Below are 144,179 nucleotides of genomic sequence, written 5' to 3' on the forward strand. Positions count from 1 at the left end.
CTGACTTTGCTGGATGTGAGGTAGCTGATTCTTTTCTGAGGTAGCTGATTCTTCCCCTAGACTGTATAAAGGATGTAGCTGAAGGCTATGGATTTTTCTCTGGTATTACCTGTCTCATTTCCTTTCTAAATACAAATTTTGGGTTTCTTCAGGAAATATGGGAGCTGGACTTCTAAACACTACTAAAGCCTGATCATCAATTGCACAGTAGTGTGTTACCTATGACAAGAACAAAGCTGCCATGAACACTTTTGAAGAGTGAGAATCAATACAATTTCTTCTGCAGTATATGAGGCACAAACAAATACAATGGTGATTTTGCATGTTTCCCTAGTCTGATAGTTTCCCTAGTCTATTACATGTTTATTGCTAAGACTGATCAAAAAACTATACTAGTTCTTTCTAATTTTAAATTGTGGTTTGCTAACTGGTGATTGAAATATCTAGAGAGCTGGAAAAATAAAACAGGATTTCTTCCTTTTCCTCCAGCTTCCTTGCACAGCTTCAGATAAGCCTCTTGTTGTTGTTTGTTTAATATATTACTGTTAATGAAATCCATTAACATCTCATTTTCATGGAAATTTCTCATCACTTCAAACACAGCGCTTCTTTTTATCCCAGTTTAAATGATGAGTGTTTTTTGATGTTTCAGAAATTGTTTCCCCACTTTACAACTTGTAAAAGTGAGCACACCATTGCCTGCGTGATCCCATCATAAAGTTGTAATATGTATGCTAAATAATTAGCGGTAGGTAGCATACATAGAAATACTCAGTATTGTTATCCTCTACAACACAAACAAATCTCAAGAAACACCACTAAAATGTACTTGTTACCTATAAGCAAGCAGTGATACTAGTCACTGTGCTGTTTCACAAACACAGAACAAAAAGACTGTTCCTAAATCTCTGCATTCAATCCATGTGTCCTCAGCCATTTCTAATCACAGGAAGTCCTGAGTATGGAAAGTCTGCAGCTCCTACTGAATTTTAAAATGTTAAATCGGTGCAATTTCCATATTGGTCTTGCCTGAAACATTTACTGAAACATGTTATTTTCTCTGCCAGAAATCAAATGTATTCCATATAGTATAATGAAGGACTAAAGTGTGTTTATTTTAAACTGAAAAGAAAATGTTCTGTTGAACACTTTGAATTTTATTTTATTTTATTTTATTTTATTTTATTTTATTTTATTTTATTTTATTTTATTTTATTTTATTTATGTATGAACCAGCAAAATATAGTATGGATAAACACAACACTATCTTTGCCAGAAGATAATCACAAGTTTTGAAACAGCACAGCAATAACACTTTCCATGATGCTGTGATTACAGACCTCCTAAGTACTCATGGAAAAGAAAAAGGGATGACAGTTTAGATGGTAAATAATAAAATGCTCAATCTAGTAATTCTAAGAAGAAATAACCTTTTTATTTCTTGATATATATTTTTAAATATTATGCTGCTGATGTTTATTCATCTGTACTGAACCAAATACTGTCCTTGCAGTTCTTTTGTAACTAGAGATATACCTTCAATAAAAGACAAACTATTGTCTTTCTTTAAGAATAGTGGGGAGTGAAATAGACCCAAAATGTGTTGCAAAGCCATAGTTCCACAGACACACTTTAAGCAGCAGATCATCCTCTTACATGGCATGATAATTTCTTTTTGAGTTTTAATAAGGTTGTGTGTACTGGGTACTTCGACAAACTCCTCTCTGTTTCTGTCCTTACATTTTTGACATGATTTGCATTCATGAGACTATTAATTTTAAATCTATAAAAAAGACATGGAGATATTACAAGACAGTGGTTTAAAGCATCCCTTCATGAAATTTGCAGCAAGCTTTTGGCTTTTGGATTCTTTATTGATTTTCAGGGAATACATGCTGGTAGAGAAACACAAATGTCTTTGAAATACCTTTAATACTGACATAAAAGAAGAGAAATATTGATACATACTGATTAGTTTGTGTCATCTGCATAAACATAGTTATGTAAAGTTCTTTGACTCCAAAATTACATCTAAGTATAAATCCCTGATCATAAATTTGACAGTCCTGGCTACACTGGACAGTCTCTGTAACTATAGGGCAACAAAGGGTCTAGATGGGAAGACATACGAGGAGTAGATGAGGGGAGGCAGCCTACAGCCCATTGCAGCCTATAGCTTCCTCATGAGGGGAGCACAGGGGCAGGCACTGATGTCTTCTCTCCAGTGACAGTGACAGGACCTGAGGGAATGGCAAGTAGCTGCAATAGGGGAGGTTCAGGCCGGTTGTTAGGAAAAGGTTCTTCACCGAGAGGGTGTTCGGGCACTGGAACAGGCTCCCCAGGGCAGTGGTCACAGCACTGAGCTTGCTGGAACTCAAGAAGTGTTTGGACAATGCTCTCAGACACATGGTCTGATTTTTGGGTGGTCCTGTGTGCAGCCAGGAGTTGTACTCAATGGTCCTTGTGGGTCCCTTCCAACTAAGGATATTCTATGCTTCTATATCAAAACAAACAAACAAACAAAAAATACTAAGGATACCAGCACAAGTGACGTGTTCAGCAAAATATCTTTATAATTATACATATGAGAAATTTGATGAAGTTGACAATCGGCACCTGCAACTAACTTAATTTTTTAAAGGCAGAAAATATAGGCCAACCAAATGAGTTATTTATGTTCAAGATACAGAAAGTGGTATTTAAGAGTACATATTCAGACGAAAAAAGAGGATGGAAAAAATAACTTACACCATTGAATATTTTATTCTTTCATTTTTAAAGTAAACATATATGGACAGTAGTGATGGATATGTTCAATCTCAGGACACAAAGCATTTAACTAGATCTGGCTTTATGAAAAACAAAAAACTTGGCTATTTGATGCATTATTTTAGATTGCTTGAATATTATAGCATTGGAATTTTGATAAACCAAAGAAGAAGAATGTCAATTTATAGGTGTCTGGTCTACTGTATCAAGATCAATAAAAGCAGTGATATGCCAATAAGCCATTTAAACAGTCTTAGAGCAGGATTCATTTATTTATTTATTTTGCTTGAGCCATACAATATGAGGCTCAGTCTATCACAGAAATAAGAATGATGATTTCATTTGAGATATTAAAAGAATAGCTCTGTATTATGATACCCAATTGTGAACTTTATTAAAATGCTAACAATAGCTTGCAGTTACTACATAATGGAATGTAATGATAGATTTCTTCTGTTTGTGGAATAGGAAGACAGATAGAGAGACTTTTAAAATACATTTATATAAACTACTTTGTTTTATTGTTTTCTAGAAAAGGTAATGCAAATGCAAAATACTGTGCCTAGTGGAAGGAACATTATGCCTTGGAATTAAAGTGTTACACTGTGGATCTTCTCTGCAATTTTTTTTTTTTTTTTTTTTTTTTTGTCATATAGAAGCATTGGTTTGGGGAATTTCTGGCACATCTTTGTAACAATTGTTACATATTCAATTATATATGAAAACTCAGATATATAAAGAAGAAATACCATAAATGGTTTTAATACTCTTTGGAGGTGAGTATACTTATAGGAAATTACCTAAATAATGTGATACATGTGATTTATTGCAATGACACCTATGATAAGATGCAATATCTAATATTGCTCATACATACATTGCATCAATGATCGTGCCTCAGAAAATAAAAAATGAAACATGAAGTAGTATTTCCACTGGGAAACTAGACATTCAGAATAGGATATAGAGTTTTGTTTATCGTATTTATTGAGAGATTTTTCTGTTTATGAGACCTATTTTCTTCAGGTAAATATAATTTCTTCTCAATGCTGCCTTCACTTAATTTATTAATGCTGTAATGAACATACTTGATGTGCAATAATATTTTCAGGTGCCTTCACAGTGTTTTTCAAAATAATACTTGATGTGTCTTGGATCTTTCTAGTATAGGTGAAAGAGAAGAAAAGAATAAATTTAGATACAACAAATCAATAAATGATTTGCAGTACTGGCAGCTAGGTGACTCATGAGGGTCATGCTCAGAAAAAGAAAAAAAAAAGAAAAGAAAAAAAAGTAATAAGTGGGTTTCCACTTTTTACACAGAAACCAAATATATAGGAAACCTTACAATCAGAAATCTTTGATTTCACCTTTAACCCAAAGGGCTTGTTCAGACACGCACATTGACTGATATTCTTGCTTAGAGTAACTGTCATGTTCCCTGGAGCTGATATGGTCTGTGGCCTGTAGCTCCCCCTCAGGGAGCTACATCTTCACTTTCTCTATTGTAGGTTTATGATTCTTTACTACGTGTGCCATTAATTTTAAATTCATTTTTATGCAGCATACCGAATTCATTTGAAGAGCTACTTCCATATATTTTCAAATAATCTTTAATTTGGATTTTCTTGTTTAGTTCTGTTATTGTGATTACTTACTGATCTGTAGATGGTGACAACGTGGTATCTTCTGTATCTGTAAAGCTTTTATTAATCATAATAAATACCATTGCCTGCTTGAATATCACTTAGGTAAGGTTCACAGTAGTTTCATGATTTACTAATAAGCCAACCTCATTGCATGGGTGGGAGTAGAAATCAGATTTCATAACCTATTCAGAGGTTCTGGTTTAGGTATCCCAGGGAAAAATGGCAATTCCCTCTCCAATAATTGCATAGGGAACTTAGATACTCTAGAGAACTGAATCTCTAGTCATATATTTAAAATCGGTTTAGGATGGACTGTTTCCTAATGGTCCTTCCATATTTTAAAGGTCATGCTTTGGAACAATATAATTTCTTCTGTTAAACATTAGACTCGTGATTTACAAGGTCTAGGCTCTAAGAATTGAAAGAAATTTGACTGTTTCACTGATTTAAAATGCAGGACACCTGGATATTTTAATCATAGTTCCTTGTATATTAAATGATGAAGATTTTACCTCGATTAAAGTATGTCAAGACTCAGGTTTTAGATTGCACCACAGACAGAGAAAAGCAGAGATCGTGAAATCACCATTTGGAATAAGATACAGACAAATAATCCAAGGAAATGACCCAAGTCCTTGGCAGTGAAAAGGTGATTCCTCTGCCAATTTGAATTTAGGAAGAAATTGTTTTCAATTCCACATTGAAATCTCAATGTGATCTTAACATGCAGCATCAGCTAAGGGAACAAAGTGCTTGAGACAAGGTTATCTAGCATCTCTGAGAACTTTAGGGTAGTCTATTTGGTCTCAAATCTGTTAATGTTTTGAATAGAGAAGAAAGGAAAGAAGTAAAGAAAAGCTGATTATTTCAAGTCAATTCCACAGTAACGAAAGAACAAAACATGAAGGAAAACCTGAGTTTGCAAGAAACTAGCTGAAGCCATGAAACATAAGATGTTATTATAATCATTTTCCAGATACAGAGCAGTGAGTGTTACAAGTTCACTGATAACACAGGTGATTATATTCTCCCTGGGTCCCATGTAGAAAACCACAAAGGATACTTACCTATTTGCAGGTACAAATCATAGACGAGACTACTAGGAACAGAAAAAACAATTCCAATCCCACATACTGGAAAAATATTTTAATTCAGAGTTAGTCTTCTCTTTATTAAAAAAAAATAATAATGCATAAATATAGTTTTAAATAGCAGAATGCCATTCCACCCACTTAAGTGAGACGCAATGCCAGTCTACACCAAAAACAGAGTTATGATTTTAGGTGGGTAAGACTTATAATATGCCACTATTACATTTCTACTTTCCAGCTATCACTACAACTCTCAGTGATGCCAATGCATTAGCAACTTGTCCTTCTCAGTATTTGTTATCCTGTTATTAGAATGTGATCTTCAAACTATTTCAACAAACATGTTCTATATTTATTGAGACCATATCAATAAACACTAAAAAGTGAAGAACCAAAAATCATTCCCTAAGGGAACCTCAGCAGAAATTTCTCCATTCATTATCACCTCCTCAGTAACAATTATAGTTTGAGATATGTCAATGAGACCATTTTCAATAACTGTGATGTGTAACTGATAAATTCCCTAATGCAATCTTATTAATCAAAATATTATGTAGAATTAAAATGCCTTGGAGAAAATGGAGAAAAGCAAATGAATTACTTTTATCAATACGTAATTCTGTCAACAAAACTACAAAAACAAAACAAGCAACAACACAAGAAAAAATAAAACACAATGAAAACAACAAACAAACAAACAAACAAACAACAAAACAGCACAATGGTCTGAGTTGATAAGACTTACTTTCCATGAAGCCATGCTGGATATCAATCAATTATATTTTCATTCTCTAAATCTTTATTGGTAGAGTCCCAAAATAACCATGCAGTTATTCCAGTTATTCTACATGATGTTGATTAGATATAGGTTGATAATGAATGCATTATTCTTAATTGAACTCTTCTATTTGGCACATGGCGCTATAACCCACAATTAAGAAGCAAAAAAATCACTGCCTTCAACTCAAAAATTTGGAAAACAGGAAAAGCCAGGCTGCCTACTGCATATTATGGTGGTATAACAGAAAGATTGAATCTATCACATTTCTCATCCCATCGTCATCCTGGTCATTGTGCTAAGTAGTACATCCTGGTCTAAGTAGCCTGTAGCGTCCAGCGTGCAGTAAGTTCTAGACATGTTTGCATGTTTTTGGCTTCTTCCTGCATATGAAAATATAACAATAGGATACCAATATCTATTGGTGGAGTAAAGTCTTTTATATATCCCAGGAACAAAGTTGAAAGAGACAGAAAACCCACCAGAAGATCTTTAACAGTGGCTATTTCTTTGAGGAAAGCCTGAAAGCTTTGGACATGTAAAAAATTGTGAGCATATAAAGCTTGAAGAAGCTGTGTATAACTTCTGAAGATATTTTATTGAATATCTTTTTAGCAAGTTGCTCTTTTAATGTTAATGAATATGTTAACGTTCTATTACCTGAATCACATTTAAATGTGAAACTTCATATTATTCTGTGAAGCTGTTAGTTTCAATTCTGCTGGCTGTTTTATCAAAAAAAAAAAAAAAAAAAAAAAAAACAACTATTTGATTTTATTTTAAATACAGCAGTGGACATTCAAAGTAGGTCTTTTTCATGTCATAAGACTGAAGAACAAAAATTGACTGCAGGATTTAAGAGATCAGTTCTGCTTTACTTACTTGGACAAAATATGCACTGATTTTCAAGGGACAACTCCAGAAAGAAAGAATGCAGGAACAGGCTATGCATCAACGTGTTATGTAGTCACATATATTAGTGCCGATACATGCGTTGTTTCAGTCACTACCAAGAGCAACTAATATCCAGATATACGTCAGGAGCAATGAAAAACCCCTACACAAACCCTCAGTGTTTTCTGTCATGGCGGTGATGAATAGAATCATTTGGTCTGCATCTTTCCTTCTCTGTGTTCCCACCTAGATCCTGTTTCAATTCATATGCCAATCCCAACTGAAATATCCATTATTATTCCTATAAAGACACACAGCAACTAAAAAAAAAAAAAAACACATTATTTTTAATAGCTTCAGAGTTAATTAAAAACACCTCCCTATTGGCTCTTTCAGATAATGTTATTAATCCTTTCACAAATACTGAAATTCATGCCAAATAGTTTCATGCAGATAGAGACACCTTTGAAAAAACAATCCCAAGATACCTCCTCAAGGTGTATTTCCCAGTACCTCGCTTAATCAAGAATGTTATCCTAAGTGAATCTGATGCTATTATTATATTTAAAATTTCCTGCTTAGAGAACATTAATTAAGTAATTCTGACGTTTAAGGACTAAATCACCAATGAGACAGACAGAGGACAGAAGGCTTTGTGTTGGTTCTTTTATTGTAACACTGCAAAACTGGTCAGTGTAGGCATGCCTTTGGGAGCTTCTGCAGGCCTTCACTTGCTGTTTACTAGGACAATGTGTTGACAGTGAGAGATGAAACAGGGGTCTTTAAAATTTGGGGTGTAAAATCCAAGATAGTTTCTGTTGCTGTGTCTTCCAGAAAACCTGGAAGTAGATATGTATTATTTTTATGATTTGTCAGATTTTTTGTATAAATTTTCTACCTCTGTAAGTTTTCCAAAATGATTGCTGAAATTAAAATTAGATTCCCCACTGCTATTATTACCTCAAAACTGGAGAGAAAACCTCAGAGGAGGAAAATATTTCTATTTAAATATGAAAAACATATTTTTATTGAAGATTACACCTATTGAAATAACAAATGGAATTACCAATGAGCATCGTTCTGAACAGGTAAGACATATAATTTATATAGTCCAGAAGGTCCAAGAAGAATGTAGTGCCGCAGAAACTTTTCTGTTTTGACAAGAAAGTGCAGGATTAAAATTAAGTGACAAATATTACTTGCATTTGCACATAATGTCTGTTGACTCAAAAATACAGTATTAATCAAGAAAAGTTTGATCGGCTTGGTGTCAGTATGCACTAGCAGACATCAAACCTTGAATGAAGAGGCATGAAAACTGCAGATGCAATCAAGCTAAAAATAACAGCAAGGATGAGAAGACTTATCTTGCAACAATCTTATACTTCTTGATTTCTGTGAGAATTTCAAGTTCCTGACTTTAAGTCAGAAAATGCAAGCAGGACACGTTGTGTGAGATTGTTCCCAATCTGATTCCAAAGACATCTTTGGCGTGAGTCCTGTGCAACCTCCACCAGATCTTCTGCTACATCAACATATCTGAGCCTCAAAAAGAGAATTTTTATTTCTCATTATGGTGTGGGATCAATAGATCTTCACTAATATTTAGAAACTGGATTGTGCAATGTTTATTCATAACGTGAAAAAAACAAACAGAAAAGACTTCTGCTAAGTTCATTATATTTGGTAGACCAATATGTGTACCAAAATGGCATAATTTAGCTATATATATATATATATTTTTTTTTTCTTTTCAAAATTAATTCAGGTTTATAAATATCCCAATTTTTGATGCTTAGTCTCATATAGGAACATGACTATCACTATATGCTTTCCACTATAAGTTCTTCATCCTTCGCATGAGCAACAGCAATATACAGTTTTACAATGTATCACAATTTAGAATTAGGCTTGTACATGCAAAACTTAGAATGATTGTAGTTAATACTCTACATTAAAAAATGAACTACTTTTCACTGTGTTATTAACTGTGGTCTGAGGATAAATAAAAACATTGACATATTAATAGTACTACAGATGAAATTGAAAGTAATAATTTTCTTAATATTTAAATATAAAAAAATCATCTGAAATAGAATTAGAAGAGCCAGAACAGATCCTAGCTGTGGCTGTGATGAAAAAAAAAAAGTTGCATGGCTAGGGGAAAAAAAAAAAAAAAGTTATTCCACATTTTCAACCAGTCTCCTGGGTTAAAAAATGGAAACAGAAACAGCATAGAGGATCCATTAAAGAAGATGGTGATGAATTAAATTCAGTAGCAAAATTATTTTGGCTGTGCCGGTTCAAACATCAGGAAAATAATCTGGAAATTAAGTATGAAAATCTAAATTATTTTTGGATGGTAAATGGAAGAGATGAAAAACAGAAAATAGAAATATCTAGATGTGTAGAAAATGAAAAATAAATCTCCTTGACAATAATATATATTTGTTTATAAAATACCTTTATATATATACATATGTGTGGTGTTCAAGACTTATAAATTCTCTTTTCCTATTTGCAGGATCTTTTGACTTCTGTAGAATTCACTCTGTATGATGAAATTCCGTGTTACACAGGTGGTGCTTTTAGGCTCTATAACTATACAGTCTGTGCAGTGAAATTCTAGCTCCTCTGAAGAGAATGGAAAAACTAATTTCTGGTTAGTTTAAGAAATGCAGATTTCCTCTTTCTGAGTGTAGACTTTCCATTTAATTCCTTCTCCTTCTGTTAGAATATTTTGAAAAGGCTTCACTATGATGTTGTACTTATCACAGGAACAAGGAAGGGCAAGCGTGAATAATATATTGTTCTAGAAATAGTTGCCAAAGGCACGGTGTCACAACGATCCTGCTGCAGTAAAGTTCTTCCTTTGTTCCATTTGCATTCAAAAAGAAAAGAAAAAGTTTCCCTTGTAGAAAGTTGTTTGAAGAAACTTGTTTCCCTCTTATTGTCCTTTCTTTGCAGATATGTGGGGACGAGTTACCCTACTCATTCCTATGCTCCTCAAGATGATTTCCCACCCAACCTCTTCTAGGAGATATGTCTGAAGAATACTGAATATTATCAGTAAAACCTAAAGAGTTTTATCAGTGAGTCATAAGGCTTACTGTTTTGCTTGAGAGGTACAAAAGCAGAATTTCTCTTAAAAAAATTATAAAATGTTTCTGGCGTTCCCTGTCATTTGCATGATTTTTTACGAATGGAATTGCTAAATGCAATTCTCGCATGGAGACCTATTTGAACTGAATACTACAACAGGACTACATCTAAAAATGATTATCAAAATTAAGTTGCAGAACAGTACAAAAATTCTGAATCAGACCCCACATTTGCTATCATTTGGACTTGTCAGTTGTGTTAACTAATATAATATTTAGCAGCACTTTACAGGTTTCATATATCTTCTTTAGTGTTAATCAAATACAAAGGCTTTTTGTAAAGTCTAAAGTCAAGTGTTGGCATTGTGGCAAAACTAAAAGGACTTCACCTTCATTACACCGGTGTGGCCTTAAGAGATAAATGTTTAGAATGGTGTTATAAATATGTGTTAAATATTGTTAAAATAAGGATAATTACATGGAGAATTATTATGAATGGAAGCTAGTTATACAGCCATCGGAAGAACATATTATAACTGTGCAGTTAATTAGTATAATTATTTCTCAGGTAGGAGAAGTATTAAATATTTGCTTTTGTTTTCCTTATGCAGTCTCAAATAACAAGATAAAAACTGAGAATTATGCGCATTACCATTCTAAACCATTTCTGGTTTTTAGTCATTTGTTTACAGAAAATACAGTAAGTTAATTTCTGGCACTTTTTACATTTTATGAGTTATAGAATGCATATTTAATCAATGTATGGAAAATAATTTCATAGCTCACAGGCACTATCTACTCACAAGGGCAATAGAGAGCTACATAAATATTTCCAACCCTTTTCTTTATTGATGTTTAACATTTGCCAAACTGCAGGAATTTATTGTTAATAATTAATCTTCTTTATGTTACCTAACTGCTAAGTGATCGTTATGTTACTAAAGTTTCCAAGATATCAAAGGTGCAGTGGTAGGGAATTAAGCACTAGAGTGGTAAATGTGCAAGCCATTCATATTAGGAATAACTGCAGTCTTGCATTTGCCCTATCTTTGCTATTTCTGATAGACAGACTTCATTTAGCATCTGCTGAGAATTATTCAAGCTCTCACTTTTTCCTTAAAGGTACATCACAGTAGATTTAGCCAATGGATATTAATTGTCTTTGTGTTACAATATGTTTACTAGTACTGCTCTGAACTTTTCTTTGTGGGATAGTGAGTACACAACAACATAAAACATTTTTCTGCTTTCTACGCTTACACACAAGTATCTTCTCTCTTCTAGTCTCTCTTACCTGAATATTATTCTAGTTATTAGGCTCAAAATCATAGCTCCCGCAATTCTTGTTTTCCGTGTATTTCTTTGCACTGTAACTAGAACCTAGCTATCTTCCTCTTCAAATTCAAATCTACTTGGATAATTTCTACAGCTATCTTGCCTAAGAATGAATTTGGATCTTGTCAGCAGCTAAGAATACAAGAAATACAGCATTTACATATAACGTCTGGCACAATGCAATTATGATCAGAATCCTTGGTCTCACTGCAACAAAATAAAGAATGGTAAAGAACGGGAATAACATTATTAAATCATAAGTGTGAGCAGCAAAATTCTCCCATGAATCACTGAATAATATAAACTAATGTTTGTTTAATAATTTATTTTTTTTCTTTTCACTTCATTTATGATTCTCAAGTGTAGTGGCAAATCCTCATCTGATCACACTTCAGATCAATTACTAACAATAAGTAAAATATTATATGCCATGAATAAATACTCTGGTGGCAGAGAAGCTGTGGTGGTTTCACTCCTTACTTCTACTTCCTCCTCTCCTGAGTAATACAGGGGAGATGAGGACTGGGACTGCCTTCAGTCCACAATGCTTTGTCTCTTCTGCTCCTTCCTCCTCACGCTCTTCCCCTGATCCACTCTGGTGTCACTCCCACAGGATACAGTACTTCATGACCTGTTCCAACGTGGGTCCTTCTGATGGGGTGCAGTTCTTCAAGAACTGCATGGGACCTTTACGTGGGCTACAGTCCTACCAGGAACAGACTGCTCCAGTGTAGGTCCTCAACAGGTTGCAGTTCCTGCCAGAAAACCTGCTCCTGTGTGGGCTCTTCTCCATGAGCTGCAGTTGTGGCCAGCAGCCTGCTGCTGCAATGACTCTCTACAGTCTGCAACTTCCTTCAGGCCATATCCAGCTGTATGGGGTCCTTCATGGACTGCAGTGTGGATATCTTCTTCAGCATGATCCTCCATGGGGCTGCAGGGGGAAACCTGTTTCACCATGGGCCTCTCCACAGGTTGTAAGGGAACTCTGCTCCAACACCTTGAGTACCTCCTCCCCCTCCTTCTTCACTGACCTTGGTATCTGTAGTATTGTTTTCTCTCACATTTTTTCTCACTCCTCTCTTTCCCAGCTACTCTGCAGTGTTTTTTACACTTTCTTAATTACGTTATCACAGAAGAGCCACCACCATTGCTGATGGGCTCAGCTTTGCCCTGTGTGCCATCTGTTTTGGAGCCAGCTGGAAATGGCTACCTCTGACAAGGAGGCAGCCCCTGGCTTCTTCTTACAGGGGCCAACACTGCAACACCCACCTCCCCACTCCCTGGCAACAAAAACCTTGCCATGTAAATCCATTACAAGAGCAGAAACCCTACTGCTGTTCAATATTACTACTGCTAGCTGTTACTGGCTAGGTAAATGAAAGGAGAGCAATGAATATTTTTTACCTTGGTTGGCTTCAGTGAGGTTTTTGACACCGTCTTCAGTTACATCCTCAGAGACGTTGGTGATGTACAGACTGGATGAGTGGACTGTGAGATGAATTGAAAACAAGTTGAACAGCCTGGACTAGAAGGTGGTGATCAGTGGCACAAAATCTTGTTGGAGGCCTGTAATTAATGGTGTACATCCCCAGTACATGAGACGTAGTGCTGCTGGAGAGAGTCCAGCAAAGGGTCACCAAGATTAAATGACAGGAGTATCTGTCCTATGAGTAAAGGCTGAGACAGCTGGGACTGCTCAGCCTGGAGAAGAGAAAGTTCTGGGGAGATCTTATCAATGTACACAAAGGCCTGAAGGAAGGCTGGAAAGAAGGTGGAGTCAAGCTCTTTTCAGTGTAGTCCGGTGACAGGATAGCACCAATCTGATGGACAGAAGCATTCAAGGGATTCCTCCCACCTGGTCCTCTAGATCACAGAAGAAAGACTGAGCACATTTTCCCAGTAGCAATGCACATCTGATCACACACAGTTACTTGTCATACCCAGCAAGTTCCTTGGTTCTGTACAGTAGTTTCTCATATTCTGCTCAATTAGCATAACCTCTAGGCCTAGTTGTTTGCTTACAGCCTTAATGCTCAGCACGCTGCCTTGTGCTGAACTGGCATTAATATTGACATCTTGTACTCTGACACTTGTGGTAGTTTTACCCTGCTAGGCAGCTGAACTCTAACACAACTGCTTTCTCACTCCCATCCTCAAAGGAAAAGGGAAGAAAATATGATGAAAAGTGCTCAAGGGTTGAAATAAGGACAGGGAGATTACTCATCAATTAAATCACGAACAAAACAGACTCAACATAGGAAGATTAATATAATTTATTGCTTATCACTAGCAGACTAGAACAGTGAGAAACTAAAATCAAACTAAGAACACCTTCCCCCCCAGTCCACCCTTTTCTATATCCTCCCCCTGAGCAGTGCAGGGGAATGGGAATTGGTGGCTGTGGTTAGTCCTTAACACTTCATCTCCTCTACTCTTTCATTGTTTTCATCATCAGTCTCTTTCCCTGCTCTGCGTGGGGTCCCTCCCATGGGATGCCATCCTTCCCAAACTGAGCCTGCGGGAGCTTCCCACAGGCAGCAGCTCTTCAAGAACTGCTCCCACATGGCTCCGTACCACGGGGTCCATCCCCCAGGAGCAAACTGCTCCAGCACGGGTCCCCCACAGGTGGCAGCTCCCCCCAGACCTCCTGCTCCTGCGTGGGCTCCTCTCCATGGGCTGCAGCTCCAGCCCAGGGCCTGCTCCTGCGGGGGCTCTCCATGGGCCGCAGCCTCCTCCAGGCCACATCCACCTGCTCCACCGGGGGCTCCTCCATGGGCTGCAGTGTGGAGATCTGCTCCGCCGTGGGACCCATGGGCTGCAGGGGGACAGCCTGCTCCACCAGGGGCCCGTCCACAGGCCACAGCGGAACTTCTGCTCTGGCGCCTGGAGCACCTCCTGCCCTCCTTCTGCATTGACCTTGGTGTCTGCAAGGCTGTTTTTCTCACATTTTCTCACTCCTCTCTTCCAGCTGATGTTGCACAGGAGTTTTTTTCCCCTTTCTTAAATCTGCTGTCCCAGAGGCAAATCCAGCATCACTCATTGCTTGGTTCTGGCCAGCAGCAGTCCCTTTTGGCATTTCCTTTCTTATCTTCTTAGACTCCTCTACTGCCAAGGAAGAGGACTAATGACTTCAGAGAGCTTCTTCTGCTGATTTCAGTAGACCTTCAATGTCGATTGCACTGCTTTTGATTTCACTGAAACTCATTTCATTTGACAAGGTCACGGGTGTTCATCTTTGTTCCAGTGCACCCTTTCACTTTGGTCACTCAAAGGTCATGATCTTTGAATTTTATTGGAACTGAAGTATAAAAAGACTTGAACTAAGACACTTCAGAGCAGAGATGGGAGTCTGTGTTTAGCTGATTAAAACACTTTGCAATTTACAGTAAAAGCAGTTATTTAGCTGTGGTGTTCCAAGGAAGTGGAAATTCATTATATGAAGTTTTGTGTGCTGTGCTTTTTCCAGTTAGAAGCTGGTGGTATCTATCACTACTTTTTTTTTTTTTTTTTTCATCACAGCAGAGGTTTTAAACATGCCTCTGATCACTTTGACATGTTACCAAATCCTATTTCTTGAATGAGTAGAAGAGGAACTAACTACATCAAAGGCTGTATGTGAGATAGGCATTTACTTCTGCTACTGTCTATTCCAATAGATTTCAATCAACCAAACCCTTTCACTGAAGTCCTCAGGTACCTGTCCACAATACACTTGATATCTTACGCCTGCTCAGGCATTTTTTCCCATTTAACTACTCAAGACTTTTTTGTTTGGTTCGTTTTGTTATTAATTAGACACCCATCTGTGATTTCTTAAATCTTTTACTAAACGTCTTTTATTTGAATCAACGAAGCACAACTTCCCTTCTATTCAACCATTTGTTCTTAATTGACCTAACCAGATGAAAGTTCCTAGCCAGTTAGCTAATTTCTTCAATTAATGAAGCCAGCTGTCTCACAGTCATGTTATTGATCATTTTCAAGTCTAAGCATCTGTTATTCTAAGCATTTTAATGGTCATTTCAAATTGCCCCAGATATCGAGAATAATCATTATACTGTCTTCTTATTAATTTCATTAATCCCAGGCATTTCCACTTCTCTTATTACTCTAATACTCCAACATGTTCTTCTTCAGAAAAAAAAAAAAAAAAAAAGCACCCTTCCATAGGTAGGAAACCAAAAGATATTGCTGTATCCTTTCACAAATCTTTCATTCAGAACACATCGCCAACATGTTGCCTAGCAAAACTTTGCTTTGTAAGGGGCTACTGCATTTCTGTTTTAAAACAATGCTTCCTTCCATTTTCCTTCCAACTATGTATGGCTTTACTTATTATACTGTCAATTAGTTAGGTTAGACACTCTATCAGTAGTAAATTTGAAAATCAACAAGCAGACTTTGATAACTACTGAGATCCAAAACAGTCTACTAGAAGAATGTTCTACTAGTTGGAACAGTCCTGAATTTAGAAGACAAGAACACAGAAACCTTATGCTCATGAAGCTCAATTATTCTGATCAGTGGGCCATAAAAGTAGAAAAACATAGTTTATGCTTAATAACTTCCACCTGTTAGAGGCCAAGTATACCTCACTGTAAATCTACTTCAGCTAGTGCTTTCTTATGCTAAGAATGAAAATACTAAAGATACTGTAAGAAGGTGAAATTATCATGAATACCCAACATCACCTACAAAGTCAAAATGTTAAAACAGATGAATGGTTTGCTGAGCCGTATGTTAAAATCATAAAATCATAGAATGTTTTGTATTGGAAGGGACCTTAAAGATCATCTAGTTCCAACACCCTTGCCTTGGGCAGGGACACCTCCCACTAGACCAGGCTGCTCAAAGCCCCATCTAACCTGGCATTGAACATTTCCAGGGAGGGGACATACTCAACTTCTCTGAGCTACCTGTTCCAATGCCTCAACACCCTCATAGTAAAGAAGAGCAGAATAGAGAGGGAGAATCACCTCCCTTGCCCTGCCCACACACGCTTCTTTTGATGCAGCCCAGGATACGATTGGCTTTCTGGGCTGCAAGTGCACATTGCTGACTCATGTTGAGCTTCTCATCAACCAATAGCCCCACATCCTTCTCCTCAGGGTTGTTCTCAATCCAAACCACCACTAGAATAAAATTTGCATTTATTTGAATAACATAAAAACAAAGTTTTCTCTCAGCAGCCACTCATGTAGTGCAAATAAAGATTAAACTTAGATCCTACACATTACTTAATACCACATATAATTTTAATCACCTGAATATTCCTTGTAAAATGTATGGGACTGCAAAGGTACTAGAAGTAGACACATCCATTAGCTACCATCTAAATCAGAACTGCAGAGCAGCATCCCATGGACAGAGTGGAATATTGCATTGTTTTACTTAATGGTTATTAAGTAAAATAAATTTACTTAATGATTATTAAGTAAAATAAGTGTTATTGGATATCCAGAATTCCCCAAAAGAAACCACCTGATTCTTTCCATCTGGTAGTGAAATCTGTAGTTACCTGACTTATTCTACTCCAAACCTTTCAAATGACAGTTTATATAATGAAACAAACAAACAAACAAACAAAAAAACAACCCACAAATCAACCCAAACCAAAACCCCACTTCTTTTCTCATTGAGAAATATGCAATGAAAAAGTAATATTGTTGCATTTGTTCTAAGTTTACTAATGGTAGAATAATTACATTAAAAATGTCCTAATCCCTTTCAAAGAAACACAGTGGATACTTCTCAGAATCAAAAATAATCTATATTTTCTTCTTCCAGAAAGGAAAAAATGCTCTATTTAACAGCTGCTGGCTGGTGCCTGCTGCTGCAGACAGTGTATGTGCTAGATGAGCTGTGGATTAGTAATGCCTTTTTTCACCCTATTTAATCTTCTGTTTCATAGGGATAATCCAGCAAGGTGCTGAGTACTCTTTGGCAGGTGCTGAGTGCTTCAGACAATAGAAATAGAGCCTTTATTCCATTTCGCAGATTTGAGCCTTTGAGCCTTGGATGTCCCAAGGCAGTTCAATGACATTGTACTCTTCATTACAGACATTAAGAGTCACTGCCATATTGCTCTCCTGTGAGACCAATGAACTCACAACTTTGGGAACAAAACATAAAAAACAGTCTGTTTATATTAACTTTGCCACACAACTAGGAAACCATGAGAGCCATTTGCTATGCATTCTTTCTCTTAAGAAGAAGGGGAAAAGAGGGAAAATAAGTGAAAATATTAATTGTGCTTAGTTTTCAACATTTCAGTTTTCTCTTCTTTCAGTCTTCCTTGTGTTGGCTTCCCACTTTCATCTATTTGAACAGACAATTCTAGCTCCAAAAAAAAATGGAAAGTCTCAAAATACATAAAATCTTTGAAAAATGCTCCTTATTCTGAGCATACACTAAAAAGTGTATGAAAGCTGGCACTATAACATCGAGCCTCAAAGGCTAAACTAAAGGACTTCTTCAACTGAAAACAAAAACGGAAAGCAGTAATAAAAACGTGTGGTATTCTCCTTGTAAACTGCAATTTCAAATGAGATGTATCGAAGTTCAAAACTATAATATATATAATGTTTTGCCAAGAAGCCTATGTGTAGAAGAAAATGTGAGCACTTCAACAAAATTCTATTGTTCAGTCAATATAGTGAATATGTAATGCTGAGAATTTAATAAGTTGTTGATTGCTGTGTGACATCCTTCAGGTATAAACTCGTACTCCCAGTTTCATAGTTTCAGTTGACCCTATTAAACTGCTGGTAATGTTTAATTCTCTTTACTAGCATTTATCGCTGTTAAAGATGAAAATCATAATACTATGAAATGACTATGTAAGTAGCATGCAAACTTTTACTCACATCAGAAGATTACACTTAAGGTAAAAAAAAATCATTAAAACACAGATAGGGATTAAGCAAGAATCTGGATTGCTTAATATACAAGTGTACAGTAATTCTTAAAATAAGCATGTAATAACCCAAGTAATGCTGAATATACACTAAATATCACAGATATGTTCAATAAAGGGAATAGGCAACTCCATATTTTTCTAGCTAACAGTATAAAATATGCTAGCATTCAGTGTGGCTATTTACAACGCATATCTATTGCTTGTTAGCCTCTATATTGTGCCCTTCAGTGAATCCAAATGCCTACCGAAGCAAAAAACATTTGTCTCACAAATTTTAAATTCCCAGTGTATAGGTCACTCATGTTGACCGATGTTATTTTCTTACTAAGTCACCTGTGTGCCATTCCAAGTCAGCAGTTAGTGTTGCCTTGGGTAGAAAACTCTTCAATATTTGATGGTATATAATAGCAAACAATGTTAGATAACAAACTTGTTAAAACCTTGTGGTTAACCTTTCCTGTTAAAACTAATACTGTAAAATCTCTATGGCTACAGGAATTGCACAGCCTTTGCTGACACTAAAACAGGTCATCACAATTGCTGAAGGCGTCTGACCTAACAAAATTTCATTGGAATTAAATCATAGAACAACTAGGATCCAAAAGAAAAAAAAAATGTTTTAATGGTGATTTATGATGTATATTATATTCAAAAGGGTTTAACAGCCTGTATGCCCTATTTCCTTTTATTTCTTCTCACATCGTAGAATCATAGAATGGTTTGTATTGGAAGGGACCTTAAAGATCAACTAGTTCCAACACCCTTGCCTTGGGCAGGGACACCTACCACTAGATCAAGTTGCTCAAAGCCCCATCTAACCTGGCCTTGAACACTTCCAGGGAGGGGACATCTGTTCCAATGCCTCAACACCCTCATAGTAAAGAATTTTTTTCCTTATATCTAATCTAAATCTTCCCTCTTTTAGTTTAAAGCCATTACCCCTTGTCCTATCAATACACTCCCTGTAAAGAGTCTCTCTCCAGCTTTCCTGTAGGCCCCCTTCATGTATTGGAAGGCCACTTCCTGGAGGTCTCCCTGGAGCCTTCTCTTCTCCAGGCTGAACAACCCACCTCCCTCAGCCTGTCTTCATAGGATAGGTGCTCCAGCCCTTTGATCATCCTTGTGGTCCTCCTCTCGAGATACTTTAATAGGTCCATGTCCTTCTCTTGTTGGGGGCCCCAGAGCTGAACACAGTACTCTGGGTGGGGTCTCACAAGAGTAGAGTAGAGAGGGAGAATCACCTCCCTTGCCCTGTTGGCCACACTTCTTTTGATGCAGCCCAGGATACGGTAGGCTTTCTGGGCTGCAAGTGCACATTGCTGACTCATATTGAGCTTCTCATCAACTAATACCCCCACGTCCTTCTCTTTTGGTCACAACAACCCCATGGAACACTGCAGGCTTGGGGCAGAGTGGCTGGAAAGCTGTGCTTAGGAGACATTTCTTCTCAGAAAGAGCAGTCAGGCATTGGAACGGGTTGCCCAGGGAGGTGGTGGAGTCACCGTCCCTGGGGGTGTTTAAGGAAAGGTTGGACATGGTGCTTAGGGACATGGTTAAGTGGGTGACATTGGTGGTACGGGGATGGTTGGACAAGATGATCTCAGAGGGCTTTTCCAACCTTAATGATTCTATGATTCTCAGCCCAGCCTGTATTTGTGATTGGGATGGCACCAGCCCACATATAGAACCTTGCTCTTGGCCTTGTTGAACCTCATGAGGTTCACACAGACACACCTCTGAAGACTGTCCAGGTCCCTCTGGATGACATCCCCTCCAGCATCCCTCCCAGCATGTTCACTGCACCACACAGTTTTATGTCTTTGAAACCTGGCATCAGTTTCAGTATTGTCAAATATAAGTAATTCCATGTCTCAGTGTTTGAAAACTTTTTGCATTGCTTCTTAGTTGACGAAATATTTAAAAGAAAACTAAAAACAAGTGTAAAATTTATTCCCCAATAAAGACACAGGAAAAAAAAATCAAAATGATGATAATATTTTCAATGAAGTGTTCTCAACATTGTTTAATATAATAAATTTTTTATATTAATTATTAGTGCTTATTTTTTTCTGAGCATTAACAAAAGAACTAAATATATCAACATAAAACCAAAGAACTATAATTTAGCTTCACAGGAAGAAAAAAATGTAATTTACAAAGAAAACTAAAAAAGAAAAAAAGGGGTTTAAAGTTGACTAATTGCTGTGCAACTCTCAAAATGTGCACAAAATGGAGTAAAGCAAATACATATCTACAGAAATTCAAATATTGATTTTCATTTTGAACAAATACTGTTGTATCATGTGAAAAACTGCTTTGTGTGTCCTTTCACAAATTTTCCAAAGATTTCATTTTCTGGAAAATATTCACAACTTAAAAAAACTACAATCATTTGTGAAAATTGATTTTTGAATATCAAAGTAGAAAGTATGTGCAGTAATTTATACACTAAATAATCATGTCAAAGGAACAAGATATGATGGTTATGTACTGTATTAATGCTATATAACGGTGATGTTTATTATTTCCCAAAACAAAATATTAAGGAAGAACAGAACAGAGTTAAATAATTTATCCTGATTTCACAGATAATTCACGGATGAAGATAATATTGATAATTTTTTGAATAATTCAACAAAATTTATGTTTGCATTTCATAAAAATGGGAAAAAAAATAAAACAGCGACTTATGGTCTAGTCTAATGGCTATTCATTTCAGAATATTCTCCCAAATGCACAGAATAAAACTCTTCATAGCAAGGCAATCAGTGGTTTCTTATATTGACCTAGAGAACAAGAATATTTTTAAAAGGTTCTGAGTTTTCATTCCTTTTTCCTTATATTTAAGTTTTCTTTAAGAAGTCAATTGCTCATGTCCTACAAAACATATGATCTGTTTTATACCTCACCTGCTGTCTGTCTGAATATAATAGGCTGATCTCCTTCTTTGACAAAGTGACACGCTTAGTGGACGAGGGAAAGGCTGTGGATGTGGTCTACCTTGACTTCAGTAAGGCTTTTGACACCTTTTCCCACAGCATTCTCCTGAAGAAAATGGCTGCTTATGGCTTGGACTGGCATATGCTTCGTTGGGTTAGAAACCGGCTGGGTAGCCGGGCCCAGAGAGTCATCGTGAATGGAGTTAAATCCAATTGGAGGCTGGTCACTAGTGGTGTCCCCCAGGGCTCAGTACTAGGGCCAGTTCTCTTTAATATCCTTATCGATGATCTGGATGAGGGGATCGAGTGCACCCTCAGTAAGTTTGCAGACGACACCAAGTTAAGTACATGTGTTGGTCTGCTCGAGGGTAGGAAGGCTCTGCAGGAGGATCTGGATAGGCTGGACTGATGGGCTGAGGCCAACTGTATGAAGTTCAACAAGGCCAAGTGCCGGGTCCTGCACTTGGGTTACAACAACCCCAAGCAGCGCCACAGGCTGGGAGATGAGTGGCTGGAAAGCTGCCTGGCAGAGAAGGACCTGGGAGTATTGGCTGATAGTCGGCTGAATATGAGCCAGCAGTGTGCTCAGGTGGCCAAGAAGGCCAACAGCATCCTGGCTTGTATCAGAAACAGTGTGGCCAGCAGGACTAGGGAAGTGATTGTCCCCCTGTACTCGGCTCTGGTGAGGCCACACCTCGAGTACTGTGTTCAGTTTTGGGCCCCTCGCTACAAGAAGGACATGGAGGTGCTCGAGAGAGTCCAGAGAAGGGCAACGAAGCTGAGGGACCTGGAGAACAAGTCTTACGAGGAGAGACTGAGGGAGCTGGGGTTGTTTAGCCTGGAGAAGAGGAGGCTCAGGGGCGACCTTATCGCTCTCTATAGGTACCATAAAGGAGGCTGTAGCAAGGTGGGGATTGGTCTGTTCTCCCACGTGCCCAGTGACAGGACAAGACGGAATGGGCTAAAGTTGTGCCAGGGAAGGTTTAGGTTGGATATTAGGAAGAACTTCTTTACTGAAAGGGTTGTTAGGCATTGGAATGGGCTGCCCAGGGAAGTGGTTGAGTCACCATCCCTGGAGGTCTTTAAAAGACGTTTAGATGTAGAGCGTAATGATATATTTTAGTGTTAGGTCAGAGTTTGGACTAGGTGATCTTGGAGGTCTCTTCCAACCTAAATGACTCTGTGATTCTGTGATAATATAAATAGATTTATACTTTCTTCTTACAAGGCTTGTATAAACAGAGCATGAGGCTCTATTTTTTCTTACAAGGCTTGTATAAACAGAGCATGAGGCTCTATTTTTTTTCTTTCTTCAGTTTAGGAAAAAATTAGTACGAAATATCATTGTAAGACTTCCAAATATATTTGTTTCTGCTTATTCTTATATTTTTCTGTCCACCATTAAGATCATAGGAAATTATCTTTGTGGAAACAGATTTCAGAATATTTTTTAAAAAAAAAAAGTTTCCAAGAATACATATTTTGTCCATTTGAAAACTGACAAGAATAAAAAATTTCTTTTTAATATTTTTATTTAATTTTAATCCCAATTATTTTTATTATTATTTTCTGAATAGTGCAGTGGAAAGTATATTAATAGAAAAATATATCAAGTAGTTACTTACCTAAGTTTCTCAGTTATTCATTCCATGGTAAAAGCATTTTCTTGTCTTAAGGTTAGGATTACCGATATGAAGACTACTGTTAATTATATGTTCGTTTTCTAACTAAAGCATTTGTTGCTCAAATCATCCTTTTTCACCATTTTCATGATGTCTATGAAGCTCATTTCACTCAATTTTTGTCAGCATCATTTGTGATAAGTGTTGTAACTGTTAAAAGTGTTATACTTACCAAAATTCACATTCCATCTGCAAAGTCTGATTGGCACGAAATCCCTGAAATAGGTGTAATTCAACAGTTTATAACACAATTGAATGACTCACCATTAGTTTGTGTCATTGGATCTGGAAATAACATGCCTCTAATTTCTGGCACAATGAATTGCAGGGTGGAATTTTGTTCTATTATCCACTTTTTAATAATGGTGGATGAAGCTTTGTTTAGTACATCTAAGCAAAGTATAAAGAAATTGATTGTACTGATGATACTTCAGTTTAGTAGTAAAATCACATGCGTGTAGAATAAGATAAAATTCATATTAAAGGCTAAAAATCTTAATCTACTTCCTTAAGAAATTTAATTCTTCAAGGTCTAGGCCTGACAAAAGAATTAGAGGGACTTCAAGGACCTAAGGCTAATCCTGTAATATTGAAAATGTCTGCTGATTTAATGGCTAACTGTGGAATTCTATACACTCCTCAACACCAGTCATATTTTAAGTCCCCCATGTGCTAAAAGATTCTCCTTTTGCATCTGCACAGTACTGCTTTCATGTTGACAAGAATAGGAAACATCTGTTTATCCCAAAACAAAATCCATTTTACATGTAGAAAATTGTCCCATTAGGACTTAACTCCAAGCAGGCATTTTCCAAAATGCCCCGTACACACTTTTAGGATAGCCACATAAAGTAAACATCTCTGCTCAACTGTTTTGTCAAAGTGAGTAGATACTTGACATCAAAGATGATCAATACTTTCAAATATTAATCTATTGTTTCTATTTTAGTCTAAAGCAGAATGAGACAAAACAAAACAAAATGAAACAAAATAGTCCCTTTGTTTCAAATGCTCTTGAAATATTTGGCTTTACAAAATAGTGTTCCCCACCTGCTATTTGTCTTAACAAATGAAAATTTTATGTATCTGGAACTGTATTCTTGAAGAACTTCCATGCTAACCCACTGTATGACCATCAGGTATCTTGGGTGAATGTGCTGAACTGTATCCAAAACAAAGACAGCAGCATTTCTCTACAGCACTTTATCTTTCCTTGGGGATTTTACATAGACACGTGGAAATACATATATTTGTCCACAGCAAACTGCTTCCAACTATTGACATTTCTTTTTACCACTTCATTTTGTCAAAGACAAAGAGCTCTCACAGTATGCTTAGCTTCCTTTTTTACTTCTCTTTTGTACAACATAAATGCCACTTCTAATTAAAAATATATATATATATATATTTCATCTGTACATGGTTTGATTTTGTTTGTTGATATATTTCATCTTATATTCAGTTGGTACAAAATTTCTGCTTTAAATGCTTTGGTAATTTTGCTTTCCTTCTTTAAGAGGAAAGAATCTCTCCTTTCAACAAATCTTTCCACCTGTAAAATTCACAGAGATTTTCTTTCTAAGATAGAAGTCAGTTTTTAAGAGTAATTAAAAAAAAAATCATTTTAGAATTTAAGGATGGATATCTTAATTAGAAAATAAATATGCTGGAAAAGTAGTGAAATCACTTATGAAATTGCATTTCTAAGCTGCAGAATGTGCTTAGATATGGCATTCGCAAAATCCACTTGGAAGACCTGTATCTGATGCTCTTTTAGTTGTCTGATTAGCAGGAACTGGGAGATTTGCATACATTAATCAAAAAGCTTTGTTGGTGGCCTTGGAAAAGAGTTCAGCCTATTATTTTGCCAGAAGAATAGAAATTATCACAGGAAACCTTAATGGGCATGTAAAGTAAGGAAATGAGGCTTTCCAGTGGTGATACACAGATGTGAAAGAAGTTCCCTGAGGAAAATCAATGTGTGTGTTTGACTGCATGTATCTGCTTTAAATGAAAACACACAAACAAACTCCCAAAGAGAATGGGTGTGAGAGAATGAAGATAGCCTTGATGTCTCTCTTAAGGTTTTACAAAGGAAAATCAAAGTATTCTGAAGTTAAATATGACATTTTAGAACCTGGCAAGCCACATGTTAGGGACTGCTTAGAGCTGGATGATGGTGATGAAAGGGCTGAGTGTATCTGGGTGAGAGTCAGGGGAAAGGCCAATAAGGCAGATGTTATGGTGGGAGTGGGAATAGACCACCCAATCAGGATGAAGAGGTGGATGAAATAGTCTATAAGCAACTAGGAGAAGTCTTATAGCCCTAGATCTCATGGGTGACTTCAGTTTTCCAGATGTCTGCTGGAATAGCACAGAGTAAACTGTCTAGGAAACTCCTGGAGTGTGTGGAGGTTAACTTACTGACACAGGTAGTGAGAAAGCCAACGAGGGAAGGTGCCCCAGTTGACCTGTTGTTTGCAAACAGGGAAGTACTTGTAGGTAATGTGATGGCTGTTGACTGTCTTGGGTACAGTGATCACTAAATGATAGCTTTGATTTTTGGTGAAGTAAGGAAGGCAGTCAGCAAAACCTGGATTTCCAGTGGGCAGACTTCAAGCTATATAGAGACATGGTGGACAGAGTCCTTTGGGAAGCAGTTCTGGAAGGTAAAGGAGTCCAGATAGGCTGTACCTTCTTCAAGCATGAAATGTCTAAGATGCAGGAGCAGGATGTCCTGATGCCTAAAAGTTGAACCTCCAGGGTTAGAAGACTAGCCTGGCTGAACAGATTGCTTCTTTTGGAAATAAGGAAGAAAAATAGATTTTATGAACTCTAGAAGAAGGGGCAGGTAACTCAGGAGGGCTATAGAGCTATTGTCAAGCAGTCCAGGAAGAAAATTAGAAGGGCTAAAGCCCAACTGAAACCCAATTTGGCTAGTGCAGTAAAAGACAATTAAAATGCTTTTATAAATAGATCAACAGAAAAAGGAGGATTCAGGAGAATCTCCATGCTTGAATGGATGTGAGGGGAAATGTAATGATGAAAAATGAGGATAAGGTTGAGGTACTTAAAGCATTTTTTTTTTGCTTTCTTGTCTTTATTAGTATGGCCAATTGTTCGCTGGTTACTTAGCCCTCAGCCTCCTGAGTTGGAAGACCATGACAGGGAGTGAGATGAAGCTCCCATAATCCAATGGGAAACTGTAGGTGACCTACCACATCATTTGTACGCTCATAAGTACAACAATTTCCTGGCAGAAAAGGGCGTCAGGGTGATGGTTGACAGCTGGCTGAGCATGAGCTAGCAGTGTGCCCAGGTGATCAAGAAGGCCAACAGCATCCTGACCTGCACCAGAAACAGTGTGGCCAGCAGGACTTGGGAAGTGACTGTGCCCTTGTATGTGGCACTAGTGAAACTGTACCTTGAATACTGTGTTCAGTTTTGGGCCTCTCACTACAAGAAGAATATTGAGTTCCTTGAGTGTATACAGAGAAGATCAGCAAAGCTAGTGAAGGTACTAGAAAATAAAATATATGAGAAGTGACTGAGAGATTGGGATTGTTTAGTCTGGAGAAGAAGAGGCTGAGGGGAGACTTCATTGCTCTCTACTACCCTAAAGTAGGTTGCAGCAAGCAGGATGTTGGTCTCTTTTCTTAGGTGACAGGCAATAGGATGTGAGGAAACAGCCACAAGTTGCACCAGGGGAGGGTTAGACAGAGTATTAGGAAGAATTTCCTCATGGAGAGGGTTGTCAAACATTGGAACAGGCTTCCCAGGGAAGTGGTGGAGCCTTATTACTGGAGGTATGTAAGAGAAAGGTGGACATGGAATTAAGGGACATTGGTGATGAGACTCAGTACATCAGGTTGATGGTTGGACTTGATGATCTTGAAGGTCTTTTCTAACCTAGATGATTCTATGATCTTATGTTTTGTTTGTTTGGTTGGTTGGTTGTTTTTTTTGTATTATTGCTAATGCAGACATTTTACTATTTTTTTTTCTTTTATATTACCATTACATGTGACTTATTCCATTCATATCTGATATCCAGTATTCTCCTAGAATTTTCATGTTCTCCAAGAACTCTCATATTCATCAGATATCCATTATTCTATCCAGAATTCTCTATAAACATGATAAATGTAACCATCTAGCACATTCAATGATCTGTTTGATTTTTATTACACTTCATGCTTTAGAAATTTAAGATGATTTTCTTGGTTGTCAAAACTTTGCTTCTGACTAAAATCTATTGTAAGTGCTTGTACATGTCCTGTCAAACAATAACCATTCTGGTGTCCTGTAACATTTTCAAGACATCAGCAGCATAATTATTGTGGGAATCACCATGGAATTGCCCATACTAGAGAGCGATTAAAAGGCAAGGTAATGCCATCAGAATGATTTATTCTTCATAATATTAGAATCATAGAATCACAGAATCATAGAATGGTATGGGTTGGAATGGACCTTAAAGATCATCTAGTTCCAAACCCCTTGCCTTGGGCAGGGACACATACCACTAGAACAGGTTGCTCAAAGCCTGGTTTTGTTAAAAATGATTGGTTAATGATTATTTTTTAAAAAAACAATGATTTACATTTTTTTTAAAAAAAATAAAACTTTTAAAAAGTTAATGATTAATTTTTTAAAGAATGGAATATTAGCAACTAATACTGAGCCTATTACATTGGAAACTGTGTAAGACCTTATATTTATACTACATTTTTGCATTAAACAGCTGAACAAATTCTATTTAATTTACTTTTCATGACTAATTCTTTTAACTTTTCTTAAATACAAAACAGCATCTGCAAATAATAGCAAGGGCTCTTTTTCAGAGTTACTTAGGGATAAATAGAATTCTGAAGTTTACTGAAATTAAATTGTATTATAGTTCTGAACATACAGGAGCTTTGCATTACTGTTTGAAGTTTCTTTGCTGTCTGTAAGACTCATTAGACTCTGGTCTCACTTACCATTACAATAATGTATTTTGTGATTGCTTCTATACTCTCAGACTAGTTTTAAGCTCTGTGAGTGAATACTAAGACCTTTGAACACATTAAGGCTTAGTCTTCATTTGTTGTAAAATTCACATCTTTCTAAGTATTTCAGTGTTTCTTTTACTTTAAATAGACGAGTTTTAGTTTCCTTGCCATCATTTTCTTCTGAAAATATTGGTTATGGCTCTGTAATACCATAGCAATTCTTCAGTCAGCAACTATCAGTAAGTGGCACTGCTTTCTTGCTCTTTTTCTAGCTTCTTGTCCTTGCCGTGTTGCTAGCTGGCTAGTTGGAAGTAGATACACGTGAGAACTCAAATAGTTAGCTGTGATACCTCTGTCTATATTTTGTAACAGTTTAAGATTCAATATTTCCTTTGTAGCTTGGCTGACTGGTCATGCTTCACTGGCATCCAGACTGTTCAGGATGTTTTGCTAGTAGTATCTGAGTTAGTAATCTAATTATAGCTTACATATATCTGCAGTACACATCCTCATTGCTGGCTGTGCAAGAATAAATATACTAAATTCCAGATAGTAACCATTGTAAAGACAATAGAGCGGAAAGCAACAGTATTCTAATTCTAACAATTAATGTACAAGTAGAATAATTTTGTATTAAGAAATAACATTTTAAAAGAATATATAGATATTTTTCTGAGTCACTAAAAATGTTTTCTAATCTTTTCTGAATGCAATTAAAATAATCTGCCTTACGCACATTTACATATACTTTGATAATGCTAATGCACTATATAGAGGAAAAAGGTAAATAAAGGGAGAAAGGTTGGTTTCTAGTTCATTAGAAACTCTGTGGTAGAAAATCAATATTAGCTAAATGGAGGACAGAAAATGTAATGGAATAATCTCTCTTGGATCCTCTTGCTAAAAAAACTATGAGTGAGTCACTGGCAATTTAAACCATGGCCTATTGTATATGTCAAACAGAATAGAAAAAAGTCATATGAAAATTACTAGAAAACAATGTTTTTCTTCAGAGCTCTAAAAGCCACAATCAATTTTTGTGAAGTAATAAACTAGCAGTGATTATCAGGATACTGCATCAGAAAAAAAATCAGTACATGTCTTTGGTGTATCAGGAGAAGGAAGAAGAAAGCATCTCTTTGAAACAATTTCATTCCACAGAACAAATCTGGTAGTCTAATTCCTAGATATGGGTCACAGCCTCTGTCAAGACTACAAGCATTTCTGTGGGGCCCTTCCTTTCCATCTTCTGATACAAAAGGAGGAAAACAATTGTTTTACAGGGCTTTATCTATATAGGAAGTTTCTCTATAGAGATACTAATCTGATGGGAATCATTGGCAAAAGTCCAATTCATTCTACTGACTTCAAGATTTTACCATAGACTCACAGAATCACGGAATCATAGAATCATAGAGTGGTTTGGATTGGAAGGGACCTTAAAGATCATCTAGTTCCAACACCCTTGTCTTGGGCAGGGACACCGCCCACTAGACCAGGTTGCTTAAGGCCCCATCCAACCTGGCCTTGAGCACTTCCAGGGGTAGGGCATCCACAGCTTCTCTGGGCAACCTGTTCCTGTGCCTCACTATCCTCCGAGTAAAGAATTTCTTCCTTATATCTAAACTAAACCTTCCCTCTTTTAGTTTAAAGCCATTACTCATTGTCCTGTCACTACACTCCCTGATAAAGAGTCCCTCCTTCAGTTTTTCTGTAGGCCTCCTTCAGGTATTGGAAGGCCGCTATAAGGTCTCCTTGGAGCCCTCTCTTCTCCAGGCTGAACAACCCCAACTCCCTCTGCCTGTCTTCACAGGAGAAGTCTTCTAGCCCTTTGATCACCCTCGTGGCCCTCCTCTGTACTTAAACACTCTTTATTCTTAAAGTTCTGTCTAAAGTTAAATAAGTTTTTGTTGTTGCTGTTGCTCGTTTGTTTGTTTGAGTAAGACAATATTATGTTGTCATTAAATTGAGGTTAGATGTCATAAAGCTACGTCTTAAAACTAAGCAGAAGATGGCATCTGAATGCAGGAATCTTGGTTATACTTACTGCCTTTATTTAGCCAGTGGGTCAAATATAGATCTACAAGACTACTTTATGACTTGGGAAATCCAAAAAGTATTTGTGCTGTTTTTTGTTGTTGTTTTGTTTTTTGTTTTGTTTTGTGAAAAAGATTTTTTTTTTTTTTTTACTTTACAATTTTCTGTTGTATTTATTGATATATTTTGGTTTATTGCTATCAAGAAAAACCTGTAGTTAACTTTTAGAAACAATATCAGGCATCGCTTTTTACTAAATTAGTATTATCAGACTACCACTTGTTGTATTGATAGTATTATCTTCTGCAAATAAAACCAGCTAGAATGATTTGAATTATTACCATTTTTAAGAGCAAGCACTTTCAGCAGCAACTACCAAACATGAGTAATGCAAATTACAAGCAAATGAATGAAACAGTAAAACTTGAGGCATAAACCTGGAACAAAATTGCACCATGACAGTTGCATGAATGAACAGGACATACATTTTGGAGTACAAGAAAGAAATAGTCTGTATATTGAAAGGTCAGTAGTTGTAAGCATTAACCTTTAAAGATAAATTAATTTAAAATTAACTCCTTATTCATCCAGACTGAATTTAAAATCAAGACAGCTCAATTTGCCAAGGGTTAACCCATGTATGTGTCCATGTCCTAATATACTACAGATATTTAAGAATCTGATTCTAATGGGAATTTAGGAGGGTCACTGGAAACAGCACTTATTTCACATATCTTTAGCTATTGAATTTTTGCGTCACCTACTAATCTAGTCTCCTTCCAAAGCAGATTGAGTAACATGGAAACCTCCAGAGGATGATTCATACTGTCCTAAAATAGGTGTCTTGGGTAGGATGAATTATATTCTGGAGGTAGCTTCCTGAGGGACCTTAGAATTATTTAAATTATGCCATTAGTCATTAAAAAAGACTAACTTTTTAACAGCAAAATTAGGTGAGATGAGGCAAGCCTTGTGTGGCCATTTTTTAAAAAAACACGATTTTTTTTAATAGTGACTTTAAAAAAAGATGTGATAGCATATAATAATATATTCTTAGTATTTCAAATTAATAGATATAATAATAATAAAAAAGCAATAATAGTAGAGATGTATTCTGTATTTCAGCAAAAGTGTATTATAGTGATTATTATGGTCTTCTTACAAAACAGAACATCAGGACATCAACAGGATTAAATTTATAGTCCTTTAAGGTCTACACCCTAAAGGTTTTTTTAAATAAAAAGTTGAGAATAATCCATAATTTGAATTTAGTCTCATGTAAATCATTGTGATCAAGGGAACTGTCTCTATCCATCAGATCTTTAGATCTGGATCATAAACACTTAATAGAGTCATTTTTCTGTCAATGCAATAATAATAACTTTTAAAGAGTAATTAAAGGAAGAGGTTTTCTTTCTCCAAGAATATAAATTCACTATTTACCTTTATTCCTTATAAATGAGTGAGGAATAAGTGACATGTTTCTGATGTGTTTTACGTCTCAATTTCTGCGATCATAGACTACCATTTAAAAAGCAGCAAAAGCAGTAAGCAGGAGCACAGCAATAACAACAAACAAGCAAACCCGTGTGTAATTCGATAGTACATGGTAGATTATAAAACTATGTAATTTCATTGTTTTCCTTTTCTACTGATCTTTAGCAGCCATAAAGTAATGGACAAAGGAAAATCAAAATCACAGATATTCCTTCAGATCTTGGCAACCAAAGTAACTAAACACCTGAGAAATGAGATAGCACTATGGGAAGAAAAAGAAAATCTGTTTTTCCTTTTATAGTTTGGTGAAACAATAAGATCGCATGAAACATGAAGCACTAGAACCAAATGGATTTTAGCTTTAATGACTACCCCTGCTGGGAATTTTACCTTAAAATAATTACAGCAAACTGTCTGTATGTAATGACAGCTTACTTCTAAGTGATGTAGTTTTTTAAATAATTCACTGTAACTACATTGACAACAAAGTTTGGAAAGATAAGAGAAGTGAGAAATTTAAATTCAAAAAATGTTGGAATAGATAGAGGGGAATTTACAAAATGACTCTTGAGCACCTAAATTAGTTCCTTTTTTTTTTTTTTTTTTTTTTTTTTAGCTAAATGCCTCTTTCTCTACAAAACTTAAACCCACATAAGTCTTTTAAAAAACTTTTATTCTCTAATATGCATGGAAGAAATAACTATTTAAAATAAAAGAGGAAGATAAATAGTAGTAGAAAATTCTAAAACAGCAGACAACATTTAATAAATTCTTTCAGGATTCCTATTTTCTCTTTAGAGTATCAACATGCACAAGGCTTATCCTTTAACATAGGTTGCCAAATGAAGATAAATAACATTACTTCATTTATAATCTTTATTATGAGCAGTATACTTGTGTCAACTTTTTTTTTTTTCCCATCCATTTTCTTTAACTACTGTTCAATTGTTATTGGTTTGCTTTGTTCTTGACAGTCATTCTTACTGCAAGATGTCTGTTTCCTGCTGGTTCTGATTCTTCAAACATTAACAGATAACACTTCTACTGGACTCATGAGACATATGCCAAAAGTCTTCACTCAACACAGAAAGCACACCTACAAAAAAATTTATTTTTAGAGCCTACTGTCCTTCATAGTGGATCAGGATGAGAAAATAGTTAACAGAAATTTACCTGGTACAGAGATAAGTAATTTTGTTAAAACAGAAGAATGTGTTACTGATGGATGAGATGAATTATAAAATAAAAAAGAAATGCAGTTTCAAACTCATTTTGTCCTAAATGTTATATAATTTTCCATGAAATATCCAGTCAGTAAATATAAATATACAAACAGCTAAGCTAGTACTATATCTTGACTATATTAAAGATTAATTTAAAACATTATCTGCCTAAATGCTGGATATTCAGTCTAAACTAGTTGTGTCGGCACCCTCTGCAGACACTGGAGCTTGGGCATATATATCCTAAATCACATATCTGAAGTAGATGGAATGACCTAAGTCTCTTTGTTTTCACTGATTTTAAAGGGAGACTTTGGTTGGCGTCTCATAACACAGCTACTTTAAAACAGCAATTGAAGAAGCTGGTGATATATACTCTAGTCCTGACATGGCTCTTTGATGTAGGCTTTCAGGACTGTGCCTATTTGCAAGGTGGACACAATATGACACAACACTTGCTAAGTTTCATATATATGAAAAATGAGTTCTAGATCTTACAGCTGAATCCTGCTAGCCTTAACCACTAGTTATTATCTTCACTCCCACAACTCACATACAAACACCTAATAAAATGCATAATTTGATAATTTTTAGAGTGCATAATGCTCTTGTGACAAGAATTATTGCTAAGCTCTTACACAGCTGTGGTTGTTTGGCACTCTTTCTCAATCTGCAGTGTTTTCACATGTTTTACAATATATGGCCTTTTGATGCATATTGAAGGAAGTCTGAGGAGTGAAAGTATAAAAGACTGCAGTATTTGCATCTCTTGTACCTGTCTCCAAAAAGGAAGAATATTTTGTATGCTGATCTCTATTTACAAAGGTTGCACAACTGAAACAGTCAAACATTTATATGGTGATAGGAATTGTTCTGAAATTGCAACTGAAATTATAATTCAGAAAAGCTTCATGCAGGTTTTCCTGGAATTAAGTTGTGTCCTTAACTTTGATGTCAACAGACAATGTATAATTCACTCAGGTTAAAAGAAACTCAATTTTGTATTCTTCTACTGCGTTTCAACTAATTATCTGCTTAGGAATCAAGTGCCTTACTTTGATATTTGGTAGAAAAATACCAGCACTAAGAGCTTCAGTTTATAAATGCAGATTGGCAGTAATCAAAATCTGTAAAGGGACACTTATTTTCTCAGAACCTTATTTCAATAACCTAATTCCTAATTTTTTTTCCTAAATGTAGGCAGCTGACATAACACAAACATTAATCATTGCCATTATGCTTAAACGCAAGACATAATGTTACTGAAATAACCTAATTGTTTAATGTGTGCAGTTTCCTAATCTTATATATGTATATATTTTTTTAATACAAATAAAGAAAAATTAGGAAAACACTTTTACAAACTGTTTAAGGCAAAATGTTTAAGGCACTGTACAAAATGTACAAAATGTTTTAGGCACTGTATCTTTTCAATGCCCCTCATTTCTATGTCCAGTGTTTATTTGGTTTGGTATCCCCACTTACATCATTATCCTGCTCTTGGAAATTACTTCTTTAAGAAATAATGCAACATGATCAAAGTGAATAAAAAAAAAAAAAAAAAACCACCATCACCACCACCAAAAAATTTTACACTAATACAATAGCTCCTAAAAACTTCAGAATCTTTTATGTATTGAAGTATTTATTTTAGTTCTTTATCGCTTTTTTTTTTTTTTTTTCAACTTTCAGCCTGTGTGTATATCATGGAATGATATATGTATATATATATTTTTTTTATTGATTGTTATCAATTTTATTAAGAAGACATGTAACTGCAGTTACTGCATGTAACTGCAAAAATTTGAGAGCTGGTTCAGTGTTAAGAGACTGCAAATATAGGATCAATACAACATTTTTACCAAAATGGACAGTAATTTTACAAAGAGTTACAGAACCTGAAGGTATTTTCCTTTTTTTTTTTTCTTTTTTTTTTTTTTCTGTTACAGCTTGTCATCCTCTCTGAGATGACAACAACCCACAAGCCTTTGCAGTCAAGCCAAGCTCAAACCACTCCGAATATATATGGGTTTTGTAAGACAGGATTATTAAAAATAAATGCACTTAGAGTCATAGTTTTGTATCTCCTTTACTCCAAGCCATCAACAATCTTGTTAATCAGACATTTTAAAGAATTAAGTATTGGTGCTGTTAAAAAGCATTTGTAACATGCTTCTCTCAAACCACACCATTAGGCAATTATTTCACAAAAAAATAAAAAAAAGATCTGTATATTTTCTTAAACTGTAGAAGTATAGGACTGTTTTTCTCTTGTGCTTGCTACAACAAGTCAGAAACTATGAAAGCTGTTGATTTTGTTTCTATGTGAAGCTCTTTCTCCAAGATGAACTTAATCTAAAGGGAATTCAAATAGAAACTAGCTGTACAAGTCCAAAACATTTTACCCAGAATATTCCAGCATAAGCAAAGCTAACAGCATTTTCATATTTTTAATTCAAAAATCCTCACTCACTGTGTTCACATTTATGTCTGTTCACTAACAATTTCGTATTGTTGACTATGAGACAAAAACAAAACTCAAAATTCTAAGTCCCATGAGATAGAGACATTTTTGTGGTTGTAAAGGAAAAATGCATTTTATGGGTGAAGTGGTAATATTATTACTGTTACTGTTACTGTTAATGTTACTGTTACTATTACTATTACTACTATTACTATTATTACTACTACTCTTATTTCCCTGCACAATGCAGATAATACATTTTTTTTCATGGTGATCAATTACAATTTTTATTGTTGTTGAGTGAATAATTTCACTGCTTGGGGAGATATTAAAATTGGCAGTTGCTTCTAAACATTAATTCTTTCACTTATGAGTTTCTGACACACGTAGTAATAAGTAGAATTTAATATGATAATAATGTAAATTTGATCTTTTTTTTGTAACTATTTTTATTATTTATGATAACAAGAACAGAGATAGTTTACAATATTAGTTTTCTGTGCAACTCTTCCTACTTTTTTTTTCCCTGTATCAATTATGTGAATGACATTCCATGGTTTTCTCTGAAATTTTAGTCTGTTTTTTTTTCAAACTGTTCAGGCTTAAAGTTCACTTTCCTTACTTTCCTCTGAGCTCTAGTTGAATAATTTCAGTTAGATAAACAGAGAAATTTAGACATCTTTGTATTTTTCCCTTCATGCATATCCAGGCATTATAGGTGTCCAAGGGAAATAAGCATATTTGTACCAAGAAAGAATCATAGAATGGTTTGGTTTGGAAGGGACCTTTAAAGATCATCTAGTCTACTCCCTGCCATGGGCAGGGACATCTTTCACTATAGGACACTTCCAGACATCCACAACTTCTCTGGGGAACCTGTTCCATTGTCTCACAACACTCAATTTTTTTTTTTCCTTAAGTGGAACCTAAATGTTTAAAATCATTACCCCTTCTCCTATCACTGCAGACTCTGATAAAAAGTCTCTTGTTCTGTCTGTCTTATAAGGCCCTATACGTATTGAAAGGTTGCAATAAATTCTCCCCAGAGCCTTCTCTTTTCCAAGCTTAACAAGCCCAACTCTTTTAGCCTTTCTTCACAGGAGAGGTATTGCAGCCCTAACCATTTTTTGTGGCCCTCCTCCAGACCTGCTTTAACAGGTTCATGTCTTTCTCACGTTGAGGACCCGAGAGCTGGAAGGAGTACTCCAGGTGGGTTCTCACAAGAACTGATTCTCACCTGACTCTCTTACTGACTTATGCATAGTATTAATTTAACACTTGAAAAGTTAATATTCTCTAAAGAAAGTAATTATTTCCCCCATAGTCAAGATAAAGTGATCTATTTCCCATGTAGTTTTGATTCCCTTCTAGAAATGTGAATTCTAGCTCTAAAGTATGAGGCTGTGCAGCCACAAGCAGCTATAAGGAGGACACAGCACATTAGCCCATACTTACAGGATGATCCCACACCTGCTCCCTTACCTTACTCTCATAGATTGGAAGCAAGTATTTTTTATTGGACTTTGATTGTATGAACTGGGTGACCAAGTCTGTGCCTCTAGAATGTACATTAAAACCATTCATCAAACAACTATCCTCAGTGACTGGTTATGGAGATAGTAATTAAATAACTTATCATAAATAGTCCACAATGTGCTAAAAGGACAGAAAAGAATACTACTAGGCTGAATTCTTTTTTATTACAGAAAAGTAACCAGTTCTGGTTAATAATGCCTTTTTAGAAGGTAAGTGGATTATCTAAGGTTTTGTCTTTCTTTGCTTGGTTGTGTTTTCCAATGATTAACTAGGGTACTGTTGCTTTTATTTACCTTATTCATTGAGGAATACTTGTAGAAACATCAGATGTACTATGTAAATGAATCTACTTTATAAAGGCTAATCATAAAGAAATAATGAGCCATGAGATGCCAGAAAAAAAAAAAAAAGTATAGTTTTCCTATCACTTATTTCTATTTGAAACACTTTTAATTTTTAAGCATTTTAATATGATTACACACACACACAAAAAAAGAGATTTAAATAAAATATTAATTTTTGGACCAATTGGAACTAATTTGTACTGTTAATCATTTTGTAGTAGCCTTATTTCTTCTGTGATATATATATATACAAGCAATTTATACATAAATGAGTAATTTGTTCTCCAGTACCTGTAAATGAAGTTGTCTAATATTGATGTTTGGCATTTATAGTCTTTAGACACTGTGCAGTCTACTATAGTCTTGGGTTCTAAATTATCTCTTAGTGTAGAGAATTTCATACCTCAAAGTAGGCACCTAGTATTATATATTCTCAATTAAAAAGATCCCCTTCAGCAACTAAACATCCAGTTCCAGGTCAGCAATCTCTCAAATCCACTGTTCCACTAAACTTGGAGATGAAGAGTTTGGCCCTCTTTTACTCAGCAGTCCAGAGCTCAAAGCACTTCTCCAGGAGAGAAGAAACTGTTTTCAAACTTTTGTGTTTTCTGATTTAGGATTCTGATTGGATCAAAGTGTTCAGGTTTGTTGGAATTGTAAATAAGTGTCCTAACCATTGAGGTGCTGGATAGTCTGGTATGAGTTTGTCTTGAAGTACTTTTACTGTATATAAATTATTAAATATCCACTAGCACGTCAATTGAAAGACAGGTGTCCCCACAGCATCCCAGGGGAGTAGCCTGAAGGGATGCAAGACACGGACTCCTGATGGCTCTTGAATAGCAGACATTTATTGCCCTTTTTCACTACTACATATACTTTCCCCGTAGCCCCACACCCTGTCCACGTGCCCGAATCTGTCATACAATTCATTAGAGACCCTCAGACACGCGCCTTGAGCCAGCCAGCAATTGGCCACTGCCCAAAGCTCATCTTTAACACTGTAGCCAATTTACTTTATCTCGACCTTGCTTAAGTTTTTGTTTCTACCGCTTATTTCCTCATTATCTCTAATTCAGGGATGCGTGAAACAGCGCAAAGCTCCGTGCGAATTCTTTTCCCACAGGAGCCCAATCATCAAGTCGTTGGACATTCTAGTTTGAACTCCTCTTAGAATGCAATTGACATTATTTCTCTTTGTATAAATAAATAAACTGAATTTGTAACCTGACTCTTCCATATCCCAGAAGAGAACACCAAACAGCAGGCTGTACAATCAGGTTTGCAGTTTCTCGTTTTGTCCTTCTGTCTTGTTGAATGTTTGATTATTTAATAAGGAGGAAACAGTCCCAGGTGGAACAATTACTATTCATACTAAAATAGCCAATAGTCTAGACTTAAAGATACTACTTGAGATTTTTAACTCTTTAAATTCAGTTGTTTTTATAAATCAGACAAAATAAGAAATTCATGGTCCTAAATACCATGATTTGGGCCAAATTACAATTTCCAGAGAAATAAAGTCTCAATTATAACATACAACTGAGCCAGTTGGCATGAAATGATAATGCCTGTTCTGAGAATACAAGCCGTGTTTTGCAAAATGGAAGATTCAGAAGTAGCTGGGCAACATAAAGATTGTTTAGGTTTATGTCTGCAGTATGGGATTTTACTGTCACAAAGTTGAGTGCTTATGACAACATGACATGACAACTGAAAAGTAGACAAAAGGTCATTAAGTTCTTTATCTAGACATTGCAGTGTGTGTTTTTTTTTTTTGTTCGTTTGTTTATTTGTTTCTCTTGAAGTTGAGTTACTCTGTGGCTAAAAACACACTTTGTGCTGGACAAATTAAGATATGAATAAGAAGTAAAGAAGGGCCATTGAAGGAAACCTGAAGAGCCTTAGAGGAATAGGAAACAAACTGGTGTGAAAGACCTGTAACACTCCTATAGGAATTCAGTGGGGCCATAAGGCAGACTATAGCAATAGAGAAGGAAGTAAGAAAATGGAGGCAGTAACTGATTAAAAATTACTGTTTTTTAAGACCAAGATATATATGCAACACCAATAAACAAATAAATTGAAAGTATACTTCAATAATCTCACATCCTTCAAAGACTGTGTCTATTAATTATAGATAAGAATGTGCACCTTGACTAGGTACATATTTTAGATATTCTTTTGGAGAATTTAAAAAAAAAAGACATTTTTGTAGTGAAACATATACATTCTGTACATGGAATTAAATCAAAACAGAAGCAAGCTTGAGTAAAGAGAAGGAAGTATTCAAGACTACAGTGTTAAGTATTTGAGACTGATATGTGATTTTACAAATAGGGTTAAGTGGGCTGGCAGCATTAATGGCTGTATGTATCATGCATAATTGTCTAAAGTACAAAAGTTTATCAGGCAACTGTCTAAAATGTCAAATTTTGTCTACAGGTAAAGAAAGAAATCATAGCTGTAGCATTCTGGATGACTGTTCCTAACTTCTTGGCCTCTGGTCGGAAATATGCCAGGACTACCAATTGCCCAAATAAAAGGGAATTTGCTATCAGTTTGAATTAGGGTTTATGGAAGTCAGAACCCATGTGAGAAATTGACTTTCTTGGCTTTTCTCAGAGGGAGAGACAACATGAACCACATTACATTTCTACTGTGATAGTACATGAAGAATAAACAGTTTTATTTCTGGTGTTATAATGTAAACCAGCCAGAAAAGGACACTTACTTGAGCTGAAAGAAGCAGACAGGTTTTCCGGAGGGAATTGGACAAACGAACTTACTTCAGCCACATCCAGCATTTCTGAAAATCAAATGGAAGTTTGAAAATTAATTAATAATTACAATTAATAATTTAAAAAGTAAATATTTAATCATAAGTATGTGGCCAAACTGCAGATAGCATTCCCTGAATTATCATTAGACAGACACCACAGAAACATAGGTTCAGATGCTCAACTGCTGAACTGTCGTGAGCAAGGAATGCTGATCCAGCAGTTTGCTTAGGTCACCTCACACTACCTCAGAGCTCCTTTGGCTATTTCAGGCACATATTTCAGCAACAGGCCGTGACCAGATTCCCAGTGGGCTCTCTGAATGTTTTGCTGCACAGCATTTTGGTCTGAAAGTTTAACAGGGTAACACATCAGAGGAAAAATGAAGAATACACAAAAAGAGACATTGGTATCTATCTAAAGTGATAATAATAAATTTTCAAATAATTGGTACATAATGGCTTTTTAAGTATCAGTTTCCGGCCACACACAGAAATTAAATTAAGCATCCTTTAAGCATCCCTTGATTCAGAGGAAAAATAACGATCTAACTGATCCAACCAAACTAAAACTAGGAACTAATAACTAAAAATTAAAACTTATAATTAAAAATAACAGCTGTGAGTTTATCCAATAAAAGCAAAAGACATATTGTCAAGAGCACAAAAGGGTTATATAATTAAGAAATCACATGACATTCCAAATTTATTTCTTTAATGTGTATTTTTCCAAGGAATAAATCCAAAACACCAACTTTTATTTTCTTTCAAGGATAATTTGAATATTTAATGTTTAGCCTGTTGAAAACACCAGTTTACAGTTATATTGGGATGAAATTTCTCTAGTTTTTTTTGTCGTAATTTCAGACTTTTAGTGACCAATTTTTACAGATCAGTGCTTACACAAAGCCAAGGACTTTTCAGCTTCTCATGCTGTCCTGTCAGTGAGGAGGCTGGGGTGTACAAGAGGATGGGAGGGGACACAGTGAGGACAGCTGACCCGAAGTGACCAAAGGGATATTTCATACCATATGGTGTCATGCTCAACCATAAAGCTGGTGGTGAGCAATTTTGTTGTTCATCACTGCTTTTTTTTTTTTTTTTTTCTTATTACACTGTCCTTCTTTCCCCTGATGCGTTCTCACATGTATAACTCTTTTGATTCTCTGTCCCATCCCACTGCACCACGGAAGTGAGCAAATGGCTGTGTGGTACTCTAGCTGCCTGCTGGGTTAAACCATGACACTTATCAAGACAGCTTGGGGAAAAATGGAACTGGCCAACTGCAACAACATCAAATGCATAAATCACATTGTCTTGCCACTGCAAAGTCTGTATCCACCACATCAGTAACCATGGAGCATATGCCTTCCAGTAAGTTGCAAGGAAACAGGATTATTTATGTAAGGAGCAGCATACTGCTTTCATACCTGCTTTCAGCCTGCATGCCTTTTTTTCTCACCTCTGAGTAATATAATTGATCCTACTGAAATCAGTGAATAATACGCCACTATCAATTCTTTAAATTTATGTTTCTGCATTAGATGCTTCCAGAGGCTTGAATGGTGTCATTTTATTGGCATACGTATGTATCTAGACTGTTCCATTCTTAATTCCCATTATAGGAGTATTTTGGAATTACATAAACAAATTTATACTAGGGAGGAATAACCTAAAACTGAGCAATTGGGTGAAAGGTGTCTTGTAGTACCTTGTTAAGACCGAATATTTGGTAAAATATTGTAGTATAGTAGAGTTACTCTAACAAGTGATTGTGTCATTTCACTCATAGTTCTAACAGGACATCTATTTTTTTAAAAATAAATATTTTTTTTCATTCTCAAGTTAAAATGGAATTACATATTCAAGCATTTTGCATGTACCTCACAGCCAGGTAAAATCACATAAACAATTTTCAATACTGAAGGTGATTTCTCAGTATTCCACAAATACATCTTAGTCCCTTTCACACTCAAGGCCTGAAAGGTCTTGAAACAATTCAGCATAAGTTGCCTTCGAAACATATTTTAAGGTGATTTTTACAGATGTTTGAAACATATCTGGAGATATTAACATACAGTTTTATGGGGACTCACTGATAGTTGCTGAAGAGCCAAACAAAATACATAAGGAAGTATGTTAGCACAGACCAAGGCAGAGCTAAAAAGAGCAGTTTGACCTAACGCTAAAGAACTTGGTTTGTGTGTTGGCTAATATGGTGGTGTGATACTCTGTGGCACTCCTCCCATTAGGATAAACAAGAAATGGGTTATATTAACTTTGGAAAAGCACCATGAACCACCTTCAGTGCTCAAGCTACTTCATTCAGAGGCACCTAGAGTATATCTAAAAACAAACAAACAAAACAACAACAAAAATAAACCAAAGTGCAACAAAAATAAACCAAAGTGCAGACATTTGCAATCTCTTCTTTTTTTTTTTTTTTTTTTTTTTTTTCATTCACTGTCATGGAAACATTTATTCTCCAGGTGCATGAGACCAAACTACACCGTCACTTTCCTTGGCATTTTTCCATATTTATTTTGGGGCTGGGTAGCATGTGTCTTTCTCACATAACTGGTACTACAAACTGCTACATAAATTTCTTGGCAGGCTGCTATACAATGAAAATACTGTATCTTGTCTTTCAGTAGCCAAACCAAAGCTTTTGAATGCCAAAATCCAAGTAGAATGTAGTACAGAGTCATTATTAGAACTGAGACTTGTGCCAGTGGTACTTACAGAGTACACCCTGCACCAAGTCTATACACAGATTTGTGTTTCCATGTTATATACCATAAGCCTAAAGCCTGTTGAGATCCACTGATCAGTATTTGCCAGTATAAGTCTTCCCATCTGTATTTGGCAAGGACATTGAACTCATCTTTGAACATGGACATTGCTTTAGGTTATCCATGCTTATAGCACTTGCTGTCTAATGTGCAAGCACATCACACCATGTATATTCAAACCATGTAAATTACACAAAACAAACAAATAAAACATACACATACAAAACAAGCATACAGCAGCAACAAAAAACAATGCACAGAAACATGAGTGCTGTCTGCCTCAGTGACATTTCTTCCTGAAAGAAAACTGGAGACTGTGGCTGATCTGGCCTGGCTTACTGCCTATTTTTGTGAAAAGCTTAATTGGAAGGGATATGACTTTGAAAGCCGTAAAGATTTGGAGGTCTTGTCTACAGACAAGATTGATTATTCCCTGGTCTGTAGCTATAACTGCTGCCATCTTCCAAGGGACTTAGACAAAGAGTTTTGTGTTTTGAATGTGAATATAACAGCAACAGGACATATACTAACAGGCAACTGGATCCACAGGAAAGCACAGAGCCCCCTTATTAAGAGATGGATATGTATACCATATCACCTAGCATTAGAGACATTAGCTGTCCAAGTTGAGCTTTTATCTATGCTCAGTGGCAAAAATCCTAACAGATTCTTTTTGTCAATAAAGATATACCATAGAACTGAGCAATCTATGTCTCTCTGTGGACAATTCAAGAATGGCTTTGAGGCAGGAGCTAGCTACATCATGTGGTCAGGTGTATATCTGCAGCGGTCCCTGGATTGATGGGCAACCCCAGTCTCTCACTGTGGGAGAAAATTAGCCACAAAAATCTGATGAGGCTGACATTGTCTGCAGAAATGTAAAAAGATCTCCATAGACATATTGTCGAGTCCCACAGTTGGGACACGTATGAACTAGACTGATAGTTCCTGATCCTTGACTTTTGGGGAAGTGGTATATATCTTAAGGGTCTAAGAATACAGCTAGAAAAGTTGGGAAAGTTGACCATACTGAAAGATATTTTATTTTTTTAGTGCTGGAAGATATATTTTTTCCTTAACGTATGATAAATATAGGGACAGAGAGGTCTCCAACATTTTAATGACGATACATTCATTGGTATATTACTTTTTTAATGTAAATACTTTCATTATCCCACTATTTCCTTGTGATCTCTTAACCATCTTCCTCTGATTATGCAGAATTTTACAAAGATGTAGGGTATATTTTGCCCCGAATACCAGGGTCTCAGCTTGTAGGTGCTACTGAGATACAAATACATTCCAACAGAGTTATTAACATTTTTATACTTTGCCCAAGATCTTTCATTGACCCACCTAGTGACACATGGAGTAGCACAACAGCTTAAAGTGATGTTTATACAAGACATTAGCGATCCCATTAACATAATCACTGCAGCCACTTTTCTCTGCAGCAGCTGTGCCATCACAGAGTCTCTTCATTTATATAGATTGTAGCAGTAACAATAGGTAAATGCTGACAAGGAGAAAAGGAGATGCATGAAGAATGATGAACCTCTGAGGTTATAGGAAAGTGGCTAGCTGCTTAACAGGAAATTTGGATACCAAATTGAAAGTAAAGTTTAATTTCTGCCTCTTATCTAGTAAAGCATCGCAATCAAATGTTTGTTTTATAACTTGTTCTTATCTGATTTGGGGGGGGGGGTTGAATGTTTTCTGTTGACTGACATTTCTTCTTTCTTCTAATATTGATGTGGATGTTATCACCTATACAAACTGTTATGTGAATGTGTTCAAAGCCTGTAATAATGAAGTATGTTTGTACAATGTATCAGCAATAACAACAGTAAACCTCTGGATTTTATATGTAAATTTTGACCTTAAGCTAATGTCATTTGCTGGCAGTCTGGTTTCTTTTTTTTTTTTTTTTTTTAAATGAAAATGCTTCAGCCATTTCTCCTGAGCTTTTACTTCCTAATGTTGTCAGAGGGCATATTCAAGACAGGTACAGGGACATAACTCTTGCACTAGGGAAGGATGAAGTATATCCACCTTTTCACAAGGTCCAGCCTCTCCTCATTACGTGAGGACATTGATTGCTCTAGGGAACCTGCTTTGGCAGGGAGGTTGGACCCGATGATCTCTTGAGGTCCCTTCCAACCCTTACAATTCTGTGATTCTGTGATTGATTAGGTTAGATTGTCCACTTCTTCCCTACCAGCCACAGGTGGAATACAACTATCTGGTAACCACTTCCCAGGATAATATTTTACCATGCCAATGGTTTGACACAGGGCTTATGTGGTGGGATGAAGTGGAATCATGACTCTCATCATAGTCAGCAGGAGTTTTGCCATTTTTCTGACTAGACAAAAGATTTCATCAAAAGATTATCAGGGATTTTTTTTTCTGATGTCTTTTTATTTTAAACAACAATATAACTTGATTCTATACTTCTTTCTGTGTGAAGACCTTACACATTTTATTAGACATAGTAGAACTGTTGTGGTTTAACCCCAGTAAGCAGCTCCAGTACCACACAGCTGCTTGGTTACATTTCCCCAGTGGGATGATGGAGAATGTGAAAGTTGAAAGAGAGAAAACTCATGGATTGTGATAAGGACAATTTATCAGTTAAAGCAAAAGCTGCCTGTGCAAGCAAAGCAAATAAGCAGTTCATTCACCACTTCCCCTCCCTGGCAGATGTTTTGCCACTTCCAGGAAAGCAGAGCTTCATGTTGCATAATGGTTACTTAGGAAGACAAACAAAAGAGTTGGACACGATGACCCTTGTGGGTCCCTTCCAACTCAGGATATTCCATAATTCTATGAACGCTGAACGTTTCCCCTTCTTTTTCCCAGCTTGTATTGCTGAGCATGATGTCATATGGTATGGAATATCTCTTTGCTCAGTTTGGGTCAGTTGTCCTTGCTGTGTCGCCTCCCAGCAACCTGTGCATACCCAGCCTCCTCACTGTCAGGGCAGCATAAGAAATGACCCTGACTCTGTGTAAGCACTGGTCAGTAAGAACTCAAACATCGTATGTTATCAGCACTATTTTCAAGGCAAATTCAAAACATAGCACCATACAAGCTACTGTGAAGAAAATTAACAGTATCCCAGCCAAAACGAGCACAAGAACAAAATAAACAAGTTTTAATAGGTACTGCCTTCAGGAGTAATGGCAGAGGCTGTGGGATCAGCTTTGCTGAAAAGGACCTCAGTATGCTGGTGGGCAGTAAGATGAGCATGAGCCTCTGCTGCCTTGCCAGCCAAGCTGGCCAATAGCTCCAGCGTTAGCAGGAGTGCAGCAGAGGAATGGATTATCCTGCTTTACTGAGAATTGGATTTTTTGTCTGAAGAACAAAAAGCTTAAGGGGAGAGTAAATAACAGTGTTCTTTTATCTACACATAGGTAACTAAAGAGATGCTAGAGATGCAGAGAAAGCTAGGCTTTCTACTGAGGTAGCCAGTGAAAGAAAGTCAGTAGACACAAAGTGAAACAGGAGAGTTTCCAACTATACAATTTGGTGGGGGGGAAGAAAAAAAATTCTCACCATCAGAACAATTAAGCATTTGAATAAGCTGCCCAGAGAAGATGTGATGTTTGAATTCTTATCTCTGCTGAAAAAAATACCTAAATATCTTATCTGATTACAGTGTTTGAACTCTGTTTTGGACAGGAAGGTGGACTGGATAACCTCCCGAGGTCCATCCTGGTGTGAATGATTCAGTGTTTCTACATTTTTTACAGCTGTTCAATAAGGCTGATTTGACTCAATAGCATGAAATGTCAGGAAGCACTGGTGCTCTGAATGATTATCAAAATATAAGCCGAAGGAAATCAATGGAAGTCATACGCATATATCTTCAGGAATAGCTGGTCCTAATAAAACAGCATTTATCAATAAACCCCAGGCAACATAGCATTTTTTAATATAGATGTTTTATCTATTCTGTCACCTTAGTGTGAAATGTTTCAATTCAACTAGAATCCAGAATTTGATTTTCATTTTCCTATTCTCACAAAGATTATATATGACTTCCTTCAAATTTAAAATGGTTTCTTATGGTCTATTTAGATGTAAGGAGACTCATTCTTGACACCACAGAAACTAAATTAAATTTATGTTGTCAGTAATCTTTGAAGTGTCAGTTTTACTAATACCTCCATATATTTGCAGAATAAGTTTTTTGATTAATTTTTGAATCCTCAGTAAACCTGTATCAATGCCAAATGCTACTTTGATTTCATACCTATCTATACTCTTATGATATTAACATAAATACCTAAAATACATACATTGCATGACTGAAAAGCAGCCTTTTGTTCTTTTATGGAGTTCATTGAGTCACATTAACTCACATTTGTGCCAATAGTGTAATGGTCATGCAAGCAAATATCATTATCAGGGCCCTGACTGAGGGCCCGTTTGTGACAGTCCCTGCTCAACCCACCCTGGGGTGTTTCCCAGCCAGGGCCATCAGTCCCTGCCACAGTGATGCTGTAGGAGTGCCAGTCTCCAGCCCCATCCCTGGCCTCATCTAATTTTGTCACAATTTGGTTTCCTGGATGACCTCTGGACCTGGCTCATCTCCTGCCGTATCTGGGACTGTTGATACACCCAGTTCTGTCCATCATGTCCAGACCCCATGGGACTGTGCCCTTTGGTGAGGGCACGGCCTGTGCTTGGCTCTGGGCTGCCTGTTCCTTGTGTTGCTGCTGGCCCTTGCAACTTCCCAACAACTAAATGATTAATAGTGTTTAAGGTTATATCCTGGCAGGAGGCTAAAAATCCCAAGAGGTCAGTTTTTAATAGTCAGCACAGTTCAGCTGATTCAGGGATAAATAAATAAAAATTTATCACGTCTGATGTGACAGGTTTTCTTCTTCTTCTTTTTTTTTTTTTTTTTTCTCTCTTATTGGAGAGCCAGTCTGATATTCCTGGCACTAGCCAGAACTGGATATCTAAGAAAAAGTGTAGTACCAGGCTGTTAAATGAAGTGAAGAGCATGATAAGCATAGTAACCTCCTCCAGCCACTCCAGCCCTGGACTGCTCCTGTCCTCAGCCCCGTGTCTGGGGACCCAGTTGGGGGGTGCAGCTGCTGCTTTCCCCTTTGCAGATTCAACTGGTAAATCTGAGCACATATCCCAGAGACATACGAATACACACAAAGACAGGACATGACCCATCACAGTCTGCCCTGACAAGGGCTGCCTTCAACAACACTTACACACACAAGACTCATATTAAAACATACAAGGTCAGCTAAGACCCTTTCCTCCATTCCGGCTGGTAAAGATAGAAATTCACTAGTAAAGCCCATACACAGCACTCTGCAGATTCACACCCACCCACACATTCGTGGATGCTTTGTGTACCCAGCACAGCCTTTATGTCTGTCCAGCAACCCTGTCCAGATCCTGGACCTCATACACACTGTGCAGGTAGCCTACTCACTGGCTAATCCAAGCTGAAGTTCACTGCAAACACACAAGTACTCACGCACTCGTCCCTCATGCACACCACATTCACAAGCTCCCTGGGTATACCAGCACAGTACCAGGACACAAGGCCTCCACTACTCGCTGGCTGGTTCAGCTTAAATTTTGCTAGCAAACAGACATGCAAACCACACACACTTGGCCCAACGCCAGCAGCCAGCACCAAGCTCATGGGCTGAGACCCACAGCCCTGCTCCAGTCACCAGTACGGAGTAGAAGACCCCACTCACTCTGGTAGCTGGCACCACTGGGGGTGCCCATACTTCTGGTCTGATTCCAGCAACTGGCACCCAGTTCACTCACACACACAGGTCTCACCAGTAACTGAGGTGCACACCCACAACTCACTTTAGTAGCTGGCACCACAGTATGTGGGACTCCTACACCCTGGCCTAACTCCAGTAGCTGGCACTAAATTCCACTGACACTGGTCCCCCATTTGCTGGCACTTAATCCTTTAGTGTAGCATACACACATATATACAAGCCCACAGTCACAACAGTTCCACCCCCACCAGTTCCCCTTGCTTTGAGAACACACGCTGCTCCTGCCCCAGTGGCTAGTAGTAGGGAACTCCGCTCACTCTACTAGCTGACACTGAGAGCCCTCCAGGTGCTCCAGTAGCAGGCACCACAGGTTCAAAGTCTGTAGGACCCTTTCAGATCCAGATGGCTATGACCCTTGCAACTACCAGCTCTGGGATCCCCATTTGCTCCAGTAGCTGTCACCACAGGCCTGGGCTGCGAGCTCCCCTGGCTTGACTCCATTAGCTGGCACTGATGTTTACTCACACACACAGGTCCCCCCAGTATCTGGCACATAGCCATTGCAGCACACATGCACATGGGAGAGCGAGTATGAGTACACACAGAGAATGTCAGGAAAATACAGAATGAGAAAACATACAAGGACTGGACAGACTGCAGTATTCATGCACAGGGCTTGGCTAGTCCCATTTTACACACAGCAGGCCCTTTTATACCCTTTTCTACCTATCCCTCACCTCTTTATACTTCCTGCCCCCCCCTTTCCCCTGTACCCTCCATGGCTTTACAAAGCTGTGCAGTTTCTGCACCCTGCCAGTCCAGGGCTCCTTGGTTCACAATCTTTTCAGCTTAATCAGCTGGTTCATCCTTCCTGGAAGTGACACCTGTAGCTTGTTAGCCCACCAATTAGTGTGACTGGGACATTTGTTTCTTGTTATTTTCTTCATTTTGGCTTTGTCCGGCCTGTGTTTCAGGATTTTGCTTATTGTTCTCCCTTCTTTCTATCATCTTGATCCAGAGATCCTCACTTAGACAATCTTGCTTGAATTAACATTCCCACATTCCATATTTTTCCTTATAAATGAGTACAACTGACCAGGACATTCTGTTCATTGCCTCCCAACTTAGCAGTCCTCCATCAGATAACCCAGTTTGAATAAACTTCCCCACATTCTCACACGCCCTCATCAAGTAGTGTGACTGAACAGACTTGGTTCCTATTGCTTCCTCCCTTTCTTGCACTCGAAAAGATCCTAGACCAAATACCCTTAAAGGAGCAAACGCTTTCCTTCTATGTACTTTTACACAGGCAAGCAGAGTGTGACACTTCTGGTACATCTTTCATACAAAATTTGTGTCTGAAAATAGTGGAGACAAAGGTTTCTCTGAACCTTTTCCATGAATTTGTCCAATCAGTTTTTGAACCCATGTAAAGTTTTCATGTCCAAGCCATCATGACATAATGAATTACAGAACTGAAGAATGTGCACCTTTTGTTTTCAACCTGTCACTGAAAAATATGATTTGATTCCTGCATTCTCTTTGAGAAGGAGGGAATAATTAATATCTTTTCTGTGCAACACAGACTTTGATATATCTCTTTTGTGATAAAACAAGGACAAAGAATCAAGAGTCCATGTAACTTCTATTTGTGTGGAATTTGCTCAACAGCTCTAGTCACCTCAGCTACTCCCAGTTAAAGGCCTCTACAGTTATACCTTTCTAATAATATTCTTAACTGTTAGAGATTAGTCAGAACTGGACCCAATATTTAAACTGTAATTATGTACTGGTATAATGAAGTTTTATGTTTTGTTCTCTGATGTTCTTGTCTTGTGTTTTGATTTGAAGACAAGGTTGAGGATTTTACCCCCATAGAAAGAGTAGTTGGAAACTGTGACTGCCCTGGCCCTCTGCTGAGTTTTCTCATTGCTCTGGAAGTTCTGTAAATCCCTGTCTGTAGGAATTATCTCACACGATTCAATGCAGTTAAATATTTAGCATCTCAGATAAGACACTTTTCCAGGTTGATTGTACAATGAAGAAAAGCAGGCACCTTCTGTCAGCTGCTAAACCCAGGAAACATATTCTGTATGGGTCTCTTTACTCCATTTTTTTGTAGAAAGATCAGGATAGACAATTTAGATTATATGACTAATTTTTAGACAGTTGAATTTAGGTGAGAGCAATCCCAATAGTCATATGTTTTTTTCTATACAGATTCCTAAGGGTACAAATCTATGCTTATGGGCATGGTGAAAGATTTCATAGACAGCTTTATTTAGTTTTGAAAGGTTGGTATGCTGTACTTACTTTAAAAGACAACAACAACCCCATGCAATGCTACAGGCTTGAGGCAGAGATGCTTGAAATCTGTGAAGAGGAAAAAGATCTGGGAGGTCTGATTGATGCTCACCTGAACGTGAGCCGGCAGGAGGTGTGCCCAGGTGGTCAGGAAAGCTAACGGCATCCTGGCTTGTACCAGGAATAGTGTAGCCAGGAGGACCAGGAAGCTGATCATCACCCTGTACTCTGCTGTGGCGAGGTCACAATTCGAGTCCTGTGTTCAGCTTTGGGCCCCTCACTACAAGAAGGACACTGAGGCCCTGGAATGTGTCCAGAGAAGGGCAACGTAGCTGGTGAAGGGCCTGAAACACAAGTCCTGTGAGGAGCGGCTGAGGGAACTGGGGTTGTTTACTCTGGAGAAGAGGAGGCTCAGGGGAGACCTTATGGCTATCTACAACTACCTGAAAGGAAGATATTGGGAGCTTGGGGTCAGCCTCTTCTCGCAGATAACTAGTGATAGGACTAGAGCGAATGGCCTTGAGTTGTACCAGGGGAGGTTCAGGTTGGAAATGAGGAGACATTTCTTCTCAGAAAGAGTAGTCAGGCATTAGAACGGGTTGCCCAGGGAGCTGGTGGAGTCACCGTCCCTGGGGGTGTTTAAGGAAAGGTTGGGCATGGTGCTTAGGGATGTGGGTGACATTGGTAGTAGGGTGATGGTTGGACCAGATGATCTTGGAGGTCTTTTCCAACCCTAACGATTCTATGAGTCAATGAAAAAAAATGCACTTTTTTCCGTCTAAGTTTTCTCCTATTGATGTTCAATTTTTTCTTATATCTACATAATCTTTCTCCTACCTAACATGTAAGTTATAGGCTGCTAAGGGACTGATTTCTTTGTTTCCTTTTTTGTTTGCTTTGTACAGAATAGTGTATTATAAATTGATTGAGAACAAGTAAGAATCTGGGCATCCAATCTACCCTTCAGTAAATCTTGGAAATATTTTACTAAAAGGTTGTAACTGAACAGAGAATATCAAAGAGCCCTAAAATACCTACAGTCTTCTTCAGACTGATGAGTAAATTGAATGCTAGAGTATACATCTTGTGCAAGACCTCTGATGCTTCATCTGCAGGGTGAAAACTTTGCCTTGCAAAGGCACATTTTAGCTCAGTGCAAAGTCCATGCCACTGGATGGACAAAAGTATGTAACTCTGCATGGAACTTGAGCACATTCCTAAAGGCTGAGATACAGCAGGCACATTTCTTAAAAGTATAAGAATTGAATCATACTAATCTTTTCAACATTTCTTATTGTACAGTAAACAAACAAACAACAACAACAAAAACAGTTTGTTTATGGCAGTAACTGCTTCCTGGATGTATGTAATTCTTCATATATATTATACTGAGATCCTAGCCACCTAATTCAGTGCTTATTATTCTAAAGCCTAGGCCATTTAGTACATCCAGCCTTAAATCTCAAAAGGCTTTTGAATATAGAAGAATTTCTAAAGTAGAGTAATACAAATATTACCACAAAGGAACATTCAGTATCCTTATTATTAAAGAAAAGATGGTTCAAAATACCTTAAGAATATCTTAATCCTCAAGAGGTCCAATTATGTTTGCAATAATTGCAATGTCAAAAAAAACAACAACAAAAAAACTTTTTGAAAGCAATCCTGATGAACATGTATCCCATTTCAGTATGTTTGCATTGTTTTATTTCTAAAGTAATATAAGGTATTATAATGAAAGAATTTAAATGTAGGGAGATATCTAAAGAACTCAGCTGTCATTTGGAAATACATGAAGTCAGTTGCGTTATTACAGCGGAAGGAAATGGAGATCACGTCAGTGCTTGTTAGGGTCAAAATTAGCTTCATCACAGAACTGTTCCTATATTTTGATTACTTGCAAGATACAACTTCTTTGAGGTTCTTCCTCTCCCTTTCCAACTTCCTTTCTAGTTGTTTTTTGTTATCATCCTTTAGAGTAATTTTTCTTTTATTGACAAAACATACTAGTGAATAATATGTCATAATTCTTACCTTTCTATCTTTGTAAATAGATGTGTTAAACCAATTTAATAAGAATAATACCTTAAAGTTCGTCCTTAAACCAAATACCATCCAGTGCTTTGATAAGTTCAGAATTATGTCTCTTTTTACAGTTCTCATATAATATAATGCATCATCAGGGCATCTGTGCCTCTTCACCACTTGCAGCTGCTCCAGCAGTCTGCAAAGGTTCTTGTGACAAAGCATAATTTTGTGTATTTTTGAGTCTAGCTTAGAGACAGAAATCTGTGCTCTGAAAACCTATGTCTCTTAAAATGTCTTTCATTATCCATTTCCAGCATTACCTACTTCTTCATCATTGACCCGAATTCCTCTCCATCTAAGCAGTAGCTACCTACACAAATGGTTTGTTGTTTACAATGATATCACTCTTCCTGAATCACTGTCTAGAAAGCCTTTGTGCTGCAAAGGTTGCTGATGCTCATAACTGTTCTTCATTTACCTCAGCTGTGTCATGAATGTCTCAGATTAAGCCTAAGGAGCTAACTTTTTGCTTTGAGCTTTTTTACTCATTGTATTTTATTCATTTTTAACATCTTTCTTTTTCACATTTCAGTTTCCTATTTCCATATGTTTTCCCAGTAGTGGAATGACCATTTTGAAGTGCTACCTTCTTAGATCCATTTAGCTAATGATGTATAAACATGAAGAAAAAAAATGAATTTGTCCTTTCACATTATAATTAGGAAAGAAAAGCTGGACTTTTCATTTTTTCTATAGATAACATCAGACCATTCTAAAAGAGATGGCACAGCAGTCTGATTAGAGTTATTACTTCCTTTAAACTGATTTGTATTGTGATATACTGGTAGCCTTTGCTGTTAGCATCACTCCTTATTCTCAGGAGATGTCCAAAGGGCACCCTTCGGATTTTCATGTTTCAAGATGATGGAAATCTATTTTCAGCTTCCAAAGTCAGAGCTGCTTGTGCAAAAGCTCTTTTAACTCCTTTAATGAGAGATGTCAAAATGAAAGGATATATGTGGTGCTCACATCTGATAAAGGTTTGACATCCCTGACACAGAAGTTTTAAAACACCTTTAGAAAACAGACAGGGAAAAAATTGTTAAACCGAAGATAGCATATCAGAGACCAATTAAAAACTTAGATAGAAAAAGAAATCCATCTGCTTGTACAGAAAACATATATGCAGAGACATATTTACTGATTTTTATTTATGAAATGTATTTTTATTAAAGAGGAAATTTGATTTAAATCAGAATGTTATGTTTGTAATAGCTATACATTGTATAATATTACAAAAGTATAACATTCAGAAATATGAAAAATCATTTGATCAGATTTAAGGATAGAAGCACACCTTGCCAATCTTCTAAATGGTGGTTTGCAGATTTACAAACAAGAAGTCAAGCATTCTGAGTAGGAAAGCGGAGAATCACAATTAAATAATACTAAATATGAGAATTTTCAAAACATAATACCAAATGAGGTTTCACTTTTGTTGTTTGAATCTTTTTTTTTTTTCTTTTTTTTTCTTTTTACTTCGAGATTTACCTATTAGAGTAAGTGATCTACAGTGGATTTGGCCTGGGAAGAGTACAGACATGCTCTGTCTGAATGTGCAGGGATGGGATCAGGAAATCCAAGGCACAGATGGAACTGAGCTTGGCAAGGGATGCAAAAAATAACAAGGGATTCTGTAGGTACATTGGCCAGAAAAGAAAGGACAAGGAGAGTGTACCCCCTTTGATAAATGAGAAAGGAGAACTGGAAACAAGCCATTCTATGACTCTATGATTTTAATTGTATAAATTTTCAAGACCTTCAGTTTCTTTCATGCCTGCATATATTATTTCTTCCATAAAGCTTGATTCAAGCTTTACTTGAAAGCAAGGAGTTTTTCATCAGCTTTTGTGCACTGTGATCATTCAGATGTGATGCTAAAATCAGTGGAGCATATTTGGATTAATGTTGACTGTGTAATAGGTGGGTTGCCTATATATGGCTTTTTAAGGTAAAAACAGTGAAATAGATTTCTTTGAACCTGTAAATTCAGTAGTCCATTAATGTGGAATATTTTCAGAAATATGTGATCTCATAATGTTCCATGTGAGTACACTCATTAGTCACACATATTGACTTAATAATCCAGACGAACTGTTTTCAAGGGTTGAGTTATCTGTGAACTATTTGCATACTGTTTAACTTGACTGTGTGTTAGTGAATGGCTTTGTAATAGTTTCTGCTTTCCTAGAGAATAAATGAACATTTTAAAATAACAATACATTTAAGAGGATAAACAAAGCAGCAGAAATTCTTCACCATAACATAAAGCTGAAAGTGTTCTCGTGATCTTTATTTCTTTTCAACCACCATACGTTCAAACATTCAATAAGATCAGAGCGAATGCCTTTAATAACAGTCAATAAAATGTAATGAATTTTTAATGTACTAATTTTGTTCCCTCCCCCCATTTGACTATTTTAGTACATTTCTTCTAGTATGCTGAAAAATTGTATTTTTTTTCATTAATTCTTTGTAAATTGTCCTTTTTGTTGTATAGGTCTTCCAATGTACTTCATTAGACTAGACTACAGAAGTGTTTTAAACACAAGGCAGACAGAAACATCATTATTATAATCTACTGAAAAAAAAACAAACATATTTGCCAATTTTGCTACTTAAAAATCAGATTTATTTTTTTTTCTGAAATAGTCTATGTACTTACATTGAGTGTCATAAAGTTTAGCTAAAAAAAGATAGGAAAACAGCACAAATGTGTTAGTTTCTAATCTAGCCATTTTTAAAGTGAGACTTTTTAATTATCTATTTTAAAACAAACATTTTTTAACGTTTTTGTCAAAACAATTTATTTTTAAGGGAGATTACCAACAATATGGAATGTCTTCTTTAACCCCACATATTTCTAATTAAGCAGCAAACAAGTTATAACAAGTTACTTACAGATGTAAGAACAGTGATACACGTATATTGGGTATAGTTTGTACTCAGATAAACCCATACAGTTCAGATCTGTCATCTTTTTCCAAGCATAAATCATTGAAGATAAATGCCCATATTTTCTGCTTGGAGCTGGGTCTATTACATTACATTTCCTTCTCAGTCAACGTGTCTTTCATCTTCCTTTCACACAGGTCTCTCAAGTGAGTATAAAATGCTACTGATATTATAGTATCTGCATTATACACTGAGCAAGTAATAAAACATTTCTATATTTTTCAGCTGCCACTACAAAAGCAAAACTACACAGGAAAATGTACTTCAGTAACCTGCATGTCTCAAAAAATTAAAATATACAAAATACACTAGAGGATCAGAACAGTCAAGCTGCATAAATGTTATCCTTCATAATCTAGATCTGTAAATGCTGGTGATCTTCCAAAAAAAATAATTTTGTGCCAGAATACTTGGGGATAAAAAAAGAAAGCTATATAACAGTTCTTTTATGGCACCAAGGGGAGCTTCAGACCTTGATTGCAAGGCTCATTTTTGTGTGTATAGGTCCATATGTCATTGCCTTATATTCAACATGAGCTCTATCAATTCAGCCATCACTTATCATGAACAGACATGCACAGAAACTCTTTTTCTTGGTGATGATTCATTTGTGCAATCTCACACAGCCATTTTATTTCCTGCTAACAATTTTGTCATGTTTGCTCTTAGGTGAACTGTGTTCATGGACTTTTTTTCATCTTTTTTGGTTTAGTACTTTGTTACTTACAGTTTGAAAAGTGAGTTCATGGCATAGTTCGTTCCAGCAGAGCAGTTTCCTACTGTAGTGTGAGGGTATTCTAGGAAATAGAGATCAATGATTTCACTTATCTCCAGAAGAAATAAATAAGATTACCAAAAATTAGATTAAACTGGACTCGGGTAAATAAATTAAATTTTCCCTCCTGAAAATGAGGGTTCATGACTACATAAGTAGCAGAAGGGCTGTGCTACACTTATTTGGTGGAATTATTTTAAGTCAGGGTTTTAATTTGATAAAATAAAAACATTTATTGACCAGAGTTCAAAAATAGAATTTGCATGGTAATTATTGTATTATATGTCTTCAGATGTTGGTAAGAACATCTCTCTTCAAATTGGAAACTGAAGACACAGTTTATGGTTGTATATTCAAACTGAGCAATAGAATGTTATGTGAATGAATAGAGTGTGTGATTTTAAAGTAGTACATGTCCTGTCCTGTAAACAGTATAAATTTAAATGTATAGGAATAACTACGGTGCAGTTAAAGTGATTGGAACCGAAACAAATCTTTTAAAGTATGCAATGCCACCAACAGAATACAGGTTCTAAAACAGTATTCTGTGTCTAAAATAGTATGATAGGAAAGGGGGAAATTATGTCACTAGGTTAGTGAAGTCTTAGATATTCTGTTTCTGCTGCTTTTACCGAAGTTTTCACTAACAAATAACGAGGCATCATTTTTGTACTGTTGCACATCTGTCTACCAATTAAGTATAATTGTCTGAATTGACTGTACATCCTGAATGATCCAAAACAACATTTAACAGGTCAAATGGGGATGAAAGGATTTCTTATAGCATAGCATCAACAATTTGCTATAGTGTCCAGATAACCCAGTGGTGGCATTCCAAGACCTCTTCCAAAAATAAATAAATAAATAATTAAATTAAATGATGAACTTTCTATCTGGAAATCAAGGAAATTCAGTAACAATATAGATATGTCAGGTTATTTGAGCTTTCATGCATATATAATCAATGTGTAACCATTTTGTGTATTTCATTGACTATATTCAGTGATAGCCCTGTAATTAATAGGATTTTTCTCCAAGAGGGCACGAGACATATGAACCATCTAATTAGATAAATTTCCTATTACCTACAAAAGTAATTAAGGCAAACTAATTGTTTTCTTGAGAACATTGTCCAGATTTGCAAAAGTAAGCTGTCTCATAATATCAGAACAACCATTATTAATAACTATGTATCTATTATTTGAGCAGAGCAGAAAGAATCATGGGCTAAAAGGAATAAAATTAATTCCTATTCTAGGCAGTTGTGATTATTCCTATCTACTTTTGGCTGAAGATTGAAGGACCTTAGTTAATATCTGCTATAATCATTAGAAAGATACAAACCCAATTGAGCCTTAAATGTAAATCCAATTTTGACCAAACTGGGACTTTTTTTTTCCCCTATAAACTAAAAAAGAAGGAATTAACTTTTACACTTAAAAAAAAAAAAGAGAGAGAGAGAGAGAGACAACTGTAGACCTTTCATTGAAGAAACTAAGTAGATTGCTTTTTTACTGCATTCTTAGGTATGAAGACAAGAAGAAAGAAGCAGCATGAAACATTTATTGAAAAAGGAATATTCTGTTATTCATCTATTGTTTCTCTATGTCTAGAATTAAGGGGTAAATTTAAGAAAAAGATTTTTGGTCAGTCCCTTATACCACTATAGGAACTGTCCATACAACAAGAGCATAGGTTTGTACTTCATAAGTACATGAGTACATGTTCTAGAAAATGGAACAAGGCTTTAGATAACAAGACTCAACACAAGACTTGCAAGTATGATCCACCTGTCCATACGGATAGTTAAGATGGACAAAAAAAAGTTGTTTTAGAGTAAAAGGGTACAAATAAGAAGGTCATCGTGCCCACTGTTAGGAATGTCCCCGTCATTGCCAGGGTTTTTCTTACCATAAGAGCACCCCAGGAGTTGAGGCACCCACATCTCATGCGGTAGGGGTGCAACAGAGCAACTGCATGACTGGAAAGTTTATTACTGGTCTTTGAAGCAATTGTTAAAATGAAAGTTGAAATTCCATTTATACTTTTGCAATGTTTATACTTATAGTAATATTATAGAGATGGTGAGTGTACAAATGCTGCAGAAACAATTATGTAGACAAATGTTTGCTTTTCTTACAGATTTTATTTAAAAATATCACTAAAAATAATAAGCATGGAGTAATTTGACTTCATATCTAACAATTCAAGTAGTTTATATACATTTTTCTAATTTAGCTTAATTTAATCAGCTTCCTAATTTTCTCTGGCTATTTAGGGTTGATGATTAGAACAATTATTATTATTATTATTTTTTTTTTAAATCAGGGAGCTATTCTAATGGATATATGTTATTGATCAATTAAAAATTTTAGTCTAAATGCTGCAGGTTGCAGTGGGCTATAGGGCCAGAATAGAGAAGTGACATTTTGAAAAAATCCCCTGAGACAATACAAATGATTGAAAAAAATTCTGATTAATTGTGACTTAAAAGTACTGAGATAAGATAAGAAAAATCTCCATATAAAAACCGATAAGCTAACTTATTTCTGTTTGCAAAGGAGATCTGAGAGAAGGATTAGAACAAAGTTGCACTCTGCCTCTAGAAGAATTAAAAATCTTGTTAAAGTATCTTATCTGAGTAAAATTTTCCAGATGATAAGAAGTTGTGATGCAAATTGACTTTTTGTTACATGGACATTATCCAGTGTGATTGTGGTGGTGCACTATATAACAAAGGACTGGCTCTCAGCTAAGGTACTAGCTTGTAGATGAGCAATCAGCATAAAAACTAGTTTTTTTTTGCAGTTACTGTGTACAGATAAATGCTCATAACATCCTCTCACTGTCCCTAATTAAGCCATTAGTAGATACTGGCAGAATTCTTCATTCATGTAAATGTACACCTTTCTTAATGGAAAAGAGGAATGATCCCACAAAAGCAGAATCAACAGTACTGTTTTTTATTACTTGCAATTATATCATTCTATTAGTAATTGCCTGCTCATTAGATCTTACCTACAAAGTGTTAACTTCAAATTCAGTAAAGAATGCATTTTTTGTCTGATAATTAGTTTTTTTCTTAATGACTGAACATAGAGAATGACTTTTCTCTTTTCTTTCTAGTATGATCTGAGGTGAGATTTTGTTTCCTTAATGTATAGCTTAAAATCTCCAGACATGGAACTAATACAAGTGTTATCAAATTTGTGTTGATCTGTACAAAGAAGGATAAAATAATTGAAGCCATAATAAGGAATGAAACAGGGTGCCTGATCAGACACACTTAAACCTTCCTACTCTGAAGAAAAAGCTTGTCGTAAGGTATGTGAACACTCCTATATTGGCTGGAGTTACAGCTCTCTTACTGACCACCTTTATCTAATATTGAGGATAAGACCTGCTGGGAGCAGAATATGTGTGTGTAGAATGGCATGGAATATTTGTCTTAGTGCCTCAAGGTTATGAAAGAATTTGCAAGTAAGAGCTTATTTGCACAATAGACTAAAAATGAAAGCAATTTTTTGCTCCATTAATGACAGACATAAGAACAGTAGAAATAAGAAGTAGTGTACCTGTTAGAATGTTGTCCTCAGTGAATAGTTTTGCTTGTGATTTTTTATCATCTTTCTATGCTGTGCCTGACAATTGTGTGAGGTTTGTTTGATAGTTGGAAAATACTTTAGTATAATAGCAATAATAATGCCACAAAACTGACTGGATCATATTAATCATAACTGACTAAATTCCTATAATTAGGGATTAATTTTCAATCAAGAAACCAGGTTTTGAGATAGTAGGAATTTTCTCAAAACAAAATAGAAACAAAATATTGAGATGAATCTCATTACAGGTCCAAAATTATTTTTTCTTGGGGATCCTTTCTTTTCTAGTAGAATACTCTCAAAAGCTGAAAGAGGTACACATGGTCAATCACAAAAGGATTCCATAAAGGAATGAGTTATCCCTCTGATATCAGAAAATTTAGTTTTGAATTTTACCTATTCCAGCATACAGTCAATATGGCAACTGTGTGCTCCATTCTTTTCAATTATTTGCGAATTCACTCCAAACTGGCAAAAATATTGATCAGCTGGAACAGTCACAAAATCCTGATGCTGGGGCTATTCAATAAATGGCAAGCATCTTCTTTTGGTTTTAATCTTCCTTCACTTTCTTTCTAAGTGTGTAAGTGGAATACTTGTGTTGGATGGAAGAATGATAAACAGAATTTAACATACCATTTTTTTTCTCAATTAGAAAAGTTGTGTTCTTTAGTTGATCCGAAACAAAGCACTTACACGTTCATTTCTATGTGTTGGTTGTTTTTTTGTTGTTGTTATTTGTTTTGGGGTTTTGTTTTCCCAGAAAAATAAAGAAAAATAAAAATTATTTACATAACATGAATAGCTTATAAAAAGACATCAGTTAGAAATTTGACTGTACCTTTTAGAAATTTATTATTAAGATTTTAAAAACATCAAAAATGTTTCAATTCTGTTTATCATTAGGTAAACATCTTTGTTGCTCAGCAGCTTTATTCTTTATGGGTAAGGTCTATTTATCAATGCTCATCTATCAACAAAGAGTCATGCTCTGTAACTGAGATGTTAGGCTCTGCCAGAAAGCAACTTCCTAGATAAAATCAGAAATAATAGTGTAGCAGACAACAAAGAAGAGACAAAGAAGTGATTTGAACATGGTTAATTTAGTTTTTTCTTTCTTTGGTAATGCATAAGAAAACAAAGATGAAGTATTTTACTCCCTGTGAAGGGAGTTGTTTGTGTTACTAACTAAAGAAAATTTTTTCATTGCAACATTTTCTGACTTTTTTGGTTTCTTCTTCCAAAGCACCAGATAGTTAGACATTTCCTTTTGATGGAGTCTGCTACATCCTCCAGAAAGTGAAAATAATTTTGCAATTTTATTGTTATTCTAATCCAAGTACAACCTTAATCATTAAAAGCAAAGTAATGCAATAATGCACTTGCATCAAATGTCACATAAATTCAGAAGTCCTAGTCACACTTCAGTCACCAGTGACTACCAGTATAAGCTTGTGTAAGCTGTTTTCTGGACAATTTTATAAGAAAAACACATGCACTGGTAAAGATAATAATTCACAACTGGAGTTGGTATAATGAAGAGTCAAGATATAGTATCTTCATGCCACAGCCAGCTTTGCAGAAAAATTCTCTAAATTAATATTCTAACGGGGAAAAAAAAAAAAAAAAAACAAAAAAAAAACACATGAAAGTGAGGTCTGAGAAAGAAAAAAATATTTAGTTTTCTTTTTTTTTTTTTTTCCAGAAGAAGAAAGTGTTTTTGTTACTACCTGATAAAAGAGGCCCTTAAAGGGAACATTTTGTGATGCATAACCAACCATATGGTTATTCACAATTTGGAAGGATGAACATTTAATACCTGACCTGAATCAGTTATTTAAGAACAATTCAGCTGGAGCAGAGGTATATGCATGCAGCAATTAATTTTTCCCTTACTGTGAAAGGGAAGGAGAACAAGCCCCCATACCACACATCTCTCACTGCATAACAGAAGTATTTTTATCAATGCCTTTTAGACAATTGGTCTAAGGCATCTACAGGATTAAATAAAATATAATGGAGAGTGGAGTAAGGTTGTAAAACACTCTGACCACTCTATTGTGAAATCTTTCTGAAAAGATTCTGAAATCTTTTTTAAAAATAATGATAAAAACAGAAACAGTTGGGTCACTTTTTCTAGATGAGGTTCCCTTTGGAAATATATCTTTAGTACTTGACATGTGGGGAATACAACACTTCTGTCATTGTAAAATAAAAGCAATTTTTTGTTTAACCAAGTGTTCAATAACAGGTTTGTTCAAACCTGCATATGGCTATCTGGATTTCTTTGTCTTTAACAGAACACAGAAAATTGCATCACTGTTAAAAACAGACTATGCATTGTTTCTTTGGCATATAATAATGTGAAATGTAACATCATAAAATGATGAAAAATGATAATTAGAGTACAATTGTATAATATATCCATGTTTGCTTTGCTTTAGAAATTGCCCCCCAAATCATATTTATACTACGTTGCCTAAATGATAGCAGTCAGTACTGCAGTTAAATCTGGAATATTGAAATATTAAAATATTATTTTATTTTTGAAACTGTTCTAATAGTTTTGACACAGATTTCTGCATTTAGTGCTCTAATTTTCAGATATTGTTTTTTGAACAGTCCCATATTAGAGAACCATAGAATGGATAGGTTGGAACAGACCTCTGGACGTCATCTAGTCCAACCCCCCCTGCTCAAGCAGGGACATCTAGAGCATGTTGCACAGGATCCAGGCGGATTTTGAATATCTCCAAAGAATGAGACTCCACAGTCTCTCTGGGCAGCCTGTTCCAGTGCTCTGTCACCCTCACAGTAAAAAAGTTTTTCCTCATATTCAAATGGAACTTCCTGTGTTTCAGTTTCACAGAATCACAGAATCACAGAATCGTCTAGGTTGGAAGAGACCTCCAAGATCATCTAGTCCAACCTCTGTCCTGACACTAACAAGACCTCCACTAAACCAGTTTGTGCCTGTTGCTTTTCATCCTATTGATGGACACTACCAAAAAGAGTTGAGCCCCATCATCTTGACACCTTCCCTTAAGATACTTACATACATTGATAAGATCTCCTCTCAGCCTTCTCTTTGTCAGGCTAAACGGGCCCAGCTCTCTCAGCCTTTCCTCATCAGAGACATGCTCCAGTCCCCTATGCATCTTCAAAGCCCTCTGTTGGACTCTCTCCACTATGTCTATGTCTCTCTTGTACTGGGGAGCCTGAACTCGACACAATACTCCAGGTGTGACCTCACCAGGGCAGAATAGAGTGGGAGGATCCCCTCTCTTGACCTGTTGTCAAAGCTCGTCCTAATGCCAGGATACCATTAGTCTTCTTGGCCACAAGGGCACACTGCTGGCTCATGATTAACTTTTGTCCACCAGGACTCCCAGGTCCTTCTCTGCAGAGCTGCTTTCCAGCAGCTCAACCCTCAACCGATAATATTGCTTAATTGGTTTAATCTCAGGTTTTAGTGAATCAAGTCATGAATAACCAGTGCTTGAATTTTCTTTTGCTTCTAATGCTATTCTCATGCATAACAATAACTCATCAGTTTTCTAACTCCAAATCTGATCCTACTAAAGTGAATACTTAATTAGGAAAGCATCATGTTATTAGCAACACTACATGATGTTTAACAAAGATATTAGTTGACTGTCACCTGAAAACAGCACCCATTACCATATGCTGTTCCAGCTGTACTTATAAAATTTACACCAAATGACTTCCAAATGGATGTTTCAGAGTGATCTGGTATACATTGTTTTGTCAAACCATGAACCAGAAAGCCCTGGGACATGATTTAAAAGGACAACATATAGTAAAATATTTGAGGCTCACAAGAACTTCCAGATCTTACAGTTTAGATTTAAAGCATTTTTATACCTATCTCTAATCTACAGTCTTTCCTGCTGCTTACAGTAAAAGTTAAGTTGTTCCTAACATCCGAAGAAAACTGTAACATTTCAGTTAGACTACAGTTAGATATTAGTTATTACTGACTTGATGCTATTTGCATGCCATTTTTCCCTCAACAGCTATACAGGTATAGAGAAAGATCAGAGAAAAATATTTTTGAAGACTGCCTGAGATAACTTTAGGCAAAATTACAAACTCCAGAGGAGTGCGGGCTAAGTTCTTAGATGAACTTTAGAAGTAGGACTCTCAGGGGAAAAACAAACAAACAAACAACAACAACAACAAAAAATACAATGTCTACAAACATAAATCTTAGCAAGAGATGATGAATGCTTCCTCACTCTGGGGTTTTACTATTTCTTTTTAACTTTCCTGAAGTTTCATTACACATACATGGTCATACACACATTGACCATGAGCCAGCAGCGTGCCCTGGTGGCCAAGAAGGCCAATGGGATCCTGGCATGCATTAAAAGGAGCGTGGCCAGCAGGTCAAGGGAGGTGATCCTCCCCCTCTACTCTTCCCTGATCAGGCCTCACCTGGAGTACTGTGTCCAGTTCTGGGCTCCCGCGTACAAAAAAGACAGGGATCTCCTGGAAAGAGTTCAGCGTAGGGCCACAAAGATGATACGGGGCCTGGAACATCTTCCCTATGAAGAAAGGCTGAGAGACCTGAGTCTGTTCAGCCTTGAGAAAAAAAGACTGAGAGGGGATCTTATCAGTGTTTACAAATATCTTAAGTGTGTGAGACAGAGGGATATGGCCAACCTCTTTGCAGTGGTTTGTGTGGATAGACAAGGGGCAATGGTCAAAAAATGGAGCACAGGAAGTTCCGCACCAACATGCGAAAGAACTTCTTCATGGTGAGGGTGACGGAGCACTGGAACAGGCTGCCCAGGGAGTTTGTGGAGTCTCCTTCTCTGAAGATATTCAAGGCCCATCTGGATGCCTACCTGGGCAACCTGCTCTAGGGAACATGCTTTGGCAGGGGGGTTGGACCCAATGATCTCTTGAGGTTCCTTCTGACCCCTACAGTTCTGTGATTCTGTAATACTGTGCTAGGCTGTGTGAAAGTCTCAGTGTTTCTACATTTTCAGAATGTATAAAGAGGGTTTATGAATTGAGACAGATATATAGCAGAAATAAATTGTAGAAAATGGTGAACATTCTAATTGGTCTGTATTTTACTCCAAAGTTAAGTGCATAGCAATAAACAGAAAAGAGTGAAAGTTATAACAAACTGAAAGATAATCACTGAGGTCCAGTGTCTTTTATGTATACATTTAAAATACCTAGGTAACAGAGGCAAGCTTTTTTCGTAGACTTGTGAAGACAGGCGATTTAACCTGTCTGTTCAAGAAAATGGATTGATTTGCTGACTATAAAAAAGTCACTTGAGTTAGGCAGACAGGTAGTTTTATTTTGTAAAAGATTTCAATACTTGGGCAGTTTCTCTTATTAAAAATTCCAAAACTGCCTGTAACTTTCATATAGTCATAGAATCATAGAGTCATAGAATGGCTTGGTTTGGAAAAGAACTTAAAGATCATCTAGTTCTAACATCTCTGCCAGGACAGGGATGCTGCCCACTAGATCAGGTTGCACAGGGACTCATCCCTTACCCTGAACACCTCCAGGGGTGGGGTATCCACAGCTTTTTTGGGCAACCTTTCCAGTGCCTCACCACCCCCTGAAGAATTTCCTCCTAACATCTAATCTAAATCTCCCCTCTTTCAGTTTAAAACCAGTCCCCCTTGTCCTATTATTGTCAGACAGAGAAATAAGTTGCTCTTCATCTTTTTTTATAAGCCCCCTTTAAGTATTGAAAGGCTGCAATGAGGTCTCCCCACAGGGCTTTATTTTCTCCAGGCTGAGCATCCCCCATTCTCTCAGCCTTTCTTCAGAAGTGTTCCAGCCCTCTGATCATCTTTGTGGCTCTCCTCTATACCCACTCTAACAGATCCACATTCTTCTTGTGCTGGGGGCCCAAATGTGGATGCAGGACTCCAAGTGGAGCCTCACAAGGGCATATCAGAGGGGGACAATCGCCTACCTTGGTTGATGCAGCCCAGGATGCAGTTGGTCTTCTGGGCAGCAAGTGCAGACTGCTAGCTCATGTTAAGCTTTTTGTCCACCAGAACCCCCAAGTCCTTCTCTGCAGGGCTGCTCTCAATGAGTTCTTCTCCCCGTCTGTCCTCTTGGCTGGGATTGCCCCGACCCAAGTGCAGCACCTAGCACTTGGACTTGTTGAACCTCATTAGGTTCACATGGGCCCACTTTTCTAGCTTGTTCAAGTCCCTTTGGATGGAATCCCTTCCTTCTGTTGTATCAACTGCACCACTCAGCTTGGTGTCATCTGCAAACTTGCTGAGGGTGCACCTGATTCCACTTTGTATGTTGTGATTTTTTTGGAGCATCAGTTAGAACAGGTTGTTCTAGGGCCATGAAGCTCAGTATATTGAAGATCATTGGAGCTTATAAATCCAGTCTGTCTGTCAGTATTTGTATTAACTGATAAAGGAACCAAGAAAATTAATTATTTCACCAATAGTGTTTCAAATAGCTCTAGGCCCATAACAACAAGGCCTGCAGAAACATGACTAATTGTACCCCTGTGAAATTCTCGTATCAAGGATTCAACATGCAGAAACATTAAAATGGGATGAGTTTAGTACTACCAACTTGTATTCCAGCATAAATTATGATAGAACAAGAAACAGAAGCATAGCTTTATGACCTGTAACAGGTTGATTATCTTCCCTTTCTCACTAAATTCCTTCCTGTCTTCAAATAATACTAGATTAATAAAGTGAAATGTATGCGTCAAACATTTAGGCAGATGAGTCGTCTCCTTCAAAAAAGTTGTAGGCTGAATTAAGTGGATGAATGTCTTGAAGCTGATTCAAATTCAATCCTTCAACACAAATTTGCTAATGCAATCCCTCTATTTTATGGTAAAATCCTAGTGTACCTGTAAGAAATGCTGAAATTCTCCCTAAAGCATAATAATGATAAAGTACCAGGGACAATTTTATTTCTTCATGACAATTCTGTACTTTCAACAATTTCTGTTATATCCAACAGGAGTTTGACCTTATTTTTATGTTTGATAATTCTGTTTGTTTGCTTTGCTATAGTGGTCCTCTATACATCAGTTTATCTATTATCTCACAAAGAGAGACTTCCCTTTGATCAGCTACTAGTAAATTCATTCTGGATGCAAAGTTAAGCTTGTTCCTCATGATCTCAGGAGTCTGGAGATTTACAGTAATTAATGTTAGATGATTAGCAACAAGCTTCTTATTTTTAACTCTCACATTGAGTAAATGACTTTCATTAAAAACTCTAAACACGGTCGCTGTGTAGCACTTAAGTACCTTTTCACATTTAAGCAGGTTAGAATGTCTAAGCCAGTGAACTTAAATCAAATGAATATTTATGTTTTACTGAGGGGGCTGATTATTCACCAGGTTCAGATATGTTCATGTTGAAACTGTTATCTATAATCAGCCTATAATGCTATGCAATTAATATTGATTCTGTAGATGAGTATCTTAACATTCAATATTTTGCTAAATACAATATTTCTAAACAGGATTTTGCCAAAGAAAATCTGTTTGATTAGTGAGGAAATAAACTGCAAGACAGATGTTGAATCAGTTTTGATTAAATGATCATGCATTGTTTGGCTGGTTGAATATTGAAAAAGAAAAAAAATATATATATATCAAATATATGACAACTCGTCGATCACACATACATTTCCCAGACAAACTCTTAGTTTATAGCTGGACAGGATTTACTTAAAAATGGAGTAGTCTCTATTGACTATAATAGTTTTAAAAAACAGACCTAAATTGCAATGTCCTATAGCATCATTCAAAAAATCTTAATATTTAATACACTCTAAAATGTAGAGTTCAACCTTTTCCATAATTTTATATCTAGTCCCTTCTCAGCTTTTCTGTGTGGGTTACCACCCCTCATAAAGCAAGACAGACCCACTGAACAAAACTGTTGAATAGTGGAAAAATTATTGTCCAAAAATGGATGTGGCAAAAAAATTTACATTCTGATACAAACCTTCTCTTGCAAACTGACATAAGAATATGAGGCAGAGCAACATCAGCCTATTGTCAGTATAATTAGAATAATGAAAACGTGAAATACAAATGTAACTGTATTCCATTATAATCCTTATAATGAACTCATAATTTGTCTCATCCTCATTGAGCAGCATAAAATATTTAGGGAGATTAGAAGAGAAATTAACAACTCAGAGCTATATTTTATATTGTTGAGTTGGATTGGCATGAAATTTGGAAACCCTTTACTGTCACAGGCACCATGAAATTGCACTCATCAACCTTGTTTTTAATGCTTAATGCTGGTATTATATGATGTGTAAATAAATTAGTGTGCAAGTAATGAAAATATCTTGTTAAAGTTTCTGTAGCCTTAATCATTAGTTATAATAATAATATAGTAATTATGGGAAAGTTAGAACATTTGAAGTTAATGTATTAGTTCAGTGTAAAAAAAAAAAAAAAGTAAAATTCAATTTTTAAGAAACACTATCAGTTTCAAATAATATCCATCTACTGTTCATGGAATAGCTTTGTGTTTAAGTAAATAAAAAAAATAAGTAATAAAGTAATTTATAATAAATTAAATAATGAATTAATTTAAAAATATTATTTATTTAAAATTAAATAAAGTAATAACTTAAGTAATAAAGTAATATTTAAAATAAGAAAAAATAAGTAATAAAAATTTTGCTTTACTTCAACACACCAAATTAATTCCTTCCAGAATTTATTATCTGTAAGAATAAGCTCAAATACATCTGGATGATAAAATTACAGAAATTGAGGCTGAAATTTAAGAGATTTTTTACTCCTTCCCCTTTTGCAAAGGTAGGGTCTATGTCACATCTGAACATATGACCCCTTTGCAACCTGCTCTTAGGAACTGGAACTGAGGGAGTTGCCACAGCTTTCCAACCAGCCACTGCAGTACTTTACAGTCCTCAGAATTATACACTCATTCCTGATGACTAGCACAAACATTACGTTCCTTGATTTAAACTCATTTTTCTGAACTGCAGTGAGTTTTGAGAACGGAATAAACTCCGTAAAGGCAATGTTTTACCTATATGAACAACACCATTGTCTTTTCCTTTCCTCAGTCTAAATATATTTAAATATTTTAGGACCTTTCATTGTCCTTTTCAGGACCTCTGAAAAGCCTCTTGCTCTCCTTGGAACTCTCTTCAGTCAAATCACTCCTTTTAAATTGCATTGCCCCACATGGGAAATGCTAAGGATTTATCAGTAAAAGAATAACATAAACTGTTTAATACTCACCCAAGGATAGTGTTTGCTGACTAATGCTGTAACTTGTTACCCTAGAGACTCTTGTTCCCTGAATACAGTTAGCTGTTTTGAAGTACCCTGTCTTATGTGTTTACTATCAGTAGTATTAATGTTTACAAGAAGCAATGTGGTTCAGACTTGAATTTCCATTTTATTTACAATAGGTTTCTCTCTCTTTTTTTGTGGAAATGTGCAGCCAAAACAGCATCCACTCCTTTTCTAAGGAGTTCCTTTGGAACTTATTAGAGGACATTAAATTTTCTTTACCCTTTTAAAGCAGCAAATCTATGTAAGTATGGTAGTCTAAGAAGACAAAAATTTCCTTTAATTTCAAAGGATATGTACAATATAGTAAACAGGTAGAATGTTGGAAAGAAGACAAATTACATCAATTTCTGTAGAACATTATTACTTTATTCTTATTGCTTCTTTCCAAAGTTGTAGTGTTGCTGGAAATTTTATGTCATGCTTTGTGAATTTTTTCCTGTTCTGAACAGTGGATATATTAGCTGAAACCAGTCCTTTTTATTTATTTATTTTTTTTTCTACTATGAATTTTAGCTGTTTTAATACAAATTCAAAACAATTGTCTTCTGTCTTAGCCTTTAATTCTGAATGAAAACTCCAAAGATTTAAAGTCAAAATTTGAATGTGCCCCCTTTTAAAATACTAAACAAGGCATAGAACAATAACGAAACATTATCTTCATTGGATAGATACGTACTCAAATTAATTCAAACACTGTTTATTTAAATAAATACATAAAATGAAAAGAAAGAAAAAGAAAAAAGAAAGGTCCCAGAGACAACATACTAAGTTTCTCTTCATAGTGGATAAGGCATGAAATCTCAGAGAAAAGTTTAAAGTGGAGACACTGACTGGACTAACAATTTACAATAACTTTACTATAAAAAATTCCAGAGCTCATTAAGCTGAAATAGCAGCTAAAATAAGAAAACCTCTGCCATTTACATTCAAGGGATGGGAATGACTCAGCTGTCTCTATAGCAAATGCATCTTCTTCATTTCTTTACAAACTAAACAAACACAGATTCGTATCTGTGGAAACATGGTATAGGAGATATAATTTCTTAAATTAATTCACGGGGACAGGAAGAGGGGGTCCCATGTAGCTACTTTTACAGCCAGTAGTGTAAGCAGTGCAACAATTAAGTTTTTTGGAGCAGTGAAAGAGAGCTATGCAGAAGATGCAGTAGCCAGTTCCTCAGGGATTGCAGCTGATTGTCACCTGACTAATTGAAATTCCTCTGCAATGCCAGCTGCTGTTAGACTACCATGGAGCCGGCCATCATCTGCCCTCCTTACTCTAGCATATACTGTACCTGTTAGTTTAAATGCACGTTAAGAAAGTTCTTGTAAAACATCCCAACAGCACCGACAGGATTCAGCGCACTGGAGTCACAACTGGCATCAGTCTGTCAGTCTTGTTGGGGATGCCTGGTGCACATAGTACTGGCTGTCTGCCCTGTGATTCAGGGGTTCACTGTCATTGTGCAGTCTTCATTTTAGCTGCAAGTGGTTTATTTAATCTTATTGAAAGATGCAAAATAGATATATTTATATATGTAAAATACAAATGAAACACGATAAGTGTTTTACACAAATGAGTTCCACATATTTGTTTATAAATGTCACACAAGTTGATACAGTCGAGGACTCCACCCTAGAAAACAGTGAAAATTTGAAAAGGGGATTGCAAATGAGTTATCATCATCACAGGCTAGAAATTTGTCTTCTGTTTCTTTTCTTTTTTTCCTTTTCCTTTTTCCTCTTCCCTTTTCCTTTACCTTTTTTTTTTTCCCTTTTTTTTTTTTAAATCCTTTTTCATTTTAATGGCTACATGCCCTAGCTTGTTATATTATATAAAAAAGAAGACATATTTTGTCTGTTTCATACTCTGTTCACTTCAAGATGTTAACTGAGACAGTAAGAAGCATGTAACTCTCAGCACCTTCCAAGCTCTAACTCTTCACATTGACCCCAAGAAATAGGCAAGAATTCCTATTTTCAGAGCTGAGCTCTGCGATATTCTTGGGAATGGCATTTTATTTGAAACATCTAAATTTCATGAAAATTAGTATTGAAATGTTAGTAAATGTTAGTAACGTTTCATTTCAAGCATCTGTAAATAAAAGATGCTTGAAATACAAAAATATAAAAATAAATATATAAAAGGTCCTTGAATATAAAAATATTGGCAATGATGTCAAACCATATTGGATTACAAAGCTATAATTTAAGTTAGTTAATAAAAATTGTGAACCAGGATATTCCAATGCAAAGTCTGAAAAAGTAACTAAAAAAAAAAAAGTTCTTTGAATACAAGTTTTAGTGTCAAAAATGTTTTTGTATTAAAAATGTTATCAATTTAAAATATCAGGAATACAGAAGAAATTAATGGGAGTAAGGATAACAGAATTGAAATTTACATAATCCAGTATCGCAAAATAATCTAGAGCATGCATCCAAATTTTAGACAGCAGAAGGCAGAGTCCAAATTCAATATCTACTGCCAGAAGAAGGAAGAAAGGAGGCCTCTCCTTTATGGACAATGCCCTAACAACCAGATTTGGGCATAAAGAAAGGGAATACAGATTACTCATTATTTGAGCAAACATATTTAAAGATTCATATGACCACAGAGAAGAAATAAGCAAAGAATGATTTCCTAAAATCATGCTTAGGGCATTATTTTAGAAATTATGAAACCTTTTGTCTAGTCCTAGGATCATTCTAGGTGATATATCCATCAGTAAATGGGCACTGGATATAGGTACATATATTTTGAAACTGTGACAAAACTCAGGTCTTCACTTTCACAAATGAATATTGGCTAGAAACCTTCTCATCTCTGCTTTCTGTGTCTCATTTTATATATTTTTCTGGTATTTATTTATTTTCAGATATTGACCTCATTTGTTCCAAAGGAGTTACAGTGACAGAGACTTTAAAACTTTGCAAGGAAATCTTATGTTCTTGAAGACTGAACACCTTCAACATTGATAGTCTTCTCTTTTGTGTAATGCAAAATTATTTCCTTTCCCTATCTCTTTTTTTTTTTCCTTCTCTCCTTGCTTCCTTCCTTTCTTTCTTTCTGGATTGATGGATTCTTATATATATATATGTGTGTGTGTGTGTGAGATGCTTGTTGTATTTCTCAACAGCATGATACTGTTGACTCATGACCTAAATTCTTTTCTGAAGAATCACCACCAAGCCAGTTATTTCCTTTCCTGTATTTATGCAGTCAGCACTTCCTGAGGACATCTGTGAGCTGTGAACCGTGCCCTATGGACCACCTGACAGTAAATTACATGTTGTAATGGTCAGAATACCAATGCCAAAGTCCTTCTTGGATCTCCACATGAATAGTAGCATTTTTTGAACTTCTCTATATCAACATTGAATTGAATTTTAGTGACAGTATCATTCTGGTCTTGATATTTTGCTGTGTAACATGATTTGCAAAAGTATGAGAAAGTGAGGCACAGTGAGATTTTCTGGTGATATATAGCATATCCAGAAAATGAATAACATGTTTCAAGTTCCATTTTGTTCTTCTTACTTTTCTAATAGCCCAATTTCCATCCTGCAACAAAAATGTGTGATTTTATGGGTTCAGATTAAGAGAGAAGACTAATGCAACACCAGTCCCCAGTAGTGGTTAATGCACTGTTCTGAACTGTATAACATGTATAATTCAATAACGTTTTCAACTCCTGAATTTATTTCCTGTTTTATTTACCATGAAATCATCGCAGTTCACTGATGAAGTACTAAGTGGTCCAGAATTTGGGACAGGCTCTCTGCTCAGTGAAATGTGCCTGCATTTCCCAGCTTATGATCACAAGTCCAAAACAGGACCATAACTATGTTCTGACTCCATGGTAGTACCCAATTCTACTGCAAGGGAAAATCATGAACAGAAAGAGGCTGGTGGGACCTCAGAGTATTCCAGAAGGTATGTTGCTCTACATACCTACTCCACGGTCTGAACACAACCACCACAAACAATCCAGTCTTTTATTTCTATCATCTTTTCAGCATATGGTACTGATTATCTCCTTCTCCACTCTTCCACACATTCAAAAAGCCAGAAGCCTTTCCTTCTTCATGAATTCATTCACTCAAACTTCAGCTTTATGGCCAGAACCACTTGTGATAAAATTGGTAGCACAGTAGGGAATACAAAACTAACACTAAAAGAAACCATAATTAAGTTTTCACACACATACAAAAATACAACAAAAATACAACCTCTCTGTCAAGATAGAGGTTATAACATGGGGCCCTAACTGTGTAAACATAAGGTCATAACAGAAGCTTTGAAAATAAGGCACAGGTGATACCAGGAACCTGGGGATATAACTGCAAATCAGAAACAACAAATCACTGGTCACCAAAGAAATGTGACCTTGAAAGCTTGACAGAACTGGTTTATGGTGTAACAAAGAGAGCAAAAACCATGCATGCAACATATGTACATCATCCCACATATGCTGCAAAACAAAGGTGATAACAAAGAAAATGACTCTCACAATCCCTATAAGAAGAGGGAGGAATGAAAAAAAAAAAAAAGAAAAAAAAAAGAAAAAAAAGAAAAAAAAAAGAAAGAGGAAATTCTCTAAAATTATTTCTGGTTTAAGGATGCTATGAACAATCAATACCACTACATAACTGCAGCAATTCTTCAACTCCCTTTGTTATAAAAAAAAATTGCTTTTTCAGCTGTGTTCACTGTATTTTGCTAAAGCAGTCATATGTAGTCTGATTTTTTACAATATAACTGGTTAAGCACACAAGTTTTGAAAAGATGTGTGTTGTCTGCTCCTGTTTTCCCACATGACAAAGTGATTGATGCTGTAACACTGAGCCAGAATGAATTTGGATGCTGCCATGTAGCTAGATAGACAGAGAAATAGATATTCCCATATATATTTTATTTATTTACTGGAATGTAAGCTCACTTCTCTATAACAGATCTTCATTGATCTAACAGAGCTAGAGGAATTTTTTAAATCATAGAAACAGAGAATCATAGAATGGTTTGGGTTTGAACTTAAAGATCACGTTATTTCAACCCCTCTGCCATGGGCAGGGACAACTTCCACTAGACGAGGTTGCTCAAAGCCCCATCCAACCTGGCCTTGAACCTTGAACTTCCAGGGATGGGGCATCCACAACTCCTCTGGGCAGCCTGTGCCAGTGCCTCACCACCGTCTGAGTAAGTAATTTCTGGATAGTGGCTTAGCAACTACATCCGCCAATTCCCTCAAAACCTGCGGATGCATCACATTGGGTCCCATGGACTTGTGCACCTTTAGGTTCCTTAGTGTACTGGGTCTGGCTGGGATGGAGTTAACTTTCCCTGCAGCCAATACCATGCTGTGCTCTGCACCTGTAGCTAGAACAGCACTGGTATCACACCAGAGTTTTGTCTATTGCTGAGCAGTGCTGGCACTGCATCAGGACTCACTCCAAACCCCTCAGAGCCAGCAGGATGGGGGAGGGCAAGAGGTGGGGAGGGGACATCACCAGGGCAGCTGACCTAAACCAGCCCAAGGGATATTCCATGCCATACGATGTCACATTCAGCAATAAAAGGTGGAAAAGGGGAAGGAGTGGGGAGGGGCAGGCTCTCGTTATGAAAACGTCTGTCCTCCCAAACAACAGCTTTGTGTATTGAGGCCCTGCTTCAGGGACGTGGTCAAGCATCATTCATGGATGGGAAGTAGAGTAATTTATTTCTTCTCTCTCTGTGCTTCCACACGGCCTTTGCTTGTCACCCCGTCTTGTACCCTTCCCCACCCCCCACCCCCACCCCCCTTTTCCCTTTATCTAAATTATTTAATTTTCCCTTAATAATAATTTTACCTTAATAATTATTTTCCTTTAATTAAATTATCCTTATCTCAACCCGTGAGTTGTTTGTTTTCCTTTTCTTCTTCTTTTCCTTCCTTTTCTGAGGAGGGGGAGTGAGAGAGTGGTTGTGGTGGAGGTCAGCTGCCTAGCAAGGTAAAACCACCACACTTAGATGGTCTTGAACCTGATCTTCTCCTATACTGAGTAGTTCATCATTCTCCTGGTCTCTTCCTTTGCCTTCTGGGACTTGGGCTATGTGGCTAGAGCACTTTCTGGCAAAGAATGAGGCCAAAAGTCATTGAGTACCTCAGTCTTCTCCATATTCTGGGTAACCAGGTCTCCTGTTTCCTTCCAGAAAGGACCCACAGTTTCCCTAACCTTCCTTTATTGATGTGCTTATAGAAGCCTTTCTTATTATCCTTGATGTCTCTGGCCAAATTTTATTCTAATAGGGCTTTGACTTTCCTAACCTGATCTCTGGCTGCTTGGACAATTTATCTGTATTCATCCCAGGCTACCTGTCCTTGCTTCCATCCTCTCTAGGCCTCCTTTTTCTGCTTGAGTTTGTCCAGAGGCAAATGCTGTAGACAAGGGGAGAAAATGCAAAGTAGGTACTTTAAAGATAATCAATATAATCAATAAATATCAATAGAAAGTATTGTTAATACAGTTTATTCAATATTAAACAACTCAGTACATATCTTCTATCTTCTTTTATGGTTGTGAACTAACAAAACTTGTTGGAAAATGCGAATTGCTAGCATATTGAAAATTCACATTACTAAAGACAATTTTGAAGATTAATATGTTCCTAAGAATAAGAAATTGCTCTTGCTGTATGGGTATTAATTTGATATATATCATTATCAGGTCCAAAAACTTCAATAAGAGATGATAATAAAACCTGAAATGACTAACTTGATGGAACTCATTCTTTGTGAAATATGGCTCTTGCTGCTTATAAAATACTTGTGCAAGACTTTGCTACTGTAAAGTAGGGTCATGTGTGTTTTCAGTGATAAATTTGGAATCCCTCATCTGCCTTCTCAGGGTACTGGTTTTGGCTTGCATAAAGTTAATTTTCTTCACAGTGGCTGAAGTGGTTCTATGCTTTGGATTTATGATGGAATCAGTGTTAATAACACACCAGTGATTTAGCTGTTGCTGAGCAGTGCTTGCACAGAGCCAAGGTCTTCTCTGTGTCTCACACTGCCCTGCTAGTGATGGAGCTGGGAGGTGCGCAAGCTGGGAGGGGGCACAACTAACTGATCAAAGGGATGTTCCATGCCACGTGACATATACTCAGCAATAAAATCTGGGTGGAAAGAAGGAAGAGGGGGGATGTTTGGAGTGATGGTGTTTGTCTTCCCAAGTAACCGTTGCACACGGTGAGCCCTGTTTTCCTATAAATGGCTGAATATCTGCGTCCTGATGGGAAGTAGAGAATGAATTCCTTGATTTGCTTTGTTTGTGTGTGTGGCTTTTGCTTTACCTATTAAACTGCATTTATCTTCCCCATCTTACTGGGGGAGAGGGAGTGAACAGCTGTGTGCTGCTGAGCTGCCTACCAGGGTTAAACCCCAACACACTGAAAAACATAAGACAGTATTTTTATAAATCTGGTATACTTATGTTAGTAAGATAGATAGGTACTCTTTGATAAGGACATAACATTTCTAATATAAATAAACATTCTACTGTAAACAATCTGCATAAACATGCATATGTATTTATATGCACATGTAAAATAGTGGATATATGCAAGATAATGCTCAGAAGTAATGAGAGACTTTTGTTCCTTACCTCCTTTTTTTCTCCCTACAGTCCTGTGTTTCTCAGAATACCAACAATTATGCAGAAAATGCTAGTACAAGCAGTTTTGTACAAGCAATGAGCATAAATTTTTGCAAGGGAATGAAACATAAGTTTTTTAAAAAAAAGTGTTATTGAAATGTATTGGAATATATTGCAGAAAACAGCAATGCAAACAAGTAGTAAAATACTCGTTTCAACTAACAAAGTTATAGTTATCTGAAGGAACAATTTCACTGTAGGATGGAAAAGTCATTGATCCCAGAACAAGACACTTCTTCCTTTGGCATCAGCTATGAAGCAGCAGCAAAACTAATTTGTTCATACCCAAGTGATGGAAGAAAGAAATCTTGTGTATGATAAATCAGTAACATGCCAGCACTTGTTGGACTACAAACATCCAAACGAAGTCAGCAACCTTTGAACCAATCCTGATTAGGCTGGGAAGTGATTAGAACACATACTTCAGTAAATGAGTAATCCGATGATGATAACTCCTTTTCTCTATTTTATTATTTGAGTGTATTTGGACCCCAGCAAAACACATCCTGGATGATAACAGTGTTTCTGAAGAACCTGATAATCAAAATACACATGCTATATCAAATGCTACTTTGATTGCTAAAGTAGCTTTAAAACTCCAGCCTATGTAGGAAGTTATTTTATCAGCCAATGAAGGTCACACATTAGAAATACACTGTCTCCATCCCAAACCTCATGCTGCCTGGACTGTGGACTGTAACGCACAACCACTTCTAACAGAGAGGTGTCCATCACCTCTCTGAGCTTTATAGTTTCTGTGTGATTTGCCCTGTACTTAATATTTCCCATACATCTTATCTCATATACATGTGGCTACACTAGCACAGCTTTCAAGTGATTTATATTTGGGTTTTATTATTGTACTTGTAATTCCTGTATGAAGTGGATGAAGCACTCGAAAAGGGACATACCTGTTTGAGCTGCTGTGTTTTACAAAACTATTTTCTATCTGAAAATCCATGTTTCATTTTTTGGAATCAAAATAATTCTTGAGGGCTCATATAAACAGATACTTATGTGAAAGCTACTGAAATGTTCTTAACTTTGCGTATTTTCATTTCTGCAAATGCATTCATAGAAACTAATATGTTCAGATTTACCCAAGGCTTTGGCAGAGTTTAGGTAACAACAGCAGTATATGTGATCCTATAATATGATCTATGAAAAATATGCTGTATCAGTCTGAAGATCCTGAGTTGTTTTCTATTCAGAAAAACAAACAAAAACTCCATACTTTGACCCTTAGCAAGAGCTAAACCAGAACTGATAAAAACCTTAGAGTACGAACTGTTTTGTAACATAAAAATCGTATTATTTGAGCCTGTCTATTCTGGTGACTGGATTACATTGTCAGAAAGAAAAGCTCTGCAACCTCCCTATATATCACAGTCTTAACTTCACTAACTCGACTTTAGTGTCATAATAATGGCAGCAGAGAAATACAAATCATATGGAGGCAACTTTCATTAAACTCTCACAATAATATAAAATAAAATTTAAGTACTAATTGGAAAGAATATTACAAAAAAAAAAAAAAAAAAAAAAAAACCACACAACTATTTCTGGGCTGAACAACCAGAACTGCTGCTGCCAATTGCACAATGAAGTTAAGATAAACAGCAGAACTCTTTCATTATTTGGATGGGAGAGAGGAAAGAACTAATGTCTTATCTAATGCTTAAGACCACTTACAGTTTAAAATGAGCCCTGTCAGATAAGTGATTTGAATAAAATAGTGTACACTTGAAAATAAAATGGACAATTTCACAAGTCTTCTTGGATATAGCAAATTGTGAAGTTGGAGAACTGTAGAAATGCATGCTAGCCTTATGAGATTGTAACTTTCTTTCTTACAGCAAAATTAGATCAAAATAGTTTTTCAAAATAAATTGATGGGTAAAAAAAACCTTATACTTCTGTTTTCACTTTTCTCTTGGAATTGGTAAGACTGATCAACTTCTACTGAGGTCAAATTTACAATCCAAACTGTATTTCTTGTCTGGACCACGTCTCACTTTAGCAACCAAATCACATGATTGGGACATCACTGACCTTCTGCCCATCCTCCCACTCATCTTGGCTTGAATCCACCATTCATCCTGGACAAAGACCAGGTGGCAAAGCAGAAGGCAGAGCTCCAGATGTAAAATAGCTTCTGTTTGTGCAAATCTAGACTAATTTGGGCCTCTCTCCTGCTCACAACATGAAAAGAAAAAAAATCTTGTTTCTGTCATGCCATTGTTTGGGTGCCTGTTAATTTCCTTGGGAAAGAAGCCTGGGTTTGGGAAAGCCTAAGAAGAGTCATTCTAACAACAGACACTTCCAGCACTTTTGGAATCACATTTTCACTGACTGGAAGAAGGTGGATGTCGCCTGTAGCACCAGTGCTCTACATTCAGTGGATGTTGGCTGTAGCACCAGTGCTCTACATTCATCACGTTTTCCCTTGCTACACCATCCTCACAGAGTCAAGCTACTGAATTGCAGCTAAAATGGACTCCAGGTCTTCCAGTTACCTGCAGCTAGTTCTACCATGCCTCTGTCCCCTCCTGTTGTCATACTCACCTGCTCTTCTCTCACACCCTCAACAAAAATTTCCTAATACTGTTTGTAAAGGCACTATGAAAGCTAGAGGCATACCAAGTGCCCCTTATTAATTCCAGTGCTTGTCAGGAATTAATACAATAAAATTGATAATGTAAATTCAATTTAAGTGAGCCAGGATCAGTGTTTGAGATCAGGTTTTGTTTTCTTGTTTGAGGAAAGATCTGTTAATAAGAGTATAATCTTTTTAAACTGGCTACAAGCTACCAGTTGGTTTATAGCCCATTACACCTGGATTCACAGTTTGCCCATCACAAATAACACACATAAAGTTTCTTTATAAGCAGATTATAATGATAGAGCATTTTTTACGATATTACCATAAAAAAGTGGATTTTACAATCTTGCATTCACAAGTATATTAAATTAACAATTCCTGTATGTGTGTCAAAAGGGAATGTTTTGCGTATTTCTTCCAAATAAGAATAAATTATGCAAGAATAACCAAGAAACAGATGAATCCATTTTGTGATGCCTACCACTTCATCCATAAAAATAATAAAATAATAATTTACATCATTACAGTTATGTATCTGAAGTTATAACACTGGTGATATTGTACCATCAGTGTGGGAACAGCAAAAAGATAATGTAAACATACACTTGCCATGTAGGGGTTCAGATTTTATAGACAGTTCGATACGATATGTTTGGGACAATATTGATGCTAAAACTGTTCAGGAACTCTTTGATGCATATGGGATTTCTGTGTTGCCACACATTGAAACCTCCCACCTCTGTCTTTCTTTCTGGTGCAGAAGATGCTCTGGAAGCATAACTGAGATCAGTGCCACTATGACAAGAATCCAACATTTGGTTTAGACACCCAAAGACAGACAAGGATTAACAATGCCTGACAGGAACTCCCACTTATATTTACAAAACGAGCTACAACTGCATGAACTGCCAACACCAACTCCCATTTTTTTCCTCTTTCACTGCCATATTCTGTTCATATTTGTGGCTATTTTAGTACATGTGAAAAAAAATTGATTATTAATATTCCATTTCTGTGTTTTCCTACCTCATTGTGGGGATGGCAATTTAAAGATGACAATTTTCTTCTCACATTTTCTATCTTGCTTCCATTTATCTCTATAAGGATACATATATTCAATCTAATTTTGCTACTGCATTTTTTCACTTTTGAATCAATGGTTTATTTTTCCCTCCAAGACGATCAATTTTGTCAAGCACTCTTGTCCCTGAAAAATAATTTGTTCCATTTCAGTTCTGCCTATTTCCTCAGTGCTTTTCCTGTCCCATCTTTCTTGCTTTGTATTTATTTTTCCTCAATATTTTTTTTTTTCTGCATCATTCATCAGCATCATACCCCACATTAATTAACACTATCAGTACACTGCTTTTATTCACTATTACTTTCCCATTGGTGCAAACTACACAGTGAAAACATTATCTTGCCTGATTTTGTACTGATACTTGTAACACCATGTGGAATAGCTGTTTCATGAGAACTCTGTCCAGGTAGTGTTAATCATACTTTGCAAGTTTCATCTGTTTGGGGAGAAATTTTGCCAATTTTTCATGAGATTAGAAGTATTTTGGCTGAGTTCTGATACCATAAGGACCTAGTTCTGTCAGGAATTTGCTTGGTTTTAGATGATAAATTCCCATTCATTCTAGAGCGATTTGAGATCAGAGTCCTTGATGGTAATTCATTCATCTCTGTGTAGTGCTGCCAGTTCATACTCATAACAATTTGTTTCAAAGCACCGACCCAATGAGCTAAATCCATCAATTCAGATCAAGCAAAAAAATAAAAAGTGCATCACGCAGAAGCAGAGGTGTCTCACATGAATGCCACTACATAGAATTGAGTACAACAGGAGAAAACAGTACCACTTTAGATAGCTAATGTGTGGTGTTATGATACTGGCAAGATCAATATCTACTTACAGAATAAAATCACAGAATCATTAGGGTTGGAAAAGACCTTCAAGATCATCTGGTCCAACCATCACCCTACTACCAATGTCACCTAATAAACCGTGTCCCTAAGCACCACGTCCAACCTTCCCTTAAACACCCCCAGAGATGGTGACTCCAACACCTCCCTGGGCAACCCCTTCCAATGCCTGATTACCCTTTCTGATATTTTCTAATTTCCAACCTAAACATTCCCTGGCGCAACTTGAGGTCATTCTCTCTTGTCCTATCACCACTTATCTGTAAGAAGAGGCCGACCCCCATCTCCCAATATCTTCCTTTCAGGTAGTTGTAGATAGCCACAAGGTCTCCCCTGAGCCTCCTCTTCTCCAGAGTAAACAACCCCAGCTCCCTCAGCCGCTCCTCACAGGACTTGTGTTCCAGGCCCTTCACCAGCTACGTTGCCCTTCTCTGGACACATTCCAGGACCTCGATATCCTTCTTGTAGTGAGGGGCCCAAAGCTGAACACAGGACTCGAATTGTGACCTCACCACAGCAGAGTACAGGGTGATGATCACCTCCCTGGTCCTGCTGGCTACACTATTCCTGATACAAGCCAGGATGCCCTTGGCCTTCTTGGCCACCTGGGCACACTGCCGGCTCATGTTCAGGTGAGCATTGACAAACATCCCCAGGTCCTTTTCTTCTGAACAGCTTTGCAGCCACTCTGCCCCAAGCCTGTAGCACTGCATGGGATTGTTGTGACAAAAGTTCAGGACCCAGTACTTAGCCATATTGAACCTCATCCCATTGGCCTCTGCCCATTGATCCAACCTGTCCAGGTCCCTCTGCAGGGCATTCCTACCCTCCAGCAGATCAACACTTTCCCCCAACTTGATGTCATCAGCAAACTTACTGAGGGTGCACTCAATTCCCTCATCCAAATCATCCATAAAGATATTAAAGAGGATGGGCCCCAACACCAACCCCTGGGGAACACCACTCATGACTGGCCTCCAGCTGTATTTTACTCCATTCACCACTACTCTCTGGGCCTGGCCATCCAGACAGTTTTTAATCCAGCAAAGCATGTACCTGTCCAAGCCGTGGGCTGCCAGCTTCTCCAGGAAAACACTATGGGAGTCCACGTGAAAGGCCTTGCTGAAGTCTAGGTAGACTACGTCAACAGCCTTCCCCTCATCCACCAGGCAGGTTCATTCAATGTAAACTCTTGGTTGTACAGACATTTGAATATATTTTTATTCATAGGTATATGAATAAAGTGGACAGCGTAATGCAAGAACAAATTTAATCATAGAAACATAGAATGGTTGAGGTTGGAAGCAACTTTAGAGATCATCTAATTCCAACCCTCCTGCCTTCGGCATGGACACCTCCCACCAGACCATGTTCCTTAAAGCCCCATCCAGCCTGGCCTTAAACATTTCCAGGGATGGGGCATCCACAACTTCTCTGGGCAACTTGTTCCTGTGCCTCACCACCCTCTGAGTAAAGAATTTCTTCCTTATATCCAATCTAAATCTACCTTCTTTTAGTTTAAAGCCATTACCCCCTGTCCTATCACTACACTTTCTGACAGAGTCCCTCCCCAGCTCTCCTGTAGGTCCCCTTTAGGTACTGGAAGGCCGCTGTAATGTAACTCCACAGCCTTCTCTTCGCCAGGCTGAACAACCCCAACTCCCTCAGCCTGTCTTCACAGGAGAGGTGCTGTAGCCCTGTGGTCATCATCATGGCCCTCCTCTGGACTCGTTTGAATACTTCCATGTCCTTTTTATATTGGGAACCCAGAGCTGAATGCAGTTCTCCAGGTGCCTTAGTAGATTTCAGCTACATGTGAAAGCTGTATATCAAGATCACAGTTTTAAAAGAGATACCAACTGCCAGTCAGCAGAAATCAGTCACACCATGAAGAATATTTAGAGGGTGGTGATGTGGCCCCTGAGACTATATGGGATCTGGTCCCAAACATGAACAAAAATGCTGCTAACTGTCCTTTGTATCTTAATATCAAGATCTATGAATGGATATCCATAATGAATTTGATATCCATATTAATGTATTTACACGGCAAATTCAAGAACTGTGGAAACAACACAATAAAATTAAACCAACCTAAGGAATGTACAGCCATGCATTTTGTGTAGCAATCAATCACTTTTGTGGCTGTTCTTCAAGTGGTAGTGTTCAGGTAAAATTGACTTTTCTCCCTTTCCCTGAGAGCCTGCCAGCATTTTAAATAACTATTTATAAAGTATCTTTGATTGTCTTTTTTTTTTTTTCCAGTTTTGAAAGTTTTTTTTGAGCCTAAGTTGGTGTGGGACACCAAGTAACTCAGACGTCAGCTAAACTAAAGAAGACTGAGTCATAACACAACACAATGTAAGAAAACACAACAGCCTTAAAAAGAAACAGGAGGAAATAAATAAATAAAACTGATATACAGGAGGACTCTCATACTGCAAATACATACACCTGATTAATTTCATGCTTACCTATTGCAGTTACAAGTGACTTTTTAATCAATAACAATTCAAAAGCACAATATTTATAAGACAGGCGATTTTGGAGTAAGACCTTTCAATAATATGGACATTTAGGGGATAATAAACAAAAACTTTTCATAATACCAACTGAAAATATGGAACTATCTCTCACAAACTTGTTATTAAAATTTTTCATTGGGTATAACTTCTCTACAAAACTCTCAGGAAACAGATTCTTTGGAAAACTTAAAATAACATACTGTAATATTTTACTTCTATACCTAATAGGATGTTTAAGTTCTTATACTAGCAAGTTACCTTTCTGTTGCAGTAAGGAGGAAAGGAGCTAGTATTAAAGGAACACCTGACAGTGACGCTTACCTTTAATGGAACTGTAAAAGGAGTTCCTTGCATGTGTGGAAGCGTGAATGAATGATCAGGTCTTAGGTAGCAGAGCACTTATCTTTCTGCCTGTTTATGTACACATTGCTGTTGATCTTGGTAGTGAGACCAACAGTTGATTGCTCCTGTCTGCACCTTCCCCTACTTACACAGACCTTTTGGCTGTCCCTGTGGTTGCTGGCCAGGAAAAGCGTGCATGCTGCACACCAGGTTGTGTGGTGAGCTGGGTCTGCCCTGGCAGAACAAACATTCCAGCTGAGATCCACTGAGCTGGGAATCATTCCCTTCTCAGGTGCCCCAAGTATCTGTTCTAAGAGCCTAATAGCTGCAGCTGGGACTTGCTGGACCCAGAGCAAGACAGAGTCTGCCACATAGCCTCTACAGGAGGTACCAGCACTTGGAAAGCAGACTGGGCAGTAGGACCCCACTAACTGAATCCAGTTCCTAATGCACTAATTTGTTGGTCTGATATCAACATTGATCAGACTTCATCTGTGCATGATCAAACCTGTGACAAAGCTTCACTTAGTGATCCCCCTCTAGGGGAAAGGCTCAGTATGTCTGAGACCAGGTAGAAGAAAATTAAGGATCTTTGGGAGCAGGAATGTGGAAGATTTTGAGAACTTTCCCCTAAGAAAAGCACGTGGAAAAGTGGCCAAAAAAGCAAAGAGAATGAGGGAGCCAGCAAAAAACAGACAAGCAAGTGAGCTTCAATACTAGACTGTTTTGTTAGAAGGTCTGCTGAAATCATGGTTCTCTGAATAACTTTGGTCTCAAAAAAATCTGTCAGAATAAGGTTGCCATAAAGGATGTCTAGAGTTTTTTCCTAGTAAATAAGGGAAAAAAAAATTGAAGAAATTAGTAGAACAATTTCATATGTTGGGGTAGTTAAAAGATGACCTGGTAAACTGAATTCTCTTACTTACTGTGCCACAAAACTCTGTGTGTTTCTAAACAAACAGTTAACTCATTTTTTCTGGGTCCCTGAAGTATATATACTGCTTATTTTCTGTAAGTCTGCCTTACAGAATCTAGACATTTTTTGGCATCAGTTTTGGAAAAAGATGGTGTCACATAAATAAATCAGGCTTGTGTTTTGAATTTATATTTAAGAAAAAAATAGGTGCAAAATCCATGCCTAAATTGTTTAGATAAGGACAGAGCCTTGCTGTGTTCATTCTAGTATCTTTTTTTGCTCGGTTTACCTACTGGGGAGATAATGGAAAAGTAATGTTATGTAAATGGATGTATTGACATCTTTGCAAAACTTTAGCGCACTAGCAAGTGATGAGTGCCACAAAAAGTACCTAAGTACACAAAAAGTACACAAAAGTACTATCAAAATGTAACCACATAAGAATTAAGGTGTTTTGAACTGCCATATGTATGACATTTCACAACATTTGAAAACATGCAATCACATTCACAATTCTGCTATTTCAATATAGTGCTTTCATGTCTATCATACATTTGTATTTTTGTGTAATAGGCATGTTCATCATAAATATAAGGGGGGCTTAACTGTTTATAATGCCTTCCTATACAGATTGACAGCATCTCTCCAATCATTTTTCATTTGGTATGTCCAATATTGTTTGTGTGTACAAAGGTTCATAACTGTCCTGTGCAGATTTCCTTATAAAGAGCAAAACACTATGGAAATGCCTGTTTTGGAACTATCTTGGATATCGGTGAAAAATAAGCATTTTGCATGCAAAGTGTTATTCATACTGTCAAAACTGTTGGGGAGTAGAAAGTGTTTGCAAGGAAATATGCAAAGCCATTATAGCAGTAACTAATGCCAGGCACAGCAACTTTTTTCAAATTCTACTTTCATTTGAACTTAGATTAATAATTATTTCTGTGCACACACTCTGCAGAGCACTGAATCCTCTTTGGAGAGCAAATGTGTTTTTAAGGAGAACATGATAATGATAATACCTACTTTTTAAATAATGGTCATCCAAGAAATGGAATGTTTGGGTTCTTCAGATGCACCAGGAGCTGCATTCTAAGCTAGTAGTTAGAGCATATGACTCTCAGATATAAAACATAAAAGAATAAGAAAATATTATCTTTACTCCTCCTGTAGATAACAATGTATCAATGTAAAAGGACTACAAGAGGAAAACCAAGGAAACAAGTCCTTGATTCTGAGAACTAGATATTCAGGTAGAAACTGGCAGCTATGCTTCAATCCCCAAATCTCACAGTACTTTACATTACACAAAAATAAATGTATTTATGTAATAAAGGACTCACAGATGAATGTTTTCATCACAAAGTTATAGCCTCGTAACTTAGGGATCAGCCTACCTTAGTTAATTTACTGGAGAAAGTCATTCTCTTAAGAAATGTTTTGAATCCTTTCTGTGCCTAAGATTTTCATATCATCTGCTTCTCAGAAGAGAGAACTAATGCCCAGGCTGTTGTCCAATGCATCCAGAACTTTCATCCAGTTTAATGAAAACAGCCACATGTCCTGTGGCTGAGCTTAAGGCTGTTCCTTTGTGGTAGGAAAGGACAGAACATGCCTAATTAATACCCCACTAAGAGGAATTATGGTATGTTTAGATTAGCCAGGGCTTTGGCATAGGTAGAGATGTTGCTGTTTAAATAAGGATTTTAAGAATTCACAGGCCATTAAATTCTGGGTGTCATTGAATCACAGAACTACAGAATGGTGGAGGTTGGAAGGGACCTCTGTAGGTCATCTGATTCAACCATGTCCAGACAGCTTTTGAAGATCTCCAAGGACAGAGATTATCCACAACCTCCCTGGACAACCAGAGCTTGGTCACCATAACAATAAAGAAGTGTTTCCTGGTATTCACATGGAACCTCTTGTGTTCTAGTTTGTGCTGATGGCTTCTTGTCCCAGCACTGGGCACCACTGAAAAGAACCTATCTCTGTCTTCTCTGCATCTTTCCTTCAGGTATTTATATATTTTGATGAAATACCCCCTGAGCTTTCCCTTCTCCTGGCTGAACAGTCCTAGCTTTCTCAGCCTCTCCTCACAGGAGAGATGTTTTAGTCCCTTTATCATTTTGGTAGTCCTACATTGGACTCTTTCCAAGATTGTACTGGAATTGTTTCTATTGTACTGAGGAACACAGAACTGGACTAGTGAGTACATATGCGTGCTCACTATTGCTGAGAAGAAGAATCAACTCCTTGGACCAGTTGGTAACACCTTGTCTAATGCAGCCCAGAATAGCATTTGCCTTTCTTGCCACAGGGGCACATTACTAGCTCTTGTTAAACTTGGACTAGGACCCAAAGGTCTTTTTCTGCAAAACTGCCTTCCAGCTGGGAAGCCCCCAGCATGTACTGGAGCCTGGTGTTGTTCATCCCCAGGTGCAGGACTTTGCAATTCTCCTTGCTGAAATTCATGAACTTCCTGTGAGACCGTTTTTCCAGCTTGTTGAGGTCCCCCTGAATGAGAGCACAACCCTCTGTTGTATCAGCCACTCCTCCCAGTTTTGAGCTTTCAGGCTGACTGAAAAGCCTAAAATACCAATTAGCATCTTTGTCAGTATTAGGTGCCTCCAGAATTAGGCAGCAATGCAAATGTATAAATGAATATGACAAAAGTAGTAGACAAAGAGTTTGCCACCTTTAGTTTCTGTTCCTAGAACAGATTACAATGATTTGGTGATTATGCTGATTCTTTAACATACTGATATATACAAGTAGTGATTTCATTAACCGATGATGGTTTGGAGTGTTTTCCCAATAAAATGCACATTAACCTTCATCTGCTGAGAACACACAAGAAGAAAACAAACACAAAGTCTGTCCATTCCACTCATTTTTGTTCCTGACTCCTTGCTCCACTATTGCAATTCTAACAAGATTTAATTCTTTTGCATCATTTTTGTTCTTTCTGTTCTCTAATAGAAACTTAATCTGCTTAAAATAATGAAGTACTGTCTGCATTATTTTGGGAAGTATTTATCTGCATTCACATGGGAGCCTAACGAGTAGGTGTTCAAGGCTAACAAGTCACCCTACAAGCACTTTGTATTTAGGAGAGTTACCTCCAGAGTGTGATTCATCGAATCCTAAAAAAAAATCTGAAATAGATTAGATGACTTTTCCTAAGATTATTAGTCTTCCAAGGCCTTTAAAGGGCAAAGTAATGTTGATTTTCTGAGCATCAGAAAAAAACCAAAGAGAAAGTTCTAAAAGCAAATTATATATATACATACTCCCTCCTCTCCACCCATATATATGTGTGTGTATATCAGTATATAAATATACTAGGCTTGATAATGGATATTTTTTTTCCCCTCAGGAAAATAAAACAATAGTATGCTCATATATATATGCTGATATATGGTCATATCTGTATATCAGTATATATATAAATATCCCAGTGTGTTTTTTTGTTTGCTTGTTTTTAGTATATGTGTATGTATACACCAAGAGGGGAACAAAAAATAAAAATTGAGCCATAATGAATTAAAAAAGTAAAAAACACCACCACCACCAAAAATGTAAAATAGTTGCTAGATAATACAGTCAAAATTACTTCAGCTGTAGCTAAGTCCAAATGTGACATTTAATTGTAAAGTACACAGTAACAGTACTCATTTGGTCTATAGATTGTCCAAAGCTCACAGCTACAATATTTCTTCAAACAATAGCATGCTGTGTTCATTGCATACTGGAGAGCATATAAGGTAAGTTGATATAGTTATATACATATTGCTTCTCCTCAGATTCACACTGTGTAACACCAGTGACTTCAGCTTATTTAAACTAATGTAAATGATATTAGAATCAGGCCACTGGTGAGGAGGTTGAAATGCAGTTTAGACTATGTGTGTTGTACCTTTCTTAGATAAGTAAGCATGTTTGTTTAAAAACAAAACAAAACAAAACAAAACAAAACAAAACAAAACTATTTTTAGTGATTGAGGGAGGCAATTTTAGTCTCAGCTATAGGATAAAATGATTTCTAAATTCTTAATGTAAAAAAGGCTGTTGATCACAACTTCTTCAGAGAAAGTTATAAAAATGGTTATTTGCTTACTCTTAGCTTTGTGTTGTACATCAGAGTCCTGAATTGCTGCATAATTTTGAAAGTACCTTGTCGTCAAAATCAAGAAAAATGAAGTTTGATTGCTGTTTTCTTCTATTTCATTTCTGTGTTTTCCTTCCAACAAGTCAGTCAAACAGTCTCTGCTGCTATATTCGTTATGGTTTTACAGTGTTATAAAAGTATAGAAATAATCTGGTTTTCCTCACCATGCTGTTGATCTTCAAACACAGATTTGAACCTAAATTTAAAAGATGGGTACATTGAAGAAAGTCACTTTGGGCTCACATGGGAGAACAGGTTGTTTTAAGGTGTGACTCATCTGATAGATGAGTACAACCAGATGACATTACATTAATTTCATCCTAAAGTGTCTTCCTGTTCCCATTGACTATAAAAGAATTCTAGATGGCTAGTTTAGACACAGCAGCCTGAATGTTAAGTTCTACATTTGGGGTCAGATGAATCCTATACAAAACGTCCCTTTTCCATCTACAGGGTCAGTCATAAAGAGAGACTACTGAAAGGAGAGGCAAGGACACTTGCTGAGGAAGTAGTTCATGGTACCTAGCATTCTCTGCCCTGCCAGTCAATGGAAACTGATTAAAAAGTACATGCAGTTTTAATGTGTCTGTCCTATCACCAGCCAAGACATATGCAAATACTCAGGTGACTGAATTTTAATGTTCTGAATCATCACAGACAGAACAGTTTAAAACTTCACCTTTTATGACTAATAAGCAGTAGATTTTCAATCTGCTTTTCCTAGCTAATGCTTATCTCATTATAGATTAGAAACGTCACATGTATTGGCTTGAATGGAAAGTCAAATAATGATCAAAAGTCATTAGTTCTGTAAGGTAATCTTTGAAAAGAAATTTAAGAAATACCAGTCTGTTCAAAACCAAGAAATGTTGAGAAAAACAGGACAAATAATCAAATAAACAATGAATTATGGAGTGCTTTCTCAGCTGCAGAATATCTTTAAAGTTGCCCAGACTTTTGAGCATTTAAATTAAATATTCTTGTGAAATAAAACACTTAAATTCACATGCACTTATTTTCAAGTTTGTTAATGTTTCAAAGGCTTAAACCAAATTAACAATATGCTGTCATGCTCTTTTGAATAAGGTTTATCTGTTTGAAGTGTGAAAAAAATTACACATGAGAACATCTAATAAATTATCAAATTTTCTTCAGGGTCAAATGAAAGCTATATTACAAAATAATAAATCTATAAAACGTCATATCAGTGAACATTGAGAGACAGTTGGGTAATTGTAGGTGACCATTGGGAGACTGTTAAAGAAGTTATTTCTCAGTAGAGACATCATTGCTATGGCTAGCATATGTAACCTGTTGCAGTGTAAAGTAAAATGAAGTATAAAATTAGATGACTCTGAATACAAAACCAACCAATGTTATTTCTGCTTTAAGTATACTAAGAATGAACTCATATTCTGTTGCCTTTGATGGAATGGATGAAGACAGGAAAAAAAGTTTCTATAAGCCAGGTGTAAAACAAATTGTTTTTAACACTTGCAAAGTGTCAGATCATTTTAAATTCATCAGAGAATCTAAAAAACAACGATGCTATCTCAATGAGGTCACCTCTTCTGTTAGGAGTAGCAAATAAGGAAACATTTATCCTACTGTGCATAATAGAAAATAAAAACTTGTTTCAATAGACAGGGCAGTTTCTCCATACAGAATATGCTCTTACCTTTTCTCTGTCTTGAGCCTCCTATGGAATAGACTGTGCATATTCACAATAGTGGATCACTTCAGTCATTACACATCAGCTTCAATCTCTCGATTGTATTTTTTTGTACTCGATTGTATCAATTGTATCAAAGTAGGTATATACAATGTGTCATTTTGTCTTTCAAAGAAATTAGATGTTGCTTAGAACATAATAAAAAGTGTTTCTTTCACTTAATGACAAATGCAGAAACTTTCAGTATGTTCTTGTCACTTCAGCAATTTGAATTTGTTAATTTCTTCAAATATTTACCAGGAAAGAAAATGGGAAAAAGAAGACCATGCTGAAGTGTCCTTGTGATGGTATCACAGTGACTACTTAAATATTTCACGCCTGCTTTCACAGTGAACATTGTACAGAGAACCTCGCCAGTGTCCAGACAATTCTTTCCTGAACAGATCAGAAATGAAATCTCACTTTCTAGGTATTGTTTTTTCCATTACTTCCAGAAAAAAAAAAAAAAAGAAAAAAAAGAATATTTGTTTTGATGATGAACCAAACCTATTATATGCTTGCATTTTTCTACAGAGAATATTATTCCCAAGCAGCAGTGTATACATACATATGTATATTTAACATCTAATCGTTCCTGTGTTTTCAACACAGAGGATAATGTATATATGCATACAACACAAACATATGTTCTTTTCACATCCACAAGAAGACCAGAAACAGCATAAAGTGCAGCATACCTACAGCTGACATTCTTCTAATCACTGTGGTGATCACTATGAAAAGTGATTTAAAGGGAAATTATTGCCTTCAAATTCTATTCTATTCTATTCTATTCTATTCTATTCTATTCTATTCTATTCTATTCTATTCTATTCTATTCTATTCTATTCTATTCTATTTATTTATTTATTAGGGTAAAGCTTTATTTTAAGCACTTTATCATGCTGAATATGAAGAAATATTAATGTCAAGTTTTTATCTGCAGGATCTTTCCTACAATTGGCCTTTTGATAATAAATGTTTTTAAGCAGAAAGTGAATTCAGAATGTTTCCTTTTTATAGTTATGTTACTTACATAGAAAAATATATACTTAAGAAAAGATATTGCTTCAGCCTGCAATCCTTGTCTTATTATGTCAGTCTCTCCGTAGAGCTGATATTTCATTCTAGCTCTAAAAATTCCAGCCATAAAAAAAAAAGTTTTTCAAATCTGTTTTCAAATGAAATAGGAGTGTCTAAGTACGTGAGAAAACAACCTAGCAGGAAAAAAAAAAAAAAAGAAAAAAGAAAAAAAAAAGAAGGAAAGAAAGAAAGAAAGAAAGAAAGAAAGAAAGAGAAAGAAAGAAAAGGAAAGAAAGAAAGAAAGAAAGAAAGAAAGAAAGAAAGAAAGAAAGAAAGAAAGAAAGAAAAAGAAAGAAAGAAAGAAAAACAGACAAATAGAGAAGGATGCAATGTGGTTTATATTCTGAACAACCATACTTTCAGCCTTCTGAACTCCTGTTGCAACATGTACATAGATGTTTTGCAAAAGGACTGTTTCCATTAGTAATGGAACTAATGGGGTTTTGATTTCTGCAAGTCATATATTTTTTTCTGTCTTATGGCATTGCCTGTGAGCATTAACAGGTCTCTTCTCAGTATTCAATTACTGGTTCTCACAAAACTTTTTTTTTTCTTTTTCCTGAGACTTTTACTTGTATGACAGAAAAATTGTTCAAATTGGTAAAAAGGATATTGTTTCTTTTTGAAGGGAAAAGTAAATAGTTGGGATGTGCTACTGTACAATATTTTATTTACCTGGAAAATAATAATAATAATAAAAACACCAAGAAAATACTCACTAATTACTTTTTCTTTGAGAACCACCACTTTTCTTAAAAGTCTAGTGTGTTAATGGGATACATTGAAGATGCATTTAGGGGTCTGATTTCTAGAAATTGCAGAGAATTCTCAGTCACCAGTTAAATATCTTTTATAATTATTTTTATAATTATAATTATCTTTATAATTATTCAGACACATGAAATCTTTTCTGAAATTCTTTGACATTATCTTTAGGTGAATTAATTTTTTAATTTTTATTTTTACTAGATAACCTTCTGCCAAAGGTCCAAATAAAGGCATTCACCCTGTTGCAAGCCTTGGGATCCCTGCCTATTTGACTTATTCAGCTTAACGTCTTTATCCCTTGCAGTCCTCAATTAATTTCAGTTTTGTTTCATTTTATAAGAAAACATAGCAAAGTTTGAAATTTGGAATCAGACTTCTTTACAAAATCATTCAGAGCTGGGGTCTCCAGAGATATGACCTAGATATAGGTCACAACATATGGTAAAATGACATGAATTGCTAAAGCTGTGTCTATTGAAGCTGAAAAAAATGGTTAAAGAAACACTGCCTATCTGTCTGTGCCTACTCTTCCATTCAAAAAAAAAAAAAAAAAAAAAAAAAAAGAAAAGCACAACATCAACGAAACCAGAAAAGTAATTAAACAACAAATTAAACAACAACAACGTGAAGGAGAAAAGGGAATATTTATATCACAAATGGGACATTGTATAATCTTCCTCCACATGGCTCCCTAATGTCAGGGTCTTTCTTAAATCAGGAGGCAGTAGAGTCCCATAAGATTAATGTAGCATGCATCAGTTGTCACATTCTTTGATGTTGTACAGCTGTTCTACATCGTATTTCCAGCATATGCTTGCTTCACTTATTTGGTGAGCTCAAGTCTTGTGTAAATATGAACATGCCATGGCATGATAAAGCAAAGTACTCAAAAGAAATGATTAGAATCACGTATGGACTCTATCTATACCCCATTCCATAGCCCAGTTGCACTTATGATGCCTTAGGGTCATTTTCAATGGCCATCAGAGGTTTTCTAAACATTGAACCTAGGAGTGGCTACTGGAGCCCCAGAAGAGAGAAGACACCAACTGTATTCAGACAGGTACCTAGGCTTAGAAACTGACTGTCTTCACTTAGATCCCTCTCTGTAAATCTCTGGCCAAGTTAATTACTTCACTTGCAACAGGTGTAAGAGAGGAGGCAGAGGCTGACGCCATAGACATAACTGAGTCAGAGCGAGAGCTTAAATCTGTCTCCACTTTGATTTACCCATAAAATAGTTTGTTGTTGTTGATCTCTCCTCACTCTCTCTTTTTCTTTCCTCCTTCCTTCCTCTCTTCCAATTTATTTAAATGAAAAAGGGTATGTAAAACAAAACATTTCAGAAGACACTTGTTCTTGACAATACGAAAATTTACAAGGGCAGATTGATGTGTGAAAACAATTCTAAAATATTTATACCAACACATACTGTGTTTGTATTCTGATCCCTAACATCTACTCAAATTACAGTTTGTTGCTGTGTCATAGTAAAGGAAAAGTAGATTGTAACATGAGTATGTTAAGGAAGAAGCTGAATATGTGTCAAACAACAAGTTTGTTTTCTTTTATTATAGATAGTGTGAACTAGAACAGTTCTTTCCTGGAAATCTAAAAAGTATTGTCTTGTCTAACTAATACCTTATTCTAAATTAGAAGCAAATTTCATATCCTTGAATCTGCCTGTGGTACAGTTATATCAGAATACATGTAAGTCTGGATAACTGTGATTCAAGAGTCTTAATGAAGTAAATCGGTTACAATAAGGAAGTTTTTTTCACAGCAGTCGTTTGCTCTAAAAGGAACATTTTAATAAGTAATTTTCACAGCTGATGATTTAGAGAATATCCTGATAAATTCTGCACCTGAAAACAAGGCTAGAGTAGTAGAGGTAACTGAGATCTCAGGTTTATTTGTACAAGGATATTTTACAGCCAGCCCTAAACTTTGACTTAAATCTCCACTTACAATCTTTCACTTGTCTTGAAGTAGAAATTGAGGTACCTGGAGACAAACTTTATCTTATCCATAGGTATTTTCTTCTGTTAATCTAAAATCCATACCATATGTTCTCAATAACATGTAACCTAACGTTTTACTGAAAGATCCTGGCTTAAGTATGTTTCAGGTTTCTGTGTCAATTAGGAAAATTTTATGTTGCAGGTGAGCCCTAAAACTTAGGAATTTTTATTTTAAGAGATTCTCCCGCAGTTGTTTTGGATTCATCATGGTTGCGTTATAAAAATGAGCAGCATAATTGCAAGTTTCCTGAGTTACCTGAATGTAGCCAGAAAAACAGAAAAAAAAAAAAAAAAAAAAGAAAAAAAAAGGCAAATTCAATTCTCTTTGTTAAAATGTGACCTTTATTAATAGTAGGATCACCAAATGAAATGAATTGGAAGTAGGAGCTTGAGTATTAAAACTGAAAGGTTCTTCAAGTTTAGGATGTAAACTCAAGCTACATTTTCAAAAGGACTTACAAAAAGAGGACGTTTATTGAATATAAGACCAAAAGCAAGCTGACTAATGAAAACAGAAGTATAGAATGGAAAAAATTACAAACCAGGTGAAGCAAAACCAGAATTGCTCAATTTAGTTCGACATGCTTTAAAGAACAAATGCACAACATCATATAGTAATAGAAAACATTTTTCTTATGTGTATTATTATCTCATATTTTGGTACTCTATACTTCAAGAATGGCATATGTGATTATACTGTATACTGCAAAATGTATTTCATTTACAAGAAAATTTACTAAAGATGGGAGTAGAATGAGAATAGATTTGGTCACAAGCACTCTGGCTTCTGTAGTTCAAAATGTGCCTTAGAACTAAGTATTAAGACTATGTTAAGATATAATAAATCAGAAATTAAAGGTGTATATTGCTTTATCAATCATAAAATATTCCAAATTAAACTGCAAATACTTTTTACTTTTTTTTTTTTCAGATAGATGTGATTTACAATAATTACAGTATTTGAATTAAAGAATCTGTTTCAATCCCTTATGGAGAAAACAAACAAACAAACAAACAAACAAACAAACAAAAACAGTGAGGATGGGATTACTGATGAATTAAAAAGCAAGGGAAGAACTATACAACCTGAAGAGAAGATTACAGAGGATTTTGAAAGATGGGCTATCAGTAAAGTGGTGTTTCATAAGAATATTTTTTTTAGGACAGATGTTTTTTAACATTTTTTTCTAAAGAGAAATGATAGGATTTGGCTCAGAGAATCTAAGATGACACAGACTTGCTAAGTGTTGCCCATAAGAAAAGAATTAATGTACACAGAAGAGCTGACTATTGTGATGATAGGATTTTTAAGATGTAATGCAAGTGATAAAAATGCAGGTTCACATACTTCAGATCAAATAAGATAAACTTCAATGGCATCTGTCTAGGAGCTTATCTGTAGAAAAACAGAAAGCAAAAAATTGATCTGGTAGTTGATCACAGAGTAATTTCTATCTGCAAGCTTAATATAGCTGTGAGAAAGAAATGAAATCTAACTACAACAGAACAGAGACTTTCAGCAAAAGCAGGAGGAAACTGATCCCACTGTACAGCTTAGGCCAGTTTAGCCTTTTCCAGAATGCTCATACGACTGTGGTTACTCATGGTCAATGAAAATGAACACAGAATGGAACAAGCATAAGAAAACCTTGGAGGATATTCAGAGGATGAAGCAGCTACTACATGACAGGAGACTAAAGAATGTGACTTGTTTAGTTCAGCCAAGGAAAGCTAAGAAATGACTTGATGACTGTCTGTTACTGTCAAAGAAGATAAATAAATAAATAAACAAAAATTTCTATGTCTAAGCATTGATAATAATAAAAAACAAATGTAGTGACTAGCAAGGAACTGTTATCTATTGCATCTTATGCTGGGCTGAGTAATGCTAGACAATGTGTACTCTGACAGATTAATGAAAATCAAACGTGAAATTCAACTGCCCCAAGTTGGACTCATAGAAAACCATGCATTTACATCTACTTCAAAAAACTATGTCAAAATTGAGTAGTTCCAAATACAGCCAAGAAGCCCAAATTAAAACTCCTGATCTGTGTTCCTACTTGGTTATGTAAATAAAGTTTGAATCCCCAAAATCGCAGGTATCACATTATGTAAAATGAATTGGAATGCATATTGTAAAGAAGGGAAATGCTGGCTAGTCATATTCTTTTGCCGAACAGTTATATGACTTTTTAATCATTTGTTCAGCATTTTGCTAATGTTTTGCTTCACCATTCTAGCCACATTGCCAGAATAAAATAAAACAGTGACATTTCTGTTGTCCAGTCTAGTTTGTTCTTCTAGAATTCAGGGTCAGAAAAACAGCAGACCCTGCAAAAAAGACCAGCAGCACTTAAGCTGGTGAACTGTCATATCACACAACAGTGCAAACTGGACATGAATAATTTAGTCTGTGTGAGATGAAGATGAAATCAGAGAGGTTCAGGAATAGATTGCTGGCGGTGAGGAGTGTTGTTTTTTTTTTTTTTTTTTTTTGGGGTGGGGGGCGGAATGGGAAGATTAATTACCTAACCAATAATCACAATATTTCATAAACTCATAGAACAGTTTGAGTTGGAAGGGACCTTAAAGACCATCCGGTTCCAGCCCCCTTGCCATGGGCAGGGACACCTCTGACTAAATCCGGTTGTCCAAAGCCCCATCCACCCTGGCCTTGAACACCTCCAGGGAGGTGGCATCCAGTTTCTCTCAGCAACCTGTTCCAGTGGCTCACCACTCTCATAGTAAATAACTTCCTTCTTATATCTAGTCTAAACCTACCCTCTTTTACTTTAAAGCCATTACTCCTTGTCCTGTCACTGTATACCCTGCTAAAGAGTCCCTCCCTAGCTTTCTTGTAGGCCCCCATTAGGCATTGGAAAGCCTCTACAAGGTCTCCCTGGAGCCTTCTCTTCTCCAGGCTTCTCCCACCTCCATTTCACATGTTGTTATGTTACTTCTTGTCATCTCCATTTAGACTCTAGCTAATTTTACTACATTATTAATGCTTTGTCACTTTCAACAGGCCCTTCAGTTACCTCTCTGTCCTCTCTGAAGTCCTCATCTGTACTTCCTATTTCGAGTGAATGAACAGTTCAAGCAGAAATGTAAAGCATGATGCACCAAACCTGCATGCACCTGCTGATTTCCATTTAGGCATTGGAAACAAGTTCAGAAGAGTCATCCAACCTTTCTTCCAAACGCCAGTAATAGCAATACCAGCCAGACAAAACTGTTGTTAGTAGCTCTGTTTAAAATAAGCAACTGTGCTATCTCAAATCCTTATTTCTAGCTGTAACTCACTTCCAGCTTAGGAAAATAAATTTCAAGCCACTGGACATCTTTCATAGTTATATAATTTCATGTTGTAATTTGTGTTTTAGTACAAAGATTTCTTGTGCTAAAGATAAGAACAAAAACTCAGATAAACAATTAAATAGTGTGTTTCTTAAAACTGTACAGAAATGCAGGTTCAGCATTGGCTTCCTTCCTGTCGCTGATACCATAGAATCATAAAATCAAAGAATATCCGGAGTTGCAAGGGATGTACAAGGATCATTGAATCCAGCTCCTGGCTCCACACAGGACCACCCAAAAATTAAACCATGGGTCTGAGAATGTTGTCCAAATACTTGTTGATCTCCAGCAGGCTTGTGCTGTGAACACTCAGCCTGACTCTCCCCTGTCTCAGCTCCATGCCATTCCCTCGGGTCCTGTCGCTGTCCCCAAAGAGCAGAGCTCAGTGCTTGCCCCTCCATTCCCCTAGTGAGGGAGCTGCAGGCTGCCATAAGGCCTCCCTTCAGTCTCCTCTTTTCTAAGCTAAACGCACCAAGTAACTTCAGCCATTCCTCATATTCCTTCCCCTCTAGATCTTTCACCGTGTTTCTTTTCTCTATTTTCTTTCTGATATTTACTCAGCCCATACAGACTGTTAATGCATGTCCAGCAGGTCTACTAGCAGGTTACTTAGCTCTGTGATGGGTAAATCTATTCGATCTATTTGCATTCAGTAAGCATTACTGAATCCCAGAGAATTTCCAACCCTGATAAAGGGTGAATCTGTGTAAAAGCTGAAAGTATCAAACCTCAACTTGTAAAGTATTCCAGGAGCCATAAACCGTGACCCAAAAGAAGGAAGGTGCAATTTTCTAGATTCAAATAGTGCTGGCAGATATTTTGTAGTCCTCCTGGTACCTCTCTACCTACACTAAATGTTTATCTTTAATATGTTATTAACCAGAAGACCAACAAATTGTAAAGTAATAGACTAGCCAGCTAGAAAACAATCATGTGGAAAATCTATCTAAACTTCATTTAGGTATTTTGGCAGGGGGATTGGACCCGATGATCTTTTGAGGTACCTTCCAACCCCTATAATTCTGTGATTCTGTGATTTTATTACATGTCAGCTTAGCTGGACATCAATGATCCTGTCACCTGATAACTTACACCAACCCACTGATAATTTATTTTTTCTTTGTGATGCATCTCAATTCTGTCCTCATCTCCCAGTTTTCACTGAAGGGCTGCAGGCTCTCTCATGCCAGTTCCCACACTCCCACCCTCATCTGATCCCAAACACGTCTGAATGAAAGCTGCAGCTTTTCATGTAGCAGGCAGGAAGAAGCATAAACAGTTCATTGAATCATTTTCATCAGAGGACTTAGAAGAATTTCCTGAGGTAAGATGTTCTGTTTAGCCAGACTTTTACCATGACTTTAATCCAGCTATCCATTCTGTTCATCTTCCAAGGAAGGGAATAAAATCAGTTAATCTGTACTCAACACTGGATAAGGTAGTTTGTTTGCAACATAGGGAAGAAAATTGAAAATTAAGAGCTCTGGGCGTTCTGTGACATAATTGATAGATCTGAAATACATCTCTGCCAATATGTATGAAGTGCCTCATTTGTTCTTGAAAAACTACCACATGTAAATTAACCAAACAGCCAGGAATACTTACTCCTGAAATAATGTTTGAAATACTAATGAAGTAAAAGAATTTCTGTTCACAGGAAGCCTTGTTTGGGCCTTACATTCAGGTAAGCTGAGAGAATACCTTTAGGTGCCCAAATCCTACATGTATCTGATGCGTGCCTGACGCACAACACCTGAATTTATGGACAGATCTATTGTAAGGCAATTCGATTACTTCAAAAAGATTTAAAATAACACAACAACAGTTACGCATGAAACAGGTAAGAAATTATTCTTGGCATAGCTGGAATTTCCTGAGAATGAATGAAGGAAGGAAGATGTGATAAAAGGTTCAGTGATGATTCTTTAATCCCAATGAGTAACTCAGAAGGACTGCAACGTGCTATCAGATAATGAAGCAGTTAATTCCTGTGTTGTACAGCTTGGTTACATGAAGCTGATCCTGAGGAGAAGGATTACACTGAACATAGAGATGCTATGGTTGACTTGCATTGTGTCTGAATTTCCAAGGCTAGGGTTCATGTAGAGTCCTTCCCAAAGGAATCATTATAAGACTGTGAATGCATGTTTCATTTTTTCAGAGGCAAAATCAGCTTGAAAGGCTACTGCCCCTCAAGTATTTAAATACAGCAGGTCATAAGGATGTGCTTTGAGGTCAATTACTAAAAAATGACTTGGTGTAAAGGATCATATTCATCTAAAGACTGTTTACTAATTCAGTCCATAAACACACAAACAGCTGAATTGCTGTAGGTGAAGGAGGTATAATATGTTGTTACATGGGACAGAAACATAAAGGCTGAAAGATGTGTTAAGGGAAAGACAGTCTCAATCAATGCCCTTAATGCATTGTATCTGCCTGATTTGTTTGTTCAGTTTCTACTATGTGGAAATATTAAGGTCTTCTAAACAGGAAATGGCCTATGAAAATAGCTGTCTTGAGGGTTAGAAAAAATTCTCTGGAGTGAGGGGTCCTCTCCTGGTGGAATGTCCTGAACAGTAAACTATTCTGTACTAGAAAAAGTATCTTTAATTCAAGTAATGGCCAGGAAGGAATGAGAACAAAATGGAAGACTCACAATAGAGAAGAGAACAGGCAGATCAGCCTAAGTTTTGATGGAAGGAAAGAGTTTTTTTTCTAGAGACCCAGAAATGTCTGTGCGGCCTTTGATGTAACCCATTTACTACCAAAAGCTGATGACTAGAGAACACCTTAGGGATGGACTGGCACAACAAAGAGGTTTTGGGAAGGTAAAAAGTTCATTTTCAAACCCTTTTATCCTAATCAGCTGGAAGGCCTCAATCTTCTTGAGTTAGTTACTTGTTCCAAGTTTTTGCTTTAATAAAAGCAAACATTAGAATTTCAAAACCGTTTCGATATTTTGAGGTACTCTTTACAAAGCAACAGCACAGGCAGTTCGTCCCCAGAGATTTGGACAATTTGCTATCTTTTTGCAGTACTCAGGAAAACAAAGCATGAAGCTTGGGATAAAATCACTATGATACTGAAAATCAGTGAAGAGTGTGAGTCATACCTCTGTAATGTGAAGCACTGATAATAATAATACAGATTACAAGCTGATTAACAATAGAAATCTCTAAGGAAGGTTAAATAGAAAAAAAAAATGAGTGGAGTGCAAATTAAAAGGAAATCAAAGATAGAAGAATAGATCATTCAGGTGCCAGTCATAGTGAGATTGCCCAAAGCTGTGGACAGTCTCCTCTTACCATTAGTAATACAGAAGAAAAAATTCCTGATTCTTTCTGCCTGAAAGGTATATTTTCACAAGAGTATTCCTAGTTTAGTGAAAAGACATTTAAGGGCAAACCTTAGATTTGCTGGAAAAAATCCTGCCTTAGTAACAAAAGATTCTTTCTACATATCATGCCCCTGGGAAGCCAAATACATATCGTAGACTCTACAATCAATAAAACTTCTTAGCTCACATTTGCTCTCTGAATTCTCATGCTCTTGAACATCATATGTACAACATTTTCTGCTTCTATGAAAAATCTCTCTCCAGCCTGAAAAAGTGTTGCAAATGTGTTGACTTTAACAGTCTGGAAATTTCCATTGAATCAATGAGTTACCTGATGCCAACCATAATATCTAAAAGTATGGATACGTTGTGGTTAGATTAATCTTTGATATAGTCAAGTTGACGTGAAATTGCATCTGGATCCAGCTATAAGTTCCATGTCTAGTAATAAATAGCAACCAGTTAAAAGCTGACATATAACAAGGCTTGCAAAATGTTTGTATTTTCAAAGCTAGCTGATTGGGTCACAGTTTCATAATCATTTCTTGTCATCATAGTTTGAATTTAAGCCTCCATACCCCATGTTCTCATTCCCCCCCTAAACTATTAGTTGGCCTAGTAAAAAAAAAAAAAATATGGTCGAGACAGACATGGTGAGGAATTGATGGAGATTGAAAATAACACTAGTACACAAATAATAACACTGACACAAGTGTGTGCATAAATGATTGCAGGATAGCTACTTTAGCAGGCCCTTTTGCAAAACAAGAGTTCATAGCCATCTTTTGCCCTAAATACAATTCAGGCCCACATTTATTTATTTATTCCGGGAAGAGTAAATTTCACACCCAACTAAATTTCCCATTGTGGAAATCAATAAATCTAAAGGTAACATTACAGATAGCTAGCAGAAAGAGAAGTCTATATGTTGTTCTTGGATAAAAGAAATAAAGAAAACCAGGTTGAGGTACGTGGTGATCTTACATATGTATATATTTTCATTACATTGCTTTTTACTTCCTTATCTACTCCATTATTTGGTCTAATTGTGCATTTATTCCTAGCCTTTTCTATCTTTTATGGTTTTCTCCATGGATTATTTTTTTCCTCTACTGCTCTCACATTTCTTCTCCTTCCAATCCATCTGAGAACAAATAGAAAAACATGAGACTGAAGTTCAGGATACTTTGAAATCAGAAAGAATTAATTCACATTTTCTTTATGTTCTCCATCGTCTTTCTGATTAGTTGTTTGAAATGAACAATGGTTGCTGCAACAGCACAACTTTCATAAGATTCTATATCCATATTTCTCACTGAGACAAAGTGATAATTAAAAAATCACTATATTTGATCTGGTTCCTTGCCTCTAAATAGCATGAACAGATTTTTGTTTCATTGCTCTGTATCTTTATAAGAAGAAAAGGAAAAGTACTTAGTGGGTTGCAATGAGCTTATGTGGCAAGGTTTTGGTAGCAGGGGTGCTGCAGGGGTGGCCTCCATGAGAGGAGCCCAGAAGATGTCCCAGATTAGATAAGAGCCAGCTCCAGCTGGTTCCAAAAGGGACCTGTTGCTGGCCAGAGCTGAGCCAGTGAGTGATGTTGGCTGTGCATCTTTGAGAACATACCTAAGAAAGGAAAAACAAACAAACAAAAAACCAAAACAAAACAAAACAGAACAACAACAAAAACAATAGCACCAACAACAAAAACTGCTGTGCAACATCAGCTGGGAGAGAGGAGTGAGAAAATGTGAAACAGCCCTGCAGACACCAAAGTCAGTGCAGAAGGAGGGCAGGAGGGGCTCCAGGTACCAGAGCTGAAGTTCCCCTGCAGCCTGTGGAGAGGCCCCTAGTGGAGCAGGCTGTCCCCCTGCAGCCCATGGGTCCCACACGGAGCAGATCTCCACGCTGCAGCCCGTGGAGGAGCCCCTGGTGGAGCAGATGGATGTGGCCTGCAGGAGGCTGCAGCCCATGGAGATCCCCTGCAGGAGCAGGCCCCAGGCTGGAGCTGCAGCCCGTGGAAAAGAACCCACGCAGGAGCAGGGGGCCTGGGGGGAGCTGCTGCCCGTGGGGAACCCATGCTGAATCATTCTGTTCCTGAAGAAACTTCACTCTGTGGAAAGAATCCATATTGGAGCAGTTCTTGAAGAACTTCTTTTTGGGGGAAGCCAACATAAGTTGGTTTGGGAAGCAGGCAGACAGCACGGTAGATTGAAAACTGGCTGAAGGGCAGGACCAAGAGTGTATTGGTCAGTTGTGCAAAGTCTTAGTTGAAGGCGAGTAATGAGTGGAGTACCCCAGGGATCAATACTGGGTCCAGTCCTGTTTAACATATTCATTACTGATCTGGAAGACAGGGTAGAGTGAACCATTAGTAAATTCACAGACGGCATGAAACTAGGGGAACGGGATGACTCATCAGAGGGCTGGGGCCATCCAGAGGGATCTTGACAGGCTAGAGAGGTGGGCTGACAAAAATCTCATGAAGATCAATACATAGAATTGCAGAGTCCTGCACCTAGGAGGAAGAACTCCAATCACTAGTAGCTGCTGAGGGGCCACTAATCTGGAAAGCTCTGCATAAAAGTACCTAGGAGTTCCATCGGGCATGAACATGAGGCAGGAATGAACATGAGCATGATGAACATGAGCAGGAAACATGCACTTGCCATTGCGAAGGCTAGCAATAGGCTTGGATGCATTTGGAAAAGTATCACCTGCAGGTCCAGAGAAGTGATCCTTCTCTTCTCAGACGAAGTGACGCTACACCCTGAATGCTGTGTCCAGTCCTGGTTCCCCCAATACAACAGATACATGGACATAATGCAAAGAGCCCAATATAGGACCACAAAGGTGATCAAGGAGCTGGACCACCTCTCCTATGAGGAGAGACTGAAAGAGTTGGGAATGTTCAGCCCAGAGAAAAGAAAGCTTGGGGGGATCTTATTAATGTCCTTAAATATCTGAAGATGGGGTGCAAAGAGGATGAAGCCATACTAGCTTCAGAGGTGCCCAGCAGGCAATGGAACACAGGAAATTTCCTCTAAACACAGGAATTTTCCTCTAAACACCAGGAAACATTTTCTTAGTGTGTGGGTGACTGTGCACTGGCACAGGTTGCCCAGAGAGGTGGTGGAGTCTCCGTCCTTGGAGATCTTCAAAAGCCATCTGGACGTGGTCCTGGGCAACCTGCTAGAGATGTCCTGCTTGAGCTGGGGGCTTGGAACAAATGACTTCCACATGTCAGGAAATAAATATTAAAACAAATCCAACACACTCACAAATCACAGCTGACTAAGTACATTTTCAAAGAAGCCTAGTGCTGAACACAGAGTGAGTTTGGATCCACGAGCTACTGGTTGTTAAGTCCTTTAGAGAAAGCCAGTCATTTAGTGAATATTTAAGCATTATTGACTGTCTTTTGAATGTTGACCTGATTTGTGTATGTTGAAAAGTTAATATTTAGTCCCACATATGTTTGTTAATCTTCAAAATGATCACTAGATAGATGTCTTTCCCTGCTTTATTATTATTATTATTATTATTATTATTATTATTTAATTTGAAGTATGTGAACCTGGAACACTGTTGCATAAGATGACATAATTCTAGTCCTCCTATATTATGTAGACTTCAGTAGATGCTAGACAAATGGATTTACAATCAACGAGATGAATCTCAATAGCAGATATGGAATTCCTTAGTTGCACTTATGTCACTTTGAAATCTCCCTAGAAAGCTGTCCTTCATGAAAGTTAGTCTGTGCATCCTTTCTCACGTGGAGTCATGTGTCAGATCCTTCTTTAGCCAGGGAAGAAAGTATTGGCTCAGTTTTACACATCTTCACCACGTAGAGTGAAGAATGCGAAATACGATAGACAAAGATAGCAACAGTAAATAGTGTCTACAGAAGAAGTTTGAAATAAAACTTTCTTTCACTTCGTACTTAGCTATGAGAGCAGTGGGCAACTAGCAACTTTTATGACAATGTTGTCAAAACTCTTTAAGTAAATCAGAACCACTTGGGTAAATTCATATAGGCTGTTAAGCCTAGATCAGAAGACTAGCCACAAGATCTAACTTGTCTCATGTTCACATCATTCAAATCCTAAAATCAGACATAAACGTTCATAGACTAATAAAAAAGATAAAAACCACTGAGACTGTTTAGTTTAGAAAGGAGATGATTCAGCAGGGTGAAAGTGGGGACAGAAAAAATAGTAAAAGTTAGAACTGAAAAAAATGGGCCCTAATACAGTTTTATTATTGGACAATACATGGCTACTTAATGACACGTTCAGGTGAAAGCTTTCAGGAAATTCTTACACGGAACAACGTGTGAAACTTACTGTTAGAAGTTGTCAGTGTATTAGTTAAGCTTGAAAAATACATTATTTATTTATTTATTTATTTATTAAATAACTGTTTTGAATGTAATAGTGCAAATTTCAGGATAATTTGAAAGGCGACCGATAAGAGATAAGAAGGAGCTTTCCTCTAAATGCCCATTGCTTACCTTGAATTTTTCTTGAAATCATCAAAAACAATGGAAAAACCCCATCTGTTGTTCTGGCTCTGATATGGGAATTCCTTGTATAATCAATAGCAAACTCAGTTTTGTCTATACTTTGAGATTTGAAAGTAGTACACTCGTTCCACATTCAAAACCTATTAGTCATACTTCACAAAATATTCTCTGGATCAAATTAAAATGGAAAGTAGAAGAAAATGAATATTTTTTGCCTGTACAGATAATTTTTCACTGTTCAAAGATCAAACATGGAAAAGAGGAGATTGTCTAATCAGAAGGTGTTATTTGCTACAGAAATCCTGCTGAAAGTTTTTTCTTACAGCACTCAATTTAAACTTTTCTCCCTTGCGGTGACTTTCCTCATAACTGCACAATACAAGAGCATAACAGCCCAATTCTCTCTGTTTCTCATGAAAAAAAAGGTCAATATATCTGTATTACCCAACACACACCTTTTCCTGTTTTCCCTCATTTTTCTTCTTATTGCAGGAGATGCAAGAAGCTGGTATTCTGGTAGTCATATATCAAACTGATGCCTCAGTTTCTACAGCATGTTTGCACAGTATTTATGGTCTTTTCAGAGTTTAATCCAAAGTGTTACATTCTCAGGGAAGTGTGCTTTGAACCATGAAAGGAAGATGTAAATAGTTGGTTAGGTTGTTTAACTGCCTTGTTGAAATGTGTGGTTTTACACCAGCTGAAAAGTAAATGTGATCCATAACAAGTATTGTGAAAACAAACAAAAACAGGGGCCCAAAACTGAACACAGTACTTGAGGTGTGACCTCATCAGAGCAGAATACAAAGGGACCATCACCTCCCTGGTCCTGCTGGCTACACTATTGCTGTTACAAGCCAGGATGCCATTGGCCTTCTTGGCTGCCTGGGCACACTGCTGGCTCATGTTCAGGCAAGCATCATTCAGCACTCCCAGATCCTTTTCCACTGCACAGCTTTCCAGCCACTCTCTCTCAAGCCTGTAGAGCTGCATGGGGTTGTTGTGACCAAAAAGCATGACCTGGCACTTAGCTGTATTGAACCTCATCCCACTGGTGTCTGGCCATCAATCCAACCAGTCCAGGTCCCTCTGCAGGGCCTTCCTACCCTCCGGCAGATCGACACTTTCCCCCAACTTGGTGTCATTTGCAAGCTTACTGAGGGTGTACTCAATTCTCTCATCCAAATCATCCATAAAGATATTAAAGAGGATGGGCCCCAACACCAACCCCTGGGGAACACCACTCACCATCTGAATTTCACTGTGTTCACCACCGCTCTCTTGGCCTGGCCATCCAGCTAGTTTTTAACCCAGTAAAGAATGTACCTGTCCAAGCCATGGGCTGCCAGCTTCTCCAGGAGAACACTATGGGAGTCCGTGTCAAAGGCCTTGCTGAAGTCTAGGTAGACTACGTCAACAGCCTTTCCCTCACCCACAAGGTGGGTCACACGGTCATAGAAGGACATTATGTTGATCAGGCAGGACTTGCCTTTCATGAACCCATGCTGACTGGGCCTGATTCCCTGGTTGTCCCACATACATTTCATGATCACATTCAAGATGACCTGTTCCATCACCTTTCCTGGCACTGAGTTCAGGCTGACAGGCCTGTCATTCCCCAGGTCCTCCTTATGACCCTTCTTATAGACGGGCGTCACATTAGCAAGTCTCCAGTCATCCAGGACCTCTCCGGATGACCATGACTACCAATAGATGATGGAAAGAGGCCCAGCAATCACATCTTCCAACTCCTTCGGCATCCTTAGGTGGCTCCCATCTGGCCCCATGGACTTGTGACAGTCCAGGTGGGGCAGCAGGTCTCTTAACTGTTTCCACCTGAACTGTGGGGGGGTTTCTTCTGCTCACTGTCCCAGACTTCCAGGTCGGGAGGCTGAGTACCCCAAGGATACGTGGTCTGACTAGTAAAGACAGATGTAAAGAAGGCATTAAGAACCTCAGCCTTTTCCTTGTCCTCTGTAGTCAGCTGAACATCTGTCTCAAACATTGATATTTTATTAAAGATTAGCTAAGGCACATCTTTACTTGTTATATATTTTTCAATCCTATTGATTAAAAAACAATAAATGGAGCATCTGATATATTTATGTACCACTGTACAGTACCAACAAAATTTATTCACACGCTGGTTGCATAGCAAATGAAAGTGAAATCCAAATTAGATCAAAAAATAGATTAAAAAAATGCACAGAATTGATATCTGTTGAGAGAAAAAAAAAAAGTGGAGGAATATGGAGACAAGGCATGAAAATAACAAAAACTCTTCAGGGATATGTAAAAACAGATACCCAGTTTTCACAGACTTTGACTCCAGTCTTTCTGTACCTTTAATATTTCTAACCGTAATAAATGAATAGCAGATGGTTCTTTTGATAGCCAAAAAGTCGAACAATTGCTAGAACTGTCAGGTACTCAACACTCTTAAGAACTGCTGACCCTTTGCTGAAATATCGCCATTAACTTATTTATTTTCGTGTGTTTTTTTTTTAACTATTTGAAATCTATTATACAGAGATAGATTATTTGTTATAGAGGCAAACCCCACAAAATCTCAATGCCATCCTGTGTTGAAAGGGTAAACAACACAAATAAAGGGTAAACAACACAGATAAGGTGATAAGGTGAATAAAACCATGTCTTTCACTACTTATGAAGTAAGATTTATTAAAATAAAAGACAAGATCATATAAAAAGTATTTTGTTTTAAAAGCTGACTATATGAAAATTCAAGAATTAGAACTTTACTGACAAACTTCAATTCTTTACACCCTAATTTCTGGTAAAATGAAAGCCCTTTCCTGATCATTCAAGAAACAGAACTATTTCATAAAATAGAGTATAAATTATACAGACCCTGAATTTAGACTACTGAAAAAGTGAAATTGCATATTGAAGAGCTTCAGTTTTCCTTTTTCAACATTACCTGTATCTTTAGATATACCAGCATTTTAACGATGCAGTCATTAGCTGAGTTACTTCACTAGAGTATTGTGTTACTTTCAACCTATTCCAAAACAATCTTGAAAAAAAGACAGATATCTGAAAATCACCTGCAAAATTAAAAAAAAAAAAAAGCAACAATATTCTTCATCTCAAAAATGTAGCTGAACAATCCAACAAAAAAAAAATGTTAAAAAGAAGCCAGACAAACAAGATTTCATTGGTCATGCATGAAGGAATATTTCAATTAGTGTAGATTTCTGTTTGCCAGCTGTATAAAACTGTATGTTTCCCAAGAACACTGTCCATTTTTTTTCTCTAGTGAAGAGCCTTACTTTCCAAATGGTAGGTTGTAGAATCAGAGTTGTTTTGAAATTCTCAGATGGAGCAGAGACTGCAAATTCATCAAAATCAAAGTGTTTTCAGGAGTAAGTTCAATTTTGACAAAGTTGTGACAGAATGGAAACAGGGTTCCAGTTGTCTTCTGCAATGCCAGCTTACCCACCTGCCTTTTATAAAAGCTGTTGGTGAACTTCCAGGCTCCCAACTTTTCAGCTGTCCACCTGGCAGGCTGTTGAGATGTGAGTCCTGGCTCCAAATTGCTCTGCCTAGCCAAGGTTGCAAGGCTTGCTTTCAGCTTGCCTGGTGGAGAAATGAGAAGCTCCCAAGCTTGCATTGCCAGCTCCAGCTGGTGAGCAGACCAGGCTTTCATGGATTATGATCTAGGTCTACCTGTCCTAGTGTAGACCTAGACACCTTGTAACTTCTAGCATCCCACTCAGAGAAGTTTTCTTTCAGTTGAAACATATTGCATTCCAATTCAAACTGTGACAAGTGAATGAATTTATTAATAACAGAAAATTGAGAGCTGTGAAACAGAGTTACTTATCTAACTATGGGTCTTCTTGATGATAATATATATAATTGTATGTATCATATACAATATAGTTAATATATGTAATCTATATTATAATATAGATCATTATATATATAATGTGTGTATATAATATATATATATGCTTTTTAAGCTTTTATTTCCAAAATATGGTTCCTTTCCAAATACACCTGCCAATAAGATGTTAGAATAAGGGTCTAGTGAATAAAATTCTTTGCTGAATTTATAGCCTGCCACTGGGCACTCCATTTCACTTGCAGCTAGTACAATGATGTAAAAAAGTTGTAAAACAGTGGTTAGGCTCATCTGAATTAGCTCTATTGCTTCCTACTGTCTAGTAGGAAACTACTACTCTCCTACCGAAGTTTGTTTTTAAAGGAACACTAAATAAAAATTTCTCTTTAAAAATCTTTGGAAACAGAAAGTTGTATCACATTATACAGAACCTGAATGCACTGAAGTCAATGGGAGCTTTTAATGAGAGCAGCAACATGGTTATAATGGCAACGTTATGCTGTACAAGAATTTCCCTGTGTTTCACAATTATAAAATGTTAAACAAAAATGTGTTTATAATTCAGAAGTTATTGGCAACAGAGAATGCAAGAGAAACAGAGAATGAAAATGCAGAAGAGTAGGAAAATGAAGAGAAGTGAATAGGAAACATGATAAAATGCATCTAACTTGAAATGTATGGAATATAAAAATAATGTAAAAGTAAAATATTTATTTAAAAAAATGAGCTAGGTTCTATCTTAATGTGTCATAATGCAACAAAATCTATACTCTTACACAACCAGTAGTTGTTATTACCAGAACACCTTGTTTTAACTTCATCATGTTAGAAAATGACAGATCAACAGTTTGGTTGTCAGGAAATGTAACAAATAATCATCGGGAGGAATAATCACAAATCAAGGAAATAAATTATTTCAGGCACCCAGTACTTCTAAGCAGGCATCCATGTGCTTTGACTGAGGGTTTGTATAACGTAAAAAATAGATTTGTGGGTGAATGAGATCACTAAGGAATGAAAAAAATGCAACACAAGTAGCAATTCAAGTCAGGAAGAGAAAAGAAGTAAGAAAATTGGTCAAGAAATCACTAAGTCCTAAAATAATGAGTCAAGTATGGTCGAAATCATTAACATCCCAGCAACATCACAGGAAACAGCACTTTTAAATTTAGAATGTTATAGTTTCAAAATTGTGAATAATTACATGTTCTCTCTGAATGATAATTGCATGCTGGACTCTGTGCAACATTTTTCTTGTATATTTAGATATTCTATCTCCAACTTTTCACCTGTATTATATGTTCTATTAAATAAACTAAAATCCCAGGAATATTTCTCTGATTTCTGATTTTACTACAGAAGTGTAATTTTTCTGCAGAAACAGCAGTACTTTGAGTTTACAGGAAAGTTAAAGTATTCATCTGTTAAATGAAATAATCACTGAAGGAAGGCAGGAAGGAGAAAAGGAAGTAGGGAAGAGAGGAAGCAAGCAAGCAAGCAAGCAGGCTGTGGCCTGATTAAGGGTTTACATCTCTCAATCTGGAATTTTCATTGTTGTGTCTGTTCAGCAAAACAAGCAAAATGGAGATTATATGCTCTACAGTTCGGGTCATGTTTTTTTCTGTATTCAACTTGACATTGAGGACACATACCACAAACTCTTTCTCATGATTTCTTGGTGGGGTCTTATCACTTTTCCTCATCTATCAAGGAAAATTATTCTCCCTCTGTGGGAAACCATCTATCTCCAGGTAAATTTTGAGGACAAAATCACAACCCCCAGCACTAACTGATTCTATACAAATCATCTCCAATGCCACTTCCAAATGTTATATGGACTGTACAGAGGAGGACCTTCACCGTATTCCTTAATAGCTTCAAGTCAATGTTGAGTAGGCCCACGCCCTTCTGATCCACCTTGCACAATAAAAAATTTTACAAGCCCTTGTTCTTTCTTATAAGAATACACTGATCTTATGCATTTAGATTATAATTACCATATTTTCAGAAGATACAGTTTTATATTCTCTAGATCTGTGATTTTTTCAATGTGATGTCTACACTGTAGTGGGTTTATGTGGCAAGGTTTTGGTAGTGGGGTGGCTTCTGCGAGAAAAATCTGGAAGCTGCCGCATGTTAGATAAGGGCCCTGCCGCTGGCCAGAGCTGAGACAATAAACGGTGTTGTTTGCGCCTCTGTGAGAGCATATTTAAGAAAGGAGAGAAAAAAAAAAAAAAGCAACAAAAATGGGAGAGAGAGGAGTGAGAAGCAGCCTTGCAGACACCAAAGTCAGTGAAGAAGTGGGAGGAGGTGCTCCAGGCACACAGCAGCAGTTCCCCTGCGGCCTATGGAGAGGCCCCTGGTGGAGCAGGCTGTCCCCCTGCAGCCCATGGGTCCCACATGGAGCAGATCTCCATGCTGCAGCCCGCGGAGGAGCCCCCGGTAGAGCAGGTGGATGTGACCTGGAGGAGGCTGCAGCCCATGGAGAGCCCCTGCCGGAGCAGGCCCCGGGCCGGAGCTGCAGCCCATGGAGAAAGAACCCACGCACGAGCAGGGGGTCTGGGGGGGGCTGCTGCCCATGGGGGACCCGTGCTGGAGCAGTTTGCTCCTGGGGGATGGACCCTGTGGTATGGAGCCATGTGGGAGCAGCTCTTGAAGAGCTGCTGCCTGTGGGAAGCCCCCACAGGATCAGTTCAGGAAGGACGGCATCCCATGGGAGGGACCCCAGGTGGAGCAGGGGAAGAGAGTGACGGTGAAGGAGTGGCAGAGACAAAGTGCCAGGGACTGACTGTAGCCCCCATTCCCCGTTCCCCTGTGCTGTTCTGGGGAGGAGGTAGGAGAGGGTGGGGGGAAAGTGGTTTTGATTTCTTTCCTTTGTTTCTCACTTCTCTAGCTTGTTAGTAATAGGCAATAAATCAAAGTAAAGTCCCTACTCTATGTTGCCCATCATTATAACTGTTGAGTGATCTCCCCGACCTTACCTCAACCCTTGAGCCCTTTGCATCGTATTTTCTCCCCCTTCCCCTTTGAGGAGGGGAAGTGAGAGAGTGGCTGTGGTGGAGCTCAGCTGCCCACCCAAGTAAAACCACCACAACATAAGCAATCATTACAATTTATTGATTTGGCTTAATAACAAGTAGAGAGATGAATAATGTCTGAACTACAATCACTGTTCTCAGTTGCGTTTTGCAGCCTTCACAATATTGTATTTTGTGCACTAAGTTACTTTGAAATTGAAGCCCAGAGAATCCATCGTCAACTGAGATGAAACCACTATCTCCTTATTTTTTTCCTAGTAAAATTGTACCAGAAGAATGAATCTGTCCTAGCATTGTCTGTTACCATAATGACAATGTTACTTTCATCAGGTGACTTTCTGGCATTATTCAAATTGTCTGTATCCCTGTAAATTAAAGGTCAATAAGTTTAGTGTAGATGTTCATGTAAATTTGATAGCGAGAGAGGCATGACTTTACTCTTCCATGTTTTCTAAGCTCCTACTGTTGCTCTGCTGGTTATGTCAGTCAGTTTGCTGCCATGTGCTTCCATCTTGGGGGCCCTTTTCCTGTCAAGTGAAATTAGGAGGTGGTAAGAAGGCTTATACCTCTATCTTAATCAATGTTTATTTATGGATAATAACTTAAAGAGACATCTGGTAGATTGCAGTCACATGGCTTTAGAAACACAGTCACAGAATGGCTGAGGTTGGAAGGGACCTCTGGAGGTCTTCTGGTCCAACCGCCCTGCTCAAGCAGGCCTATCTAGAGACAGATTCCCCAGACCAGATCCAGACAGCTTTTGAAGATCTCCAAGGAGGGAGACTCCACAACTTTTCTGGGCAGCCTGCACAAGTGCTCAGTCACTCTCACAGTGAAAAAGTGTTTCCTGACGTTAAGACGAAGCCTCCTGTGTTTCAGTTTGTGCCCATTGTCTCTTGTCTTGTCCCTGGGCACCACTGAAAAAGCCTGACTCTGTCCTCTTCACATCCTGTCTTCATGTATTTATACACATAGATGAGATCTGAACATTCTCTAGGCTGAACAGTCCCAGCTTCTCTTTCCTCACAGGAGAGATGCTCTGGTCTTTTAATCATATTGATCATCTTGGACTCTCTCCAGTAGCTTCACATCTCTCTTTTACTGAGGAGCCCACAGCTAGACACAGTACTCCAGATGTGGCCTCACTAACACTGAGTATATGAGAAGGATCACCTCCTTTCACCTTCTAGCAATGCTTTTCCTAATGCAGCCAAGTGTACTATTTGCTGCCTTTGCAGCAGAAGTGCATTGCTGACTCATATTCAACTCTGTGTCCACCAGGACATCAGCTGCTTTCCACCTTTTCTAGCATGTACTGGAGCCTGGTGTTGTTCCTCCCCAGGTGCAGGTTCTTTGCACTTCCCCAACTGAACTTCTTAAGGGTCCTGTCAGCCCATATCTTCAGCCTGATGCAGTCTCTCAGGGTGACAGCACAACCCTCTGGTGTATCAGTCACTCTTCCCAGCACTTCCCTTTATCATAACAAACTTGCTGAGAGTATACTCTGCCCCCTCATCCAGATCATTAATAAAGACTTCAAATAGTATAGGATGTCATATCGACCCCTGGGATGCACTGCTACTTATTTGCCTCCAACTATACTTCATGGCATGGATCACCACATTCTGGGCCTGGCCAGTTTTCAACCCACTGCACTGTCTGCTCATACAGCCCATATTTCACTAGCTTCTCTATGAAAGTCTGATAGGAGACACCTTGAATAAATTTCAGGAGAACCACTCCCAATTCACCACCCATCAAAACACATCTTCTCACAGTTGGACTTCTGTTAAGAATGCTTTGTTTTACGTGCTGGACATCACACAACATCACAGGCTTAAAACTGCTTTTGTTATAGCTATACTGTTCAGTGCAAGTATTACCAGAAATATCTCTCCTAAGAGATAGATTTACATGTTTTCCATTATCAGAAAAATGATTTGTGATTTTGTCACAGGTTTTAGTGACTTTGAAGTATCAAATCTGTATTTCAGCTACAAAGTTGGTTTTTTTTTTTTAAAAAAAAAAAGAAAAACAAGTTTCTCTAATCAGAAGCATATTTTCAGCTTGCTACATAAATTAGTTTTGCAGTACCCATCTTTGCCTTAATGACAAAAGAAGAAGAAAAAAAAAGCAACTTAAATTTAGTATTTTCATTAGGGTTTGGGGGTCTTGACTATTTTTTTTTTTGTTGTTAATTTTGTTAACAAACTTAATTTAATACCCACTTTCTTTGGTGTCTTCAGAGGAGTATCAATTGTGTGGTGTTGACACAAAAACTTTTTTACCTCAAATTTGCTTCAAGACTTTTTTTCAATTAAAGAATCCATGCTCTGTGAAAGCTACACCAGTGTGTTTAAGTAAAAATAATTTGTGCCTCAAAGCTATACAACAGAGGAAGATGAAAAAAGAGCCTCTGATAGTTTCCAAAAGCAATCACTGAAAAAAAAGTCAAAGGGAAAGAACAGGATTGTTTTCTGAAGTTACATGTGTGCACAGGTTTTTCTTCTTGTATCTCATTCTACCACTGTATCATCTAGTTTTTCAGACAGTACTTCCAATCTTCTTTCATTCTGTTCTGCAACCTTCTGTGATTTTATGATTTTTTAAAAATATTGCTCAGGATATCCTAATAGTCTTCTGCTCAGTTTAATGTCTTTATATCTTTACTGTCCTTTACAATGTTATTTCCAATTAAGAATTACAATGTAATCTCATATATACCTTCTAAAATAATGTATTGACCCAGTAGATTCATGTCTGTTAGAAAGCTTTCAAAAATAACTTATTTTCTGTGAATGTAAAGGAGCGGCAGAGACTAAGCATTATGAACTGACAGCAACTCCCATTTCCTGTTCCCCTGCACCACTTGAGGGGAGGAGGTAGAAGACGGTGGATGGGGAGAAGGTGTTTTTAGTTTGCTTTTAGCTTCTCACTGTTCTAGTCTGCTTGTAATAGGCAATAAATTATATTAATCCCCCTATGCTGAGACTGTTTTACCCATGACAATAATTGATGGGTGATCTCCCTGTCTTTACGTCAACCCTTGAGCCCTTTCCTTTGTATTTTCTCCCCTTTTTCGTTTGAGGGTGGGGAGTGAGAGAGCAATTATGGTGGAGTTCAGCTGCGTAGCAGCATAAAACCACCACAGGGGGAAAAGTGCTTTCAGTTTCCTTTTTAATTCCTCATTGCTCTAGTCTGCTAGTAATAGGCAATACATTTTATTAATCTCCATACACTGGGTCTGTTATGCCAGTGACAGTAAGTGGTGGGTGATCTTGCATTTATCTCAACACTTGAGCACTTTTCATTGTATTTTCTGCTCCCTGTTCCTTTGAGGAGTGAGAGTGAGAGGGTGGTGTGGTGACCACCACAGTGAGCAGCTAAATACCACCATGCCGGTCTCACACTCCCCCTACTCAGAAAGACAGGAGGAGAAAATATAAAGAAAGAAAAAACTCATGGGTAGAGATAAGGACAGGGAGATCACTTACCAATTGCCATTGGGGGAACACCTCCTAGCTGGGTTGCCATTCTTCGCTTAGTACATTAGTACATTAAACATACTTAGTTCCTCTGAATAAGCTATATTAAAATGAAAGCAAAGTAAAAATAAAACTACAAATCCGGCTATCTTTTGATTACCTTACATTGCAGTAGCAGCGTACGTAAGACAGTGAGACAGATCTCTTGCCTGGACTATCTCTAGTGCCTGCTGCTTTCCCTGAGAGTAAGAGCAATACTGAAATCTTCATAGTTCTAGTGTTTTCTTTTAGTTTTTCTCCACTTCTTTGTATGAAGTGGATTATTATTTATCTCTCACTTCTATCGATAAGCTGTGGTTAAAAAGAATGTTTTGGTCTGAAGAATATTCAGTAAAGTAAGGTGTTAACTAATGTATAACTGAGAAAGAAGAGAGGGAGAGAGACTCTTACTTTCTTCTCTGTCAGATTCTTAAAACCAAATGACCCTAAAAGCTGCTATTTGTTTGCATCAGTACATTATTGAGTCTTAAAGAACCAGTTCCCCTTAGAAATTACCAGTGGTTAATACTGCAGATTTTAAAAACACATCACATTCTCTGACAAAGTATATCATTGAACTAATTTGTTAGTCTTTCATTGCCTTTCCTTGCTTTGTTGAGCAAGCTGGTTTGCAACAGAATTAAAGGATGAAATGGCTCATTAGGAAAATAGCTTTTCTTTTAGTCTCACCCCACTCCTAATGCCCCCACAAAAAGGAAGACAGGAAGAAACCTCAATGCTCTTTCATTTCTTCTCTGGGTATGAGAGGGATTGCTGAGGTCTACAAAAGGGCTGCAAAAATATCATGGGTGCCATAATGGCTAGTTTCTTTTATCTCCAACAAGGAAAGAAACATGCTACAGAAAGGAAATGATTTGGAGGATATAAAAATTAGAAGGTACACAAAGTCCATTTCAGATGATTCTGTGTCAAATTCTCTGCAGTGAAAACAATACAATCACAGATTACTTGAAAGGAAGGGAAGACTCTGACAGACTACTGAAAAAAGTAGGGACCATAAAACCCTACCAGTAGAGTGGCCTCACTTGTTCAGTCTTACATATAGGTAAACTGTCAAATGATCTCAGTTATCAACAGCTGGGGAAATAGGGATTTCAAGAGCCTAACACAAATCAATGACTGCAGCCTTCCTGGATAAAAAGAGTAAATGGTGAATTAATCACAAGACATTACCTTTGCTACAATAATTAGTTAATGGAACATTTTTTATTTGACATAAGTTTTTTTCTATTCCCATATGTCAAGAATACTTCTTTAGCACACACAACTGTACTTCTGTTCTTTTTTCTTTTTTTTCCCTTGCTTCTCAGTTTAATTCTTTGCTGAATCCAAAGCTACATTTCTGTTCAAAAAATCCATTTTGGGGATTATATAGTTAAACATCTTGACAGGTATGAGTACCAAGTCTTTTCAGAGTAGCTTAATATTATTCCTTTTCTTAGTAAGCAAAGATTTAAAACATAAAGAAAACATAAGGATGATCAGGAACAAAATGAATCATTTTTAAATTAAAAAGAAATAATAATAATGTTAGGAAGCAAATTTACTAGTATTCTTTCCTGCACTGCTTCTTTGAAATAGAAGTCTGTCATATTTACAATTGCTCATTTTAGTAGACATGTACTAGATCTTTTGCTCTGCTGTCTTTTCAGAGATGTCTTCATAGTTTGACTAAAACACATAAAATTTGTCATTTGGATTTTTCAGAGCTTAATTAAAAAGATGATGACTTAGTTACTTTTAAAAATTGTGTGAGCAAATAAATCACTTAGAAATATTCACATCTAGAAACATTAATCTCTGAAAGCAAAATATTCTTCAGATGGCTTCTCAGGCATCAGCAGTCTGTTAGTGGTCATCTATGAGAAAAGCAGTAAGCTATTTTAATTAGACTGGAAATTTCAAAGCCCAGATATGTATAGTAATTTAAACATAGGCATACAGGGTCTTTTGATGTACATGAAGACATACTAGCTGTCTTGTAGCTGATTCTCTGGAAGGAGATGTTTATCCAATAATATATATATGTTCTGCACTATATTTGCCAGTACTGCATAAGTATCTCAGATACTATACGGTTATCTCAAACAGCATATGACAATGACATTTAGGCAACTGAACTAAGTCTAAGGGACAAAATCAAGTGCAAGAATAAGACATTTGGGAATCTATCCTTAGATGTCTACACGTGAGATTACAGATAGGTGGAGACCAAGTCAATATAGTCCATTCAGTCTGAAATAGTATTGGATCAGTCTAATGTGGAAACCTAGAACTTGATTCAATTGCTCATATAGCATAGTTTACTTTCACTTGAGTTGGCCTAGGATATTGTCTCTGACACCCATCTATCTTTCCAGAAGGTAACCATCTCCCACATTTCCTTTATCATACATTGCAGATATCTCAGATACCCTAGAGTGTCTCAAATGTTGTTAGAAGCATTTGTTTAAGCAAATTTAAACACCATTGACTGTCTTTCTGTTGACTGTAATAGAACCTAAGATACCTAACGAAAGACTTTATCATACAAAGACTTTTACTTAAAGACACCTAAAAGTAGTACCTTAATCTTAAATACAGTCATATGTGTAGTTTATCTGTGTGCACAGCTGTATGGTTTCCCCAATACTAGTTTTCTCTCCTCTGTCTCAATTAGCTAATGTACAGTACACAGATAATGATGCTTTTCTTTCTTGCACTGGATTATGATTTCAATAGTTGATAATTCATAAATCTCTTGCTTTTCAAAATTTATCAGAAGAACAGGTGTTATACACATGCAAATCAAGATCAAGTTTTTGTCTCTCTCTCTCACTTTTTTTTTTTTTAATCACTTTATGCTATGATTTATGCTTGATTGAAATGATGGATTTATATCTAGTCAATCATTTTTCTTGCAGACAGATTTTTAGCTTGGCAGTAAAGAAGGGTTGTTACTGCGCAGTTTCTATTTGTTCGGTAAAAGGAAAGCACATAATGAAGTGAAGACATCACCCCAATGAAATGATGCAGTTTACACTGAAAGGATAACTTTCACTTTTTGAAAATTGTTCTTAAAAACATTAATAATTAAATCAAGTGCAATTTTAGTCGAATATTTTAGACTCCTATAAATTGAAATCCTGCATTAATGTGGCATCCGCAAAAATATAGGATAGGAATCAAAATTAAAAAATAAATAAAATAAAATAAAATAAAATAAAATGAAATAAAATTAAAATAAAATAAAATAAAATAAAATAAAATAAAATAAAATAAAATAAAATAAAATAAAATAAAATAAAATAATAAAGAATAATAAAAAATAATAAAATAAAAAATAATGAGGTAACCAAGCTCCATTTAGATTACTTTTGTCTATCACAGTCATTTGGAAAGGTGCTTTAACATGTCTTCCTTAAACTAGGAATATAATAAAACTAAGTGTTTAACCCAGTCTTCTTTGGATTAATAGGAATAGCTGTTACTACAAGGTTTAACAGTATTTTAATTACCACTGTCCTCACTCTTGAGCAGTGAAATTAAAAGTCAGGCAGACCTGATTAGGGCAGCTTTTCAGATCTTTGCAAAGACAAATTCATCTCAGTGTTTGAACTGAGAAACTTGGAATTATTTTCAGAATACGGTGATTGAATTTGTCTATTGTAACAGCAGTGAAGCAGCTATTTTCATCTTTGTTCCTCAGCTCCATAAATGCTTCTTCCGTGAACAGTGAATAGGTTATAGAAGACTAGTTAAGTGCATCTCTTATGGTACCATAGCAAGCTAAAAGCCCCCAGAATCTGGTGGTAGGCTGTCCACAACCACAGTAAAAATTTTTCAGTAAAGGTATTCCTGCAGGTTTTTCTTTAAATTGGAGCTTTGTATAGCACATTCAAAGTCTGATGGGTTTGAAATCAATAAGAAAAATCTGAATTATATCAACCAGTGTTCATTTAGACTTTAGTATGATGACGATGGATTTTCTTGTTTCAGCACTTGTCTATTGGATGATATGGCTGAATATCATGGATGTGATAAATTATGTAGGCCAGAAGGAATCTGCCTAATTTTGCTTATAACAACAACATTTTTTAGAAAGTATGCTTTCTTCAGTTTAATCATCCATTATTCTGTGTAGCAGTTAATGGCTAAGGAACAGATGTTACCAAACTGTAGATGAGTTAGCATGAGGAAGACATAATTCCCAAGTCACTAAAATAAGGATGTTTAATTGGTTCTGAAAAATTAATTGACTTTATAACATTCAATAAATAATTTCACAGAAAACAAAAAGCTTGAATGGAATACGTGGTTAATGTATTCAGGGAAAATAATAATAATAATAATAATAATAATATCTTGCTATTACAAGCATTATATAAATTGTGGCTTTGGAACATTGGAATTACAGAAATGCAAAAAGAGTTCACTAAGCCTGATTGAGTCATCTAAGTCACATATGGTATGCCAGTTTTTGACACCTAAAATGGGCTCTAGGAATGGACTTTACAAGATGCCTTCAGTGCGGATGTTTGTGTCTGAGGTAGTCATCAAGCCTCCTTGTCTAGAAGTTGAAAAGTTGTAGACACTTGAAATAGTCACATGTTGAACAGTATTTAGATGTTTTATTTTACATGTCATTTGCATGAACATTCACATTTACATCTAATTTACATTCACATTCAGTTGATTTCCAGGAATCCTTATTCCTTTCTATTGAACAAGAAGATCTTTAAGTTTAGCTCAGGTATAGACAACACAGTAGTCACATAAATTTGACAGAGATGGATATTTGATTATCCTAAGGGAAGTGCCTAAATTCTTACCAAATAAATGAAAAGAAATAAAGGTCTCTGAAAATTTCAAATTTCAAAACTCATATATTTCTTTTTTGTTGGTTGTCTAAGGAACTAACAATGTGATAGATCATAGAGGCACTTTATATAAATCTACATAAATTGCTCCTGTAACAACTCTAAGTGTCACCCTTAAGTTGTTTTAAACAAGCAATCTATTGTGTCTAGAAGAATATGCATTATAAATATGAGATTAGCCTTTAATAGCTTCTTTTCTCTCCAAGCTGCTCTCACAAATACACCCACATGATAGCTGCAATACTGTTATAGCTGGTCATCCTTATTAATAGCCTTAAAGCAAACAAAAAAATAATTATTATATAACCTTTTAAAACTGGTGTGGGAAATGGAGACAGCAGTGTCTGCCCTGTAGTGGTAAGATTTTTCCCCGTGTACAATCTAGTGAATCAGAGAGAGCTCTTAAAAAAAAAAAAAAAAGTAGCAAACCAACACTTTCCTTATATTTCGATTTTTTTTTTCTTACAGTTTGAACTCATGGTGTTACATTCCATAGCTTTTACTTATGTAAGGGCAACTTCACAAGAAAGAACTCTGTGGGTCTGAGACTTTATCAAATGTCATATCTAGACCACTCTGCTACCATATATTAAAGAGTCCTGAAGACAAATGGTGATCAAGTGAGAAGAACTGCAATTTTCACCAAGTGAAGGTGAAGTTGCATAGTTATCCTTAACTTCTACTAATTTGTAGATTTTTTTTAAATGTCATTTCTGTTATGGGTACTGGATCTGTAAAATTCTGTTATGGGTAGTGGATCTGTAAGTGCAGATTCTTTAGAGGTACATGGCCTGTAGATGTTGAATGGACAGGTAGATATTGCCTAAAAAGGTTGGGAGCCTTCCTGAACTTTCCCTCAGTGAAATGATAGAAATGTATAGGTTAAAAGGGATCTTTAGAGATAAACCAACCTTCTGGTCAAAGGGATAATTAGAGCAGATTGCTTAGAGCCTTGTCCAGTTAATATTTAAATATCCCCAAGAATAAAGATTCTCAGCATTTCTGGCCACTGTTCCATTCTTTGACCAGCTTCATTGAAAGAATATTTCCCTTATATTAAGTCAGAAGTCTCCATGTTCCAGCTTGCGACCATTACCTCTCATCTTTCCACTGTGAACTAAGAAGTGTTTGGTTCTGTCTTCTATGATATAATTGGAGAAGTTGTAGATCATTAATAAGTCTTCTGTCAAAACAGTTGGACAGTTCACTTTGTAAGTCACTGGAAGCACTGTCTAAGACTTGGTGAAAAGTGCATAAAAGCTGAAGTTTTAAGTTATGGGAATAGTTATTAACAGTGTGTGTGCATAATCATTCTTTTAATAGGAAATCATAACCATAAACAGGATGAGTGCCAACTTAATATCCTAAAGAGTAGACTGAAGTCAAGCTCTACTTTGCTGAATTTCATTCTAGCCTCATGTTTCCATGCGGATATTTAGTAGCCCACCTTCACCAAAAGGATAATTTTCCAGACTACCTTATGCCTAGGAGAACATATTTTAAAATGTGAATTCAAATATGTTTAAGAAGATTTCCTACTTTTCACATGAGTATTTTCATCAGCAGTTTATTATACAAAAGGTGTACACCAAAACTGCAGAAGTGTAGGTATTTCCTACAGAATTTTGTCCTAACTTGAAAGTCTTTTTCTTTTATGAATCTTTTTCAAAAAATGTGTGTTCTGTTTTAGATGTTATGTTAAGAAATTAAACATGCAAATCCTGTATTCAATGGAAATTATAATTTGTAAAAAAATCTGTCAATAAGTCTCAGAATTAGCCAGTACTATCAACCAGTATGAGTATATTTCATCTGAACTACTGAATCATCATAGCAACAGTGAATTGAAGTGACTCAGACAGTGTTGTAGACAGTGATATATGGATTAATGACATTTATGAGGAAAGATTCCATCAGCCACTGTGTAAAGTGAAAGATTTATGATTTCAAAATCCCTGGGTGATTGCAGGATAATGATTTGCAATTTATATTATGGGAGTACATGTAGTATTCCACAAGCAATATTAGGTTTCTATATGCACATATAAGCAAGAGACACATGCCTCCATGAAAAATTTGGATTGCAAAGAGGAAAGACAGAAGTAGCAGGGGAAACAAAAACATGCAATTCTGTTATCACTCAGGAAGCTAGTGACAGAGCAAAAAGGCAAACATATTTTCTGACTCCCAGTGCTCCATTTGGCAATTTTTTTTTTCTCAAAGTAATACTACATAACATAGCATTGCTTGTAGTTATATTTTAATGTCAAATGTGAAGTCTTTGTATATCTGTTAAAGTATAAAAATATCCTCTCTCCTTTCCTCAAATCATCAACGAAACCAAAGACATAGTTTGAAGTGTGTGCATATGATGGTTTTAGTTTAAATTCAGCTTGAAGAAAATAGGCTGTTTTGAAAGACTTTTCAAACAGTAATGAATTACTATAACCTATGTTTTCCTGTGAAGACTGTCAATACCATTGTTCACGTTTCTTAAAGGAGAAAACTGCGGAACAGAAATGATCAGTGATTTGCCTTAAATTATAGCTACCATGTTAAGAGACATGAACTCGTCTGTCTCCATTTCATCAGCCTCAAGGCCTGAAGAGGACATTAGGTGATCTAATTTGAACTCATCTATATAACAGGAAATATAATTCAGAAGTCTGCCTGGTACTAAGCCCAGTAACTTCTGGATCTGAATCAGTCTTGTGAGGTTTCAAGAGAAACAGATTCCATCACTCCATTTGATATTTTTTTTTTATGCATTCCCCCCATGATTCTTTTGTTCTGTTTAGAGGTGAAAACATAGTACATATGTGTCTGTCTGAATTATAATTGCTGCTGCAATAACGTTAACTTATAATTTTAATGTATGCAATTAAAACTTCAGGGAAAATATAGCTGGCATCAATTTATGGGTCTTTTTTTGAGACCTGCTGTCCTGTGAGTGTACAGATAACTAGTTCTTCTAAAAATATCTTAACTTTTAACTCATACAAGCAAAAGGGAGGAGGAAATAAGGAAGTGCTTATTTATTGATACAGTTGGACTTAATGATCTTAGAGGTCTTTTCCAACCTGAATGATTCTATGATTCTATGATTCAGCCTTCATATATTTAGCAAACTATATTGTGTTGGGACAATGGGGGACTTGGTAGTCCCAATAATGGGAGCTGGTAGTGTTAGGTCAATGGTTGTACTTGATGATCTTAAGGGTTGTTTCCACCCTAAATGATTCTATGACTCTAAAACTACAGCCAAAATAAGCATTGAAGGCTATAGGCTAGCCATCTAAGCTGTGAAGGGGAATTCAGATCGAAGAGGAAAGTTAAGTTCATCTAAAATGTAAGAAGGGCAGATCTGGGACTCTCAGAGCAGTATTTTTAATATCATGCCGGATACACACAAGTCATCTGATAGAAAATACCCACAACAAGAGCAAAATAAGGCTCTGAAATTACATTGCTATCCTGGACTCCTATCCTTATTTGGAATATTAAGTAAGCATTTGTTTGAGAATGTGAGTGAAAATCCAGAATCCTTTATTAGACTTGTATTCAGTCTAACCCATATGCAGTCAGGAAGGAGCCTAACATTATGTTGTAATAGATTGTCTAAATACGTTATTAGGAGATAAAGCTATGATCTATTCTTCCATCTATTCACACTTTTTATATATATATATATGTAAGGAAAAAAAAAAAACAACTGGGACTGTTTTTTTTGTTTGTTTGTTTGTTTAAAAAAAAGAAAAAAAAAAAGACCTTTGCTGTAAGCATTACACATCTGAAATTTGAGGGCAAGAGCCACAGACAAGTATTCACAGGCCAGTGTTTCATGCTGCTTGCTGAGAGAAACATTTTCTCCCATTCAGGAAAACTCAATGACACACAGTCCATGAATGATGCTGAATAAGGACACTTAGGAATATTTTCCATATGAGACTTCTCTCATGTCAATTGCTCACTATAGGCACCACAGCCAAGGTGACTTCTTCAAAGACAAAAGAGGTAGAACTTAGAAGTCATAATTAGTAAGATAAAAATATTGCTAGAAGATATTGCAGGGCTATATAGTAATTGACATAGAGGTGTAGATTTGTGAAAGACAGTAAAATAAGGATAAGAAAAAGTTGTGATTTTAAAAAATGCCTCAATCTCAGCCACTGGGACTTCTGAAAGCTTACCTCAAACTGCCTTCCAAACCACATAACCAAGATGCTCCTTAGTGTAAGCCCATAACCACCACCTCACACACCACCACCTCTTTTTTTTTTTCTTTTACATTGACTTATTCATCTCTGAAAGAAAACAATATTCTGTCATGAAGAAAGAAAAAAAGCCTGTATTGTCTTTAAGAATATTACTGTCAGAGACGTGGAGGAATATTACAGGTTCTATTATTAAAAAAAAAAAAAAATGTGCTATATCATTTATTCTACCTCCATGTGGGTTTTCCATGGACATAGTATATTACAGAAATACTAAGCAAGCAAATAAAGAGCGACAGCATGTCAGAGGAAGGATAGAGGAAAAGAAGGAAGGTAATAGTTTCTGATCACTTTCTGCTTCTCAGCACATTATTAACAAAATGCAGAATTTATTCAGATTTACTTAGTTTTACTAATGGCTTACTAGGAATTGTTAACACAGTCTTTTTTCTATTACCATAGCATTCATAATAATATTTTATTCATTTGCTTGCTGGTCTGTACCATTTAGACGTGCTACAGATTCAATGTGGGTGGGAATTAATATATCTATGGAATATTTTTCCTACGTGTTACTTATAAATGTGATTGTTTATAGCACAGTTCAGAAACAAATGAACAGATGTAAAAGTTGCAGTCTTTTGAGTTCAAATTTTGTAAATGATCATATGAATATATAAATATGCAAAAAGTTATGAATAACTGAATTTGTCCAATTCATAAAATAATTGTGCCCCAAGGAGAAGACCTATCTAACGTAAATTTAAACATCTGTGATGTCTACATATATAGCGTAGCTAATCACAAAGGCTGTTTTTATAGACATGGGAGATGAAATAACATTTTTTAGGGTATGATTAATCATTTTTAGGTATCTAATTTATAACAAGATTCATTAAATGTTCTGATTTATCTCTGTTTACTGTAAAATCATAGGTGACCAGCTGAGCTCGGCAAGTCAGGTCTTTAGATTTTGTATCAGATTAATTTCCCTCTCAATTTCTAGCTTCTTTAATTTCTAACAGGAATGGATCATTTAATGAACAGAATGGCTTTAAAATGTCCGTCTGTAGGTTTTCTATGATACTTTTATATCCCCCATTTTATAGCAGATAAATAACCTGTTCTACTTTTTAGGTTTCATTTGCAGTATCTAATATACTAGAATCCAAAACATAGCCTTCCTAGCTCAAAATGAACATTGTTTACTCATAACCTTTGAACAGCACTCATGCCTTCATAGTAGAAACATATCCAAACTATTCTTAGCCCAGTTATTTCAGACAAATCAGACAAATTCTCCTCTTTTATTTATTTTTTTTCAGAGGTTTTTGGGTACAATGTAAAAAAGATAAGGGTGAGCAAGCATAAGTTCCCGTAACCTTATTTTATTTCACACATCCACCAAGCATAAGTCTTTCAAATTCACTTTTAGTTATTTTATACCTCTTGCAGGATACATAATTATATTTCCCTTTTAAGTTCCTGCTGAACATCATATAAAACTCACTTTGAGTATCCAGATACCTGTCTACCTGCAATCTGAATAATTTTTCTTTTCAACAAAGCAGATGGCTGCATCTTGGAAGACTAGAAGAAAAAATTCTATAATCATAATATCTAAACTGTATTCATGCTGCTGACTCAACAGCTGGCATTACCTAATAGTGAGTGCTGTGGGAGTTAAAATATAAATAGAGGATCAAATAACAGGATAAGAATATAAAATGCAAATTGAAGAATATATTTCATGGGAAGTAATTTCACAGAACAGAAAATTGCTGCATGCTTTAAGTCTGTAATAACAACTTTAAAACCATATGCTGTGCTGAGTCCAAACCTATCAGTTCTTAGGGCTGAAATTTGAGATACTAGAAGCCTTAAGAGTCTTCTTTTTTTTACAAAGGCAACACATTTCCTCCTGATATTTTAATTATAATTATATATTATATACAGGCTCATGAAGGACTTAGTTACTGAGATCCTTCTAAAGTAAGGGATATGTATATTTCTTGATGCCTGCTTGTAGTTCCTGTACAGTCAGTAAAACTTTATGAAGCTCTTTTTCCATTGTCCATGACCAGAAAATACCCATAGAGCAAGAGCAAGTTGCCCTAGTGTTCCTTTGACACTTAAAGTTATGAACAAATAAACTGAGGTCACTGAAAATAATCCATGACAGATTAAAAAATAGTGAAAAAGAGGAAGAGGAGTACACAGTGTGAAATAACCTGACTCCTCTAAGAAATCAGGAGTAAGAAGAAAGAGGAGGAAGAAAAAGATTGTCAAATTGTCATGGAAAGCCACAGAGCAGTCACAGCAGGATGCTTTAATATTGCTTTGCAATGTTTTCACTATGATGTGCATCAATACAAGAGTACATTGGGTCATGTCAGGGTGACATGTTGCAATTATTTTGTAGTTCTCTGTGACTTTATTCATTGACTTCATCATCTCTTCAGTTCTTCATTGTTGAATACCACTCAGGTATTCAAAGCACTAGATGATTTCTAAGTGCTCTAAAATTTGGTACTTGTGTATTCAGTTATTTTTTGTCCAATGTTACAAAACCAGTTCTGGAATAAATTAGCTTGAGGCTTGGGGGAAAGATCAGTTATGTTTTACTGTACAAATAAATGGACACGTGAAAAATAGGAAAGCTTTGGCATTGCAGGGAAAAAAACAAACAAAAACACTTGAATGAATATTTTAAAAATGTTTCATGTCAAAGGGCAGTTCTACCTTAATTATTGACATTCATAAAAAGATAGAATTGGAGGCAGTAAGCATAATACATTTTTTTTTATTCTTTTATAGTTGCTTTAAATATAATACATGGTCTTAACAGAAGGAATATTCTTGCAAAGTCCATAAAGTAGTACCCTGGTGATCAGACTGATACATGAGAATCATTTATATCTCATGAGCATTTAGAACTTAAGAAGCATTTCAAGAACAAAATAAAGCAAAATAGGTCTAAGTGGTGACAGACAATGGGGCCATATGCTTAGCATATTAAGAATAACTCAAGCATAGTGTTTCCTTCCAATGAATTACCCATTCCCTCATTTGCAGCAATGATCTTGGTGGAAAACAGAAACTGAGTAACATCACAACTAAGAGATGTCTCTTAAGAAAAGGCCTTTTTTGAATATAGCAGATCTATAGTTTACAGTACAGTAATTCCTCTGCAAGATATGGAGAGTTATGACATCTAATCTAAAGTCTTATTACATGGACAAAACCAATGGCACAACAGCTAGATTTCTTCTTCTTCTTCTTTTATTTTTTTCTTTCATCAGTAATAAACAATCCTCTTCAAAATTTTTTACTGCTGCTACTCAAGATTTACAAAGACAGGGGGAAGATTTAGTTTCTGCAAATTGCCTGGTTAAAAGAATTATTAGCTATGTTTTTCCTTTCCTAGTGGAAGTCATAACATAACCATAGCTATCATAAAAGAGGCCTAGTTGGTGCAAATGATAAAGTATCAAGACCAATGTTACTATTTATATATATATATTTAAAGTCTGCATCTGCAGAGCTTTCTAAATTTATATTAAGGCTCCTAAGCAAATATCCATATATCCTGACATTCCAAAATGCTAAACAGTAAGCTTAAAGTCTTTTTTTTTTTTTACAACATGACAACATGTTTTCATGGACAACATGACTCAACAAATATACACGTAGCTCATAATAAAAAGCCATTTTTAGACAGATTTATTGCAGTTGGCTTATATATATATATTTTAATTGCAATATATAAATAGATTCCTCTGCCGAGAAGATAATGCATTGTTTTTTTTAATGACCAGGTGAATTCCAGGTGGAGAAAAATTGTAAGTATCAAGACAGGTTACAGATATATATATATATATATACACATACATATATATATACAGAGTACAGAAACAACTTTATCTGGATTAAATAATCTGACACGCTGCTTAAATATGGAATTTTACATATGCAAGAAAAGAGAAATGAAATTTCTGGGAACAAGTCCTATGTCCTTCCACAGAAATGTTATGTCCAATTTATTTTTGAAGCCATTTGAAACAAAAAAATATATATATAATAAATGTAATTTTCCCATAGACAATCCCTAAGAAGGATGAACATCTAGATTTTCGGTACAAATTGCAATGAAAAATCAAATCAGCTTGCTCATGCCTCAGTACATACACCCAAGTCCCTTTAACAGTTATGAAAATGTTGTACTTGTGTAACAGGGAGAATTCAAACTTAATAATTTGTTGAGGAGTTTTTTTATGGTCTTCAACATTTCTTTAAATTTCTAAAGGGAATGCATAATTATAAAAGTAATTTTCCTGTCAGTAGTAAATATTCCAGTATTTACTCTTATATTATGCTGCATTATTATTAGAATTGAAATGCAACAAATCCAGGCCAATAAGCTGCCAAAGTTATCTTTAAATAATCCCCCAAATCTCAAGTTATGTATATACATCTACTAACTTGCTGTGGTAGATTTTTTTTTCCTTTAGTTTTACCTTTTTTTTTTTTATCTAAGAAATAGGATTTTGCTTTGGTTTATATAACACAAGCTGGGACCAATCACTAATTCAACATTCATCCAACTAGATACATGATCAAATCCATACGTTTTAGAATAGTCTTCTACATCTTATGCCACAACAGCTATGACTTTGTTTCATGTGGTAATTAATAGGAGTTCCTGTTAGACACAGAGTATATTCTGAATGCAGAAATAGAAAATCTATAAATTACCTTGTCAAGGCTCATAAATCACTTGTTGTCCAAAGCATGTAGCTCAAGTACACTGTTTTCGTTTTGTGCTTTGAATTTTACAACATGCTTCCTCAAAATAAATAAATAAATAAGTAAATAAAACATAGGCTAAAAATAGTCTCCACTGATGCAGGTGATGAAAATTACTTCAGGAAGTCATGGACAATGAGAAGTGAAGTGAATGCAAAGTGAAACTGGATTTATTCACTCACCTAACTCAACTGGTTGTCTGTGTTGAGTATAACAGCTACTTAACACTTTAGGAACTCAGGAGAATTTTCACTAATTGTCCTATGAACTTTGTCATCGTTCAATCTCTATGTGTGTCACATATATCTAATTACGTTCCTATGTGGCTACTTTAATTCTGCTCCAAACCTACCACTCTGACAGGCAGAAATCATCAGAATGTGAGAACACCCAAAGGGCATGCTCATTTACTTTGGAAGAATCCCTGTAGCACAAACTTTGAAAGGTGTAATATAACTCACTGTACCAATTATCAGCCCCTGATGTTTCTTTTTTTTTTTTTTTTTTTTTTTTTTGTAACAGAAGAACGTTCAAGGTAAAGTCATCCTTAAGTGAGCTTTGGTAATGACAAGGACACAGTTAAGATTGAATGGCAGTCATGAAAAGCATTGTCATTGGGTGTTAAAGCACAATCTACATTTCAATCATCCCCTGTTCTTCTAATTTCAATATAAAGCTTCACCAAATAAAAATACTAGCATTTAATATTGGCTCTATGCAGGGCACCTGGCTGCAGGAAAGAAAGACAGTGAAGAATAAAACCTTAGGGGAATATTGTCCTCCGGGGACTCTGTTGGCATTTCATTTTTATCTCAGACCAATTTAAATGTGATTTAGCTCCATTGATGGATGCCTCCAATAGAGGCATAATAATATAAAACAAATTCCAGTAAAAAACAAAACAAAACAAAACAAAACAAAAAAACACAATGAGGTGCCAGGGATGCAGTTCACCCTGGTTCCCTGGTTTCTTTCTTTAGGCAATGAATCTTGTGCAAAGATATTGTCCCCTGTTTATGTATGTGTTGGTTGTTAGGCTGTCAGGATGCCATGTCTATCCCCTCCTGGCATTCCTTTGCCAGTGTTAGGGAGAAAAGCTCAGGTACCAGAGCCACAGGATAAAATCAGATGCAAATATCATCAGAGAAATGACAGATCTGTTGTTCTGCTGTTCTCTACTGATCGTGTGCAGGGCTGCTCAACAGGAACAACCTACAATCACAGTCACATCCTTGACTTAATATTATAATCAATTTTTTGTCCTTCCAGGTTCATCCTGTTTACCACCCTCATTCCCTTCCAAATGGCCAACCTCTGTTTATCATTACCCTATTTTCCACAGCTTTGTTAATTTTATATCTCTACTTGTTATTTATCATATAGCTGCCCAGGTAAGATTTATACTGATTTAAAAATTCACATATTTTCTGAATGGATTATCTCCAGTACAAGCACCTAAAGTGCTTATGGAAAGAACTAAGAAATACCTGTTTTTCAGGCGCTCCACTGCTATTACAAGTTGTCTTGTAAAGTACTGAAGAACAGCTGGGCCCTAAACATATGGCAGATGATGTGGTTTGTGGGAGGGGGGTAGCAATGAGGTAGAAAAGGCAACTGGCTGGAAAGTCCATTGTTGGGTATCAAGCACATGGTACTGAGCTGGCTGGACCAGAGGGAGGTTTGCAGCTGACAGGATGGAAGTTGCAGAGCACACCTGCCTACTGAAAAATTTTTGCTGCCATTAGCCAGATTACCATTCCTATTGAGGATGGTTATCTTTACAAAGGACTCACGTTCCCCTCTGCACAATGGCCAGCAGAGGATCGAGAAAGATATAATCACACAAATATAACTGCAAAGATGTAAGATCTCTTGAAGCAAGATCTCTTGATCTCAACAGGAATAAATCCTCAGAGCAATTTTATTTATTGAGGAAATAGATATCACCAGTTCTGTTCAATACTGGGTAGTGAAGGGTAGCATAGTGTCAGTGTATCAGTACAAAATTCTTTGACTTTTAAGAGAAAGAGTCAGGCAGCTCCAGAGAGGTCTTCATCCTGTCCTCTCTTCACTGACTAGCTTTAGGTCTGATGCCTTATACTTACATCAGCTAAAGTTTGGTAATAAGAAACTTACCCAAAGAGGATTTTTTTGTTGTTGTCTGCTTTTTTTTTTTTTTTTTAAACTTTATATTCTGACAGTTTCTAAGACAGAGGTAAGCATGAATTTGAAAGATACAGACTGTCAAAAACAGTGATTAAAAGAAGACAATTAAATGGCTGTAGGCAAAAGAAAAAAGCGAGTATAAAACTGCAAATCATGGAAAATACCCTCTTGCATGAGCAACATTGTGCTTAGTAAATCAAACAACAACAACAAAAATAAAAACCCTACACATTAATTAAGTTACTCCTTAAAGACATAATATAATTTTTGGTTGATAAGAAAACCACATTTTTCAGGGTGATAAAACTAAGATGTTAAATAGCTTAGTAATAGCTATTATACAAAGGAATAGTATTTTTTTTTTTTTTTAGTCTAGATTTTGCAGCTGTCCTCATACTAAATAGTCCTTCTTTCATGAATGGTCTTAATTCAACTTGGTTGGTTCTGTTACTATGTTATCCATATTAAAATCCATCTTAATGCTTACTGGCAACAATGAATTGATCCAGCATCACTCCAAAGTTTGGAGTTGACACAGATCAGAAGGACGTGAGGATCTGGCTTATCCAGATAAGCTTTTCTTTTTTTCTTTTTTTTTTTTTTTTTTTTTCACTGGATTACATTGAAATTTTCCACTACAAATTATATCCAAGCTTGAAGTACTTTTTTGTTTCCTCATTTGCACTATTTTTTCAATTAATGTTGAACATTTTTTTTTTCATTATTGTGTTCTCTCTGATGGAAAAAGTCTACAAAATATTTAATTTTTGTTTAGACTGAGAGAACATAGAAAGTATTTGACATTTCCTATAAAATATCAGATTCCCATATTTTAATGAGATCTAATTAAGATACAAATATGACCTCCATATATTCATTTGCAACTGGTCTTCATTCTTTTCTGAGAAGCAGAGTACAATGTAAAACAGCACAATACTTCATTGCTGATTCTAGTTCCTTAATTCTTTGGCTTGAAACACATGAATACTAACCTGATTATCAAAGTAGCAGCAACTGGTTTTTAATTATGTTGATAATATAATCATGCATTTTCTTAAATCACATTTGCTTGTTGTCATTAGATGGTATTATAAGCCACATTATTATCAGTAATTATTTTAGAATAATAAGAATCTAAAGGAATAGCTGCAAACTGCAGCAAGAATGACTGATCATTCTGAGCCCTATATTAGCTTAGGTGAACACATGTTACAGTAATTGTATCTGAATTTTTTTCCTTGAAAAGTTTATCCTAGAAATTCATATTTGAAGTGGTTATTAACTGTACCAGCAAAGGTATATTACTTTTACCAATATCTGCAGAAGCATTTTTTCTGATAGAAAAGTGTGGTGGGAAAGCTCATGCTTTTTTTAAATGGCATGCTCCCACTTGATTTAGTTCTTTATAGTAAATATCCTATCCCACTTACGGATAGGATTTAGGAAGTAAAAGAATTAGAAAGGAGATGAAGAAAAGCTATGTATATTTTTTCTGCCATACTGTATCCTGTTATACAAGTTTGTTTAGAATGTGCATAACATTCATGCACAGTTCATGTTGTAAATAAATTACTGTTAATACTTGCCATTGTCCAGATCTGGAATTTAACCCCATTTATTAGTAAGCAACAACATGGAAATACGATGCCGGTGTTAGGAGTGTGATACTATTGTCTTTGTTGTTGCTATGGCCAAGAACTCTAGCCATAAATAAGGATGTATAAACAGAGATCTAAGTTATGTTAGATTTTCTTGTCTGAATTTAGGTGCTTAAATGAGGGTCTAGATTGGTAGCGTAGTATTACAGAATCACAGAATCATCTAGGTTGGAAGAGACCTCCAAGATTACCTAGTCCAACCTCTGACCTAATACGAACAAGTCCTCCACTAAACCACATCACTACGTTGCTAAACCACATCACTAAGCTAAGAGACAACCGTAAGCCTCCCAAGCCAGGGATCAAACCCACAACCACGGTGACATTCGCTTCAGGGAGGAGTACCGCTGGCTCCTTAGTATTTTACATTCCAGCTACCAAAAGGTAACAGAATCAAAGCAACTCTGTGCATTTAAGATTTAATATGAGATCCAGGAGAATTTTTCTATGAACTATGTACATAAGTATTAACAGGATTATTAATCTTATGCACAAACATCAATACTGCATTAATATTCTACTTTGTGTGAGTCTTGTCCCCATGAGAAGAATATTTTGATGATTTGGCTGGGTTGATGCAACCTTCCATGTAGAGACACTTTTATTCTTATATTTTTATTTTTATTGAAATTCATAATGAATTGACTTAAAAAACAAAGTCAATATTGGGCATTCCTTAACAAACCTGACAGGTCCTATACACATGCTGCTGCAATGAATACCATTTTGTAATGCAAATGAGGCCATTTTTTAAAATAAGTATACCCTGTATGTACAGATTCAGAAAATCTGGGACAAAGATCAAAACATTTCCTTGCACAAATCTGTGGATTTCTGTTCTATCATATGCCTGCTGAGGTTATAAGGCACACCCAGAGTACTTGGTTAAAGCAAAGAGATAATTATAAACCTTCCAGTACAATTGGAGGTGCAGAGGTGGTGAATGATTACTGGGGGGGAAAAAAAAAAAAAAGAAAAAAAAAAGAAAAAAAAATCAGTGATAATAAAGCACAGATAAACCAAAGCAAAGAAAGTGTGGTGTTCTTCGGGCCCTTTCTCTGTCTAGATCCCTCTTAGATATCTACTTAAACCCTTTATTCTTTCTTTTCATAAACCTTTTTCAGCAACTTCAGTATCAAAAGAGGGAAAGAATGGCTTATTCCCTCGCAAAACGCTTTAAAAAAATAAATAAAAAATCTGACCTCAGCTTTGATTGCAGACAGGACAGGAGCAAATTCCTGATAGTCTCTATAATTATTACTATGTATTACATTCTGAGATATTTTCCCTTCTTTAGGGAAATAAGTGAGTGTATTTTCCCTTTATTTTGTGTTTTCTATGAATAACAAATATATATATATATATTCCTGTATAAATTTTATAGATTCCTTTATCTGTGCTTTTTTTCTCTTATCTACTCATAACAAGGGACTTTTTTGAAATAAGATCTAATAGCTGCACATCTTCATTTAAAAATTCTTCACACTCTTTTTCATTTGTTATTCTTCATTTATTGAAAACAGAATAAATGTTCCAGTTATCTAAATATCTTTTTAATTCCCAAACCTTCATTTCATCCCTCAGCTTCTTAATGTACTTTTAATAAGTCCTTATACCTTTCTGCTTAAAATCCAACTGTGACAATCAAAAACTTCACTCTTGCATTCTGGTATTCTGAATGTTACATTTTGTGTAATACTACACTTTCAGAAGAGATGGAAGAATTAAATCCATTAACTTGCTCACTTTTTTTTTTTTTTCCTTAATTTCATACTGATAAAGGCATTAGTAAATTATTGTTTCTGCACTCATCTCAGTCAGGAAAGATTTGTTTATTCTTCCGGGCTGGTTCAATTAAGGTATTATCTTAAGTAAAACACTGAATGTAGGAAAAAAAAAAAAAGCCTTTATTTTCTGAAATAAGGGCAAGGAGTTACTTCCTGTATGAAACAACCAACTTTCAGTCTATTTTTCATCTTCCATGATGACAGTCAATGGAACGAAATTGCTAATGCTGTGATTCTAACTGTTATGTCTGTGTTTAAAATTCCATTTAGCAAGAACAGAATGCCATACTTGGAATTACTTTCAAGTAGTGATATTACTTGTAGGATCTAAAAGATGTTTACATAACAAAAATGCTCAAAAATGAATCATGATTGTATATGTAGTGTTTTTTCATTATTTGTATTATTATTATTATTATTATTTTATTTCCATAAGAATTAATGAAGTCTCAGAGTAGTAACCTATGTTTTTTTAACTGCCCAGTTTCATTTCTTTTGGCCTTAGAACTTGATGATATCCCTCCCCCCACCCTTTTTTTTTTCTTAATTTTGAAAGCTTCTTTTTTAAAAATTTTCAGGTAGTCTTCAGGCTACCTCTACAAATCTTTCAACCCTTTAATATATGATAATACTTACACAGTAGACGTATTTTGGAGGAATCCTCTAGAGGAGTTTAAGCAATTAGTAGAATTCTTCATGTGATCTGGTATTTATACAATATTTTAATAAAAGTTAAATTTGCTTTTCTGTGTGTTAGACACACTAAAAAAGGTAGGAAAGACTGGAATGAACAAGATGAACAAGATGGGGCTATGGGGCTGACTCAAAGAAGAGGGATTCATACATGCCTCGGTGTCTTTTCCAGACTAACACTCTTAGCAGTTGGAAAGTAGCCAAAGAATCTGTTTGCAGGTATTAGCTGGAGCTCAGAAGAGTTGTTCAGTTTAAGGATTCCTTTATCCTTTATTTTTATTTTGTTTTTAGTATTAACATAAAATGTATCCTTCTGGCAGTTTTAGGAAATAGTTGCTCTTGTAATTTCATGCACACAAGATCATGCTGGCAAGAAAATTTCCAAACTGTTAAACATGTTCACTATTGATCATTCCAGTTTTCCAGACTATAAAAGCAATGTAATGTGATACAACTAATCTCCCGCCTTGCATGCGAACTATAGCAGGAGGAGTGGTGAACATGACATAGGTGCCAGTACAAACAAGCATAGGCATATGTAATATATATACAGTTTTTAGGTACCATGTCAGCTGCTGATTCACTGAAGAACTTAGTTCTATAAACTACTGGCTTGAGAAAGACTAAAGTAAAATAGATCACTCAGAGGGAAATTGGTACTGGCCTCTGAAAGTATGTGAAAATGTGCATTAACAAGCATGCTTGGAAAAGTTCTTAAGCCCTCTTGTTGTATTCCTATTACTTTCTTATATGTTGATTAACTATGTATTCCTACTCTATTTTTGCTTGCTAAAGCAAAAGATTTTTTTTCCTAATTTTATCATTTCATCCCACAAAGATTGGAAATGTAGATTTAACAGTATTACAATTTCTGTTTGGTGTTGATTATCTCCAATGGCAGAAACAAAAGAGAATAAAATATCTTGACCAGGTTTTAAATCATTTTTTTGGGAGACTCTCTAAGCTGAAAAAAAAAAAAAAATCCGGATGATTAAGACCACAAGGTGTTTTAGACTACGAGGCACTAATGTGCAACAAATGGTATTTTAATAGATTTTTTTTTCCCTCTTTTTGTGTCATTGTTATAGATTCTCTCATTAGCAACCAAGGTTGGTGCAGGTGTTGTTCTCTTTCTCTGAGAGATATTTGTCCAAAGGAGAAAAAAAAGTTTCTTTCACAGTCTTTATGGTTTTGCTTTGTGAATGGGAAGATTTTTAAATTAATACCATGTCTGGCTTTCTGGCTTCCAATAGCACTGCTATGAGATGGGTGCACTGCTGGGCCCCACTGGTTGTTCCGTTTCTTGTGATTCTGTTGTTTGGAAAAAATATTGAACTGGAAAACCAGCTCCTCACCAGTTTTGGTGTCTTTCAGAACCTTTGTGACCCTTGATGATAACAGTCATAGTGTTGCTTCCGAATGCAGTGGAAGGGATTTTAGCATTTGGGCTGGTGCAATGCTTCCTCATCTGTGTCTGCTGAGGAGGCTCATGTAATGTCTGGTCCAGATCCCCTTTGCCTGTTTGACAAGCTGTGTTACCGTTTGCAGCTCATTGTACGTCTCTGCCACTGTGACCTTCCACTGAGCATTCTACAACTTCCTGAAGCTGCTAGGTGACTGAGGATACAGCTAATGAGGCCGACAGCATAAGCTGACATTCAGCATCTCACTTAAGCTAGACGCCCTTGCAAGGGAAAGAATGTAAAAGACTACCAAGACTCCTCTGAAGAGAAATGGGCAGCAAAAGTTAAGCCAAGTCTGTTAGTATTGTTTTATCTTTTTATTGTAAACCTGTTATGCGTTCACACAACCATTCTGTGATTCTCTGATTCTGTAATATTTGGTGATCATAATTAAAACTCTAAATTTGCTGTGGTATTTGCAGTATGGTATAGTCTTGGCATTTTCAGCAACACTAAACACAGTTATGAATAAAAGGCCTTCTTGTAATCTATCCATACTACCCAGATGGGTACCCTGTCATGGATTTGATATTTTTTATAACTAGGAGGTTGTCTATCAGAATCTGAACCTTGGAGTCTCGTTTTCTTTTTGTAGCCCACAGGAAATATATTTGTGTAAATAGACTGTTTTAGATACGGTCTGATATGAAAACTGTTAACATATTCTTTACTGTGGTTAAATATGGGATTAGCTAGTAGTTCAGAATGTTATAATTAACATTGCTCTGACACAGAATGTTCACTCATGGAGTTCTGATAAAATCACCCGCAGTTGTGCTGGTTGTTGTTGTGCTGGTCTTGGTAAGGATACCATCCAGTCCCAGCATTTACTACTTTTGTGGGTTTTTTTTTTTCAGATCATAATGTTGAAAACATAAGGTGTTTTTTTATGTTGCCTTTTCTTCCCCAAGTGGGGTTTGATAAACTCTCTAATCGTGGCTCTACCTTTACCCAACTTTTGGAAACAGATTTTTGCTATTATTTTTTTTTCTATGTCTTTATTTAACATCTTCTTTTATTTTATCTGAAAACTGAAAATATTCATTCTTTTATATGACTGCTGTAAGATTATTAGCTCTCATATATTTTTCTTCCAAATTTTTACCCTCCCCGCCCCCCCCAAAAAAAAGGTTTCTTTCCTTCCTATGCTCTTTCTGTTGATTTCTTCTCTGAAACTTTCTTTTATATCCACGTTACTGGTGTCCTGATGTTTTGCTGTTTTGTTTGTTTTGTTTTGTTTCCCATTGGATTTGATACCATACCATCTGATGTCATGCTAAACAATATATAAGGGTGGCTAGCTGGGGTGGGGGGGCCGGCTGCTCGGGGATAGGCTGGGCATCGGTCGACGGGTGGTGAGCAATTGCATTGTGCATCACTTGTTTCGTACACATTATTACTAGTAATACTATTATTATTATTATTATTATTATTGTTATTATTATTTTCCTGTCTTAATAAACTGTCTTTATCTCAACTCACCGGCTTCACTTTCCCGTTTCTCTCCCCCATCCCAGAGAGGGAGGGGGGAGGGTAAGCGAACGGCTGTGTGGTGTTCAGCTGCCGGCCGGGTTAAACCACAACAATATGTTACATATAATTAGTAATAGAACTAAAGGGAATGGCCTCAAGTTGCACCAGGGCAGGTTTAGGATGGAAATTAGGAGAAATTTCTTCTCACAAAGAGTAGTCAGGCATTGGAACGGGTTGTCCAGGGAGGTGGTGGAGTCACCGTCCCTGGGGGTCTTTAAGGAAAGGTTGGACATGGTGCTTAGGGACATGGTTAAGTGGGTGACATGGGTGATGTTTGGACCAGATGATCTTCGAGGTCTTTTCCAACCGTAATGATTCTATGATTCTATGATTTTGTGTTTTGAAGGAAAGCTTGAGATTACATTCTTGTGAATACAGCCATTGCCTGGGGCAGAATTTTAGGTGTAGATTGATTGTCTGAGTTTTAATTTCCTTGCTTTTCTTTTTCCTCAATATATTACGATATTTCTGGCTTCCTTGTTTTGCTTATATTGGTATCCTTATGTATGTATAAATCCAGCTATAATGACTAGGAAAGGTTTCCTGTTTATCTTTCATTTAAAATAACTTAACTAGAGAAAATAACACCCTAGGTTTCCTTTACTACCTATCAAGACCTATAATACCCACCCTCTGTTTAAATACATGTAATAAATTAAAAACATTCTTCCTTCCAGTCCATCTAATTCCATTAACTGTTATTTCTGTGACTTCTGTACGTGTTTTATTAAATATCATGATTACACATCATAAGATGGTCTTTAAAAAAATAACAAAAATATAAACAAAAAAAAAAGAACCAAACCACAATAATTTAAACAAAACTGAAAGGAATCACATAAAATGTGGAAAACAAAAATAACAGACTATTACTCCAACTTTAGGATACATTTTATTTTCTTGTAACTGAAAGATGCACAAGATTTTATTATTATTGTTATTATTATTACTTATTTATTTATTTTTCTTCAAAAACAGGATGACCTTCTATTTAAAAATTTGAAAATGATGATATTAAGCATCTGGAATATCATCCATTATATGTCCTTACAGTGAAAAGCAAACCAAGACCGTGGTGATTATGAAGTATTATTGCAAAAGCTTTAAAAATAAAAGTGATCCTGGTGAGTTCAGTAGGGCTATCATTAACTCAAAACAAAGAATTTGAAGAACCACACCAGCTATGATCAAAAATCATAGCTATTTATAATGATCAAGAGGATTTTTGGTATTAGGTAAGGTACTGACAATCAGGATAGAGTACTGGAAAAGGAAAGATGGATAAAAGGTTAGTAAGTTTTGTAATGAAGCTGATAGAGATGAGAGACTGAACAGCAAGGGGTAGAGCTGCAGAGGATCCTGAAGACAAGAGAAGGTTTGAACTTGCTTCTTTTTGTGAAAATGAATTGGGATAGTTCAAAATGCAAAAGTGTTTGGAAGAACTGGTAGGAAGATTAAAAACAAAAGCAAGCAAGCAACCAATCAAACAAACAAAATCCATTAGATTAGAATAATTTAAATAGATTTTAAACTAGAAGAGATTACAGTGAGAATGTGTTAGGAACTACTGGGTAGTAGAGTGGGCAAAGAACAGGCATGAGCAGTACAGAAAACTAGTAATAGTGATAGTTAGGATTCATGAAATGCTATGGAAGAAGGCAGGACCTGCAAGTGGAGGCACACAGGAGAGGAAAAGAAGCATCCTAGCTGAGCCTGACCTGTGGGTCTGAGTGGTTATGTTGATGTTTACCAGCAAAGACCAATAACAAAAGAGGGAGCAGGAAGACATCAGTGAAGAAAACAGCAAACTGAGATTTGACTTCCTTATGTTTAAACTGAGGACACAACAGTATCACAATTTCTGGTGAAAATATAAGGGTACCAAATGTTCATGCAGGAACACAGCAGTTAGAGAAAAGAATGTAAGTGGTGAGTATCACAAACCATACCATGAGGCAGAGGTCACCTTTTCGTTATGCTAATATAGAGCACCGAATATACTCACCTATGACAGAAGGCATAACGCTATCACAGAATCAAATAAAATATCTATTTGAAATAAAATTAATTTAAATAAAAAGCTCTACACTTATTTCAAATGTATTGAAAATGATAAAAGATATTTCTTGTAGCCTGTGGTAAAGTCATTAAAGACCTCCCAGTGATTTTGTGGAAGATTTATAATGTATTCATTTCTTTTCACCACTTATAGATTTGCTCTAAAAGTGCATTAACATGGACTGTGGTACTGTTTTCACCTTTTGCTTCAATCTTTTTCTTCTAATGAAATACTACAACAGAATGACAATAAGTCACTGCCTATGCACTCATCCTAGAAATAAATAATAATATATAAAAAAATAATCTTTTAGTTTCCTATATTATCTCTAAAGCTTGGATAACATAACAGGACTTGCAGTATCATTAAAATCTCTAATTAAGAATAAGGAAAACTTTTGACACAAGTTGATAGCAATTTCATTGCTGTTTTTGTGGTCTTTGTTCTTGGCATTCATTCTGCCTAAATAGAACTTAAGTGATTTTCTTTCAGTTTTTCAAGAGTGTTTCTTAAAAAATCTATTCTTGATAAAGTAGATCTTTCCCATCATAGTAGTCAAGATCCTAGATAGTCACAGAGCTTTTTTCTAATGTGATCTGTCATTATTGTCTGTCAAAAATTGGTGTGTCACTGTTAAATGATTAGAAAACTGTATGTCTGTGTAATACTCCCTATACATAAAGATCTTGTAATTGCTTAAATTGTCGTGGTTTAAGAACAAATCGGTAGCATAGAGAATAAATGGACCAGGATACCAAAATACTTTAATCACAGGTTTATGAAATTTAATGAATTATAAGGCTTGCCCACCATGCAGAAAAGACAATGCAGACCAAAAAAGTCAGGCACGTTATCACGGTGGTCTTTCATATGACTTCTCTGTTGCCGCAGGAGACATGAAGTGGTTCAGTAGACACGTTTGGTGGGTTTGGGCAGCTCTTCAAGTCATGCATAACATAGCCCAGGGCCAAGGCTGTAGGTTACTCTCGAGTCCCTCATTCTACTTTTCTCATCATATTAGATGATATGACCAAGTTACAGAGGAACTCTGTGATGGAGGCTTGAGTTGAATCTATGTCTGCTGAATTCAGACTCGGTGACTTATACAATGACTTATATGCACAAACTGGATGACAGTTGTGCCTGTTTTCTTTACTGCAGTAATCTTGTCTTCCTACTGTCTTAGTTATCATGAATAATTCCTTTTCTGTCTATGTCATATTTATATATGGATAAATATGAGCAAATAAATACCTGATCATAATCAAGTAGACAGAGCTCTCATACTTTTCTACCAACGTATTTCTGGTCTCTGCTAACAAAAACACAGATAAGTAAAAATACATTTCCACACACTATTTTAAACTTTTCATTAGTGACAGTATGGTCCTGTTTTGTTTTATATTATTTTATATTATTATTGTTATTTTATAAAGGTGCTTACAATAGTCAGGATTTATTGCATTTGCTTGGATCTTTATTTTCCCTCTTCAGGTAACTTTAGGTTTTCTCTTTAAGGCAAGGTGCCAAATGCAAATAATGTTTTTGCACCACCTTTATAAAATAAGGTTTGGGAATATATGGGTTACAGAGGTCATTGCTTGCATAATGTCATAAAGTGATCATGAATCCAAGCTATACATAACTGATTTGTTTCACTGTAGTAAATTGAAGTATTACAACCCAGACAAATATATGATACTTTTGGCAATGGGAAGTGAGTTTCTCTGCCAGCATTTATCAAATTTTAGTCACAACCTTTTTTAAACTAGTATCTTTGTACACAGTGCAAGTAGTTTGTCTTTTTTTTATTGGCAATATTTTCTCCATAAATTAA

General features: G+C 36.4%; 1 long non-coding RNA gene across 1 annotated transcript; it reads right to left on the reverse strand.

Annotated features, from left to right (window-relative positions):
* Positions 1–11,878: 11,878 nt before the first annotated feature.
* On the reverse strand, positions 11,879–84,806 carry LOC310892152. Its single transcript, XR_014577909.1, has 6 exons — positions 84,732–84,806; positions 56,672–56,741; positions 39,987–40,061; positions 23,330–23,373; positions 13,022–13,105; positions 11,879–12,548 (listed from the first exon to the last, which is right to left on the reverse strand). It is a non-coding gene; the product is annotated as an uncharacterized lncRNA (long non-coding RNA).
* Positions 84,807–144,179: the final 59,373 nt, after the last annotated feature.

The sequence above is a fragment of the Anser anser genome, assembly GCF_964211835.1.
Source record: "Anser anser genome assembly, chromosome: 1".
NCBI lineage: Eukaryota > Metazoa > Chordata > Aves > Anseriformes > Anatidae > Anser > Anser anser.